General features: G+C 51.8%; 7 protein-coding genes across 24 annotated transcripts; 5 read left to right on the plus strand and 2 right to left on the minus strand.

Moving 5' to 3' along the window:
- Positions 1–443: 443 nt before the first annotated feature.
- Cdc25b (cell division cycle 25B) lies at positions 444–21934 on the minus strand. Of its 3 annotated transcripts, none has more exons than XM_004840741.4 (16): positions 21690–21934; positions 9414–9535; positions 8078–8129; positions 6206–6247; positions 6032–6068; positions 5671–5793; positions 5446–5568; positions 5172–5309; positions 4674–4754; positions 4376–4552; positions 4079–4174; positions 3504–3566; positions 3247–3345; positions 2973–3106; positions 1863–1974; positions 444–1744 (listed from the first exon to the last, which is right to left on the minus strand). In XM_004840741.4, the coding sequence occupies exons 3-16, from the start codon at positions 8119–8121 to the stop codon at positions 1604–1606; spliced, it is 1410 nt and encodes a 469-aa protein (XP_004840798.1). In that variant the 5' UTR covers positions 8122–8129; positions 9414–9535; positions 21690–21934; the 3' UTR covers positions 444–1603. The 3 variants fall into 3 exon arrangements, with proteins under 3 accessions (XP_004840798.1, XP_004840796.1, XP_004840794.1); XM_004840739.3 differs by lacking the exon at positions 21690–21934 and adding an exon at positions 10387–12065 and having other exon boundaries at positions 444–1765; XM_004840737.4 differs by lacking the exon at positions 21690–21934 and adding an exon at positions 10387–12061.
- Positions 21935–22041: 107 nt separating this feature from the next.
- On the plus strand, positions 22042–24931 carry Cenpb (centromere protein B). The gene has a single exon (XM_004840736.3). It carries the CDS (start codon positions 22316–22318, stop codon positions 24134–24136), a length of 1821 nt encoding a protein of 606 aa, XP_004840793.2. The 5' UTR covers positions 22042–22315; the 3' UTR covers positions 24137–24931.
- Positions 24932–25112: 181 nt separating this feature from the next.
- On the plus strand, positions 25113–30470 carry Spef1 (sperm flagellar and cilia associated 1). The gene is made up of 7 exons (XM_004840735.3): positions 25113–27498; positions 28441–28552; positions 28886–29042; positions 29234–29273; positions 29375–29435; positions 29618–29741; positions 29839–30470. The coding sequence occupies exons 1-7, from the start codon at positions 27390–27392 to the stop codon at positions 29944–29946; spliced, it is 711 nt and encodes a 236-aa protein (XP_004840792.2). The 5' UTR covers positions 25113–27389; the 3' UTR covers positions 29947–30470.
- A 10688-nt stretch (positions 30471–41158) lies between these two features.
- Adissp (adipose secreted signaling protein) lies at positions 41159–55132 on the plus strand. Of its 2 annotated transcripts, none has more exons than XM_004840734.3 (6): positions 41159–41419; positions 47715–47830; positions 49870–50012; positions 53230–53368; positions 54191–54313; positions 54473–55132. In XM_004840734.3, exons 2-6 carry the CDS (start codon positions 47812–47814, stop codon positions 54571–54573), a joined length of 525 nt encoding a protein of 174 aa, XP_004840791.1. In that variant the 5' UTR covers positions 41159–41419; positions 47715–47811; the 3' UTR covers positions 54574–55132. The 2 variants fall into 2 exon arrangements, with proteins under 2 accessions (XP_004840791.1, XP_012926162.1); XM_013070708.3 differs by lacking the exon at positions 41159–41419 and adding an exon at positions 42094–42579.
- Positions 55133–55530: 398 nt separating this feature from the next.
- Positions 55531–74770, minus strand: Hspa12b (heat shock protein family A (Hsp70) member 12B). 6 transcript variants are annotated; one of them, XM_087188708.1, is made up of 14 exons: positions 74655–74763; positions 71932–72173; positions 69713–69772; positions 68201–68256; positions 67025–67149; positions 63251–63437; positions 62767–62871; positions 61953–62069; positions 60005–60179; positions 59081–59167; positions 58550–58654; positions 58192–58450; positions 57567–57670; positions 55531–57041 (listed from the first exon to the last, which is right to left on the minus strand). In XM_087188708.1, the coding sequence occupies exons 2-14, from the start codon at positions 72005–72007 to the stop codon at positions 56386–56388; spliced, it is 2112 nt and encodes a 703-aa protein (XP_087044834.1). In that variant the 5' UTR covers positions 72008–72173; positions 74655–74763; the 3' UTR covers positions 55531–56385. The 6 variants fall into 6 exon arrangements, with proteins under 6 accessions (XP_087044834.1, XP_021110662.2, XP_021110664.1 ...); XM_021255003.2 differs by having other exon boundaries at positions 68159–68256; XM_021255005.2 differs by lacking the exon at positions 71932–72173 and having other exon boundaries at positions 74655–74770.
- Positions 74771–90465: 15695 nt separating this feature from the next.
- On the plus strand, positions 90466–112035 carry Siglec1 (sialic acid binding Ig like lectin 1). 4 transcript variants are annotated; one of them, XM_087188712.1, is made up of 22 exons: positions 90466–90635; positions 94996–95071; positions 95435–95794; positions 96028–96327; positions 97488–97754; positions 98102–98356; positions 99876–100175; positions 100785–101042; positions 101820–102149; positions 102287–102544; positions 102718–103020; positions 104285–104542; positions 104660–104971; positions 105850–106101; positions 106323–106595; positions 106677–106928; positions 107208–107510; positions 108030–108290; positions 109011–109313; positions 109521–109623; positions 109920–109990; positions 110512–112035. In XM_087188712.1, exons 2-22 carry the CDS (start codon positions 95023–95025, stop codon positions 110631–110633), a joined length of 5190 nt encoding a protein of 1729 aa, XP_087044838.1. In that variant the 5' UTR covers positions 90466–90635; positions 94996–95022; the 3' UTR covers positions 110634–112035. The 4 variants fall into 4 exon arrangements, with proteins under 4 accessions (XP_087044838.1, XP_012926161.2, XP_004840788.2 ...); XM_004840731.3 differs by having other exon boundaries at positions 90467–90635; positions 110532–112035; XM_013070707.3 differs by lacking the exons at positions 109920–109990; positions 110512–112035 and adding an exon at positions 109805–109909.
- A 3189-nt stretch (positions 112036–115224) lies between these two features.
- On the plus strand, positions 115225–128882 carry Adam33 (ADAM metallopeptidase domain 33). Of its 7 annotated transcripts, none has more exons than XM_013070702.3 (21): positions 115225–115828; positions 117940–118019; positions 120291–120367; positions 121868–121946; positions 122148–122224; positions 122307–122496; positions 122742–122807; positions 122896–122967; positions 123051–123217; positions 123304–123388; positions 123462–123604; positions 123923–124100; positions 124204–124293; positions 124437–124632; positions 124779–124887; positions 124976–125174; positions 125267–125344; positions 125419–125527; positions 125603–125750; positions 126957–127048; positions 127356–128882. In XM_013070702.3, exons 1-21 carry the CDS (start codon positions 115723–115725, stop codon positions 128129–128131), a joined length of 3117 nt encoding a protein of 1038 aa, XP_012926156.2. In that variant the 5' UTR covers positions 115225–115722; the 3' UTR covers positions 128132–128882. The 7 variants fall into 7 exon arrangements, with proteins under 7 accessions (XP_012926156.2, XP_021110654.2, XP_021110656.2 ...); XM_021254995.2 differs by having other exon boundaries at positions 121871–121946; XM_021254997.2 differs by lacking the exon at positions 124204–124293.
- Positions 128883–130619: the final 1737 nt, after the last annotated feature.

Genomic DNA, 130619 nt, shown 5'->3' on the forward strand with positions numbered 1-130619 from the left:
CCTGAGGAGTGATGGGGTCTTTGTTGCCTGTGGGGCAGGTTTTAGAGTGGGCTCAGAGGTGCTCATGTGGCCAGGTGAGGAGAAGGGGCTGAATCCAAAGTCCTGGTAGGAGTGTCATGACAGAGACAGAAGACCAAACTGGGTGTGGTGGTACACACCTGTAATCCCAGCACTAGGGAGGCTGAGGTAGGAGATTAGCTGCACGTTCAAGGCCAGCTGGGGCTCCAATAGTGACTTCAAAGCCAACCTGAACTACATAGCGGGACCCTGTCTCGAAAAAGCAAGAGAGAGTTAGAAGACTTCAGGGCAATAGGCGAAGAGAGAGAGCATCAAGTTCCCTCTCCTGGAAGTCTTCCAGCTCTGCTGACCCAAGCTTACCCTCATCCCACCACTGGGTCTTCAGTGTTCTCTTCAGGGGCTCCACAGGACACAAAGCTGGTTGATTAACTTGCTTATCAGTGCTTTATTGAACCAAGGCCCTAACAGATGACTCATTAGGCCTTCAAGCACAGCCCTTCCCACGTCTTGAGATTCTGAACCCAGAGGTTGCTGGGCCCTTGGTTTAACTGGTCGAATGACATTTCCTCTTGAATATTTCCAAATTCCAAGTTTAAAGACTTCTGTCCACACACAGACACATGTACACTCCTGCCACAGGCTGTCATGTTCACCAAAGTGCTTCCACCCAATTTGTGTGCACACATATGTGCAAAACACCATGTATCCATGACCATCCATCCATCTGTCCTTCCATCCATCCTCGACAAGACAGCAGTAAATTATGACCAGTCAGGCCCCAGGGTTCACAGCAGTAAGTGCTGGGCTTCCAGGGGGCTCTGATTCAGGCCTTAGCTTTTGCCCTGGATGCCCTCAAGGATTATGACGTCCCTTTCTGGGCCACCAAAAGCCAAAGCCAGGTGGGCAACTGATGTTCACATCTCAAACCCCAGCTGGATGGGGGAACCCCACAGCAAGTGTGTATATCCCGAAACAGGTAAAATCAGACAAATCAAGCTTGCAGGTAACATTGCAACAGGAAAGAGTAAGAGCTTATGTTTACACTGGAGGTGCTTGTAAGGAAAGACAGGAAAGAGAAGAGAAAGGGACAACACGACAGACACTGTGGTTCTTGCAGAAGGCAGGAGCAGCCCTGGCCTGGTCAGTGCCTAGGAGCAGGGGGCTAGCCGGCTCCCAGGCCATGACAGAGCTTGTCTGCAAATCCTCAGAGGCTGTGGCTCCCCTAGCCTCAACACACACACATGCACATGCACACACGCGTGCATATAGACATAGACACATAGACCTACACACAGCTTTGCTGGACATAAGACAAAGAAGCAACCCAGATAAGGAAGAGAAAAGCTGACAGGCTCTGCTGAACACCAAATACTTGCTCTGGGCTGGCACAAACCACCAGGCTAGGGTGGCACCAGGGTGTGAAAAATGACCGGAGGGGAACAAAGGGAATTAGGGCCAGGGGCAGACAGCGAAGACACCTGTGTGATCTTCCCCCAGCTAGCACCTGGGGCCTCTGGCAGGTCCCTGGGACACTGGCACCCAGGCCCTGTGAGGCAAGGAAGGTGGCAAGATTGGCACTCGAGCCTCACTGTTCCTGCAGCCGGCTACAGAGCTCACGCCTGCTCCGCTCCCCAGCCCAGCTGCGCATCTTGAGGCGGAAGGTCCTCAGCTCCTCCCTGAAGCCCTCGTGATTCATGGGCCGGTAGTCCCGGGGTTCACAGAAGTTCTAGGGCAGCATGGGAGGGGTCTATTAATATGAAGGAAATGGTACTTTCAGGGGGGACCCGGTCCTTCCCTGAAGGCCACTGCCACACAGACTGGCCACCCCCACACGTGGTACTGACCGGGTGCTGTGGGAAGAACTCCTTGTAGCCGCCCTTGAGGACGTACATCTCGGGGTAGTAGAGCCTGGGGTAGTCATTGGCTGCACGATCACGTTCCCTGATGAATCGGCACCTGGTAGGGAGTAGGGACAAGGGTGAGAGCTATGGTGCAGCTGGGCACTCCCTGCTAGGGAGGCCTTGGGGAGCTACAGAAGGCTGCTGAGCACAGGAATGTTAGCCACAAGAAGATCATCTGGCTGCTTCGTAGGAGAGGCTGGGGTGAAGGCAGGAAGGAGGTGGATCAAGGGGCCAGTCTCTGTTTCTAGGAGGCAGTTGTGCAATCTTTACTAGAGAAATGTGAGGCCTGGACCAGGAAAGGAAATGGGAGAAGTGACAAGTGGACATAATTTGAGAGATACATTCATCCAGAGGGCTCTTGGACCAGGCTTGGTAAGGACCAGAGTTGGGGAGAGGAAGGGAGGGAAAAAGGACCCAAGAGGCCCAGTGACTGGTCCCAGTGCCTGACTGCGGTGGGAAGCTATATGCTGGAATCCTAGAATGAGGCAGGGGAGGGGAGGGCAGGGCAGCAGGGATGAAGTCTCAGTACAGAGCACCTGAGTGAAGACTCGAGCCCACTGTGAGACCTGCCCAGAGAGAACTGGCATTCTGATGGGCCTGGTGGCAACCCAGGGACAGGAGGCAGAGAACAGCCAGCCAGGGCAGAGCATGAAGGGAGACAGAGAAGACTTAAGTGAAGAAAGCAGAGGGCCTGGGGACTGTAGACATCAAGGGAACAGGATCCCAGCAGAGAACTAACAGCATGAACTCTAGAGCTTGAGCATAAGAGGCCAGGCAAGGATGCTTGGGCTTTGAGAGGACCCTGTTGGAGACTTGGAACCAGATTTTGTAAGAGTGGTGCAGTGGGTAGAAGGTAGACAGGAGACCTGATGGGAAGGACAACGACAGGGATTTGAGGAGTGGGTGCCATGCATAGTGAGGGGCCAGGTCAGCTCTAAGCCATCAGAGGATACAAGAGGCCAGGGCTGCCAACACAATGGTTTCATCCCACAAGCCTGGGCAAGGAACCAAGGGCAGGCATCAGTTGGTTGGGCAGATGGAGCTGGGACTCACATGCGGGGCCCACGCTCTGAGGAGAATTCACAGTGGAAAATGAGGATGATCCTCTTATCCAGGCTACAGGGTGTGATTGGGCTCTGCAGCAGGAAGGTCTCAGCATCTCGTTCAAGGGGCAAGTTCACCGCAGTCTGTCAGAAGGGCAGGGGGTCAGGCTAGAGCCCTGCACCTGAGAGGCAGACTTCTCCCCCTTGCAGTGCCCCCCCTCTTGCTAGGCAGGTTCCCCTACATGAGAAGGTAGGTACACCTGCTTCCTTCCAGTTTAGCTCACCTTGATGTGCCCGCCTTCATACTCATAGGGGTATCTGCAATCCACAATCACAAACTTCTCCACAATATTGCTGAACTTGCCCATCAACAGGGCCACCACCTAGAGAGGGGAATGGGGGTTGTGCAGCAGGCTGGGCTGGCAGCCAGGGGCTGACTTTTATCCTTTGGCTAGTCTGTACATGCAGTCCACCCATAGGGGAGGTCAGCAGCCAAACAGTGGTGTCTCATGCCTCTGGAGCCTAGCTCAGCCCTACTTACGGTTTCTGGAGAGATGTATTTGAGGTCTTGGTGTCTGCCATCCACTGTCTGTAGGAGGAAGGCCTGAAGAAAAGGGATGGGAGATAGAGTCAGAGGACAAAGTGCGCTTGCTAAGACAAGGAACCTGGAAAGAACAAGGCTTCCTTCCCAAGCCCAGAGGCCACACTTTCTTTGGCCTTCAAAGTCAACTCTGGTTCCCAAAGCAACCAAGAGGCACCTCCTGGGGCTGATACCCAGGGAACAACTTCCCAGAGGTAAATGAAGAAAGGAGTAGAAGACACCTCCCCGCTCTGTGCCCCCCAGGCTCTGCCAAGCCTGGGATGAGGCAGGAAGAGATTGCATGCTGAACATTAGTCTGAAGATGTTTTCCCAGGCTGAGGCACTATGGATGTCTGAGCAGAGCTGAGGTAGTCAGGAGACCAAGGAGAGCCAGAGGAAGGAGTCTGCCTGGGAACAAAGGTTGAAAAGATATCCAGAACAAAGAAAGGGGGCCTCTGGGGAGAGAGGAGTGGAAGCCGCTCTTGGGAGAGGTCACACTTGGTAGCAGCTTAGGGCAGGTTGGTTCTGTGGGGTACCTTAGAGTAATCTCCAATGAGTCCTCGGTGGTCACTGTCCAGGATGCTCTCAATCTCATCATGACACAAGGACTTTGAGCGGAGAACTCGTGCTTTCTGGGAGGTAAGGTGGATGGAGGCCAGGGTCAGGGGTAAGGAAGTCCCTCAGTGTCCTAACTGGATGGGACCTCCCTTTCCTGCTTTGCCCAGGATACCACCAGGACTTGGCCATCTGCCACAAACCCAGCTGACAGGGTGGCAGCCAAGAGTCTCTCCAAGGTGGGCAGATGGATGAGGCCCCTGGATGAAGGCACTCACAGGTTCCTCAGGCTGCTGCTGCTCCTCCAGAAGGGTCACGCTCCTCCTCCGCTTGCTCTGTACAGGCATATCCCTGTCCTGGGGCCGCTCGAGTCTCTTGAGAATGGGCCGGATCACACTGCAGGGCATGGATGGAGAACGGAAGAGCCGCTGGCACTTGCTGAACATGACGAGGTCCTGGGAGGGGTGGCAGGTCAGGGGTCAGAGTACTCAGTCCCCCAACCTGAAATCCCACCTGGAGGGCAGAGCCCTACCTCCACCCCCAAGTTTTTTTGGGGGGGCCAGGTCAGAGCCCCACCTGCTCCTCTTCCTTATCCAAGGTCTTGACCAGTGGGGCACTAATGAGGCTCTCCATTCCTGCAGGGACTGCATCATCCTCCTGAGGGCAAATCAGCAAGGAGAGGGTCACAATCACAGGCTCAGGCCAAACCCCTCAGAGCCCTGCATCCTCCAGCACAGCCTTGACAGCCTTCATGGTTCTTCTAGTAAACACCAGGCCCGCAGCCCAGGGCAGCCCACTCCCTCAGACCCTCAGTGCTTCAGGGATCCACTCACAGCTGGGGCTTGCACTGAGCCATGAGAAAGCCTTCACCCCGCCCAACCTCCCTTCCACTGTGGCACCAGTCACTTCCTTTTTTCTGGTTGGCCAGAGATCAGGCCAGGACTCAGTTACCTCAAATTTTTCTCCTGACACTGGGGTGAGGTCACAGTCTTCCTGAAGGGGCTCAGAGCTCTCCAATTTTGGGTGTTTCCTAGGAGGTGGAGGTGGGGGTTCTGGGGGCCTAAGCCTGTTTACCTTTAAATCACTCTCCAGGATGTCCACAAATCCATCATCTTCCTCAGCAGCTCCCTCAGCAGGAGTCAGGGAGAGGCAGTGAGACTGAGCCATGGGGCTCAGCTCCTCCACTTCCATCTTCCGCTCAGGAGTGAGACACTGTTGAGAGTGAGATAGGCGTAATCCACACCCCATTCTCTTGGGACAGGTCCCCAACACCTGGGGGCTCCAGACCACCCTTGCTTCCCAAGGCTGCATCCCAAGGGCCCTGCACAGGGTCAGTGTCCCTCTTTACCATCAGGTTGGGGGCCGAGTTTGGCCTCTGGGTAAAGGCCTCTCTGCGGCTGGCCCACCCCACCAGGGTATGAGCAGGGCTGGGATGTGTAGGCTTCCATGGCATCTTGAAAACAAATCCCTCCTGTGGGCAAGATGCCAGAGGAAGTGTCACTGGATGCCAAAGAACCACCCCAGCCTGCACCCTTCTCTCCTGAGCTCTCCCTTGCAGGCCACTGAAGCGCACATTCTCCTTATCCTCTTCAGGACTGATGGCAGCTCTGCCACCCGACTCGCTCTTGCTCCAGCAGTCTAGTACTTGGGAGTTGGTGATGTTCCGGAGCACAGGGCTGTGGCCCAGCAGCTTCACCTGGGGGAGGACAGGGCAGTATTGCAGGCTGTGATCTTCTGCTGGCAGGCTAGGCACTGCTTTTCACCCACCCCTCCCTCCAGCTCCCCCAGCCACCTAGGAAATCCTATCTCCCCAACCCAGCCAAAGGATATCCAACTTCATCAAGCCCACACTCTGAGAGGGATCCGGGGATGCCTCTTGCCACCGCCCAGATAGCATGCCTAAGCCTTCAGAGTAGGCCAGAGGGAACACTCACTGGCAAGGACTGGAAGCGTCTGATGGCAAAATGATCACTGCAAAAGGAAGCAGGGCCAAGTCAGGGCTAAAGTAGGGGCTAGGGACCAAGAGCAGACAGGATGTCCCTGCACTAGAGCTCTTTGAGCCCCTGGGGGCCAGCCTCTGATGGGCAGAAGGGGCATGAAGCACTTACTTTCGAATGACCCGGCTGGCTGCCTGGATGGCCTGTTCAAACCTAGGAGAGAGCAGATGGGACCCATCTTCCCCTGCAGCCCTTAAGGCCCAGGGATGGGGATGAGGACAGGACTGGAGCCCAGGATGGGAAGGGGGGAGGCAGGAGGAAGTCCCACTGTCAGTGGGGCCCAGGTATGGGGTGGGGGGCACAATGAGAGGCTGCCTGGGAGTTTAAAGGCAGGGCTGAATAGAAGGGGGCCCACAGAAGTCAGTGAAGACAGCTGGGCCAGGTCACAGGGTCACTGAGGCGTCACCAAGGCAACAGTCTCACCAGCCTGCACACAGGCCTTCCACCTGTATGCAAATCATCCCAGCACAGCAAGGGCCATATGGCCACCAGGAAAGGCATCCATCTATCCAGGGATGATGGCCACAGGTACCCAGCAATTTAGGCATCTCCAGGAGTGGATACCAGAAGCCTGGGCTTCCCTCCCTTTGTGAGGAGCTGGCCTGGCTTCCTCCAGGACAGGGGCCCTCTCTAGTGGCCCCTGGATCAGCCCCAGTCTGACATAGCAGACCACCCCCAGTGACAAATGTGCAGGGTCACACCCTCTCCTCCCTCCTGTGGAATTTTCCAGGTCCCAGCCTCTGCCTACCTTCTCCCCCTTTCCCCGGCCCCTAGAAGAGGCCAGCAGCAAGGAATTCCAACAGATGTTTCTTTTGAGGCTGGGCATAAGCTTCTGGATATAGGCCCCACCCCCCACCCCCAGCTATGTCACCAGAGACCACCTGCCATGAGGGGCTTTTTGTATATCTACACACACACACCAGCTTCTTTCTGAGACTGGACAACCGTCAAAGCAGGTGCAGAGATGAGGGGCACTCAGGGCTAAAATGTCAAGGGGTGTCCCTCCCCACTCCCAGCCAAACTGGCATCAGGCATGACCAATTATTTTGGTTTCCAATCTGCACCTGGGCCTCGAGGGTAAAGCAAGAACAGCCACCAAAAAACAACCTGCCATCTCCTCCCACCTCCACCCAATTCTGTTTCCTGTTTGTGACAAACCCTGCACCCAGCCCAGTTTGATCAAAGACAATGAGAAGAAACACAGTCACTGCACTGAACAGTCCCTCAGCCCAGGCTGGGATGCCCAGCTGTCCCCACTAATGGCTGGCAGCTGCTGTGCCTGCTTGGGCCTTAACAGCTGGATGGGAACAGCTGTGCTCTGGAAGGCACTACCCCTGCCTTCCAGGCGAGGCGAGATGTCTGCTCACAGCAGAGCCCCCCAGCTCTCTCTCCATTCCCTCAGGTCCAGGAGTTGGCCAGAGTCAAGTGTCACTGAAGACTGAGGTTGCTGTTAGGCCAGGGGCCAAATCAGTCCACAGACAACTGATTTTATTTAGCTTAGAGTGAGTTGATATTATGAATTAGTTGGACTTTTTTTTTCTAGTACTGGGCATTGAACCCAGCCTTCAGTCCTTTTTATTTTTTATTTTGAGACATGGTCTTGCTAAGTCACTAGGTTGATCAGGCTGGGCTTGAACTTGCAATTCTCCTGCCTCAGTCTCCCTGAGTGCTGGGATTACATACATATGCCATCACACCCAGATTGGTTGGACCATGCTTTTAAATTGGATATTTAAGGGCTGGGGGTTTGGCTCAGTGGTTCCACCACCTGCCTTGCAGGCACAGGGTCCCGAGTTCGATCCCCAGTACCAAAAAAAAAAAAATTGGAAATTTTATATATACATTCAATAGGAGATCCTGAGGAACCTATTTTCCCAGACCTCTCCAGTGAGTCTGTGCTAAGACCTAAGATTCTGAAAGATATCTAGATCTAAAATGCTGACCCCCTGGTGGTAGGGACTCCCCCTTTTTTTTTTTACTCACATCTGCTCTGCCATCTGGGGGTCCATAGGACTGGGAGAATCCATGCAGAGACCTGCAGGGACAGAATGCCTTGGTTTGAAAGTAAAAGCATTTTCTGTATATGTCCCAAGAAAGGAGGGGAAACCCTGTCTATTTTAAATCTGGACACCCTAAAAATTTTTTTAAAAACCTACTCAGTAGCTCAGTGGTTTCACCGCCTGCTGCGTAAGCACAAGGACCTGAGTTCGATCCCCGGTACCAAAAAAAAAAAAATAAGTAAATAAAATAAAATAAAATAAAAACCTACTCAGAAAAAAAAAAAAAACCCTACTCAGAGGGGCCAGGGATTTAGCTCAGTGGTTCTGCCACCTGCCTGGAAAGCACAAGGTCCCGAGTTCGATCCCCAATACCAAAAAAAAAAAAAACCTACTCAGAGACCCTGAGAATACATTGTCCCTCAAAGGGCACAAGGTTCCACTCCCTGTTTACTATAAAAACTCCAGTTTGTGAAAACTACAATGCAGCGAGGTGTGATGATGCATGCCTGTAATCCCAGCATTGTGGAAGCCAGAGGCAGGAGGATTGCAAGTTTGAGCCCAGCCTGGGCAAATCAGCAAGACCCTATTAATTAATTAAATTTTTTTTTTTTTGGTACTGGGGATCGAACTCAGGTCCTTGCACTTGTGCAGCAGGCGGCAAAACCACTGAGCTAAATCCCCAGCCCAATTAACTAATTTAAAAAGCTGGATGTAGCTCAGTACCAAGGCCCTGGGTTCATTTCCCAGTGCCATAAAAATAACAAAAACAAAACAAAACAAATGCCACAATGTTTTCTAAGCTTTTTTTTTTTTTTTGAGACAGGGTCTTCCTATGTAGTTTAGGCAGGCCTTGAACTCACTATGTACCCCAGGTTGGCCTCCGACTCCCAGCAATCCTCCTGTCTCAGTCTCCTGAGTGCTGGGATTACAGGTTTGCAGCACCACCCTGGGCAGGCTAAGCATCTTTCTTAAACTGGTTTAAAATAATTTTAAAGACAATGGCTTTTTAAGGAAAAAAGTTACCGACCAAGACTGTTGTAAAAGGACCAACTTTCAGCCCCTCTGTGACAAGTTTAATAGGCACCAGGTTTAATAGGTAAGGTATCACTCGGGGCCCCACCCTCCAGGGCTCAGCTGGGTGTGGTTAGTACCCATAGAGGCTGTCTTCCTCCCACTGTGGGCAGGACAGGGAAGGCTCCCCAGGCCCACCAAGTTGTGGGAAAGATCTTAATCTGATGGGCAGGCAAGTCCAGAGGGCCAGGCAGTTCCCTCAGATGCCCCAGCACTGGGGGAATCTCCCCAGGGACTCGGGGACTTACCTGCATCAGAAGATTCTGAGGACTCAGACGACAAGGAGGATTCTGATGCCCGCCGAGACAGGGATAGGCGAGTTAGCTGACTTCGGAGGGGCAGGGTCCCTACCTGACACGTTGGGGAATCACTGGAAAGGGAGAAGGGACCCAAGAGAAAGAAAGGTAAATTCAGGGCTCTGGGGCTGGCCAACCCATGTTCCCATGCACCAGCCTCCTCAGTGCCCAAGGAGGCAGCTCCCCATGAGGAAGGACTCCTCTGACACCATGCCAGGGAAGTGATCAGTCACCAGCCTGCACTGTTAGGCCAAAGTGACTCATTCTAGTGAGGCCCTAAAATGTCTTGTGTTAATTAGATTAGGAAAGATCCTCCGAGGTGCAGGGAGAAAGGAGCCCAGGGCAAGAGCAGAGGGGCGCGGTGGTGGTGGTGGGGGGAACCCTAGGGATTGGGGTCAGGGGCAGCAAAGCAGTCCTGGAGAGCCATCCACCCCTTCCTGGAGGACAGTTCAAGATTTGGGTCTCTACTGCTGGGACAACACTCCCAGGCTCTCCTGGGGAGCCCGGCTGGCCTTTAATCACACTAACCCTCAGGGCAGAATTGGGTTTCGGAGCAGGGAGGAGCATGAACTTCTAAAGGCCACTTTCAAATTCCTGCTCCAGCCTCCGGATCTCAGGCCCGGGGCAAAATGGTGGCAGCTGGGGGCAGACAGAGATTAGAGAGGGAGCACGGTGGAGGGAGGAGGGAAGGGAAAGAGGGTCCCTGAGCAGACCACCTGGAGGGTGTGAGCCGAACAGTCCCGGTCTTAGAGCCCTTGTCCCGGCTCTTGAAACTGGGGCAAGGGCGCCCCTTTGCTCTGCCCCGACGCCTCCTCACCCCACCTGCTGGACTTGGTGGCTCCCAGGTCCAGCTCCCTGGGACCCCGGCCCGGGCGTCTCATCCCACACCCAGACTCCTTGGTGGTGGTGGTGGGGGGGCTCCTACCTGCCGAGCCCAGCGAGCTTGTGCATGGTCTGGGTGAGGGTGGTGACTGGAGAGGAAGAGGCCGCGCGCTCCGGGGACCCCAGGAGGCCCTGAGAACCCAGCTGGAGGCCGGGGTGGTGGCCCAGGCGCTGGGCGCCAGTACGCACGACGGCCGGGCTGAGAGCCGAGCCGGGCGCAGGCTCGGGCTGGGGCGGGGGCCCCTCCATCGCGGAGGGGGCTGCAGACCCCGGCCACAGCTGGCCAGGACCAGGGAAGGAGCGGGCCTGGGGTGGAAGGAAGGGGGAAGGAGGGAAAGCTACGGGGTCAGGAGCAAGGGAGATGAGGGAGGAGAGGAGGGATGCGGGGAGAGTGGGGAGAGGTAGAGGTAGAGGTAGAGGTGGAGGTGGAGGTGGAGGTGGAGGTGGAGGTGGAGGTGGATAAGCGCGGGGCGCAAGCTGCAGTCCGGGAAGACTCTGGTTGCAGCTGCCACCTCCACCTCCTTATATATTCGAAAAATAACAGCGGCCGCGCCGCCAGACGCCACCAATGGGGGCGCGGGGTAGCCGAGGGCGGGCCCGAGGGCGGGGCCCGCGGGGTAGAGCGTGGGGCTGGACAAACCCGGTTTGCCCAGCAGCCAGGCTCGGGTGCGGCCGAGAATTGGGGTTTGTCCCCCGCCCCCGCGCACTACTTCCCTTCCTCAGCTCCCGACCCGAGGATCCTGGTTTGGACAATGCCTCCACTTGGGACCCGGTTTGGGGCTGCACACGCTCCGAGGAAGCAGCCACCTGCAACATGGTCTCAGAAGGACCCAGGCGGTTAACATCGCGCGTGACCACCCGTAGAGACAGCGAGATGCTTCACCTGGCTCCGGGAAGTTGTCCTAGTACAGCTGTGCTGCGCGCTCTACGTTCCCGGCGCGTTTTACAGCCAGGCACGTAGAGGCTTGGAGTTCTTTAACTAGTTCAGGGTCACACGTTTGTGCAAGCGGTGGAGCCAAGATATGCGCCCTCGCCGCTCACGCCACCAGCAGTGCTCAGAGCCGCCAACGGGCAGAATGAATGGGCGCTTCCGGCGGGGGCAGGCTAGACTTGACCCCAATGGGCCCAAGCTTCTCTGGCCTTAGTTATGGATTCTGCTGCGGACAGTTAGGGAACCAGAGAATCCAATTAGGGAAGGATCTCATACCCACTGATGGTTTGGCTAATTTGGTGTCAATGGCAGCGTAATTGGGGGTTTCTTTGATGTTGAGGGTGGCTGAATTTGTCATTAGTTTACAGTGAGCTACGTTTTCTAATTATCCAATCACTTTCCAGCCAAGCCTATTTTCCTGGAGGGAGCTGAGAAATCTGCACCCAAAAGCTAGAGGAGCTTCTGCTAACCAGGGAAGATGTGGCCACTGGCGAGGTGGGGAAGGTCCCAACCATTCGGTGCACTGGGTAGGGGTGGCAAAGGAAGGGTCCGGTAGGGAGGAGCAGTGGGTGGGCCAGGTGTCCTGAGGAGGAAGAGTAAGAGAAGACCCCTGAGAGGTGACCAAGGTGGAACTGCAATCTTGCCTTTTCTGGGCATTTTCCCCAGTTCCTGTGCTGTGCCAGGCTATGTACTGCAAGGAGGGCATTTCTTGTTTATCTTCCGTGGGGCAGGGGTTAAGCTTGGGACCTCCAGCCCCTGCCCACAGGAGGGTGAGGGAAATGGGCCCCCTGTGAGGCCTCCTCCAGAAATAAATTGCCTGGAGGATGGCATTTCCAAAGCCAACACAGTTGCCCCCCCCCAGCCCCCGAGCGCCACCCCTACCCAACACACACATCTCCAGAGTGTGTGCTGTGTTGATTTGGAAAACCCCTTGAAATCCCACAGCCCAGGGTGTCCTGGGAGGGGGGCACAGAGGAGTTCTTCCAGATCTCGCCACACCTCAACTTTATGCCTTCCTAAATCTCCTTTTGCCAATTAGATCACAGAGTATGTGCTCAATTAAAACTAAAAAATAAGTTAGAAGAATTATTTGGAACCATCATAGTAAGAGGACCAATTCCTCCCACCCAGCCAGACCCTGTTCACCACACTTGTGGGGTGCAGAGGTCTCCATCTTCCTCCAGAAGCAAATACCCTGGGACTGAGCTCATGAAGCTTTAGGCTCATTCAAGGGTGTCTGGTGTGACCCTGGGGTCTGGGCAGAAAGAGGGAAAATACTGCCTCTTGTTTCCAAAATCTCTTCTGCTTTTCCAAGCCTGCTCCTACACAGTATCACCTTTATGGGACTTTTCAGCTTTGTGGAACTTTTTCCTGGCATCTTCTGGTCATGGCTTGTGTTCTTTTTTGGTTTATTTTTGTTTTTGTTTTTGGTTTGTTTTTGCAGTACTGGAGATTGAACCAAGGGCCTCACACTGAGCTACATCCCCATCCATCCATCCAAGACAGGGTCTCAAATAAATTGCTTAGTTGCCCAGGCTAGGTTCAAACTTTCAATCCTCCTGCCTCAGCCTCCCAGAGTGCTGGGATTCCACGCATTCTGGAATTACACCACCATGCCCAGTTTAAATGGTTTTTTAAAGTTGTTACACACCATCACTCAGATAAAGGAGAAAATTTAGATGGTACAAAAAGGTAGTGAAAAGTCAGTCCTTGATCCCATGCAAATCTTCATGACTTCTCCCCAGAGGCAGCCACTATTATAAATGTATTGGACATTCCCCTGAGATGCCAATAGAAACATAATGGCAGGCACAAATGTGAGCCACATGTGAAAATTTAAATTTCCTAGTAGCTCAATTTTAAAAAGTTGGGCCGGGGATTTAGCTCAGTGGTTCTGCCACTTGCCTTGCAAGTACAAGGTCCTGAGTTCGATCCCTAGTACCAAAAAAAAAAAAAAGTGCTGGAGATGTAGGTCAGTAGTAAGGCTCCTGCTTTTAGCATTCATGAGCCCCTCAGCTTAATCACCAGTATCCACCAACACAAAAAGGAAAAGATGAGATTATTTTTAATACTTAAGATAGTACATTAAAAGTATTATTGAACATGTTGTCAACATACTTCTATTTGATACCAAGTCTTCAAATTTAATGTGTGTTTTACACTCAAAGCACACCTCAGTTTCCACTTGGCACATTTTAACTGCTCCAGAGTCACACAGGGTTACTGGCTAAAATAATCGACAGTGCAGGTCTATATGTTTACAAGCAAAAATATGCCTATTTTTTAAAAGTATACACACAGAAAAAAATAAAAGTATACAAACAATATATAAACATTGTTCCCAAATGTTTTCTTTGAGATAAATCTATATTAGGATTATAATGGTCTCTGTTACAAGTCCCTAATGCTAAACATGTAGGTTATTAGATTGATGGATTGATTGATTGTACTGGGGACTGAACCAAGGACTTTTGCACTGGGCTACATCCCCTGTCCTGTTCTTGTTCTTTTTTTTTTTTTTTTTTTTTTTTGAGATAAGGTTTTGCTAAATTACCCAGGCTGGACTCAAACTTTTGATCCTCCTGCCTCAGACCCCCAGAGTACTGGAATTACAAGGTGTGTGTCACCCACCACACCTGGCTGGTTATAAGCTTTTATAGTGATACATAGCAAGGAAGTCTGTAGCTGCCAGTATTCTATTTATAGAATAGATTCCTAAGGAGGGACTGCTGGAAAGTATAGCTTGCACACTGAAATCTCCTTTCCCTGAATCTTACCCTCCTTAAACTGACTGAGCTACTGAAGGACAGGGACCAAGTCATTTATTCACCTCTTCTAGTTTCCCAGCACTTTGGACAGGCCAAGCCCATCACAGTTGGCCTCTGAACTCAGTATTTCACTTCTTCAACTCTTCGCCCCCCCCCCCATTACTGGGGATTGAACCCAGCCCCTCATGCATGCTAGGCAAGTACACTACTACTAAGATACACCCATACCTCTTTTTTATTTTGAGGTAGAGTCTAAGTTGCCCAGGCTGACCTTGAACTTGTGATCCTTCTGCCTCAGCTATAATTCTGGGATTATAGCCATGCACCACCATGCCCAGTGGGATTTCTTTTAAGGAGACAGCAAAAGTGCATACAGATGAGCTTTATCATCTCCTCACATACATAGATGAACACAAACAGATGTATGTTCCTTAAGTCACTGTGTTTCAGTAGGGGAGGTATTTCTTCTGTAGCTATGGTACCTGCAGCCTTTAAAGAAAATGGGCAGTTAGGTAGGGATGCCTGACACCTGGCAGAGCTCAATAAGCAATTGTTGATTATGGAATGATTACATATTGGTCTCCTGGAAGATAGGTGTGTGTGTGTGTATTTGAAAACAGGGTCTCACTAAGTTGCTGAGACTGGTCTTAAACTCATGATTTTCCTGCCGCAGCGCTCATGAGCAGCTGCAATTACAGGTGAACAACATCACACCCAGTAAAAATGGTCTTTTGAACAAAGGATTCCTACAGTAAAAGAAGTGTGAATCTCATTTATGTTGGTATTTGTTGACATGAAAAGATGTTCACAATGGAGGCTACAAGGTATTAGACCAAATGTAGTCGCATTAAAAACAATATGCACAGAGAAATGTTCAACAAGGATCTTAATTCAGCAGTGGAATTAAGGTGGTTATATATTCTTTTTTTTTTTTTTTTTTGGTACCAGGGATCGAACTTGGGTCCTTGTGCTTGCAAGGCAAGCGGTTATATATTCTTATCTTCAAAATTTTCTGTATTTTAAAACATTCTCCAAAGAACAGCTATAATTTTTCAACTAATTAAAAGGGGATGTTCTTAACCTGGCAGCTCTCCAAGAGATTAAACAGTTACTGTAAAACCCAGTAATTCTACTCCTAGGTCCACACCCAAGAGAAACTAAAACATATGGCCCTCAGAACCTTGCAAACAAATGTTTAAAGCAGCATTATTCATAGTAGCAAAAAGATGGTAACAACCCACATGTCCATCAACTGAAGAATGGATATACAAAATGTCGTATATCCATACTATAGAATATTACCTGGCCATAAAAAAGCATGAAGTACAAATACTACATCTTTTTATTCGTTGTTGTTAAATTCTTTTATTGGTACATTTTAGGTATACAACACAATTACATTTCTCATTGGGAATTGTACCTTTACATAATGCATCTTGGTTCTTATTTTTTCCCCATTCCTAGCCCTCCCTTCACCCCCTCCACCCTTCCCTATTCACAAAGACTTTATTTCCATTTTTTCCATTTCTCAGCATTTTTCCTTTCCCTTCTTTCCTTTCCCCTGCCCCTCCCACTACCCCTACCCCTTTGGACCTTTTCTTCCTATTTCGCATTATCGATTATTCATTCTAATCATTGGTACATTTTAGGTATACAATATAATGACATTCATCATTGGAAATTTGCACTTTTACATAATCTCTCTTGGTTCTTATTTTTCACCCTGGCCCAGCCCTCCCTTCAACCCCTCCATCCCTCCCTATTTACAAAGATTTTGTTCCTATTTTTCCATTTTCTCATATTAATCCCATTCCCTTCTATGCTTTCCCCTAGCCCTCCCACTTCCTTTCCCTTTGCCCCTTTTCTTCCTATTTCACATGACCTGTTATACATTTTAGTCCTTATTTACACTTTCAGTTTCTCACACCAGAGAAACTATTTGGTATTTATACATGTGTGTCCTATTTATTTCAGTTAAGAGTGTGGCCTCAATGTGCATCCATTTAGCTATAAATGTCTCTAATTTCTCATTTTTTATGGCTGAGTAGACAAATACTACATCTTGAACCTTGAAAATATGAGGCTAAGTGAAAGAAGCTAGTAATAAAATGCACAAATTATGTGATTTCCTTTATATTTAATGTTCAGAATAAGGAAACAAACCTATAGACAAAAAATAGATTAGTTACTTTGGGCTTAGAGTAGTATTTGAAGAGGGATGTGATAGCTAAAGGATATGGAGTTTCTAAGGTATAAAAGTGTTCTAAAATTGATTGTGGCTGTGCCTGGTGGCACAGGCCTATAATCCCAGCACTCTAGGAGGCTGAGACAAGAGGATGGCAAATTCAAGCCCAGCCTGGGCAACTTGGTGAATTAGTGAGACCCTGTCTCAAAATAAAAAATATGTGCTGGAGGGCCGGGGATTTAGCTCAGTGGCACTGCTGCCTGCCTCACAAGTGCAAGGTCCTGAGTTTGATCCCTGGTACAAAAAAAAAAAAAACAAAAACATGCTGAGAATGTAGCTCACTATGAAGTCTCTGGGTTTAGGCATAGTACTGCTAAATAAATAAACAACTGTGGTACTGTGGGAAAAAATGTGTGGTATGTGAAATATATTTCTTTTGTTGTTGTTGTTGTTACCAGGGATCAAACTCAGGACCTTATGCTTGAGAGGCAGGCACAGCACACTCCACTGAGCTAAATCCCCGACCCTGAAATATACTTAAATAAAGCTTGTTTTGTTTTGTTTTTAAAGACAGGGTCTTGAGGCTGGCCTTTGATTCATTGTGTAGCTGCTAAAATCAGGAACAAGACAAGGATGCCCACTATCACCACTTCTGTTCAATATTGTTCTGGAAACATTAGCCACAGCAATTAGAAAAGAGAAAGAAATAAAAGGAATAAAGATAGGAAAGGAAGAAGTTAAACTGTCATTATCTGCTGACGGTATGACACTTTACATAGAAGACCCAAAAGACTCGGTCAAAAGTCTTCTAGACCTAATTGACAGATTCAGTAGAGTAGCTGGATACAAGGTCAAGACTCAAAAACCAATAGCCTTCTTATATGCAAATAGCAGACTCATTGAGAGAGAAATTCAGGAAATAATTCCTTTTACAATAGCATCTAAAAAAATGAAATATCTAGGAATCAACCTAACATAGGAAGCAAAAGACCTCTACACTGAAAACTACAGCACTCTGAAAAAGGAGATCAAAGAGGATATAAGAAAATGGAAAGACATCCCTTGTTCCTAGGTAGCAAGAACCAATATAGTGAAAATGGCCATACTTCCAAAACTGCTATATAGATTTAATGCAATGCCAATTGAAATTCCAACAATATACTTCATAGAACTACAGAAAACAATCCAAAAATTCATTTGGAATCAGAAGAAACCTAGAATAGCAAAAGCAATTCTAGGCAACAGAGACATGGCTGGGAGTATCACAATCTCCAACTTGAAACTATACTACAAAGCTACTGTGATAAAAACAGCATGGAGGGGCTGTGGATTTAGCTCAGTGGCTTCGCCGCTTGCTGTGCAAGCGCAAGGACCTGAGCTGAATCCCCAGTACCCCCCCAAAAAAAACCAGCATGGTACTGGCAAAGAAACAGACCAGAGGATCAGTGGAATAGATTAGAAGATGCAGAAAGAACTCCAGACATACTCAGCCACCTCATCTTTGACAAAGGAGCCAACCACCCTCATTGGAGGAAAGATAGCCTATTTAATAAATGGTGTTGGAAAAGCTGGATTTCAATCTGCCAAAGATTAAAACTAGACCCATATCTATCACCGTGCACTAAACTAAGATCAAAGTGGATTAAAGATCTAAATATTAAGACAGAAACACTAAACTTCCTGGAAGATAAATTAGGTAGAACTCTTGATGACATTGGCATAGGAAAAGACTTTATGAACAAAACCTCAGTAGCATGGGAGCTAGCACAAAGAATCAACAACTGGGATCTCATCATATTAAAAAGCTTCTGCAATGCAAGAGAAACCCAACAGAGCTAAGAGACAACCTACAATGTGGGAAGAAATTTTTAGCAGCTGTACCTCAGACAAAGGTCTACTATCAAGAATATATAAAGAATTGAAAAAAATCAGACCCCCCAAATTCAAAGACCCAATTCAAAAATGGGCATCCAAAATGAACAGACATTTCTCAGACAAAGAAGTAAAAGCAGCAAATAAATATATGAAAAAAATGTTCAACATCAATGGTCATTTGAGAGATGCAGATGAAAACAACACTGAGATTCCACCTCACCCCAGAAAGAATGGCTGCTATTAAGAAATCAACCAATAACAAATGCTGGTGAGGGTGTGGAGAGAAAGGAACCCTTCTCCATTGTTGGTGTGAGTGCAGACTGGTGCAACCACTGTGGAAGTCAGTATGGAGACACCTCAGAGAACTAGGACTAGCGGTCCCATTTGACCCAGCTATTCCCCTGCTGGGTATCTTCCCCAAAGAATTAAAAGAATCATACCACAGAGATATATGTGCACCCATGTTTATAGCACCACAGTTTGTAATAGCTAAAGCTTGGAAATAGCACAAGTGCCCATCAACTGGAAACTGGATAAAGAAGATGTGTTTTTTTTATAACATGGAATACTACTCAGCCATAAAGAATGATCAACTAGAGACATTTATAGCTACATGGATGCACATTGAGACCATACTCTTAAGTGAAATAAATAGGACACACATGTGTAAATACCAAATAGTTTCTCTAGTGTGAGAAACTGAAAGTGTAAACAAGGATTAAAATGATTAAAATGAATAACTGATAATTTGAAATAGGAAAAGGTCCAAAGGTGTAGGGGTGGTGGGAGGGGAAGGGGAAAGGGAAGAAGGGAAAGGAAAAATTAAGAGAAAAGAAAAAAAAAAGGAAACAAAGTCTATGTAAATAGGGAAGGGTGGAGGGGGTGAAGGGCGCACAGGTAATGGGGGAAAAAATCAGAACTAAGATACATCATGTTCAGGTACAAACACCCAATGATAAATGTAAACATATTGTATACCTAAAATGTACCAATAAAAGAATTTTTTAAAAAATTCACTGTGTAGCCCAGGCTGGCCTTGAACTCACAGTGATACTTCTGCCTAAGTCTCTGGGGTGCTTATATCAAAGCTGTGTGCAACCATGCACAGCTTAATAAAGCTTTTTTGAAAGGGTATGTTCTATGAGGGCTTAGGGAAGAGCTGAGATATTTCTTTTGGGACTCTTGACTCTGAAATACTTTGTGAACTCTAAGGATGTCCCCAGTGGCTGGATACCCACTGTCTTGCTAACATCATCTGCCCCATCCCCCATCAACATACCCACAGTGTCTTCTACTTCCAGGCCCCTGCCTGGTGCCACAACATGGACAGCACTGGCACAGTCACTTCTAGCACAGAAAAGAAAACATGCACATGTGCTGCTTCATACAGCCATTTCCAGATCTTTGGTTTACCTGCTGCCTATAGCAGTGCACAGTGCCCATTGCAGTGAAACGACCTCTTTCCCACCATCACTGTGAGGTTCTGGGATGCCTCACACCCTTCTGATAGATCAGTTAAGGAAATTCACAGTCCGCCTTCTCAACAGACCTCATACCCATCCCACCTACCTAACACTGTCCTTCATGCCCATCAGGAAGCTTTCCATTCTCTTGTTCATTTTATTACCCTCCCCCTTTCCATTATAAAGGGCCCATGGCACTTATTAAAGAAAACTTTAAAAATTCACCAAAGAAGGGGAAAATAGTCCATCATAGTCTATTCAAATATGCAGACCTGGTTTCCTGAGGAGGCACAGAAGGTTCCTCTGCCAAGTGGTCTCATATTCACCTTGGCACAGCACCCACACACCCATCTTGGGACAAGCATGGATGTGGCCTTTACAGAAAAAAGATTCCTACATTTTCTTCTGGGTCTTAAGATTAGAATAATACATTTTATATTTCATGGGTAGGAAAGGCCTCTCCTAAGTAAGATACAAAACTCAGAAACATCGCTTCTCGGCCTTTTGGCTAAGATCAAGTGTAGTAAAACAGAAACAATAAGGGAAAAATGGACAGAGCCACCTACTTGAGGGCTACAGAGTTCTCATATCTAAAAGATACTCTAAACTCAGTTAAAGGACAAGTGGCAGACTGGGAACAACAAAAAATTATGTTCATATGATATGAAGAGCTCCTAAAAGCCAAGAAAAAGAGGCTGGGGGTGTAGCCCTGTGGTAGTGTGTGCTCAGCATACACAAGTCCCTCAGCTTGATCTCACAAAAATGAAAGAAAAAAAGAAAGAAAGAAAAAGAAAGAAAGAAAGAAAAAGGGGGGAGGGAGAGAAAGAAAAGAAAGAAAGAAAGAAAAGAAAAGAAAAGAAAAAAGAAACTCAAGAGCTGGATGTGGTGGTGCACACCTATAGTCCCAGCACTCAGGAGGCAAGAGGATTGCAGTGAGTCTGAAGCCAGCCTGGGCTACATAGTGAGTTCAAGGTCAGCCTGAACTACACAGCAAGACCCTGTTTCCAACAAAAGAAAAGAAACACAAGAGTAACATAGGCAAAATACAAGACTAGAAAATCCACAGGCTTCAAATGGCTGATAAACATGTGAAAAGAGAAACGCACACTAAAATGGCAGTGAGTTGCACTTTGCTCCCTTAGCTTCCAGAACACCACACTGGGCTGGTTTCCCCAAGGCTTCAGGTGCTCCTCAAAGGCTATTGCTAGGCCTTTCTTTTCTTTTCTTTTTTATTTTTTTTTGTGTTTTTTTTTTTTTTTTTTTTAGTACCGGGGATCGAACTCAGGTCTTTGCGCTTGTGCAGCAGATGGTGAAACCACTGAGTTAAATACCCAGCCCTGCTAGGCCTTTCTTGAGCCCTTAACCTTGGAGCACCCCGGGTACCATCCTTGGTCCTCTTGTTTGTGTACACTCATTCACTTGAAGCTTTCTCTAGCCTCACATTCTCAACCTGTCTCCCTGGGTTGCTACTCTTCGAGACTTTTGAAAATACTGCAGCGCATTCGTTGCTATAAGAACTGATGGTTTCTAGGGCCGGGAATTGAGCTCAGTGGTTCTGGCGCCTGCCTTGCAAGCGCAAGGTCCTAAATTCAATCCCCGGTATCAAAAAAACCCCCAAAAACAAAACCAAAAAAAACCCCTGATGGTTTCTGTTTGGTGTTAGGGGAGTTTTAAAGATTTATGTGTATACATGCTTATGTATATGCATGATGTTATTTCTATAGGTACAAACACATGCATTTATGGTTATACACACATAAAAACTCAGTAACACATTGAGATGTTATCAGTGTTCAGAATGTGAAATCACTAAAACTTTTAAAATGTCATTAGCACCATCAATACATTTAAAACCACGTGTACAGCGTCATCTATACAAATAAACTAGATGTGTACCAACAGCTTACATAGATTACAGTTCATCCACACTTGGAACAATATACAACCTTTAAAAAGCACACTGGCAATGACATTTACCAATATGGTACAATTCTAATCACTCGATGCCAGATAAAATAGGCGACACCAGACATAGAGCAGCCCGACGCCAGTTTCATACATTTTAAAAGAGAAAACTGCCTGCGCCTAGAGAACAGACTGGAAGGAAATGCATCAACATGTTACCTGTGCTCTCTCCAGGTGCTGGCGTGGAAGGCGATTCTTAGCTTCTATTTTTTGGTTGTTGTTTTTTTGTCAGTTGCTGCAAAAACGTGGGTTAATTTTACCTTAAATCTCTTTTTAAAAAGAAAAGAAAAAAGAAGGAAAAACGGAAAATGAAGATGGTGGTTCTTTTCCTGCGGTAGATCACGGCCCACCTGGCGAGGCGGTGGCAGCCCGCGTCCCTGGCCGGTCGGGCGGGCCGCAGCGCCCCCGGTGGCCGGTCCGCGGCTGCAGGAAGGGGGTGGGCGCGCAGGACCGGGAGGCGGTGCCGGGCGTCCCCGAGCTTCCCGCGAGATCCCGCTCCGCCCGCTCCGCCCCGCGCGCCGCGCTCCCAGCTCCCTGCGCCGCGGCACTTCCTGCCTTCCGCGCCTCGCCGCCGTCCTCTCCCGTTCCCGCCGACTGCCGCCCGCTTCCCGGCTCCGCCCCAGGAGGTGCCCTCGGGTCGCCGCCCCGCGCGTCAGCCCACGAGCCGCTTTGTCTCGGGCGGGGCGCGCAGGAGAGGCCGCCAGGTGCCCCCCGCCGCGGGCCCGGGCCCCCCGCCCCGGGGCGGCGGCGGTGGTGCCGGGCCCCGGGGCGGGGGGCGCGCCGGGATGGGCCCCAAGCGGCGGCAGCTGACGTTCCGGGAGAAGTCGAGAATCATCCAGGAGGTGGAGGAGAATCCGGACCTCCGCAAAGGCGAGATCGCACGGCGCTTCAACATCCCGCCGTCCACGCTGAGCACCATCCTGAAGAACAAGCGCGCCATCCTGGCGTCGGAGCGCAAGTACGGTGTGGCCTCCACCTGCCGCAAGACCAACAAGCTGTCCCCTTACGACAAGCTCGAGGGATTGCTCATCGCCTGGTTCCAGCAGATCCGTGCCGCGGGCCTTCCCGTCAAGGGCATCATCCTAAAGGAGAAGGCGCTCCGGATAGCCGAGGAGCTGGGCATGGACGACTTCACTGCCTCCAACGGCTGGCTGGACCGCTTCCGCCGGCGCCACGGTGTGGTGTCCTGCAGCGGCGTGACGCGTGCCCGGGGCCGCAACTCTGCCCCCAGGGCCCCAGCGGCACCTGCCAGCCCAGCCGCGGTGCCCCCCGAGGGCAGTAGTGGGAGCGCACCTACCTGGCACGCAAGCGAAGAGCAGCCACCCTCGGTGGCCGAGGGCTACGCCTCGCAGGACGTGTTCAGCGCCACCGAGACCAGTCTGTGGTACGACTTTCTGCCCGACCAAGCTGCGGGGCTCTGCGGAGGCGATGGAAGGGCGCGCCAAGCCACCCAGCGCCTGAGTGTCTTGCTATGTGCCAACGCCGACGGCAGCGAAAAGCTGCCCCCATTGGTGGCCGGCAAGTCCGCCAAGCCCCGTGCAGGCCAAGGCGGCCTTCCCTGCGACTACACTGCCAACTCGAAGGGAGGTGTCACCACCCAGGCTCTGGCCAAGTACTTGAAGGCTCTGGACACCCGAATGGCTGCAGAGTCCCGCCGGGTCTTGCTGCTGGCCGGCCGCTTGGCTGCCCAGTCCCTGGACACTTCAGGCCTACGGCATGTGCAGCTGGCCTTCTTCCCTCCGGGCACTGTGCATCCGTTGGAGCGGGGAGTAGTTCAACAGGTGAAGGGCCACTACCGCCAGGCCATGCTCCTCAAGGCCATGGCGGCCCTGGAGGGCCAGGATCGCTCAGGCCTACAGCTGGGCCTCATGGAGGCTCTGCATTTCGTGGCTGCAGCCTGGCAGGCAGTGGAGCCTTCGGACATTGCCACTTGCTTTCGGGAGGCTGGCTTCGGGGGTGGCCCTAATGCTACCATCACCACCTCCCTGAAGAGTGAGGGAGAAGAAGAGGAGGAGGAGGAAGAGGAGGAGGAAGAAGAGGAGGAAGAAGAAGAGGGTGAAGGGGAGGAGGAGGAGGAAGAAGAAGAAGAAGGGGAGGAGGAGGAAGGGGGGGAAGGAGAGGAGTTGGGGGAGGAAGAAGAAGTGGAGGAGGAGGGTGATGTTGATGACAGTGATGAAGAAGAGGAGGAGGAAGAGGAGGAGGAGAGCTCCTCTGAGGGCTTGGAGGCTGAGGACTGGGCCCAGGGAGTAGTGGAGGCTGGTGGCAGCTTTGGGGGTTACAGTACCCAGGAGGAGGCCCAGTGTCCTACCCTCCATTTCCTGGAAGGTGGGGAGGATTCTGAGTCAGACAGTGAGGAAGAGGAAGAAGATGAGGATGATGAGGAAGATGATGATGAAGAAGATGACGATGATGGTGATGAGGTGCCTGTACCCAGCTTTGGGGAGGCAATGGCTTACTTCGCCATGGTCAAGAGGTACCTGACCTCCTTCCCCATTGATGACCGTGTACAGAGCCACATCCTCCACCTGGAACATGATCTGGTCCACGTGACTAGGAAGAACCATGCCAGGCAGGCAGGAGTTCGGGGTCTTGGACATCAAAGCTGAGCCTCTGAGCGTAGCTGCACCCATGACCCAAATGGGCAGCATCAGCCCAGGGCAGAGAACTCTCTGGGATGGAGCCAGATGGGGGAGCCCCAGGGCCTTTACTAATGCTTCCCCTGGCCTTGAGACAGGCCCAGGGGCTGAGGTCTGCCTCGCTGCCTGCTTATTGCCTCTTTCTCAGAATCCTCTTTCCTCCCCATTTGCCCCTGGGCTCAGGGGAACAGGTGGGGTGGGTGGGGAGCTGTCCGGTGCTACCACACCATGCCCTCGGTGGACTAGACCACAGCAGCGGCCAGGGGTAGCCCTGAAAGCTCCCGGCCAGAGAGTGCCTCTCCCCCTGCCGTCCACACCAGGTCTTTGGTGGGGGGACCCCAAAGCCATTCTGGGAAGGGCTTCAGAGCAAGGTCCAGCCTAGGCCCCCACAAGGCTGGCAGCCCCCCACCCCACCCCAGGCCACCTTGAGAAGCACAGTCTAACTCACGGTGGGCTCCTGAGCCCACCTCTGCTTGCTTTCCATCTCCCCAGCTCCTTTCTCTGGCCCATCTGTGTGACTTTGGCCCTTGGTTTTCTTTCCAGATTGGAGGTTTCCAAGAGGCCCTCCATGGGAGTGACAATGGCGCCTCCCTCTTGGGCAGCTGCAGGCCCTGTGCCTCTCATTCCTCTCTGGCAGGGCCCCATCCTGGGCAGAGGGGCCTGGGGCTGGGCGCAGAGTCCAGCTGTCCAGCTGCTCCTTTCCCAGTTTGAATTCAATAAATCTGTCCACTCCCCTTTTGTGGGAGTGAACGTTTTAACAGCCAAGGGTGCATCCTTCATGGTCTGGGCTTGCGTCTGACTTGGGGAACATGTCCTTTCCCGGTTCCCTTTGGTCCTTGCACTGGTGGGACATGGAAGCAAGGGTTGAGAGGGTGGCCCTGACTGGGTTGAGGGGCAGAGGAAGTCCTCAACATCCACATCTAAATGTTTATGGAGGAGTGGGGAGGAATGGGTCAATTTGAGGAAGTCTAGCCATGCTGGGGTTAGAAAGGAGCTTGGGGGTCACTTGACTGGGGCAGTGACGGATACTGCAGTCTGTTGGGCTAAATCAGGCAATAGGCACCAGAGGAATAGCCCCACCCCAGCCAGGCTGGCTAAGAAAGCTGGGCCAGGACGAAAGGGTGTTGAGAAAGCTCTGGTACATGTTAGAATTTGGAAGGGAAGATAGGGCACCTTTGGGTTTACCTCTGGTGCCTTAATGGGAGCCCTTTAGGCCTTTCATTGATTAGCATCTCCAAGCCTGGTGGCCTCCCTTGAGGATAAATGGCAGGAGGAAGATGAAGTTGCTGAGAAGAGATTATACCCACCAAGAGCCTGAGGATGAGTTGGTAGCTCCCCAGGCAGTGCCTTCCAGGGGCTCCCCAGTCCAAAGTTGAGGACTGCCCTTTGCTCCTCCTGTCTTTTTCTTTCAGGGCCCAACCACTCCTTAAGTAACTTTCCTTTGCTGAGGCTTTCAGGCCCCAGCGCCCCAGCGGCAGCTCTGGGCCCCAAACCGGTTTTCCTACCCTGTCTGGGGCTGGCACATCACTTCTGTAGTTCCCAACTGCTGCCCCACCACCACCACACCATGAAGTTCCTCCTCTCCCCACCCTGGAATGTTAGGGGGTAGGGGATACCCAAATCATCTTTTGTCCCTTGCCTGCACTGTGTGTGGTCCCTTCCAGAAAGGGCCACCATGGGTGATTTTAAAACAAGAAGGTGGGGTAACTTCCACTCCTGGCCTTCTGCACTTCAGGCACTGGGGGATCCCCTCTAGGCCCTCAAGGCCTTGGAAACAGGGAGTACAAAAAGGAGTCAGGATTCCCCTTGCTATCACCCCCTCCCCCAATCTGAGCTTGAGGTGGAGATCAGAAAGCCAAAAGGAAGCCCAGCCTATCCCTTGGGCCTGTTCTGGAGTAAGGAGGAAGTGGCCTTCTTTTTAGGTCCCCCTGGCCAACCCAGGCCCTTCACCTCCAGTACCAACAAGCCAAACACTTCCATGTGTCCCTTGGCAACAAGAGCACCTCTTCCTGGAGCTGAGATGATCTCACGGATGTTACACCAGCTGAAGCTGATAGAGCCCTTGCTATGAACCGGGCTCTAATTACTTCAGAAATTACTTACAGTGCCCCTACAAGTCAGAGAAACCATGACAAACAGGCACAGGTTCAGTGATGTGCCCAAAGCCAATTATTAGTCTGTATTGGAAGCAAGCTTTCTCCCTAGGTTGACCCTGTAAGTATCCCATTACTGCTACTCTGTACTTCTTCACTGAGGAGGGACCCATATTCCTAACGCTCCTAAGGGTAGTTCTGTTTTGAAATGGAGGAAATCAATTTCTAGTCCATAGTAGAACAGCTCTTTGGAGGAGGATGACTGTGTGTCTGCAGGAGCTCTTCTGTGTCCATAACTAACTTCCATTCCCCCCTGTTCCCATACAAATACAGGTCTTATGTAAATATCATTTTTCTGTTTTGTAATTTATTTTCCATTACCTCATTGGGACAAGTAGGAGAGAACTGTTCCCACTTCACAAAGGAGGAAATAGAGCTGAGGAGTTAAATAACCTGCCGGAGTTGCTGGGCTTGAACTCGTACTCTGTCTGGGAGTTGGTTACATATTAAATGGCCCAGCAAGATATTGAAATGGGCTGTGACGTTGGCAGTATGAGTACAGAGCTTTGAGGAGGGAGTCAGCAAGGAAGCACTCCCATACACCATATCATACAGCCCGGATGGTAGCAGATTATTAGCAATGGACCTCCAGGTAAAGCTGACAAACATGGGGATGCTGCCTTTATTTAAGACTGACAGCTAAAGTGTACAGAAGGGTGACCCCAGCCCTGTTGATGCCAGTGCATGAGTTTAGGGGGGGCTGATTGGCTTTGGCCCATCCCACAGTGGGTCAATGGCTGGTCAGCAGGTGTCATGAGGTCAGAGGTGATGCCTTCTTGGAGAGGAGAGGATGGTAAGGACGCCTAACTGCTTTTTCAAAGCCGAGGCCCAGAAAAAAGTAGCACGGGGAAACTACATCTCCCAGAAGCCCCTGCTTCAGGGCGAGTAGCGGTGGTTGCCATGGTTTCAGAAAACAATATGGCTGCTCCCAGATGGGACGTGAGTCTCCAGGTTAGGAAGGCAGAGAACTCTGGATTCCCCCAGTGGCGAGAAAGGAGGTGTTTGAGGGGTCGTAAGGCTGAAGCTGGAAGCTGCACGGCTGGAACGGCCTACCTTTGCCAAGGACACTAATGGCTAGCAGCATGGACGAAGAGGCGCTGCACCAGCTGTACTTGTGGGTAGACAACATCCCTCTGTCCCGACCCAAACGAAATCTCTCCCGCGACTTCAGCGACGGAGGTGTGGGCTCCCATGTGTTTCTGCATATTCTGTCTTGTATGTGCGTGTGTAAGGGGTGTGTACACCATCTTTTTGTTGGGGGGGGCCTGTCTCCTAGGACTTCAATGGTGGAAGCGTGTGTTTGTGTGTGTTTTCTGTTTGTATCTGTATATGAACAGTGTCTGTGAGCAGTCTACATGTTCTATACTGTGTGCGTGTGGGGTGTGTGTGTGTTTACCTCCAGGGACTTTAATTATGAAGATGTTTGTGTGTGCATCTTTGTATGTGCTTGCTCACTGCTATGTGTTCTATATGTCTGTCTCGTAGGAGTCTGAGAATGAGTGTGTTCATATGTGTGTTGACACGTTCTGTTCTGAATGTATTTGGGGGATCTTGTGTGCATATGTGTTTCTTGTGATTCTGTAAGCTTCAAATTCACGAATGTGTCCTGGTAATTCAATGACAGAAGTATCCATTTCTTCATTTCTGTATATGTGTATTTGAGGAGACTGCATCCATATGTGACTCTGCTTGTGTATGTGTTCTAAACATGCACCTATGTGTATCTCGCATGGTTTGGCCTGCATGTCTACACATTGTGCCCTATGTGTACACCTGTACAGGAATATTATCATGTGTCTCTGTGTGTGTCTGTGACTCCTGGCACTTTAGTGTTAGTGTGTGTGTGTGTGTCCATATGAATTCCTAGGGTGAGGCTCCAGGCTCCAGAAGGGCTCTCCTGGAGACTCATTCTCAGTTTTCCTATGCTTGAATTAATGGGGAAGGGAAGTACCTCCTCTGGTTTATGCCGGATCTTAGTCTGATCACTGATCTCATGTTCTCTGTCTCTTTCAATCATCGTTCCCCCTGCTACATCTCTACCTCTCTGCTGGGTTCCACCACTGTGCTGCATCTCCCACCTGTCTCTTCTCCCATCCTCACCCTTACCCTCCACTCCCTCAGTCCTGGTTGCAGAGATCATCAAGTTTTACTTCCCCAAGATGGTGGAAATGCACAATTATGTCCCTGCCAACTCCCTCCAGCAGAAGCTCAGCAACTGGAGTCACCTGAACAGGTAGCAGAATACCCAGGAAGGGGAGTGGGTTTCCCAGGAAGGCCTGCCCCTGTCACTTCAACTCCTGTAGTCTTCACTGCCCAAGCTGGGACAGTGTTGGTGGCAGGATGGGAGGCCAATACAGACAGAATCCATCTGGTAACAAAATTAAAGACCTCTTCTATTGGGAAGGAGACAAGGAAGCTTGGGACATCCAAGCAGGAGGGCTTAGATACCTACCTTTCCTCTCCTCAAGGGCAATGCACTCAGGATCATGACCCTTTCCTTTTTGGCCCTGGCTCTCACTTTAGTCCCCATAGAACCCAGTCTGCCACCCCTTTGTCTACCCCATAGGAAGGTGCTGAACAAGCTGAACATCTTGGTACCAGATGATGTGATGCGCAAGATTGCGCAGTGTGCCCCAGGTGTGGTGGAGTTGGTGCTTATCCCGCTGCGGCAGCGCCTGGAGGAGCGGCAGAAGCGCAGGAAGCAGGGTGCTGGCTCCTTACAGGTGCCACTGGGCTCCAGCCTCTCCCTTACCCAGGAGGGCTTCCCAGGCATCAGGAAGCCTGGGCCTTGGCAGTGTGCATGGGGCAGGGGTGCCTGGCCAAGAGAGCCTGCCCTGGGGCATGCGGAAGGGACATGGGACTCCTTGAGGATGGGTGGGCCCAGGCTCACAGTGTACCACGGGGGTTCTTTCAGGAGCTGGCTCCTCAGGATGGCAGTGGCTACATGGATGTGGGTAAGCATTTCCCTATCTCCCTCCCAGGACAAGCTTTCCTCCTGTCCTATGCTGGAGAATGGAATTCCAGTAAGGTCATTCCTCTACTTGCCTTATCTCAGGTTTGTCCCAGAAGGCCCGAGGGGAAGGTGTCCTGGACCCCCAGGGAGGAGGACAGCTCAGGTAAAGAAGCTGGGTGTTCCTGACTTTGCCAGGTTTAGTAACCCCCATGGCAGCCTGGGGGTGGGTGGGAATGTAGGGAGGAGGGACAGGGGAGAAACAGAAGGAAGGCCTGGGAGAGGGCACTGGAAGCATGGGAGTGGGGCCCGAGGTCCAGGCCTCCACTAAACTGCTTTGCACCACAGAGGGGGTGGGCAGCTGGTGGCCCGGCCTCCTGGGTATAACCAGGCCCAGCAGAGCGACCCAAGCTTTGTGCTCCAGATCGCCGAAAAAGAGCAGGAGCTGCTGGCCTCACAGGAGACGGTGCAGGTGAGGGTGCACTGGGGAGGCTCTGGAGCCTAGGGGCTGCAGAGGCAGGGGTAGCGCAGTGGGCCTCAGGGCATGTTGTCTGTGCTACACTGCCCAGGTCCTGCAGATGAAGGTGAGGCGCCTGGAGCATCTGCTCCAGCTCAAGAATGTTCGCATTGAGGACCTGTCCCGGCGCCTCCAGCAGGCCGAGCGCAAGCCCCAGTGAGCGGTGGGCCACATAGGAGCCCAGAAGCCAGGACACACAGCCACCTACCTGTAGACACTTTGCGGGGAGCGCAGAGCCAATGCTCAAAAGGCTGGCCTCCCCTGCTCCACCACTCCCTCCGGCTGAACCACCTCAGTACACTCCATCCAGGCCAGGAGAACCAAAGCTTTCCCTGAGCCCTGCCTTGTAGCTCCCTAGGCCTTGGTCCCTTGGTTCTGTCCACATCCCTAGATCACAGTCCCTGCCCAGCTCTGGGGACATCGGTGTCTCTATCCAGGCTAGTTCTTTCTCCCCTCCGAAGTGCAGTGCAAGAAGCTGCCCCAGGAAGCCAAGGGGCTCGCCTGGGGCCATCTTCTCTTCTGGATGGAGACTGCAGCAGCCAGAAAGGAATGGGTGAAGAATGGAATAGGGGACACATCTGCTGTGCCTACAGCAGTCGTCCTCCCCACCCGGTGGGGTACTGTTGGGAGTGTCTGGGGGACGTGGGACAGGGTGACCCCCATTAAAGGTGGCAGTGTGCTTTCTTTCTTTTTTTTTTTTTTTGGCACCGGGGATCAAACTCCAGACCTTGCGCTTTCGAGGCAGGCACCAGAACCACTGAGCTAAATCCCCAGCCCTGGCAGTGTGCTTTCTTTCCTGTGCCTGCCTTCTCTTTTTGCCTGGATCCGGAAGGGAATGGGTTTCTGCCCCTCTTTGTTGTCTAGCCCTTACCCCCTTGGCTGAAAGATCCTTGTTGGCTTGGAATGGGTCTCATCTTGTGGGCAGTAGGTATGTGTATTCGATGCTTGGTAAACTAATGATATCTCCAGGGCTCTGGTTTTGTGAACTTGACTTTGAACCCTGGTTTAGATTGACCCCAAAGCCACTTTCTCAGTGTCCTTCAACCTTGTCTAAATCCAAGCTTCAGATTCTGTCCAACTGTGCCACACACTTGCCTCAACCGTGCCGGTGAACTGAGCCTTTAACTTGACCTATATGACTCCCAACCCTGCCCCCCACTGTTCTATGGGCTGAGGCCAAGTTTTCCTCCCAACGTAAACCAAGACACAAGCTATGGCTACAACTTATATGACCTTCATGCTGATGATTTGCTACCAGTAATGTTGAACATTTGTAAATCCCGAGATTCAATAATTCCATTCTTAGATATACACCAGCGAAAACTTCATCTCTGTGTTCTGTGTTCTGGGAAACAGTTTATAGCAGTGGTTATAGCGTCACCCTTTGTAATAGCAAAAGATCTGAAAAGGACCGGTTTTAGTTATCTAATACTATGTAACAAATTACCATCAATTTAGAAGATTAACATGTGCTTATTGTCTCACATTTTTTCTGTGGGTCAAGAATCTAGGCTGGGGCCGGAGATTTAGCTCAGTGGTTCCGCCACCTGCCTCGCAAGTGCAAGGACCCGAGTTCAATCCCCGGTACCAAAAAAAAAAAAAAAAAAGGAATCTAGGCTGGCTTCACTGGGGCCTCTGCTTCAGGGTTTTTCCAAAGGTGCACTGAAGTGTCAGCCAGAACCGTGGTCCCATCTGCAGGGCCAGCTGGGGCAGGAGTCATGCGCATGTGATTGGTGACAGAATCTAGTTTCTGGTGGGCTGTTGGGCTTCAGTGTTTTGCTGGTTGTTGGCTGGTGGCTGCCCTCATTTCCTTGCTCTATGGCCACCTCTAGAATAGTAGCTTAATTCTTCAAAGCCAGTGAGGGAAAGAGTAAAGAGTGTGTATGGTGGCACAGACCTGTAATCCCAGCACTCTGGGAGACTGAGGCAGAAGGATTGCAAGTTTGAGCCCAGCCTGGGCAACCTAGTGACTTGGGCCCTGTCTCAAAATAAAAAAGAAAATTTAAAAAGGGTGGGAATGCATTTCAGTGTGAAGACCCTGGGTTCAATCCCCAGTTTAAAAAAAAGAAAAAAAAAAGGGAGGGGCTAGCAAGATGGAAGATGCAGTCATGGAAGTAACACCCCATTATGTTTGCTGAATTCTGCTTACAAGAAGCAGGCCAGCCCACATTCAAGGGGGTGCACATAGGTATGAGCATCAGGATGCCATTTTTCCTACTTGTAATGAAAGGATAAAGTCAAAGATACCACTCCCTTCTGAGAAGCAGCAAGGGGGAGAGATGCAAGAAGCACCTGAATTGGTGTGAGTGATTTATAATTGGTGTGAGTGATTTATAATTGTTTAGCTCTTGAAGTAGGTTGGTTTATGGATTTTCATATGTGAGTTGTTTCTGGACAAATAGGGAGTGTCATGAATTGAGGATTATATTTAGCCCAATTTAATATTAAAAATATTCAGGACTGGGCATGTAGCTCAGTGGTAGAGCACTTGTCTAGCATGCAGTATCTAAGTTCAATACTCAGCACTGTAAAAACAAAATCAATAATAAATGAAAATAAAAAGTAGTGACTATTACTGCGGTCTGAGTCCCATCCCTGTGCTCGGCCTGGTCTTAGGTTAACATTGGCTTCAGCCTGCCCCAATCCAACCTTTCTTTTTAGATTTTAAAATTTATTAGTATGTGTGTGCAGTACAAGTAATGTTTACATTCTTTGTGTGCAGTTGGTACACATACATAACACATCTTAATTCCTTTTTTCATCCCCTTACCCTCCTCTCCCTCCCATTTCTTCTACTCTTGATCCCCTTCTCCTTTGAGAAAGATCTGTCTCCCTACTTCCTGTTATCTATCCTTTATTTTGCTCTTTATTTATATTTTTGGTTTCTCATACAAGAAATCATGTAATATTTAAGCTTCTGTGTCTAGTTTACTTCACTTAACATTATGGTTTCAAGATGCATCCATTTTTCTACAAATGACAGATCTAACCTTTAGTCCCTCACACACAGCTGTAATACCATTATTTCTCTCCTGTGTTTGCTGAGCATTGAGCCCAGGACATTGTGCATGCCAGGCAAGCACTCTACTACTAAGCTACATCCCTAGCCCGCCATTATCTCTTTATAGCCTACCACAGTAGGTCTCCAGAATTATGCTTTCTGAAAATTTCACCCACTTGACTGTACCTGTAGGCTCCTCTGAATGGCTTATGGAGGAGTGTGGGGACCAGCAGGTAGGGTAGAGTATGGTTCCTCCTGGCAGAAGCACAGTGGACCCAGAATACAGGCCCAGTGTCTGGGGTTGTCCCCCTAGAAACTATCAGCCTCTCCATGGCAGAGGCTGGGCTGGGTCTTGGAGGTTCTTGAGCCCCTCCACTACTGATATCTAGATATACTTGACTGCTCCAACCCACAATCATATCCCCCAAACCTACAAATCAAACCCCAAAAGCAACTGGAGAATTTTATTGACTGTTACTTGGGAATATGAAGGTATATTCTTTTTTTTTTTTTTTGGTACTGGGGATCGAACTCAGGTCCTTGTGCTTGTGCAGCAGGTGGCAAAACCACTGAGCTAAATCCCCGGCCCAAAATTCTATTCTTTTTTGTACCAGGGATCGAACTCAGGACCTTGCGCTTGAGAGGCAGGCGGTGGAACCACTGAGCTAAATCCCTGGCCCTTGAAGATATATTCTAACTGTATAACTCTTCTTTAGACATTTCTCTTGTTCCCCAAAATTTCCCTTGGATAGCTACTGCCATATATCTCCATCTCTATATTTCTCCATCCACTTCCCACTCCTCTTTCTTTTTAACCCTCACTGTGGTGGATTAACTAATGGTCAACTTGGAATGTCCAGCTGAACTGACTCAGCATGGTTCTGGGCTTGGAAGATCCACCTGAGGATTGTTGCCAATGGCACAAAAAGAATTGGAGAGGACAGTCCGATCATATGTTGTCGATTTTTCCTGGGGAGGCTTGCCGTGGTGGATTTTCCTGATGCAAACTGGCTGTTCTCATCAGAGGAGGAGCTCGGGTCCTCACTGTCACTGGGAATGGCTGCTGTTTTCATCAGAGGAGGTCTGGTCTTCACTTTGCGTGTTGCTTCCTGGCTCCAGTACAGAACCCTAAGCCTGGTGCCACGGATCCTTCACCCCATCGGCACAGGCCACCACTGGCCCTTGGGCCTTCCCAGTACAGATCCTTGATAAGGACTTGCATGAGACATTGCCATGGGCTATAGGCCTCTGGCTGAATTCATGGAGGACATTGCCTTGGGCTCTAGGCTTTTAGCTGGACTTGTGTGGAACATTGCACTCCTCTGCATTTGACTTTTTGGGTGAATATTATAAAATAATCCTATAAATTATGTGTCCTATATTACACCTATTCCTTTGTAAACCATGACTACAACACCTACAAATTGATTTCCTCTGGTTCATTCATTCATTACCTTCCCCCTTTTTCACTACCCAGGACTTTCTCACTGAGCCACATCTCTAGCCCTTTTATTATTTATTTATTTATTTATTTATTTATTTATTTATTGGTACCAAGGATTAAACTCAGGACCTTGTGCTTGTGAGGCAGGCAGCAGAACCACTGAGCTAAATCCCTGGCCCTCTTTTATTTATTTTGAGTCAGGATCTTGCTAAATATTTGAGTTGTCCAGGCTGTGCCTGAAGTGGCAGCCTTCCTTGCCTCAGACTTCCAGAGTGCTAGGATTATAGGCCACTATACCCAGCCAATTCCCAAATATTTATTGAGTGCCTATTACTAAATATCAGTAAGACAAAGATAAAATATAAGAATGCTTATAATCCTGCAAGAGAAAAAGGTGTGTAAAGGGTATTTAAAATTTGTTATTTAATGTTTTGAACACATTAAACATATACCTGTTTTTTTCAGTAAAGGGGGAACAACCCAGGGGTACTCTACCAGTGAGCTACAATCCTAGCCCTTTTCTTTTATTTATTATTTTAAGACAGGGTCTCAGTAAGTTGCCCAATTGTAATTTGAACCTGCAATCCTCAGTCCTTGGCCTCCCCAAGTGCTAAGATTACAGGTGTATATAAGCATGCCCAGCCATATAAGATTTTTTAAATCACACGTAAAATGTTTTTGGGAGCCATTCCATATAATTTTGGGAAAGAAATCATTTCACAATTAAATTATGATTAGGGCTGTCTGAGGCCTCAATAGTCCATGATGCTGTGATGCTCAAGGGCAAGATTACATCAGCTGAAGACATCCTGGGAGTTTGAGAACCAAGTAGAAAGGTTTCGCCTGGGGAGGGACAAATTCCTTATCAGCGTAACTCATCCCACCTACTGTCCTAAGAACATTTTTGCTCATCTCACTGTCCCAATCAACCTAAAATCCTCATCAGCATAAAATCCTCATGGTCATAGGATTACTGACACCTTCTGAGACATCTGATACTTTCTCCAATTATAAAATCCTTGTCAATTTAGGATTATCGGTGTCCTCTGAGTCATCTGATACTCCCTATGAACCCAATAAACAGTGGCAAGCTCTGGGTGCCTTTGTTTTTGCTGCCCAGAGCAGTACTGATCAGAGGCCAAAGCTCAGCTTCTTCTCTAAGTCTTGTTTCCTGTCTTTATTCTTTAATTTGCTTTGTGTTGTAGTGGCTCATAGGAGGTCAGGACTCACTGCAGGGGTTCTGGTAACATCCCCTTTCCCATTCCCTACAAAAAGTAAAAGTTTTCTTGTTTCCTGCACTTCTCTAATAGGTAACCTTTATCTTTAATTTTTGTATATCATTCCAGAGGGCCTTTATGTAAATAAAGCAGCAGAGGCTGGGAATATACATCAGCTTGCCTAGCATATGCAAGGCCTTATGTTCAATCTCTAACACCACCAACACCAACACCAAAAAAAAAAAGCAGCAGGTTTTTAAAAATAAAAAAAGTAAGAACAAATATAAGCAAACAGGCACACTTACTGTTATTTTACCATTTCCTGCCTTTTTACATAAAGGGCTGCGTACTACATACTCTGTTCTGCAGCTCCATTTTCTCCTCAATAAAATCTCTTGTAGATCGGGTGTGATTAATTTTATGTGTCAATTTGATTGGACAACAGGGTGCCCAGTTATTTGATCAAGCTTTATTCTAGGTGTTTCCATAAGAGTGTTGAAATGATATTAACATTTAAATCACCGACGAGTAAAGCTGATTGCCCTCCCTCATGTGGGTGGTTCTCATCCAATCAGATGCTGGCCCTCCCCCAAATAAGGGAAAACTACTTCTTGAACTGGGACATTAGCTTTTTTCCTGTCTTTGAACTCAAACTAAAACATTGGCTCTTGCAAGATCTCAAGCCTACCAGTCTTTGGACTAGAATTATACCATCAGGTGTCCTAGTTTTCAGCTTTTGGACTTGGACTGGAACTGAACCATTGGCCTTCGCAGGTCTAACTTCCAACTTACTCTGCAGATCTTGAGACTTGGCAGCCTCCATAACTGTGTGAGCCAATTCAATCTTTCCTCTGCTTCTCTTTCTCTGGAGAACCCTAAGACAAGACTTTCCTAAATCAGTACATTCAAAACGTTCTCTTTTCCTTTTCTCTGCTTTTGTTTTGTTTTGTCTTCTTTTTTTGTTTTGAGACAGGGTCTCACCATGTAGCCCAGGTGGCCACAAATTTATAATCCTCCTGTCTCATGCTCCTGTGTTTGGGGATTATAGGTGTGTACCACCACATTCAGCTTTTTTTAGCACCCCAAAATTCTATTGTTTGTACCAAATTTATTTAATCAGTTCTCAATTTTAGACATTTGAGAGATTTTCACTTTGGTATTAATAATGGAACAATGAATAACCTATATTCATATTAATATAGTAATAATTTAGTATTGTATACAAGTATATCTGCATGATAAATTCTAGAACTAGGGTCACTAGGTTAAATTATACATACATTTGTAATCTTGATATTGTGAAATTGTCCCACCTATGGGCATGGTCTATAGCAGAGACTGAAGACTAGTGGCCTGTTGCTTTGCTTTGTTGGTTTACACTGTGGGTTATTTATTTTTTGGTACCAGGGATCGAACTCAGGATCTTGTGCTTGCCAACCAGGCGCTGTGCCACTGAGCTACATCTCTGGCCCCCCTGTAGGTTATCTTTTTAAAGTTACTGATTTTTATATTGGTGAGGGTATGAAGCAATGGGAACTGTTACACCCAGCTAATGGGAATTTAAATAAGTACAATTATTTCAGAAAAGTTTGGCAGTTTCTTGTAAAATGAAATACATGCCTATGCTGTCAGTTTTAGTAAGGGTTCAATCAGAGAAGTTCAAGGGATTTCTGCCAGGGATTTGACTTCAGGTAACTATGGGAGCTACTTCAGCAGGCTCTGTAAGGTTACAGTTTTTGAATCTAATGGTACAGCTTAAAGTTCACAGGTCAGGCAGTTGGGAAGGGGAGATGGACATAAGATGGGGACAGAATAAACTGGAATCCATGAGCATGAGCTGGAAGCCTCAAAGATAAACTGGCACTCATGTCAGCACTCACTGCCTCTAATCTTGGTGATGGGCGAGAGAAGCTGGCAAGAGAAGCTGGCTGCCTGTCATTTGACCCTGGAGCCAGAGAAGTGAAGAAGGCTCCAGGGAGAGGTGAGGCATTTGCAGGACAAACTGCTACCCCATGTCAATGAGGTAAGCTGAAGATCAGCAACAGTGTGGGTGGGCTACAAAGCTCCTCCTTCAAGCTCGAAAATGTCAAATCCAGTATTGCTGCTGCTTTTCCTCAAATCTCATGCAAAATGTCTGCTGTGATCCACTCTAATTGGAAACACACATGAAAGGGAATTTCAGAAATGCAGTTCACATGATAAAGCCACCATGGCTATGTTTCAGCAATTCCATTTCTAGAAATATTCTTTTTTTTTGGTACCGGGGATCGAACTCAGGACCTTGTGCTTGCGAGTCTAGATATATTCTTTTTTGGGTTTTTTTGGTACCAGGGATTGAACTTGGGACCTTGTGCTTGCGAGGCAGGCACCAGAACCACTGAGCTAAATCCCTGGCCCAATCTAGATATATTCTTAAATAAATACATATGCTCACCAAAAAAATATTGTATTATTTTTGTGTCTAGCTTCTTTTGCTTGATATTGTCTGCGAGAATCATTTATGTTGTTCCATGTATTCAGGAGGATGTTGTCATTGACCCACAATATTGTACAAATATACTATATTTTAATGTCCTCAAAGGCCCATATGTTAAAGGCTTGGTCCCCTGAGTAGGATTATTAGGAGCTGGTGAAAACTTCAAGAGGTAGGTGCCAGTGGGAGGTCTTCTTGTCACTGGGGTTGTGTCCCTAAAGAGGGCAGTGGGATCCTAGCTTCTTTCTTTTTAGCATCCTGGCCATGAGGTAGTGATGTCTTTACCACACACTGTTGCCATAGCGTGGAGCTCACACCAGGCCCCAAAGCAATGGGGCCCACCAATCATGGACCGAAACTTTCAATTAAAAAAACACTTTATTTTTGTTTTTTTGAGACAGAGTCTTGCTATGTAGTTTAAACTGGCCTTGATCTCACTATGTAGCCCAGCCTGGTCTCAAACTCGAGAGGATCCTCCTGCCTCAGTATCTCAAGTGCTGGAATTACAGGCACGTGCCATCATGCCCTGTCTCAAAAAACAAAAAAAACCACTACATTTTATCTATTCATTTTATTGTTGACATCCATCTGGGTTATTTTTGGTTCAGGTTATTACAAATGAGTCCAAGCTGAGTATGGTGACATAGGCCTGTAATCCTAGCACTTGGGAAGCTGGGGCAGGAGGATCACCAGGAGTTCAAGGCCAGCCTGGGCTACATAGTGAGTTCAAGTTCAACCTAAAGTACACAAGACCCAGTCTTTTAAAAAAAACAACAACAAAAAAAACCCAGTCCAGAATACTATGTGGAACTGGAGTGGGTGTTTGTCATGTGCTCCATCTGTTCTAACCTAGAGTTGCTCTTAATTCTTTCCCAGACTTCCCCCATCTGCAGGAAAGCTGGCAGGGGCCTGTGGGTTTTCTTACTAGTCATTTAGCTTTGTAAGGCCCTTTGCACAGGAAGTTTAGGCATCTGTGGTATTGGCACACCCTCTTCTTGGTTCACAGGTCTTCTGAACAGCAGTGGGGTAGCCCTTTAACTTTTACCAATCTCCTGGTACCATTTTCGGCCTTCCCTGAGAACATGCAGTATCCCCAGCATGGGAAGCTCTGTATTGTAGGTCCTCCCAGTTAGCCAGACTGACCAGGGTCAAGAGTGTGAGGAATCAGGCCGGGGATTTAGCTCAGTGGTTTTGCTGCCTGCTGTGCAAGTGCAAGGACTCGAGTTTGATCCCCGGTACCAAAAAAACCCCAAAAACGTGAGGAATCTTTTACAGGGACAGGAAACCACAGTTCTTTTTTGTGTGGTGTCCCTCTCACAACAAGCTGTGGGTGCCTTCTACTCTACAAAGCCTACCACAATAACTTGCCCATCATATACATTCAGTAAATATTTTCTGAAAGGAGTGGACAATTAGGAAATGGCTGAGGCAGTGGACAATTAGTAGCTAGTTTGTGGTTTTGTGGGGGTTTTTTGGTACCAGGAATCAAACTCAGGAACTTGCACTTTCTTTCTTTCTTTTTTTTTCGTACCAGGGATCGAACTTGGGACCTTGGGCTTTCAAGGTAGGCGATGGAACCACTGAGTTAAATCCCCGACCCCAGCAGCTAGTTTGTGTTTAAGACAGCCACACCAGAGATAGTTTTCCAGGTGGGAAAGTAGCATAATGAGGGGGAAAGATGCATGAAATGAAATGTCTGTCTGCAGAGAGCCAGATGATAAAATAAACATAAGAAACAGGGCTTGTTTCTTGGGGACTATGGTAAATTGATGTGTTCCTAGAGGCAGCTACCATTTAGTGTAAGCATTTGGTGCCAGGGTAGAATGTGAGTCCATGTTGTTAGATCTGGTATTTCAAAAGAAACCTGGAAATCAGATTCTTTTGTGAAGTGTGTGTGGCGGGTGGAGTTTAAAAGCCTCATGTGGACTTTACAAAATATATCTGCAAGCTACTTTGGGCCCACTGTCTACCAACGCGGTAGATAATGGGGTGCATGGAACGGTGGAAACAGCGAGTGAGTAGGACTGGGTGGGCTGGGATCAAAATGTGGAAAGTTCTCAATATCCATGCTGCCGGACAGACTTCTCAAAACGCCAGAGAGCGCACAAATTACCCCAAACGCTGCTAAAGTTTGCGAAGCGCTGCTGGAGACTGTCTTGTAGCATAGAGAGCTTCGGAGGAAGGGAAGGAAGCAATGGAAAGTTCAGAAAGATTAATTAAAAAAAATTTTTTTTTGCGGTACCGGGGATCGAACTCAGGACCTTGTGCTTGCAAAGCAGGCGCAGAAAGATTAATTTCCCAACAGGGTGCATACTGGAGACCAGGAGACAGGGTTAGGGGCCACAGGGATAGAGCAGAGAGTAACTGCAAAGGCAGCGATCCCAGCCCACTGGAAAAGAAGCGGGCCCTCGGCCGCCCAAGTCCTCTTTCCCCTAGTTAGGTTAGAAGGAGCTGCGTGCTCTGGACTCCTCCCTCTCCCGCACTTCGGGGTAATTGTCTCCACCAGCGGAAATGGGGGTTGCTAGCGGAGCTGAGGCAAGAACCTCTGAAGACACGGGGCCATGCATGCCTCTTGCTCCCTGCTTCTGTGGAGGTGCCATCTCACCCCGCGGGGCTGAGTTAGGCGCATCCCCCTGCCATGACGACCGCCTCCAAGGAGACCGGGAGCAGAGCCTGTGGTCCCCGGGGGCAACCGCACAAGGTCTCCCAACCCCCATCCTCCATGCCTTCTTTGTTCTGATGCTTATCTGGGCCAGGCGGGGCTCCCGGGACGCGTCTTGGGTCGGCGTAGGCGCACTTTCTCTGAGGCAGGGGGATGCGGTGGAAAGGGAAGAAGCCAAAACCCTGGGGTCACAGAGAGAAGGGATGTTTGGTCAGTTAGTAGACAGGACTAGGGTGGCTCGAAGCTATCGTGAAACACTAGGCTGAAAGGGCAACTTCCAGCGCTCCACCTATTTCCTGAGCCGCGTTTTAGGGCCAAGCGAGGGGGCAAGGCCCAAGGGAGGCCCCTCCCAAATTGAGGCGGTGGCCGGAGGTGCAAATCCCCCAGCAAAGGCGGCACTGGGGCGGGGCCTTTCCGCGGCACTGGGGCGGGGCCTTTCCGAGGCACTCCCCTCGCTCTGGCCTGTCGGATTCTGGCCCCTAACTACCACTGGAGACCTGGCAGCCTTCATCGCGAGAACTCGCTGGGTCCTAGGCAGCTACGGAGTCGCAGCGCGCAGCCGCAGCGCCCCCTTCACGTGACACAGGTGCCTCCTAGATCGCTGGCGGTTCTCTGGAGCCAGCTTATTGGTCTGAAGCGGCCCTTCTCCTGGACCCCCCCCCGTCGACCAATGGGCGGCGGTGGGGGCGTGCCGCGAGGCGGGCGGCCGCGGTGCAGGGCTCCCTTCCTCGTGTTCTGCGTTGAACCCCGGCTGCCGCTGTCTCCCCTGCCACTGCCGCCGTCGCTGTTGTCCCTGCCCTGCCGAGTCCGGCCCACTCCTAGGGTTCCCCCGCAAGGTGAGATTGCCCTTCCTCTCACCGCCTCCCAGTCCCGCCTCGCTTGCTGAGATTCCGCTCCTCTCCGCGTCCCTGTGCTAAGCAGTCGGTGCCTGGGACCCCACCCGCTGATAGGCGGACTTGGGCCGGGGCCTCCGCTTTTGGGCCCGGGTCTGAAGGACTGCCTGGCACCACATCGGGGGAATGTCAAGTCCTGGGGACCTGGGTCACCGTTAGCTGGTGCAGCAGGAGTGTTTCCCGCGGGGCGCCGTCGCGAGGCACGAGTGATACAATGAAGGGGGGTGGGGCGTGATGGGGTCAGTGTCGCTTCCCCCTGCATCCTCGCTGTTTGCACCGCCTCGCTGGATGACCTTGGACGAGTAGCTTCTCTGAGCCTTCGGTGCCTTGGCACCCTCGCGGCGGAGGAGGGTGGATGTATGGGAGTGCAGGCTCCGGAAGCTCCTGCGTCAGCCGAGGTGAAGGCAGGGAGCGCAGGGGATTATCTCAGAGGAACAGCCGCCGCCGCCTTGTTGCTCCGGATGGGTAGAGCGGGGCACGTCTAGCTTCATTTGTCTCCCGAGAACACAAGGAGGGGGTGGAATGAAAATGCCACACCCACGGGGATGTGGGCAGAAAAGGGCACAGAGTTCCTCACCTGGGCCTCTGAGAACTTGGCTGCCGCCTCCTCACTGTCGTGCTGCAGAAATGATTTGATTTAGGTCAGGAAACAGTGCGCCTGTTTAGTGAGCCAGGGCCCTGTTGAACTGAAAAGGGCGCCTCAGCTTGCCTTTTCTCCTGATTGGGAAATGGTAATAGTACATTACCCTGCTCTAGGAGGCTGAAGAAGGTTGGGGCAGCTATCATCACCTGAATCCAGATTGAGCTCTGGTTCTTGGGGCCACCTGTCATAGGTCAGGGTGGGGCCTGGTAGGGCAGGCCATCTAGAGAATAGAGGACTCACCACTCTTGAGCTGAGGGCAGGTGGAGTGTGTGGCAGAGGGGGGCAGCACTAGCTGGGGAGACAGGAGGGGTGGGGGGGGCCCTTCCACCTTCATCCACCCACATACACTGTTTCTGAGAGAGAAAACACCCATACCTATCCTTGGACCTTTGCTGGAAGGAGGAGAAAATGAAGCCAGGTCAAGGCTGCTCCTACACCTGACCTCAAGCCTTATCCTGCTGTAAGTATGTGGCCCTGCTGTGTGCCCAATCCTATATCAGGTTCTGGGAGGCAGCTGGCAAGTGTGGCCCTATCCTGAGGCCTCAGTGGGTGTTCTTTTTACAGGCTTGGGCTTTAATGAGAGGCCGGAGTGGGCTTCTGCTGAACTGAATGTTTTGAGCCCTGGGATGGGTGTAGGGGGAGGAAGTGGTAGGAAGAGTGGAAGGTTGTTTTTCTGGCCTCGAAAAGAGAAAGGTTTTGGGCCAGGCTAAGAATAGGAATTGAAAAATAATTGAGAAACAAACCCCTAAGAGGTTAGGAAATAACCCCACCCACACAGCAGAGGAAGCTGGATGGAGCTGGCCCGGAGATGCCTTGGGGTTTGAAGGCTGCCTCTGGGGCAGAGAGGTGATGTGGACTGGGTGACAAGAGGGTGGCAGATTTGGAAGCAGCGCTTTGCCATGGATCAAATGTCCTTGGCCTTTGTGCAGTTTGGAGGTTGGGGTCTTTTTAGAGCAGCCTGGAGTAGCATCTGACACTCTGGGGAGTATGATTCTAGGGTACTGAGAATGCTGGGTTCCTAGGTCACCAGGAACCTGCTGCCTGTCCACATGCCAGAACCTGGGTAGAGTAGCCTCAAAGCAGCCTCTCCAAAACCAAGAGGAGCCTGAGCTGGCAGCTCTCTGTTTTCCAGAGAGAAGGGTCCCCCCAAATTCCCTGAGAGCAACCAGATACCAAAGAAGCCCTCAAGGCCCTTGTCCTAGCTTTTCAGCCCTCCCCATCCTGTGACTGTCAAGGGTCTCCCCCTGTCTTGTTGACAGCCATCTAAGGTAGGGAGGGAGACAAGATACATGTTTTCAATACCTTTTTGAGCCCCTCTGGCTGGGGAGGGTGTGGGCAAGGAGCTCCCAGCAGTCTGCTCTGTGGTCTTCCCTGAAGGCCTCACTGCCCTGGGAGTAAAAGGAAGAGCAGTGGGAGAGAGGTCCTTCTAACCCTTGAGCTATTTTCCGAGAAGCTGACGTCCCTAGAGCTTACTCTGAGGGCCACTTCTGGCTCTCACAGGGTTGACCTGAAGTGCCTCTCTTCCAGTGAAATTGCTGTTGCTTTAGAAACCAGGTCCTTGGGGCTTTGCTTCTGCAGAGGCCCATGGTGGGAGGGTGGGGGGTGCACACATTTTCACAGATCTTTAGGTACAGCTGCACCAAATCATGGGAAGGTGAGGCTACTGCTTACTCCTTTGTGTCAGAGAAGTGACAGCAAGGGTAGAGCCTGAATTTGAACCAGGACTGCTGCCCCTGGGGGGCCCTGTGTCTTAGACCATAGTGAGGACTTGGTTGGTGCAGGAGCAGGTTAGAGGCAGGGCCAAGCTAGGGTTGCAAGGTGGCCAAGCAGGTCTCTGTGAGCACACTGCAGCATGGAGACCTGATGCCCTCTTTTCCTGTTTGTAATGAAGATTTTGTGTGGATGAGAATCTGGTTCCCTGGGGATAGTCAAGTCACAGGCAGATTCACTGATGGGAAAGAAGGTTTGGTTTTCCCAGCCTCCTGTGGGCCCCTACAGTCACTTTCGTCCGAACTCTGTGTTCTCACAGAGTGTTGCAACAGTTCCTGAGTGATTGCTCTGTCCTGAGTTCCAGGCACTGCAGGAGACACAGGTCCTGCCCTCAGCAGCCTTTTCCATCTCAAGTTCGGTACAGGCAGATAACCAGCTGATGTGGCAAAGCCAGAGGAAGGCCTGTGGTGGGAACAGGGTTTGGTTAAGAGTGAGGCAGAGAGATCTTGAGGAATTTGGGGTACTGACCAAACCTGCCTGGAAGGCTCTTCTTAGGGTGGTCACTCATTCATTCAACAAGTATAAACTGAATGCATTCGCTGTGTTAGGAACATACGGTTTGGCAAAACCACAACCACTGTGCTCTTAAAGTAGGGAAGATAGTCAACAAATGGTCTCAGAAAGTGAGAAAGGGATCCTTTAAAGAGTTTCAGGCCTTTCCTGAGATTTGGAGTGGAATGGGAGTGCTTCTCTAAAAAGGAGATGTCGGGGTTAAGACCACAACTAAGGTGTGGCTGGGGGGAACAGAGGATAGCCTGGGCAAAGGCAGGCAGGGACCAGGTAGTGTGTTTGGGAAGACAGGGAGAGACCTTGCAGTTACTGGGTGGGAGTTTTTTGTGAAAAGGGCTCCCCAGCCACTAGTTAAGAGTTTCACCTTGGCCTCTAGGAAGTGTCCTGGGGGATGGGGGACCTTGTGGACATTGGGCTGGCACTGATCCCTGGCTGCATAAATGTCGTGTAGCTGCCTCTGCAGGGGAGGAAGAAGGCCTGGTACCTTTGCATTTGGCCATTTGTCACATGCCCCAAGTGTACAGATTCAGAGATGGTTGGGGTGGGAGGGTTGAAGCAGGCTGCTTTCCAAGGCCAAGCTTTCTGGAAACAAGCTGACCCCAGAGCAGCTCTGGCCAGAGGTGGAGGGAGTACAGTTTACCTCCCTACATCCCGGGGACTGGGAGCTGGCCTCCTGCATTCAGAGGGCCAAGGCTTGCTCTTCTGGAAGGTCTCTAGGCCTTCTACCAGGGGCCCTGGGACTCACGCCTTGCCCAGGAAGCAGATTGGGCCTGGGTGGACTTATCTGGCATAGGGAAATTGGGAGGGAGGCGAGGTCACCCCTGTTTCCAAGGTTACTCAGCATCCAAAGGACTTGAGGTCATGCCCTGGACAGGCCCACCCCCTGACTGAGGCCACTCTGTGGTTTCTCTTCATTCTCTGAACTAGCCAGGGTCACTCACGGGTCACTTATCTCTAAACACTTCACTGTGTTTCTCTGAAAAACTAAGAATATAACTTCTTTACATAGTGTGATCCCATTACCTCAGCTAACAAAACTCATTTTTTCGTGTCACTTACTATTCAGGCCACTCACATTTCCCAGTATCTCCAGAAGGTCTTTTTATAGGTAGTTAGAAACCTCCTCCTGCACTTCTTTTTCTTCTTGCTACTGATATGATTTAAAAAACAAAAACAAAACAAGTCAGTTGTCCTCTAGATTTTCCTGCCATCTTGTTCCTTAAGTGTGTGTTAATCTAGAATAGGGGTTGGCAAACTTTCTGAGAGGGCTAGATGGTAAATATTTTAGACTTTGCAGGCCATATGGACTCTGTCACAACTACTCTGAGTAGTTTTGTTTTAGTGCAAAAGCTGTCAGAGACAACATGTAAATGAATGAGCACTTGTGCTCCAGTAAAACTTTATTTACAAAAAACAGGCAGTGGTCCACAGGCTAAGTAGATTGCCGATTTTCTGTCTAGAATACTCTTCCTCTCCTCTCCTCTCCCCTCCCCTCCCCTCCCCTCCCCTCTCCTCCCCTCTCCTCTTCTCTCTCCTCTTTCTTTTCTTACAGTTTGAAAAAAGCAGGTCAACTGTCCTATGGCATCCCCTGCCTTCATGGTTTTTCTCATTGCTTGTTTGTAGCTGTTTAGTTTGTTCCGCTACCCTCTGTACCTTTCAGTAATTGAGAAGTTAGGGTTGGAGGCTTGGTGAAATCCAGGTTAAGCATCTTCGACAGGGATCCCTGGTCAGTGATGCAGAGATTTTGGGCCGCCTCACATCAGAAGGCATCAGTGTTATCAGTTCCATCTTACAATAAGAGGGGATGGGCCAGTGTGGGTCAGGTGATATCACATCCATGTATTGCAAGATTGTGCTGTTCCTTTAAGAACACCAGGTCATTAGGTGGAATACACCTGAAATCCCAGCACCGTGGGAGGCTGAAGCAGGAGGATCGAAAGTTCAAGCCCAGCCTCAGCAGTTTAGTGACATAGCGAGACTCTGTCTCAAAATAAAGAATAAAGCTAGGGTTGTGGTATATGCCTATAATCCCAGCATTCTGGGAAGCAGAGGTAGGAGGAGCATGCCTTTGAGTCCAGGCAAGGCAACTTATTGAGATCTTATTTCAAAATTTAAAAAGGGCTGGGAGCCAGGTGTGGTGGTGCATGCCTGAGTCAGTAAGGTGTAATCCCAGAACTGAGGCTGAGGCTGAGGCAGGTGGACTGCCACAAGTTCAGGGCCAGCCTGGGCTACGTAGTGAGATCCTGTCTCAAACAAAACAAAACAAACAAAAGGGCTGAGGGTATAGCTCAGTGTGAAGGTCCTGGGTTCAATCCACAGTACCGCAAAAGCAAAACCAAACCCCGTCATCTGTCAGTGGCACTGGGCACCTCTGTCTGTCTACTTCCTATCAACCTTCTGTCACAGTTCAGCCTCCAAAGACTGTTTTTGCTTCTGGCGTTTGTTGCTTTGGGGGGTGCAGAATGACTTGGCATTTGGTCATTCCTTTGTTGTTTATTACCAAGAAATCTCCTGTAAAGAAGAGCTTTCTGTCAACCACCAGGGCAGTTGACTTAGAAGAAAGGAAGAGATGGACTGAATTATTTTCCTTTAATTTGCTACTTTTTAGAGCAGAGAGTTAGGGCACTGCTACCGTCAGTGGTGACACATGAGGCCCAGGTTTATTTGTTTTGCTTTCCTTCTTTTTCTGTATGCGCTGCGATGCTCTGGTTTTATGTATTCCATCTGTTTCCATCAGTTCTGCTTATTATTCTTTTTGATGCTGAGATAGGTCCAGCTCAGCCCTTTGCAAGCTTCCTAGGGCACCTCACATGGACTCCTGCATTGAGGCAGCCCTGTGCCTCAGGCTCAGGCCAGGGCCTGAATGGGTGGCTTTGGTGGGGGCTCTGGTCTGCCTTCAGCCCTGACTGAGGACCAGGAGGGAAAGCTCCAAGGATAAGCTTATCACATATGGTCCCCTCCTATTGCCACCCCCACGAACACTGTTGACCTGCACCCAGCTGCATGGGGTATATAAAACATACCAGTAAGGTCCCCTTTCTTTCCATGCTGCCCTTCCTGCTAGCCTAAGGTGGGCTGGGGATGTGAGTCCTGTGCCGCCACTTTGGTACCCAGAAGCTCAGTATGTGCCAGCAGGGCTCCAGTCGGTAGAAAGTCAGGCAGGGTCGTCGGCTCTTGCTGACATGGGCAGATGCCCCTGTGCTTCGAGTGGTGGACCCCAGTTGGGCTGCTGAGGGCTCATTCTAAAGGGAGTCTTCTGCTGGCCATGGAGTCTTGGTGATCTGGAACCTGCCCTCCTCACCCCCTGTCCTTCAGGCTCCTGCTGTTATCCTGGAGCATGGGAGGCTGCTGAGCTTGAGCGGCGGTGTCCGGCAGGAGCTGTGTGTCTCACCTCGTGGCAGGGAGGGCGTCCATGGCTGCAGCCAACAAGGGTGAGTGCCTTTCTATGCATGGTTCACACAGCTCTTCCAGTGGGTGGGGGTGGGACATTGTTGCATGTGGTGCTGGCTTTAGCTCTGTGTGTGTGTGTATGTGTGTGTGTGAGAGAGAGATTTGGAATATGACAGTATTTGTGCCAGGTACTGGGGCGGGGGGTTGCCCACACCCTAGCAGGGCCTCTGACTGGCTCCTTGGCTTGCTGTTCTCTAGAGATACTAGTATGCTCCTGTGTCACTGTGTGTCAGCCCCTTTTCCACTGGTGGGGCTTGGGGGCACATGGGGCATATGAGTACTGAGACTGGGGAGGTGGGCAGGGAACAGCAGACTGTGGAGGGAATCTGGACTTCATTCAGGCTCCAAAGGATTGGTTGAATGAATGAATTTGGACTTCATTCAGAGTTCTAGGCAAGGGAGACATGGTGAGACTTGAGTGTTAGTCTGTGGAGCTCAACAAGGAGTCCCTGGGCCTCTGCTGAATATTCAAGGACTCAATTCTAGGGAAAAGATGGTCAGAGAGGTCTGGAATCATGCCCTTGGCCTCCCCAGGCTGAGTAGTCCATTCATCCCAGGCCTTTAACTTGCTACCGCCTGCTGTGTTAGTCACCTTTCTATTCCGTAACAAAATACCTGAGAGAAATAAATATAAAAGAAGGAAAGGTTTATTTTGGCTCATAGTGTTAGAGTTTTCTGCTATTGGTCACTTGGTCCCTGTCTTAGTTACTTTCCTTGTCACTAGGACAAAATACCCGCACCCACAAGTTAAAGGAGGAAAGCTTTATTCTCACAGTCTGTAGAGGCTTCGGTCTATAGTCAGCTGGGTCCAAGGCAGGGCTACATAGCAGAGGGACATGGCAGAGGAGAAAGAGCTCATGGCATGGCAGCAGGAAGCAGAGAGAGATGGGTAATGGGTAGGTGTGTGTGGGGGCGGGGTAGACCCTTTCAGGCCACGTGCACTGACCCATCTCTTCCAACCTGTCTGTACCTCCCAAATCACATTTAACTGTACACTAATCCACTGATGAGTATCACACCCCCGTGATCCAATCAAAAGCTCTACCTATGAGCACATAAAGCTTTGGGGGCATCTAGATGTAAACCATAACAGGCCCTGTTGTTTGGCTTGTGGTGAGGCAGAACATCATGGCAGAGATGCATGGTGGAGAAGCTGTTCACCTCATGGTAGCAAGGAAACAGAGACAAGAGGTGGGGGTCCCAATATACCTGTCAAGGGCTCAGTGACTTAGAGGACCACCTGTAAAGTTTCATCACCTCCCAGTGGCGCTGTCACATGATCAGTCCTGCAACACATGACCCTTTGGGGGACATTTAGGGTCCAAACTGTAACACTACTGCTCTGCTTGTCTCAACCCCCTACTCTTTCTGGCCTCAGAGAACCTAACCAAGCTCAGAGACAGCCCAGCTCCAGGACAGCTGAGGGCCAGGATGGGGGCCAAATAGGAGGAGAGCACATAGAGAGGGGCTGGGAGGCTCCTAGCTTCTTCCTTCTTCACTGCCAGTGATTGGTGAGCTCCAGCCTCTCATAGGTGGGCTGAGTGACACCTAGACCCCTTTAATTTCTTCAGTCCTCCCCTAGAGCTGTTGTAGACCCCTGCCCAGGTTGGCTGGGGTCCTCAGCACATCCCAGGGGCCTCATGCACTGACAGGCCTGTCACAGACAGCAGCTTGGCACTGTGAAGGAGAGCTGGGGGCAGGGGATGGGCTTGGGAAGGGTCTGGAGGGCAGTGTCTCCCTGTCTGGTGCCAGCCTCCTCCCCTCCGAATGAGGCCTCATGTCACTCAATCCCCCCCCATGCCCACACTTGAGGGGGCTCTTTTTGTGTAGGACTGGGCAGGTAGGGGCACGGGGAACTTCAAGCCTTGTGATTGCCATTGTCCACCTAGCCCTCAAAGGAGCCCATCCAGTGGGTGCTGGTGTTGTCAGGGGTAATTTGGGGACAGGGAGGGGATGAGGGAGTGTGGTTTCTTGGGTGAGGGAGAAGCCAGTAGCCCCTAGATTCTTCTACTTTTCCCAGGCAACAAACCCAGAGTCCGGAATATCCGCTTTGCAGCAGGCCATGACGCAGAAGGCTCCCACAGCCATGTCCACTTTGATGAGAAGCTGCACGACTCAGTGGTCATGGTCACCCAGGAGAGTGACAGCAGCTTTCTGGTCAAGGTATGTACATAGCTGCTCCATCATCAAACTCACTGTCTCCACCTCTTCCCTCTCTCTTCCTGGCCCCCAAGGCCTGTCTGTCCCTTTTCCTTGGCTGGGTTCATGGGCACATCTTTGCCCTTTCCTGAGCCTTGCTTTCCCCATCTGTAAAATGGGGGAATCAGTTAAGAACCCTTGTCGTTGGCCTCACCTAGACAGTAGCAGTGAAAGGCTGGTGTTGAGGTTGTGGTGCCATGGGCCAGGGTTCAGGTCTAGGCCTACCAATTGTTGCTTTGTGACTTTGGGTGGTCGCCTCAGTTTGTCTTCTTTCCAGTTGACGATTCACATCCATAAAGCTGGCGTGAGAATGGAAGGGGGTATGTATGATACAGATATGAAAGTTAATTATGGTGGTAACAAGGTGTGACTTTTTACTCTTTGCCAAATCTCTAGCTTATTTACTTTCTTTGTAGTGGTTTTATCTCCCCACATTTTCTTTTTTGATTCAGGGGTTGAATCTGGGGCTTTGCACATGGATTTTTTTTGTGCATGTTTTGTCACAGAACCCCGAGCCCTTACCCCACGTTCTATTTGGTAGAGCACTTTCTTCTTCTCCTAGTGATACCTCAGACAACTCCCAGTGTGTTTTCTCCAACTGTTAGGACACTACTGTCCCATCTCCACATGGAAGAGGCAGGAGGGAGTTTTTGGAAGGGATAGAATGGAGAGAACAGGGATTAAGGCCTTCAGGTTGGTCTGTAAGCCAGGGGTCCAGAGTTGAGGTAGAGTGACCTGTGATCAGGGGACAGGAGACTACCCTGAAGAGGGGCTTGTTGCCTGCTCAAAAAGGGACCCAAGGGGCCAGGGATTTAGCTCAGTGGCACCATACCTGCCTTACAAGCGTAAGGTCCTGAGTTTGATCCCCGGTACCGGAAAAAACAAAAAGGGACCTAAGATGGGTGTAGTGGCAAATACCTATAATCCTAGCACTCTGGGAGACTGAGGCAGGAGGATTGCAAGTGTAAGCCCAGGTTGGGTAACGTAGTGAGTCAGTGAGACACTGTCTCAAAATAAAAAATAGAAAAGGGCTGGGGATGTAGCTCAATGAGAAGACCCTGGGTTCAAACCCCAGTACTGGAAAATGTGGAGGGTGGCATATGGGAGAGGAAGAAGAAGAGGAGGGGAAGGAAGGAGAGGTGTAGAAAGAAAGAGGCCCAAGTTTGTATCCATTTCTATCTAACTCTAAAATCTTCATTCTTTCTTTTTAGCTGAACAGATTTCCCAAAGGGAAAATGGAATGAACCAAAACTTTAAAAAATAGTTTCCTTCCCCTATTGCAAAATTCACTCATGTCGGTTGGGGAAAATTTGGAAGACAGAGAAAAACAAAGGTGCTGAGGATGTAGCTCAGTGGTAGAGCAACTGCCTAGCATGTATGAGGCCCTAGATTTTTTTTTTGGGTACCAGGGATCAAACTCAGGTCCTTGCGTTTGCGCAGCAGGCAGTGAAACCACTGAGCTAAATCCCCGGCCTTAATGAGGCCCTAAATTTGATCCCTAGCAAAAAATATGTAAAAGAAAAATTAAAATGAAGAAAAAATTAAAAGTAGCCACAGTTATACTATCCAGGCATATTGATGGTTAATATTTTGATGTGTATCATTTCAGCTTTATTTTTTTAATTTGGCTTCTAAAAAATTGGGCACACTTTTTGTTTTGTTTTTTGAGATGGGGTTTCGCTATGTAGTTTAGACTAGCCTTGAACTCACTATGGCTGGTCTTGAACTTGTGGTGATCCTCCTGCCTCAGCCTCCTGAGTGCTAGAATTACAGGCGTGCATCACCACACCTGGCGGGTTACACTGGTTTTTTGCTTGCTTTTGTTGTGAACTGTCTCCTGCTCATGTCAGGAAATAATTTTCCATGAGCTTTTACACTTGCCTGGTATTCCACCATGTGCATCATCATTGACTTGGCTGCTTCCTGGTCCTGGATGTTACAGTTGTTTATCTCTCTCACTGTTATATGTAGAGGTGCTAATGAGTATTGGTTTGCACATCTCTGAGTATTTCCTCTGGAAAATTCTGCAAGCAGTCCAGCTGGGCCACAGTGGGCAGGTGGTGTGCCCTCCACCAGCAGAGCATGGATTGAGTTTATCATGTGGTAATGTTGGCCTGGTCCCATTGGAAGGCTAAAAGCTCCATTCTGCCATTCCCAACCTGACCCCCACAGGGAGGGGTGCGCTTTAGCCCCTGTGACTGAGCAGGAATCTATGTGCCCACAAAAACTAGGCATACAGCATGTGCCTTTGCACCTGCTGGACCAGCAGTCACCGCTCAGCAACCACCCCAACTTATGATCATTCACACCACAGAAGTTTTCAAGGATGACATTGGTGCCAGAGGCACAGTGTTTGTTGCCAGGTACTATGTATGAACAACAGGAATTCCTTGGGCAGGGGCTGCTGGGCACTGAGCCTTTGAGTGGAAAGGCAGGCATCCATCATGAGGTGCCAGCATGCAGAGGTTCAGTGGCTGTTGATAAGGCTGGGGCAGCTGTAGACTGACACAGCTGGTCTAGTGTCTTGTTTTTGTTTTTGCTTTCTTTAGTGTTGGGGATTGAACCCAGGGGTTCACATATGCTAAGCACAACCTCTACTACAGCCTCACTGCTGAGCTGCATCCCAGCCCCTGATGTCCATTTATCTAATTCTATCCAACCTCATCCTGTGCTGTCTGTGTTGTCTGCTGTCTCTGTATGAGTAATGGAGGGCCAATGTCCCTGACTCTGTCCCTGGGCTACTGGCTCTGACAGGTGCTACTAGCGGTGGGAGCAGGTGGATGACCTATACCATGGGACTCTGAGCCTCCCTGTGGGCTGAGGGTGGTGACTGTTGGGTGCCACACATGGCAGGAGTGGCTAAGAGGTCTAAGGAACATTTTCCCCTGGTTATACGACGTGGCCTACAGCTAGTCATTTCTTGGCTTCCATGTTCTTATCTGTAAAGTGGGCCCCTGAGGACCATGGGGCCCCTGAAACAGATGCTGAGGATTAGGTGGCCCTTGGGGAAAGGGCTTCTGTCAGAGAGGCTAGAGCCATCAGCTAGGGGTACGGGCCGGCTGGCATGACTCCCAGGGAAACAGGTGCTGGGCCAACAAGGATCAGGTGGCAAGGCCCACATGGCCCTGGGTCAAGCAGTAAGTGAAGGTGCCTCTCCCTTTATCCTTCCTTCCTGCTGCAGGTTGGGTTCCTGAAGATCTTGCACAAGTATGAGATTACCTTCACTCTGCCCCCGGTGCGCAGACTGAGCAAGGACATCCGGGAGGCACCAGTCCCCAGTTTGCACCTCAAGCTCCTCAGTGTTGTGCCCATCCCTGAAGGTGCGTGCCCGTCTGGGGTGCTGGAGACTGGCCCTCCTCCAGCAGGTCCTGGATGTGAGTGGAAGGGAGAAAGTAGGACAGTCCCATTCAGGGATGTGGCACCTCTTTATGGGTTTGCATTGTGGCAGCCTGGCTGTTGCATGCCCCTGCCTCCTTTCCTGGACAGAAGTCTGTGAATTCTCTGCAGGCCTACACCTGCACATTGCTTGATGGTTCTCTCAGCAGAGAACACTAAGACAGGAGTCACAGAGGAACTCCCTCCCCCTCCCCAGGAAAACATACTGCCCTCACTGGCTGGAGCTTTGGGGGCCCCTGGCCTTCAGGCTGCTTCTGCCTACCCAGCTGGCTGCAGGCCCTGCCCCGCCCTGACCAGGCAGAGCCTATGGTGTCACTTTTGAGGCAGCCCCAGCTTCAGTTTCATGTTCCCACCTCACCTCTCATTTTTATTGGACTGAGCAAGACCTCTGAGGTCTTTGCCTTGCTTCTTGCCACTGGATCTGCTCAAAGCCTCCCCTGCTTGCCCCTCTTATTTTCTATCACCCTTCTACCTGCCTTCCTTTGTGTGGAGGGAGCTGGTCCTTTTTGTGAAAGCCTGAGTTTGTGCTTGCCTCACCTCTGGAGCCATGCTGGGCTTGCCCAGGGCCTGAGGCATGGTCAGCTCAGTGAAGACTGGGAGGTTTGCTCAGCCTTGTAGGATAAGTCTCTAGATTTCCTTTCTTTAGGAGGCTCAGCACTTGCCGTGGGTAGGGACACATGAGTGCTGGGGGCAGGATTGGGAAGCCATGTGGGTGGCTGATCATCTATGGTCCCTGTCTCTGGCAGGTTACAGTGTCAAGTGTGAGTACTCTGCGCACAAGGAAGGAGTCCTCAAAGAAGAGATGCTGCTGGCCTGTGAGGATGGTGCAGGTGCTTGTGTGCGTGTGACGGTGCAAGCACGAGTCATGGGTGAGTGAAAGGGTGTGTGGGTCTGGCTAGAGGAGGGATGTTGCCCAGCTGTGGTCCTCACCTTCTTGTCAAGTTGTTCCAAGCCAGTCCCTGGGGGAGTCCTCAGGGTGGGTGGGACCTGGGCGCACGAGCACACTGATTTGCATACCCCCCTTGCAGACCGGCACCACGGCACCCCCATGCTGCTGGATGGTGTCAAGTGCGTGGGCGCTGAGCTGGAGTACGACTCGGAGCACAGCGACTGGCATGGCTTCGACTGAGCCCCTTGGCCGCCTTGGCACCTCAGCCTTAACCCCGCCTCGTCTCCAACTTGCTGTGTGATGGTCTGGCTTCCTCGCCCCTCCCAGGTGTGCGTTGGGGTGGAGTGTCCATGGCCTCCGAGACCTGGCTGCACCTGTGCCCTCACCTCTCACCTCAGCCTTCATTTGTGCCACCACCCTGGCTGTCCTGTGACGTCCTCTCTCCCACCCCTTCCTCTCTGTGTGCCTCAGTCTCCTGCCGGAAGAAATGGGTTAAGGCCCCAAGGGGGCTATTTGGGGAGGGGAGGGTGAGGACCTGGGGTGGGTCCTACCTCCTGTCCACCCCAAGCTGCAGGGGCTTCAGCCAGGGTCTGGGAAAGGATGGAGTGGCTTGTGACGCTGATGCCCCATTACTGCTGCTGCTCTGCCTCCACCGCCTCTCGCTCTTTCCCCTGCTGACCCTGTGAGGAGGAGGGAGATGCAGCTCCCAGCCCCTACCCTTCAGGTCTGTGACACTGGGATTTTAAATGACTGGTTGGGATAGAAGCCTAAAGAAATAAAACTTCCAGTGGATACCAGAGCCCAGTAGGTGTTTTCTCTGGGGTCCCGAAACCACTAATCCTTAGCAGATGGGCCGAGAAAGGACTTAGGTACCTTGTTCTTTCAGGAGGCAAGGGTACTGCATGCATGGTGTTGTAGCACCTAGCCCAGAAAAGGTATGCACAGGAGTGACACTGTTGGTTTGGGACTAGGTGCTGTAACAATTAGTTTGGATGGAGAGAGGCCTCCTGCCTTGCCAGGGAGTGTCAAGGAGTGGGGGAGTTGTTTGGGATTCTTGACAGGGAGGCAGCAGCACCCCCTCCTGGCCATTTCCCAGCTCTGTGTGCAGCTAAACATTTTCTCCTTTCTCTAACTCCATTCCTAGGACACTACTCCCATTATTAAGGGGTCCACTTGTGCATGCCAGCAGGCCATGGCTTCCCCTTGAGCCATAAACATTTTATTGTCACCTTAGGATGGGTTCTCAGGCATGTGGGGCTGACACTTTGGAGGAAAGTGTCTGACATTTCACATTTGGGGAAACAGGCCTACAGGTGGTTAAGGAATGTCCTAAGGGCTGTGAACATTCCCCAGTGCTCCCTCTGCCCTACCTGTTCTCCTCCAGTTGCCCTTGAATGGCCGGGGTGAGATGCAAGTGGTGCCCTCATAGGCTGCCCTTGGGGGCCCCCCACCATGCTACCCCCAAATCCCTTCAAAACTGCCTTCACCAAGATAGCATACCCTTCCCATTAGTCAAGCACTGCACTTTCTGCAGTTAACAGTCATCCTTGGGTTGCCAGCACCACATCCAGGAAGGTACTACTACCCTTGTCCCTCTAGTGTCCACTTGCCATTTCCCTGCAACATGCAAATGCGCTGCCTGGCATCCCTAAGACAGGAGCCCATTAATCTGAGCTCTGCCCTTCAGATTCAGGGCCCACACAACCTCTATCCTGAAGCTTGCCTCACTTGGTCTCGCCTTATAACCCTCAGTTCAAAGGCTGCACTCTGCCTTTGATGTCACACGCCCTCCACCAGGCTGAGGATGCCCTCTTGCAAACTTCTTGGAAGTCTCCCTTACCCATTGGTTCTTGGTGGAGGCCCTTCCAGTCAGTGGACCAAAGCCCAGTCCCAAACCAATTCTCCATGAGTCCCCACCCACCCTCCCGTGGCTGGAGGGCTCAAAAAGGGCGCTGACGTGGAAATAGCACGTCCTCTGTCCTCATCCTGCTTCCCAAGCCTCCGAAAGAGGGCGGGGCCGGGCCTAAGGGGGCTGCCACTGCTCTGGCCCTCTCAGTTGGAAAGAAAGTCAATAGCGGCGCGCACAGAGCGATTGGTGCTGACGTCTACGGCGGTGACCTTAATCTCAGTGTCGCCAAACTGCATGGCCGCACGGATCTCGCGGCGCCCGGGGGCCGTGCCGGCGCTGTCCGGGCCGCCCTCAGCAGCTTCGAGCTCCAGGCTGAGCGCGCCGCACTTGCGCACGCCGGGGTCGGTGATGAAGAGCGCGTCTTCAGCGGCGCAGCAGTACAAGTTGATGAGCACGCGCCGCTGGCCGGGGCGCGCCGGGCAGTAGCTTCGCCGCACCTCTTCGCCTAGGGCCACTGACTGCTCGGCGGCCACGAAGCGCTCGAAGACGTCGGTGCACCAGCGGCGGCCGTCGCGCACGAGCAGCTTGTCGGGTGGGTGACGTCCCTCCACGAAGCGGTTGAGGACACCCACGCCATAGGTGAGCGGCGAGCGGCGCACGCGCACCACGCCGGGCGCCTGGCCAAAGAGCACGGCGCCCTTGAGGATGGTGAGGCTGACGTCGTGCGGGACCACAACGCGCAGACCGCGGGCGCCCAGCGCCACCTGCACTGCATGCTGTAGCACTGGCGACTCTGCGAAGCCGCCCACCAGGAACAGCAGCTTCACACCCTGCACTTCGGGCCGCGCCAGCAGCGCCTCTGCGGGCAGGGGGGTGGGGGCATGGAGAAAGAGAGGAGAAAGGAGTGACTGATGCCTGCCCTCTCCTCACCTGTATTCTGGCAGCTAACACCTCGCCATGTGAACTACCTCCTGATTGGAAAACTACTTTCACTGAGGGTCACCCACCAAGTCCTCACAACCAACGCTAGACCCCAAGCCCCTTGTTTACCACCACCCCACGGAGTGCATTTATGGGATCAACCGCCTAAGCAAGACAGCATGCCCACTAGACAAGTCTGCTCATTTACCCAAGTGATAGCATTTGGGGGAACCCAGTACAATAACCCTCATTTAATGGGGAAACTGAGGCACTAGAGGTTTTGTAACCTGGCAAGACTGCCAGTTATCCTTGTAGCTCTTAATCACAGCCACCCTGCATGCTCCAGGTGTTTCAGGTGATGGTGGGTCTCTTCCCAGTGGACGGATGTGTGGCTGTTTCTGGTCCTGACAAGGGGAATTATTCCCTAGTGGGGTGAATGGAGAACCTGAGCCCAGGCACTCACCTATGTGCTGGATGATCCCACTGACCGTGGGCTGAAAGAGCTCGTTCATGGCCTCACAAGACATCCGAAGCATCCCTTGCGAGGACCACTTCACGAAGTTCACACTGTAGGTGGCAAAGGGGACACAGGTCAATAGGTCAAAGCCCAGCTATTTGCTGCAGCTTGGGATCTGTGATCCTCATTTCCTACCCTTGCCTCCAGGCAGGTGTGCTCTTAGCTGACTGCACACCGCATGAGCAGGGTGGACTAGGTAGACGTTGATCCTTATCCCCACCCCTCTGCACAGCTTGCTCCGGTCCTAGGCATGAGGTTGCAGAAGAGGAGCTTCCCCTTTCCTCAGTGCAGAGTACCCAAGAAGCATTGGCAGGGTGGTCTGGTATGGCCGGGAGAAGATCCACATCCCATGATTCTCCTTGCTTAGGTTCAAGTGCGGATTCCAGGGTGGATCTGCCCCTTGGGCACATTCACCCATCCCACCCCCTCCCATGTGGTGTGTGTGCGTGTGTGTGTGTGTGTGTGTGTGTGTGTAACCGATTGGACAGACCTCCACCGCCCCCTAGGTGACCCTCCCTTCCCCTGACATTCCCCATCCCCAAACCTGGCCTGAACCCGGCCCTGGGCCCACCTGCTCCTGCGCAAGGCCGTCTCCACGTTGTGGCCTCGCTGCTTTCGGTAGAAGTCAATGAAGGAGAAAGGCAGCGAGATATTGAGCGGCCCCGCTCGGTGCGGGCCCGCTGTGCGTTTGCGGGCCTCGAAGGCGATGGTCAGATCCACCCAAGCTGCTGGCCTTTGCTTTTTGAAAGTGGCGATGAAGTCCTCTCCGAAGATGCGGCAGAGTAACTGCTCAAAGGCCAAGTCCACGCCCACCGCGCCATAGGGGCCTCCTGCAGTGGGGCGGGAAGCCCAGAGGGCGTCAGCGGGCACTGAGCCGCCAGAGGGCGCTGCAGGGCTGGAGCAGGCCGGATAGTAAGGTAGCTACTCACCGGATGCCTTGTAGAGCTCCTTCAGGGTGCCATGGGGCTGTTCCAGCTGGTGCACTGTCAGGTCCACAGTGCCTCCCCCACAGTCTGCCACCATGTAGCGATCCCCTGTAGCGGCCAGCTCAGGCACTCAGGGCCTGCCTCAAACTCAGCCCTGAGCCCTCTCTGGCCTTGTGCAGCCTCCAACCCTCTTAAACTCTGTGTGTGTGTGTGTGTGTGTGTGTGTGTGTGTGTGTGTGTGTGCGCGCGCGCCTTTGGGTGCTTGATCCTCAGGCCACCAAACAGAGTTGTGGCATTTGGGAAGAGAAATGGCTCCAGAGGTTCTGCAAGCCACCCCGGTGCCCAGAGAATCCCTCAAGAGAATAGGAGTTAGGGGCGCGGCTCTGAGTGAGGTGGGAATGCGGGTGACAGTGAGGGGACTTCCAGGTTAGATACTGCGATGGAAGAGGAAGGAGTGGGCTTAGGCAGTGTGCCCCATCGGTATACGGTTCCCAGCAGGGTTGGAAAAAAATCCCTCCACCCCCTGTCTCCCACCTGCTTGCATCTCTGCCCACAGCTCTCCCACGCCCGACTCCACCAGGAATGTGCGGCTGTGGCGGGACCTTCGCAGCTGCTCACGGGCTGGAGTTGGGGTGAGCAGGACAGTGAGGTCAGGAACTACCACATTCAAACCCCATCCTCAAGCCACCTCAGAGCACCTGGAGCAGCTAGTGCCCCTGAAACACCTATGCCAGTTAAGAAGACAACAGTCATCCCAAAACCTGGGCATTGTATCTAACAGTTGAGAGGAGGTATTTCTGGACACAGGATCTTCCCTTAACCCAGGAGAGATCAGGCCTCAGCAAGATCAGGCTTAGGAGGGTTTGGAGGAGCTGGGTGGGGTAGGGGAAGCCCCAGGTATCCTAGAGGAGCTCAGGTTTTGGGGCTCTTGCCTGCTATGGGAAATGGCATTTGGGAAGACAGTCAAGGTTGTTCACCACTGTCTTTGCCCTCTATGCCTGGTCCTGGCAGCAAGAGCATGGGGCTGGTGGGGACAGGAGGGATGGGGCTAGTGGGGGACAACAGCTGATACGGCCACTGTTTAAGGAAAGATGGGAGTGCAGCCTGACTTCCTCCTTTGTCAGTGCCCACCTGAGCACCTCACCCTAGGGTAGACTGAGTCTCCCCTACCCTCAGGTGGGGGTCCCCTAGACAAGATGAGATCTCTGCCCTAAGATGGGGCATCTCAGATCAAGACTGTGTTGTGTCCCCCCTCCCAAGGTCCCCCCTGAGCAGGGCTATGCCTTCCTCCACCAGGGATGTTGCTGGCCCCCTCAGATGGGGCTCTGTCCCCTGCATCATTGACTTGGCTGAGCCTCTGGCCCTGGTGCCTCTCGACCCTGCAAGGTCAACTGCCTCCAAGCCCCACTCTGGGCAGTGTCCCTGGGGCCCTGGGCAGCATCCCTGGGGGCAACTCACCCTGCCGGAAGCTGGAGTCGATGGAGCGGCGCTCGCCCAGTCGCCCACCACTTGGGGCTCTGCTACTCAGGTCCATGAGCTGGTGCAGCCGCAGCTTCCGGCAGTAGACAGAGGCGGCCTCAGGCTCCAGAGCGATGAGTAGCTGTTCTGCATTCTCTCGAGACACCAGGCCAGCCTGGGGTAGGTAGTGGACAGCACCAGAGGTTGTCAAATCTAAGACGGCACCCCAGGGCCTGGGGGCTCCCACCTCCTCCCCTGTCACTTGTCACACGCCACCCATGCTAGGTCTCTCAGGCCCCTTCATGCTGTGCAAATTTGGAGCAGCCTCACAGCTGCCCTGTGTCCCAGGCAGGGGAGGGCCATGGCATGGCCAAAGGGGCCAAAGGGTTGACAGCAGGAAGAGATGATAGGGCTGCAGCAAGTTCCCCTCACAGGAGCAGGGCTGGCCAGCTATGCACTGACTGCTGTGTTAGCAGAGACTGGAACAGTGTGGGGGTGTAGTTCATCAGAGGAGATGTCAGGGGGGCTCCATTGGGCTCACCAGGCTGGTGGCAGACACTGGCCACAGGCCGCCCCACTCCCACAAGAACTGTGTTCCTGAGAATCTGCTATAGCAGAAAGGAAACAGTGACATTCTAGGCACCAAGACAGTACAGTTGCAGGGTGGGGTGAAGGGGGGGACACTCTTGAGAACTAGTATTTCCTGAACCAGAGCAGGGGATCCCTTTGGGAAGTACTTCAGGGTTTGTAGGGTTTCCTGGAGTCTGACCAGGTGGGGCAGAGGGAGATAGGTGGTGATAGGGACTTCCTGCCCACGGCCAGCCCTTCTGGAGCTGAGAGCAGAGAACAGTGCGGGGAGAAGCAGTGCAAGTAAACAGGCTGGGGACACTAGGTGGGTGTCATATGTTCTGGCTGGGACAGCTCTGCTTCTACCCTGGGCTCTACAGGGGGATGCCACTCTACACAGGGCCAGCTCCTTTTACAAACAAGCAATATACTATACAGACCTGGCCCCTGGGTCATGCCTGAGTCATGGCCCATAGGTATAGAAGTGTTGGGGGCCCTGGAAACCCCAGCGGGGCCACAGGCAGGCTGGAGATGTCCTAGGACAGTGATGGCGAACCTTTTAGAATTTCTAATGATACAAACAGCCCACTGCAGCATGCATGCCATAGGCTCACCACTACTGTCTTAGGCGCTGTCTGCAAAGGCCCCAGGGGCAGGGCCAAGCAATGACTCTTGCTCTCTGAGGCTGTGCCTTCTTTCTAGCTCCAATGGAGTGGGTAGTGCCTGAGCCCCGCCCCTCTTCCTCCAGACCTTCATGCATCTTGAGTAGGAAGACCAGCACACATTGGCCAGAATCCTTTCCCTCTGTTTAAGAACCCACAATGGTGCGGGCAGAGGTGAAGGTCTCCTTAAAGCACTGATGCCAGTCAAAATGGGTATCCTCAGTGCTCAGCCCATTGCTCACAGCTGCCCCCTCAGCTGTGGGGGACCACCTCACTTGGACAGGTATTCCTCCCACTCCCCCTACAACCAGTAGCAGGGTGAGACAGACCCTTGCCTTACTGTGCCAACTCAGTGCTACTCAGTTCTCCTTCAGAGGCTCCCTGAGGGACTAGGCTGATGCTACACTCTGAGGGACCACATCTTGCTCAGCTGTCTCTCCTGTCTTGCTTCCTCCTTCCCCTTTCTCCTGAAAGCCCATCTTCAATAGACCATGCTCATAAGGCTGCATGTTGAGCTGTGCCTCTAGGAAAGCCTGCTTACGATGTTGTCTCACTAGTCTGAACTGTGCCTCTTGTTCATCTGACAAGACCCACTTCCACTCTTGGTGGCAGCAATCCTCCAAAATTCCAGCAGGGGAAGGCTGGAGGTCTTTATGGTCTGTAGGTGGTGGGAGATGAGGGTATGGCCACCCCCAGGGCCCTCACCCGTGTGTACTCACCAGGTAGGTGGCCTCCCGCATGAACTGCTTGGCTGGCTGTTTCCAGATGGCAGGCACTGTCAACACCCAGCGCACAGTATCCTTTTCTGGCAGTGACGGGCACTGCTCCCTCAGCTCCTGCAGCAGGAGAGGGCAGGGAGGTGTTATGGCTTGTGTCTAGATGTTCCTCCAAAGCCTCATGCAGTCACAGGTGGGACTTTTTCTGAGGTGGCTGGATCTAGAGTGTGTGATGCTGGAATTGATTTGCTGTTCAATACTAGGATCAAGGGCACTAGCAGTAAGGGTGTGAGTGCTACCTGCATCGAGTAGCCTGGATAAGATAAGGGATAGGAAGAACTGTGATATCTTGCTTGGTTGCTTTGGTACCTTCTGCCTGCCGTGAACTGTTTCCTTCTGCAATTCCTGCCTGCCATGCCACCTTGCCTTGGAGCCAACTGATTATGGACTGAAACCTCTGCAAATTGTGAGCTAAATAAATCTTTCCTCCCTTAACTTTTGGGTGTTGGGTATTTTGTCTTAGCAACAAGAAAAGTAACTAAAACAGAGGGAACAGATGGGTTGGGGCATCTTCAGCCCAGAGGGGAGCTGGAAGAACTAATCGATCTCAGGAAGGGCTTCCCAGCTGCGTTGGAAGAACCTCTTCCCTCCCCCTGTATGGCTGGGGGAAGTTCCACCAGAGGGGTGGGGGGGGTGTGAAGATTACCCTTGGCCATGACTACCCATCTCATGGACAGGGAGTGGGGTGAGGGAGAGGAAAGGAGTAAGAAGGCCTGTGAATCACTGCCCCAGTAGGCAGGGACGGGCAGTGGCACACCTGTAGGGCATGCTCCTTGAAGAAGCGTAGGGCATGGGCGAACACTTCCAGAGCTGGCATCTTCTTTCCATTTACCGCCTCTAGCTGGGTCTTCAAGGTGAGATCCTGGCAGGGACACAGAGTGTCTTTAGAGAAGGCCACAGCTCTGCCCCCATTTCCTGATGACCTCCTTAAAATCACCTCATCTCCTGGAGCTTCTCCTCTTTTGCCCAATCTCACATTTTCAGTCCCCCACCCCCTAGTGCCTCTCCTTAGCCCCGCCTCTCCTCTAACCCATCCTTATTCTGGGTCCCTCCCATTTTAGCTGCTTCCCATTACTTTTGAGCTCCGCCTGACTCTTGGTCTTCTGTCTGTAGCCACGCCTCCAAGCCATGCCTCCATTGGGCCCTTTCAACTCTTGGTTGTGCCCCGCCCTCCACTAACCCTGGTCTTGCCCAACCTGGCCCCGGCTCCCTAGAGGGAGCCCTGCCCGAACATTGCTCACAGTGGCACTATGGATCTTCATCTTGAACTTCTCAAAGTAGAGCCAGTCCCGGGCCTCCTCGGGGTCCAGGTCATGGTAGTAATCACGAGCAGTGTAGCCAAAACTGTGAAAGGTACCCTCCGGGGTCAGCAGCAGGCAGGTAGGGGTCTTCTGGTGGGCCACGCCAGGATCCCCACCCTCCCATTTCCTACGGAGATACAGGGAAGTGGGGTCAGCAACAACCATCCCTTCATGAAGATAGATGCTGGGTCTGGGACCAGCTGTGTGACCTTGGGTAGGATACAACCTCCCTGAGGCTCAGTCTTTTCATCTATACAGTGGTAACAATAGTAGTACCTACCTTTTAGGGTTCTTGTGACAAGCAAATGGCACTCCTTGAATTTTCATAAATGCTAGCCTTTCTGTCCATGGGACCACTGGTCCCATCTCAGCCCTGTTCCTTCCACGGAGGGGCACTATTTGACCTCTCCTTGAAGAAGCAAGCCATCATCCACTGGCCTGGTCCGGCCTCCTGATGTGTCTCTCCAGGAACCTAGCAGAAGCCCTCCCCACTTTGCCCTCCTTGAAGCTGTCTCCTAAGGCCAAGCTCTTTCAGCGTCTTTCATGACCACTTCTGTCTGACCCACCTCAGCAACTACACCCAAGAAGACTGCCCCTCTGGCAGGTCCCCAACACCTAAATGAGATTCAGAACCTCCTTGTCTGCAGGGTTCTGACATCTGCCCAGAACTCTCGCTTATTTCATAGCCTGGCAAATTCTTCCCTCCTCCTTCCTTTGCCTTCTCAGATGCCTGGACCTCTTCAGACCAGGTTCACCACTGCAGCCCTTTGGGAGAAGGGACTGGGAATTCAGCCAGAGGAACAGCAAGTGCAAAAGGTCAGAGGTGTGAAAGAGCAGGGGAAGCCAGCTCTAGACTGGCTCAATACATAGAGGAGAAAATACTGGAATGTCAAGGTCAGAGGATGAAGAACATCAAATGCTATAACAGTATTCTAATTTGGTAGATTTTATTTTATTTTATTTTTTCTGGTCCTGGGGATTGAACTCAGGACCTTGTGCTTGTGAGGCAGAAGCAGCACCATGGAGCTAAATCCCTGGCCCTTTGGTGGATTTTAAGCAGAAGAGTGAAGACACAGGACCACACCTGCCTTTGGAAAGGAAGGCTGCTTGGTCTTCATATGGAATAGACTGGAGGGAAGAGATGACAGAGAAGGTAAACTAGGAAGGAGGCTACTGCCAAGGTCCAGATGAGAGGGAAAGGCTGAACAAAGGCAAGTTGGTGGCCATGGAGAGAAAAGGAATGGTATTCCAGAGACTTTGGAGAGACATTGAAATAATCGGCTTGATGGCTGGTGGAAAGAAAGGATTGGGAGGAGGCCAAGATGTTCTCCACTGATTTCCTGTGATTGTCACTTCCATATGACAGAGAAAGTGTCCCTTCATGTGTCCCTGGTCCCACCACGGGGCTGGCATGGGCTCAGCTGTGTGTGCTGAGGATCATGCCGTTTGGAACGCCCTGCAGTTCCAAGAGGGTTGAGTGTCCAAACCTTTGTGGCCTCTTGTCATGTGGAGGTTGCAAGGAAAGGAAAAATCAACCCAAGCTCCTGAAGTTCAAGTGCCATGTATCTTTGGGGCAGTGACCTCTGTCTCTGTCTATTCCCCTTCCACTCAGCCTCTGAGGCCTTGTAAGGCCTCTTGTATCTCCTATCCCAGTATGGGCTGAGAGTTTGGGGACTTTTGGTAGCTTCACCTCCTGGCTGCATCCACAGTAAGACACATTCAAAGAATCAGGGTCTTGAGATCCAGAGGGGAGTTATTGCAGTTTGGATACATATGGTTTGAGTGCCCCCAAGTCTTCATATGTGGAAATTTAATCCCCATTGCAAAGTATTAAAAAGGTAGAAACAATCCATTTATAGTGTTTAGAAGTGAGGCATTTGGAAAGTGATTAGGACTAAAATAAGGTCATTAAGTTGAAGCCTATATTATTGAATTCTGGTAGCTTTATAAGAAGAGGGAGGTCCCAAGTTAAAGACATCATATTACAGTTATCTGTAAATAGCTATGTTTACAGCAGCATGACTCATACTAGCTGAAGCTTGGAAGTGGCCTATGTGTCCATAAACAGATGAATAGTATTTAAACACAATGCAATGCTACTCAGCTATCAAGGATAAATTTGAGTCATTTGTAGGAAAATAGATGCACCTTGAGACCATAATTTTAAGCGAAATAAATCAGACACACAGGCTTAAATATCAAATTGTTTTTCTTATATGAGAAACCCAAAATATAAATAAAAAGCAAGATAAAATATGGGTAGTAGGAAACAGGGAGAGAGATCTTTCACAAATGGAAAGGGGACCAAGAGATAGAGGGAGGAGGGAGGGGTGGAGAAGGGAAATAATAAGAACTGAGATGTGTAATGCACATGTACCAACTCCTCACAATGAATGTAATCATTATATACTGCGAACATGTACTGATATATATGTATTTTTTCCGGTACCAGGGATCGACCTCAGGACCTTACACTTGCCAGGTAGGCACGGTGCCACTGAGCTACATCACCAGCAACCATGTACTGATAAAAATTGAAATTTTAAAAGAATTTTTTTTAAAAAAGAGGGAGAGATTAGACAGACACAGACACATACACATACACATGTTTCCTGTCTCTTGTCATGTGACGCCCTGGATCACCATGGGATTCTACCCACAAGAAGGTCATCATCAGGTGTAGCCCCTTGACCTGCAGAACTGTGAGTCAGAGTAAACTTCTTATCTTTATAAAGTAGCCTGTATCAGGTGTTTCATTATAGTAACAAGAAATGGACTGAAACAGGAGAGTTCAAGCAAAACCCAACATCAGAATGGAAGTTTTCAAACATCTCTTCATAGCAATTCTGTCAGTCTAAAGTCTAAGACTTGTCAGTCTTTAGACCTTTATTTCTTTGTTCTTCATTTGACATGTCACAACTACAAATCTGCCTCTAGAAATCTACCCTACAGAGATCCCAGCATAAATTTTCAGAGGACATTAGCTGTAGCACTTTTTCTGAAAAATGAGAGGAAAACAAACCCTAAATAAGAGGGGAGGGGATACACTATGACACATCTGTACTGAGGAATACGAGGCAACTGTCAAAAGAAAGTGGCAGCTGTGTAAGTCTGGACACAAAACATCTACCAAATAGCATTGCAAATTTGAAATAAACCAAGTTATGTGCTCCCTTTGGCAGTACACATACTAAAATTGGAACAATATAGGCATTAGCAAGGCTCCTGTCCCTTGGCTGAGGACCCTTATGAAGCATTCTGTACTTAAAAAATAAAAAAGCAAGTTGTATGATAGCCCATTTTAATTTTTAAACACATATATGCACACATATGTGTGTGTGTCTGTGTGTAACTCCCCAGAAAGATCTGTGTATTTTATTGCATGTTTGTTATATTTCAACAAATATTTAAAATAAATAAAACCATGGGGTGGGGGTGTAACTCAGTAGTAGAGCACTTGCCTAGCAAGCTTGAGGCCCTGGGTTCAAGCCACAGCATCACAAAGAAAAATAAAGCCTGAGCTTTTCTACAGAGGGAGGGAGCACTCCAATTGAGGCTGGGGACCCAGACCTAGGGCCCATCCTCCAACCTTTTGTCCCAGTGGGGAGCCCCAGACTGGGGATGGAAGGGGCTCTGAGGAGACCCCAGGCCTCTGTGACTATTTCCAGTAGCAGACCTGTCCCACCCCAAATCTTCCAGCCCAGCCACCGTCACCTCATCATGTGGATGGACTCTGGGTCACTGGCAAAGCTGAAGGCATAGCCGCTGGATGTGGTGCCAAAGTCAATGGCAACCACCACAGAGAAGGAGGCCTGCTGGGGAACTCGGGCTTCTGGCTTCTGCAAATCCAAGACCTGGAGTCAGTGTGCAGCCAGCAGGAAATGGCCCACTGCCAGGAGGGCACCATTCCCCACCCCTCTCAGGCTCCAGCCTGAGTCCAGGAGAGTCCAACTGCTCAGAAACCCTTGCCCTCCAGGTCACCCAGGCAGTTTTGGGCTCTAACAGTTGCTTTTGTGCTTTTAATTCTCTGCCCACCACTGCCTCGCCCACCCCTCCCACCCCCAACTTCATGGTGTCCTCCAGCCTGGGCCCAGCTGGGAGCAATTGTGCTCCTTTGGGCAGCTTTATAGCACATGGACCTGTGTGTATTTTACCCCCTGCTCTCTGTGGCCAGAGTGACACAAACCAGACTGTCTGATTTTGTGGCAGATGGAGAGGCCCTTGTACAGGCTGAGTGATCTCTGCCTTCTCCCAGGCCAGGCCTGGGCTTCCTAAGAACAACAGTGTCCAGGGTGGATCAGGGGGGCAAGACCATCCCAGTGGAGTGGCCCGGGGAGCATGCGTGTGTGTGTGTGTGTGTGTGTGTGTGTGTGTGTGTGTGTGTCCTGGAAACATCAAGCCAGTAGTTTCCAAGTACTCTTCACAGCACTCCTCCCTTCCCCCAGATATGGCTTGAATTAAGGCAGGCTGTCATTGGCAGGAGGGGAAGCAACTCTGGGAGGCCTCAGGACTCTAAGGACCTAGAAAAACCACGTGCTCACCCTGCCACCTGCCCCAGCCAGGCCAGTCACCATGGCCCCAGGGTATCATTCTGCAGCAGGGAGGGTGGGGAGTTAGTTATATGGGGCTTACCTTCTTAGTAGAATTGTCACCCTACCATCAAAGCCACCTAAGGCTAATCCTTCAGGTGGGCATGGGACTTGAGTGTGCAAGGGCAAGAAGCATGGTGGCATGTCCCTACTCCTGCCCTTTTCTCCTTCCCAGCCCAGGTCCAGCCACCCCCTGCCAGGCACAGCCCTCCTCCGTATCCACCCAGGCCACCCGCCCCAATCCCTCATCCAGGTTTACTGGTGACTGTGAGGGTGTGAGGGGGGCAATGCTGCAGCTTTCCTGGATCCTTGGGGAGCCGGGCGGGCTGGGCACTGGGGAGCACTCTGGGCTGGAGCCTGTGGAGAAGAGGGCGCAAGTCACCATGGCATGATCAGGGCAGCAGGGCTCCAGGGCTGGCTCCAGGACATTCCCCATCAGTCCTGCTGGAGTAGGGGGACTGGCAGGGTAGGAAAGACATGCTGAGGTGGGGGCAGGGCATGGACTGAGGGCCCCTGACCAGTTTGAGGCAACCTTGCCCTGGCTCACTGCCACCCCAGCACCCCTCAGACACACAGTGGGGGAGGGGAGGAGACAGAGAAGCATTGTGTGCTGGCGAGACTGAGTCCAGGGACAGGAGGGTGGGACAGATGGGGCAAGTGAGCTCCTAGGGTGGGAATGGAGGGTGGAGAAGACATGGGGAGAGTAAGTTACACATACAAGTGGCTGGGAGGTGGGCCAGCTGGCCCAGGAGTGGGGCTGCTCCCCTCTACTGTAAAGATGAGCCACATGGTTCTAATCAGACCTTCATGGAGCCTCCCCTCCCCCACCCCCACAAGGGCCACAGACAGGCCCATCTGGCTGCCTGGGGAGGATCAGGAGGAGGTGGGCAGTGCCTCCCTCACCCCAGCTCTGAGTCCAGGATGTCCAAGCATTGGGAAGTCTGGTTACTTACACCCCAATACACATACACCTCAGCTAATATGTGACCCTAGGCAGGTCCCCAGCCCTTGTTGGGCTTGGGGTAACCCAGGAACATGTTCAAGGGGCTGAGAATAAAGGGGGTTTTGGTAAGCACTCGGACAATGCTGTAGTCTGTCCGGGAGCTGGCAGGGCAGGCACCCAATGGTCACATTCTGAGGGCTCCCCTCACCACTCAGCCAGCACAGGCTCAGCCCTGCCATCAGCTGCAGCTTGAGCGGCTGTGTTGCTGTGGCTTGAGCCTGGGAAGGGAGGCAGGAAGGAAGGGCCAACCCACCAGGTCTTTGTGAACGGACTTCCTGAGGAGTGTCCCTCCAGCCTGGTGGCCTCCCATCCCTGCCAGGCCCAGAGCTGCTCTCAGGCCAGGCCAAGCCAGGCCGGACGTGCATGTGCACATAGGTTGTAGACACATGGTCTTCCTGTACACCATATCCCCCATGGGTCCTGGGAAGAGACTTTCTCACAGACACACACTCAACCAGGATCCTGTGCACACACCCCTGCACAAAACACATGTATATGGATATAGTCCTGTGCACATAGACCCTGCCTACACACATGCATGTACACACACCCACTCTTGTGAACAGATCCACCCTGTGCATGCAGACCCTCTCTACATATACACACTTCTGTACACACACTTAATACACAGATCTGTGCACAAGCCCCTCCCTGCAAGTGTCCACACACCTACATTCAAGATCCTGAGCACACAGACCACACTGCACATGCAAGCATGCATGTCCAGAACAGCTCTCAGGAGCCACAGCATGCTGGTGGGCCCCAGTGGAGGGGAGTAGGGTGGTGGTCAGGGCAGTGGCAGGGTCTTACCGATGTACAGCCCCTGCAGGCCCATCTCTGGGACAGCCAGCATCCTTGCAGGCTCTGCAGCTGTCAACAGGAACAGACAAGCAGAAGAGGGTTTACTTATTTCTTTGTTCCTTCTCTGAATGCTTATTTAGTTTATTTATTTACTTTTGGCTGGAGTCCTTTGAAGCAAATTCCAGACATCATATTGTTTCACCTATAAACTCTTCAATATGTCTCTCCAGCAGATAAAGACATTTTCAAAGATACCATTACAACCCCATTATCATGTCTAACTAAATCTACAGCAATTCCTTAGTGTCATCTAAAGCTCAGCCCCACAGACCCAGCTTAGCTAAAAAATGACGTTGCTTTGTAGAAATCAGTAGGCTCTGTGATGCTTTCTGGGGCCAGGCGCTGGCCAGGTGCTAGGTGAGGAACATCAGTAATCTAGAGACACTGTCCCTGCCCTGGGGACCCACAGATCGGTGGATGAGCTGAACATCATCAGATAATCATAGAAGTGACTTTTGGGTTACAAACAATACTGAGGGCTGAGAAGGGGACAGCTGGAAACAGCTGAGCCCCCAGGACCCTCCATTAGACTTAGTTTTGTGTGAAGGGCAGTAGCAAATATTGAATGGTTTAAAGTGGCAGGTTAGGGGTACAGCATGACTCAATTTGCTTTTGAGGGGGTGGTACTAGAGATTGAACCCAGGGTTTCAGACATGTTAAGCAAATGTTCTACCACTGAACTAAAACCCCAGCCCTTAAGAATTTTTTTAAACTTTTTTTTTTAAATTGAGATAAGATCTTGCTAAATTGCTAGGTTCCCCAGGCTGGGCATGAAGTTGCAATCCTCCTCCCTCAGCTTTCCAGGACACTGGGATTATAGGTGTGTGCCACCACATTCAGCTTTGATTTGCATTTTGAGATGCTCCTCCAGCTACCTGGGAAGAGCGGACTACAAGAAGCCCAACTGGTAATGGTGGTGGCTGTGGGGCTTGAGACAGAAGTGGAGACATTTGAGGCCCAGTAGTTAAAATCAGCAGAGCTGACTGGATTAGATGGGATATGGGGGCTTAGGAAGGTGGTATTCTCTGGTTCAAAGGAAGACATGGATGGTGAAATGAAAAATACTGGAGAAGGGACAGGCTGGCAAGGGGACAGTGCACAGTTTGGAGCTGGATCTAAGACTATTCCAAGCAGCCAGATGATAGGTGATCTGGAGGTCAGGGAGAAAATCTGAGTTGGAGATGTGCATTTGGGAGACATTGTCATGCAGGGCTGGAAAAGAGCAAAAAGGAGAAAGGAAGGGAAGAGAAGCAACAGTTAAAGGCAAATAGGGAAAGATTTCCTGAAGACCTTGATAAGAGTATTCAGTGAAGCTAGATGCTTTTTTTCATAGTGTTTCTTTTTTTTTTTTTTTTTGCTTGTATTTATTTATTTAAGAGTAGGAAAATTTATTGGGGAATATGAATAGGGAATAAGAATAGCTCCTGAGAGACAGGAGGAGTCCCAAATGGGTTGCCCGAAGCTAGATACTTTTAAGAGTTCCTTAGATGAGGTGGGCATGGTGGCCCAATCCTGTAACCCCAGCTACTCACGAGTTGAAGTAGGAGGATCATAAGTCTGAAGTCACCTTGGGCAGCTAGCAAGACCCTATGTCAAAATAAAACTTAAAAAGCACTGGGGATGTAGCTCAGTGGTAGAGCACTTGCCTAGCACACGTGAGGCCCTGGGTTCAATTCCCAGTAGAAAACAACTGTCTTAAAAGCCCAAGGTAGGTAAGTCCAGGTGAGGTGTGAGCAGGGAGTGAGAGAACTGAGCTAAACTTCTGGAGAAACTTGATGAGATAAGGAACACATCTGAGGACAGTGGCTGGAGGGAGAGCCCATGTCTCTGAAGCTCTGGGGCCCAGGCTACAGGCAGGATCTTGCAAGCCCTGACAACTTTGTTACTTGGATCGAATTATGGTCTCAGGCCACAACACTGGCATCCCTCACGAGTGTGTCAGGAATGCAGAACCTCAGCTCCCTGACCCATTGAATCAGAACTTGTAAGTGAGAGAGGTTCCTGGGTTCAAAGGTCTGCATATCATGGATGTTATCGTCCTTATCTATGGGCCGGTCACATCCCTAAACAAAGGCAGGGCCTACTCCCTCTTTGTACCTGGTAGCTCAATCAGGAAACTTTGCTAACAACACAGGCAGACACAGAACTGGGTACTGGAATGCACATACACACATACACGCCCTTGTTCCTGCATGGTTCACACAAACCCAGCCTGGTCACGGTCAGACACCCAGACTCCCACATGCTCCTGTAGGCCTAGGGCACTCCTGCATGGCCAGCACCATGGAAATTTCCAGATGCATTCAGTCCTGCTGTCCCCCATGTCCGGTACACAGTTGGATGCCTAGGAATCACAATCAGGAGAAGGGCAGAGGCTGGCTGTGGGCACTTGCATAGCAGCCAGACGATGCTGAGAAAAAGGGAAATCAAATACAAGGTGTCAGTAGGGAACTTGGGAGCCAGGGACAGGAGCTCAGCTCAGGGACAGAGTGGTGTGCTGGGTCTCTCCAGCACTCCAGAGATGATACTGTCTCTTTTCCTAATTCTGCATTCACGGATATCACTGTTGGTAACTTGAAACCAGCCACAGTGAGAGTACTTACAACATGAAAGTTGACAAGACTACAATCCATGTTTTTTCCCCTCTCAGACAGTTGCTTATAAAACATTCACCAGCATACCACTGGGTCCAGGTCACAAAGGAGGGGCTGGCAGCCCCATTTGTACATCTTAATTCTTTACCACATGTGGACTAGGCATTTCTTTTATGCTAGCCTCTGTGCTAAGTGTGGCAACCAGCTTGTTGAGTGAATGAATGAATGAATAGATCTTTTTGGACCAAGGCTACTGGATCTGCAAGAGAAACAACCTAGCATTGCCAAGAAAAGAAGACTGAGCCGTCGCTGGATTCCATGTTCCAGCTATGTGCCTATAATCTCCCTAGCTGTTCACAGCTTGTCACCTTATCTCCTGAGTGTGTGATCCAAGGAGGGCCCCTACAGGGGGTCTCTGGAATGTCAAGGGCTTATTATGGCACCCAGCGTGAGTGCATCATGTCACCTCTCCACACCTCAGTGCCTTTTCCCATAAAACGGGTGACACAAGGGACGTGAGGACCAAATCCAGATATGGAAGGTCTTGATAAAGCCAAGGTGAACATTATTCTTCTGTCATGATATAGACTGAGTTTTTCCCTGTTAGAAGTTTTCAGTCTTATTGAGGACTTTATTCTACATATCTTGAGTTCTTTTAGAAGGAAGAATCAATTTGTGTTAAAAGAAGGAATTTCTTACTGATTCCTGGAGAGGTGGTGGTAGAAGGGGGTGACAGTCAAGCAAGCATGCACACACCCCCATGGGACCCTGCTCACCCCAGCATGCACCTGCACTCAAAAACACTGCAGGAGAGTGCTGCCCATGGGGCTCTGGACAACCTCACTCCCAAATTTAGGTCTGGGCAGGGCCCACAGCTGGAAATGGGGGAGGTGGACATCTCCCTAGAAGTCCACTAGTTTTAGGCTGCTGATGCCTATGCGTTTGAAAATAATTGGGTGGGACAGTTTGATTTACATGGAAAGTAACTCCATTTCCTGACTGCAAGCGCTTGCCAAACTCTGGCTCCATCCTGACCTCTACCTACTCAGAGACAGACCTTTAACCTCACCCATGGACTGACCCCTAGCCCTTGGCTTCATATTGGCTGCTAATCTTCAGATTCACCTGACCCCTGGGCTTGACTTCTAGCCACAAGGCACTAGGGACCAGGAAAAGGTGTGGCCAAGTAGGCCACTCACAACCAGAGACTTCCCAGTGAGCTCCCCAGGCTCACAATACCCTAGGACTTTTTGCCTGACAGAATTCTCTGAGGATCTCTCTTGGGGTAGCGTGTTGAGGCTGAGCACTACTGGCTCTGCAGATGTGTAGTGTTGCTGGATTTCAGGCCTTCACCTCATCCCAGTGAGGACAAAGAGCCCACCTGGATCTTTATAGTTCCCCACCTGCCTGAGGCCCTGCCTCTCTGGTCCACCACTGCCTGACAGCACCCTGCCAGGCCTCTAATGGAACAGGGCCATCAGCGGACTAAGTACGGCCACAAACATTTCTTCTTAGCCACAGATTGGGCCAACAACCAGGGCCCAAGAGCCAGATCAGAAATGGCACCCAAAGGGCTGCCCCACCCTATACAGAAGAGACCAGTGAGTGGCTGTGGAGTGAGGGGGCTGCCCCTCCTGTGCTAGGGCAGGGATGACAGAAAAGGCTGCCCATGGTCCCTCTCTGTCCTCAACTTTGCTTCCCATATATTCTGCCCCATGCCCTTGGGTCTTCACCACCAGCAGTCAGTTCACAAACAACCTCTGTCCGGAAGGGTGACGAAGCCCTCCCACCTCTGCCACAGACCTCCTTGACCTCCCCCACTGACCCGTTCCTGGGCCATCTGCAGTCCTTGGATGCTGGGTCAGTGCGCCCTGTCTCCCCACGCAAGCTTGCTCCCTGTGGGAGCCAGACTCCACCCAACATGGACCCCCAAGCTGGCCTCATGAAGAGAAACCTGTGTCCCGGGCACCCTGGCCACTCTCTCGCCTCCCCAGACCACAGGATCTGGGACCTCGGGACCACCTCCCAACACACTCCTGCATTCAACCTCGGCCTCCACCTCGGGCGTAGACACTGGGTCTGCATAACTGGCTCCCCCAGGGCTTGGTCCAACCCACACAGCTCTCCCGAGCTCCGCACAGCGCGTGTGGGGTCCCAAAGCCCCGGTAGGAGCCCGCGTGCTCCCACAGCTGCCTTCCCGCTGCAAACCCTCGGGGGAGAGGGGTTTGCAGATCTGGGGGTCTCAGCCGACAGATGGGATGGCCCACCTTGGCGCCTCTCTCACTACCAGAGCTCACCTCCGCCTTCAGACAGCTCGAACCGGTCCGGCTGCCTGGATCCCGGCCCGCGGCCCTCGACGTGCGCCCGCCGCCTCTGCTAGCCAGCGCCGCCCGCCGCCCCCTCCCCTGGCCGGATGGCCGCTCGCCCGGCCCAGATGTGAGGGGGGCGGGGCCTGCGCCGCCTCCTCCCGGGCCCCAGCCCAGCCCGGGCCTCCGCGTCCTTCCCGCGCCAGCCGCAGCGGTTGGGAAAGCAGAGGGGTGGGGAGGAGGGGCGGAGGAATTCCAGACCCTCGCCCGCCTCCTGCTGCCCCTCCGCTGCGCCTTCCGTTCTACAGCCCACCTTGAGGCTCAGCCTGAGCGGTCCACCTGAGACCCTGCCCCTGCCCCTCCAGCCTGTTTTCCCTCCACTTCCCCAGCTGGGTCCCGAAGGTCAGAAGGTGAGGCAGGCCTGGGGCCGGCACGTGCTGGGATCTGGCCGTGTTCTTGCTCAGGTTCCCGCAGCAGAGGCAAGAGTTCTCACAGACTAGGCCCCATCCTGGCCACTCAGGGCACCTCCTGCCTCAGTAGCAGGCAGCACTCAGCCTCTTTCATGTGAGGCTCCCAGCCTTCTTCCGGTCCTAACTCAGGCTCTCTTAGGGATGCCAGGACATGGCCTCCAAATAAGGCATTTGTGGGGTAGAGGTTGATTCTGCTAGGCCCTCCTGGAGCTTACTAACCGGCTGACTTACCTTGCCCACCCTCCTTGGCCCTTTCTGCTTCTGGCCCGTGCACACCCATAGAGGCCCCATCTGCTTCTCAGTTCTTATCTCCTGTGTCTGCTCCCCCAGGCAAGGCCCCCTACATGTGCAGGGAACTACATTTGTCTTATTTATTTTGGTTTTTTGAGTTAGTGTCTCACTGAGTAGTACAGACTGGCATCGAACTTAAGGCAATCCTCCTGCCCCAGCTTCACTAGAGCTGGGATCATAGGCGTCCGACACCGTGCCCAGCTGCATATTTGTAGGGCCCATTTCCCCTCCTCTGCTGAGCTCCCCAGCTACAGTATCACCTCCCCTGGGCTTGTTGCCCTTAGACTCAGGACCCCATCTTAAGCAGGTCGTGGCTGGGAGATGTGCTGTACCAACAGTTCTGGCCATGGGTATCTGGTTGGGAGCCAACAAAGCATCCAATCAGCAATCTCCATTGGCTGCCCTGGTTGTGTGTTTGTCTCCGTGGTGTGTGTGTGTGTGTGTGTGTGTGTGTGTGTGTGTGTGTGTGTGTGTGACTGTGTCTTGTATCTTTGTGTCTGTGTGTGGGAATGTGTTTGCATTTGTCTGTGCATATACGATGGGGGTCCCTAGCCTCCATCTCCTTAGAGGCTAAGCCAAGCCAGGGAGGGTGCAGTGTAAGTATGAGACCTAGGGCAGGCTTTGGCCACTCACACAGGCCTGCCTCTTGTTTATCTTTTCCTCTTCCACTCCCTCCATCCATTTTCCTCCATCCCCACTCCCACCCCCAAGGATTGGTTCATCACTGAGGGCCACAACAGCAGGAATGAAGACTTTAGGATGTCCCCATCCCCTGTTTGGCACCCTCTCTTCAGGCCCCTTCTGTCTGAGTTGGGAGTCACAGGCCCCACCCTTGAGCAGCTTCCAGTCTGACACAGAGAAGGACAGCAGATGACCCCAGTGAATCCTTGATAGAGTCAATCAATGCCACAGAAACTCTGGGCACAAGGAGAATGGAAAAGGGTCCTGCAGAGCTCCTGGCCCTCACCCTACAGTGCCCTTTTGTCTTCCTCCTGCTCCTGTCCAGCCTCATGGTGCACCCACCCACGGCCCTCACCAGCTTCCTGCCTCTCTCTGGAGTTAAGCAACTGCTCCCCTGGCCAGATCTCCCCTCCTAGGCCTCAGCCCAGACTCTTCAACTCCCAGACAATGCTCTCACTCCCAGCCCTGCTCCTCATCCATCTCTAGCTTGTAATTGGAAGAGCCTTTCAAAGGTGCAAATCTGACCCTTGACTTCAGCACCACAACACTCTCCAGGTCTCCCCGGGACCTCAGTAGAAGCCCCAAATGATCCAAGGCATGACCCCCCCTTGCTGACCCCTCAGGTTCTCTTCCCAGCCCTGAGCTCCAGGCCCCGTGGATAGCCTGCATAGCCTGCCTTCTGAGCTCCCACGCCTGGCCCACTCCTCAGCATCCTTCCCTCCCGAGGGCCTTGCTGTGGATGCTATGTCTGCTCAGAGTGCCCCTGGCCCTAGGCACTGCCAGGAGGGCCTTCCAGGGATGCTGGTTGGGAGGCAGGTGCTCACAAGAGAGTGGAGCAGCAGGCAGACTTAGGGCAGGAAGTCAAGTTTGTTTTAGAGCATGCCACCCCCACCTAAGCCTATTAGTGCTCAGGGGCTGTGGAGGGAACCTCTAGTCTCCCCATCACCCACCCCCCACCCCCCACCCCCCTCAACCCTTGCCCAAGCCTGGCTCTGTCCCAGAGCTCAGGGCAGACACACATGCCACAGGCAGGTGACACTGAACCTCATGGGGTGCTGCAGAAGAAGACTTGAGGTGCACTGGAGCCTGACTGGGACCTGACTCTGACACCTCAGGTCTACACCCATGGAAAGAAGGCTTTTTTGTGTAACTGTATGGTGAGAACTCGGGCTGAGAGAGAATGGAGTCTTGCCAATCCTGCTTCAAGGGCTGCCTCTGAGCTTCACCTTTACTCAAGCTGCAGGGGCTCAGCACCCCAGGCTCAGGCAGCTCCGTGCTCCCAGCTGCCTGCCTGGCACTGTGGATGTGAAGTGGGCAGCTCCTGGGACCAAGCCCTCTGGAGTGTTTCTCTACCAGATTCCTGAGGTGTGAGTTTCCTTCCAGGAATTACTCTGCCTGCCCCCACCCAGATGGACTTCCTCTTGGGGCCATGGCCTCAGGCAGCATCATTTTCCTCACTCAGGACCCAGTCCCTCCCCACTACCAGAGGAGCCTGGTGGCCAGGAGCTCCATGCTAGCTTTGACAGCTGCTGATGTCACAGCTCTGTTCATGAAAAGGAAGACTTGGGGTCCCACCTTGGAACTGCATCTCTCTACTACCCTGCCCTACATGCACCCAAAGAACCAGAATTGGAGCCACCTCCAAAGCTCCATACTGATGCCGCCCATGGGCAGCCCCTTCTCTCACTGTGCTATGTGGCTGTCCCGGTTGGACACTGAAGGCTTCTTAAAGGAGGTGACCCCTCATCAGAGCTGTGCGAGACGACAGAGTGAACCAATCTGAGGAACAAGGAGGGCCCAACAGATGGAGGCTGAGTGTGGAGTGGCATCACAGTACTTGGCAGCCAGCAGGATGAAGAGCTGGGCTCTTGGTCCCTGCTGCTTTCAGTCTCAGACCCAGCCTTCTGTTCCGCCCCATAGGCCACCTGCTCCTTTGCTCAGGAGACTCCAACCCCACTTGCTCCACTTGAGTGGCTTCTGTTTGGGCCTTTGCTGTTTGTCCCTCATCTCTGGGTGTTCCTGGCCAGCCCCTGCCCACAGAGGGAGGAGGGAGAAAAAGGAGTAAAACTAAGGGAGAATGAAGTGCTGAGAAAGGTTCAATTTCCATCTCACCTGTGCCAAGCATGAGGAGATGGTGGAGCTCCTGGCTAGACAGTGCTGGTGACCCCCACCTAATATCCTTCCTTCCTTCCTTCCTTCCTTCTCTTTCCTCTTCCTCTTCTTCTCCTCTCCTATCCCTTCTCCTCTTTTTCCTTCTTATTTCAGTGTTAGGGATTAAATCCAGTGCCTCATACATCTAGGCAGGCATGCTACATTGAGCTACATCCCTAGCTCTACGCTCATTTTCTTTTTTGGGTTTTCTTTTGTTTGTTTTTGTTGTTATTTTCCTTGTGTAGTGTTTGTTTGTTTCTTTGTTGTGACAGAGTCTTGCAGTATTGCTGTGTTGTCCAAGCCAGACTTGAAGTTGCTGTGCAGCCCAGGTTGGCCTTGAACTCATAATCCTCCTGCCTCAATCTCCTAAATGCTGAGATTACATGTGTGCATCACCACCCTTGGCTTGAACCTCTTTTTTTTTTTATTTGTACTGGGAATCGAACTCAGGACCTTGCACTTTCCAGGCAGGCAGCAGAACCACAGAGCTAAATCCCTGGCCCAAACCTCATTTTCTTGGTGACAGAATCCTCCCGTTGTGTCTTGCATGTGGTCGCTTCACATAAAGAACGTATCTCCCAGCCCACCTTGCTGCTAACTGTGGCCATGTGGCCAGTCTGGCTAATGAGACAGAACAGAAGTGTTCTGTGTGGTCTTCCAGCATCCTTCTTTTCTTTGATACCGGGAATCGAACTTGGGACCTTTTGATTGCCAGGCAGGCGAACCACTGAGCTAAATCCCCAGCCCCTTCCAGCATCCTTCTTGAAACAGCTGGTGGCAGCCCATTGCTCCTCATCCCACTCTGCTCCGTCCTACAGCTTGGAATGTCGATAGGATGACTGGGGTTTCAACCTCTATTTTGGACTATGAGGTCAAAGGACACACCTGAGTAAAAACACAGCAGTGGCTGGCAAGGACACCATGTCCTAGAGCAGGATCCCCATGCCAACCCTAGGCTAGGTATTTTATTTCCAGACTTTTAAATGTAAAAGAAAGAAGCTCTTTTGTTTGGGGCACTTTATTTTATAGTCTCTGTTACTCATAGAAGAATGTAATTCTATCCTACCCAACCCCATAGGGAAATGTTGACGAGGCATTTGGTACATGGATCTGGAGCTGAGAGCGGAGTTTTGGGCTGCTGGTAGGAATCTGGCAGTCATTCTGGAGAGGTGGAAATTGAAGACATGAGGATGGATGAGCTCATGCAGGCGGAGTGTGGTAGGAGAGGGTCCAGGAAGGCTGCCAGGAGGCTGGCCTGCTCCCCTCCACTCATCCCACAAAAAAGGACACCAGTTTTTTCTACCCCATTTCACCCAGCCTCTTTCAATGAGGCCCGTGGAGGCTACCTGCTCCCCAGAACAGTCTTGTTTTTTAAGCTTTAGAATCAGACCCAGGGAAGGTTGTGGAGAGGATGAGAAGTATATGATGAGGGCGGGGGAAGATTTCTGGAGTTTTTAAAGGGAAAATTGCAACAACTATTGGTGTGTGGCCAAATGGCTAGAAGGGAAGAAGGGGCTTTGATAACGTTTTGCTATAATGTGAAGAGCCCTTCATGGTATTCAAGAAAACACCCAGAACTTGAAGTTTGTGAAAATTACCTTTTGGAAACAAGACTCTATCTCTTTTGTCATAGCAGGGCTCTGAGCCTGGTTCACTTGGATGAGGGCTTTCATAAGTGACAAAATAATAAGTCACAAGTGGCAAATTTATGAGGATATCTAAGCCCAAGAGAAGTTTCTGTTGAGGACACAGTGTTTGCATGTCCTGAAATTAGGGGTGCAGTGCATCTAGGTTCATTTTCTCCTGCTGCAGATGGCTCCCTACTCCCACCCAGGCTCCAACCCAGGGCCTTGTGAATGCTAGGCACACACTCTGTCACTGAGCTACATCCTCAGGCCCTGCAGATCCCACCACCCCCCCTTAATAGACTTTATTTATTTATTTATTTATTTATTTATTTATTTATTTATTCCATTACCAGGGATAGAACTCAAGACCTTGCTTCTGCCGCGCAGAAACAGTGCCACTGAGCTACATCCCTGGCCCTAATAGACTTTATTTTTAAAAGCAGTTTTAAATTTACATAATCTCTGAACAGAGAGTTCCTATATATTCCCTCTCTCACATGCTGTTTCTCCTGGTATTAGCATCTTGGATTAATGTGATATAATTGTCATAATTTATGACTCAACATTGATACATTGTTATGGCTTTTATCTAGATATTCCCCAAAGCCTCATTTGGTCATACGGGGGGCTTTTTGGAGGTGACTGGATCTAGGGTGTGTGATGCTGGGGACTAAGGACATGATGCTGGGATTGACTCACTGTGCAATGCTAGGATTAAGGGTATGAATGCTATGGCCCCTAAGGGGAGGTAGCCTGGATAAAATCCAAGAGACAGAAAGAGGGCTTGTTGCTTCTTGTAGCTTGCTGCTTGCTGCCTTCTGCTTGTCATGAACTTTCTCCTCTGCGATGCCCCTCTGCCCTGCCACCCTGCCTTGGAGCCAGCCGACTATGAACTGAAACCTCTACACACTTTGAGCAACAATAAACCTTTCCCCCTTTAACTTTGGGTGTCAGGTATTTTGTCTCAGCAATGAGAAAAATAACTAAGACATACATTATTAACTAAAGTCTATAGTTTACATCAAGATGTGTGTGTGTGTGTGCATACATGTGCGTGTATGTGTTTTGTTGTTTGCTTATTTGTTTTTGTTTGTTTGTTTGTTTTTGGTACCAGGGATTGAACTCGGGTCCATGTGCTTGCGCAGCAGGCAGCGAAACCACTGAGCTAAATCCCTGGTCCACTTATTTGTTTTTTAGGCCCTTACTCACTATGTTGCCCAGGCTGGTCTCAAACTCCTGGGCTCAAGTCATTCTCCTGCCTCAGCCTCCTGAGTAGTTGGGACTACAGCATGTGCCACCATGCCTAAATAGGGTTCACTATTTGTGTGGTACTTTCTACAGGTTTTGATAAATGCATATGTCATATGCCCACCATTTCAGTGTCATGTAGAATTATCTCACTGTCCTAAAAATCACCTGTGCTCCAATTTCTAATAGCTAAAACTTGGAAGCAGCCCAATTGCCCATCAACTGGAGACTGGATAAAGAAAATGTGGTTTTTTAATAAAATGGAGTACTACTCAGCCATAAAAAATGAGAAATTAGAGATATTTATAGGTAAATGGATGCACATTGAGATGATACTCAGAAGTGAAATAAACAAGACACACGTGTAAATACCAAATAGTTTCTCTAGTATGAGAAACTGAAAGTGTAAATAAGGACTAAAAGGTGTAATAGATAATGTGAAATAGGAAGAAAAGGGGCAAAGGGGAAGGGGAAGTGGGAGGGGTAGGGGAAAGGAAAGAGGGGAATGGAATTAATATGAGAAAATGAAAAAATGGAAGCAAAGTCTCTGTAAATAGGGAGGAATGGAGGGGTTGAAGGGAGGGCAGGGGAATGGGGAAAAATAAGAACCAAGAGAGACTATGTAAAGGTGCAAATTTCCAATGATGAATGTCATTATATTGTAGACCTAAAATGTACCGATAAAATAAGATTAAAATTTGAAAAAAAAATCACCTGTGCTCTACCTCATCGTCTTGTCTCCTGACTCCTAAAAATCACTGACATTTCCTTCCTTCCTTCCTTCCTTCATTCCCCCTCCTTTCCTTCCTCCTTCCTCCTTCCCTCTTTCCTTCTTTCCCTTCTCACTTTTTCCTTTTCTTGTCCTGTACTGGGGATTGAACTTGGGGCCTTCAAACTGAGCTACATCTCCAGCCTTTTTTGGTTTTCTTTTGTGTTTCAAGACAGTCTCACTAAGTTGCTACAATTGCCCAAGCTGAGCTTGAACTTGTGATCTTCCTGCCTCAGCCTCCCAGAGTGCTGGGATTATACGCATGTGCTAGTGTGCCTGTCTGCTTTTTACTGTCCCCATAGATTTGCCATTTCCAAAATGTCAAAGTTGGAACTACATAGCATGTAGCCATTTCAGATTGTCTTTTCCACTTAGCAATATGCATTTTAGGTTCCTCTGTGGCTTTTCATGTCTTGATAGCTCTCTTTTTTATTGCTGAATAATATTCCATTGTGTAAATGCACCAGTTTATCTACCTGTCCTCTCACCGGAGATCGTCTTTGTTATTTCCACTTTTGAGTAATGATGGATAAGGCCTCTATAAACATTCATGTGTAGGGTTTTGAAGAAACTGTCAAACTGTCACTCCACATGCCTGTCAGCACTTGCTGTTGTCAGTCCTCTGGGTTTTGGTCATTCTACCAGATGTCAGTGGCATCTCACTGTTTTAATTTCAGTTCTCTAAGGACATGTGACCACAAGCATCTTTTCATATCCTTATCTGCCATGTGCACGTCTTCTTTGAGGAGGCATCTGTCCACATCCTCTCCCATTTTTTAATGGCATTGATTGATTTATTGTTGCTGAGTTTGTTTTCTTTTTTGGTGTTTTTGAGACAGGGTCTCCCTATGTAACCCAAGCTGACCTTGAACTTGTGGCAATCCTCCTGCCTCAGCCTCCTGAGTACTTGGATTACGGCATCTGCCACCATGCCCAGCTTCAAATTTTTTGACTACGTAGGTGAAGTGGGAAGTTACTTCTGGCTGGGCAGTGTGGTGGTATTTGGCAGCCAGAAAGAAGGAAATCAGGGAGGCAGAAATCTGGTTTTCCAGCTCTGCAGCTCAGGAAGATAAACCAGAACAGTTGGAACACATGTAGAGAGCCACCTCTCCCTATAAACACAGGGGTACAGCCAAATGTGTGTATGTGCGGTGGGGGGACAATAAGATGATACAGAACATGTGGGAAAAAAATCCAACTAGAACCAAATGGGATGAAATGAAAAGCAAAAGTTCCTACCCCTGGTTTCACTCCTTGGAATTTTTTATATATATTTAGATATTCTAGAGTTGTAACCTCAGTTCTAAATAATGTGCTATACCTTTGTTTCTCAATTTAGTAATTCAAGGGAACATCTACTAAAACCTCATCATTTATGAAAGGAATTTATTTATTCATTTTATTAGGAGATTTTGGCCAGGCTGGCCTTGAATTCCTTGACTCAAGCGATCCTCCTGTCTCAGCCTCTCAAAGTAGCTGGGATTATAGGCACGAGCACTTACAGACACCACGCCTGGCTAAGCAGGAATTTAAATCATAGTCTCTCTCAACTACTCCCAGGACTACTTTCTCAGTTTTGTTTTCTCTGCTCTTATTTCAGTCCCATATTGGTGATGTGTATGGACAGAATGTGCACTTGAAATTTAGTTCCTCACCCATCAACTTCAGACAGAATTTCTTGAGACCCTGGCTGTATAGGAAAATCAGCCTCCCGCGGGCCACTTGCCCCTCTTTCTCTACCTTCTGATTTCTGTTGTTTTCTCTTTACAGTTCCATGGTCAAAGTTTGTAATGTTTATATTCTGTTCTGGAATTATAATTAAGTTGTCCTCACTTTATCTTCAAATTGATTCGGAAAATTGAAAACCAGCCACTCCTGTGATTATATAAAAATGATTTGCTGCAGGGCCAGGTAATAAGATGCTCCTCAGAGAAGGAAACACAATGCCATCTCCCCACCCTGAGCTGCTGGAAGAGGAACATTTGCCAGTTCAAAGCCAAGGTCAAACAGATTCTTCTGCTCCACTAATTGCTCAAATTCCAGCCTCACTTGTGTTGCTTGATATTTGGTTCTTAGAATTGACTTTGTTGTCTCTAGCTTTCTAGTTGTCTTTCTGACTTCTTTCAGAGAGAAGAAACAGATGTCATCTCCTTATGTCACCAGAAGGCCACTTGCCGTGTATGGCTTCCCTTTGCAAGCAAAGTAAGATGCGGTAGTTGTGTTTTCCATTCTTTCTTCCTTGTCTTTTCCTCCCTTTCCTTCCTTCCTTCCATTTGTGCTGGGATTTGAACCCAGGACCTAACACAAACTCAGTGCTCTACCACTGAGCCACACCCTGGCCCTCTCCTCCCCTTTCTCTTTTTAGGTTTTTTGAGACAGGGTCTTGCTCTGTAATTCAGGCTGGCCTTGAACTCGCTATGCAGCTCAATCTGGCCTCAAACTCACGGCAATCCTCCGGCTTCAGCCTCCACAGTGCTGGGATCACGGGTGTGCGCCACCACGCCTGACTCCCCTCCGTTTTCTTTCATGAACCGCTGCTCTCCTATGGCATATTTCTCCTGATGGATGAGTGAGAACCAAGGCTGGAAGTTTACCCTGATGGTGGCTGAGGGTGAGGGCAGGACACCCAACTGAGGCAAGGACAAGTGGAATCCTGTGAGATTTGTTCAGTGGTTGTGGGGAGAGGGAAGCAAGAACTCATCATGTTTAGCTTAGGTAAGGGTTGATCCAGACATTCGCAGACAGCATCTTGGCCCCAGTGTTGTCTCCTCTTTGTCCCCTGGCTGCTCTTAGTTGACTGCCAGAGCAGCATGCTTGTCTTGGAGGGAAAATAAGACAGGGATCCCTCCTATCCATCCATGGAAATATAGGAAGGAAATCAAATTTTGTTTGCTGTTTCCTAGTACTGGGGATTGAACCTATGGAGGCCACATCCCTAGTCCTTTCTTTCTCTTTCTTTTCTTTTGGTACTGGGGATTGAACTCGGGACCTTGCACTTGTGAGGCAGGTGGCGGAACCACTGAGCTAAATCCTTGGCCTTCTTTTCTTTCTTTCTTTCTTTCTTTCTTTCTTTCTTTCTTTCTTTCTTTCTTTCTTTCTTTCTCTCTCTTTCTCTCTCTCTTTCTTTCTTTCCTTCTTCCTTTCTTTCCTTCTCTCTTTTCTCTTTCTCTCTTTCTTTCTCTCTCTTTCTTTCCTTCCTTCCTTCTTTCCTTCTCTCCTGTCTCTCTTTCTTTTTCTTTCTTTCCTTCTTTCTTTCATTTTTTCTTCCTTTCTCAGACAAGGTCTTGCTAGGGTTTCCCAAGGCTAGCCTCAAACTTGCAACCCTCCTGCTCTGCCTCCTGATTAGTTGGGATCACAGATGTGCACCCCATATCCCTTTGTTTAAAAAAAAAAACAACAACAGCAAAAGGGTGAATTAATTTTGGAAACCTAAACCACAGTTGTTCACACTCCTTTCTAGTAAATTTCTTTGTATCTCAGCGATTCCATTTTAAACTTACAAGAATTATTCCTTACTTTCTTTTCATAGCTGCCTTTTTTTGTTTTATGTATGAAATAGCATTAGAGTATTTTTTAAAATTAAGTTCTCCCTGTTCCTTGAATTATTTCCTCTAGGATCAATTTTTCACCTTTTGTTTGGTTTAAAAGAGTTGTTAGAATAGAGGAGTTCAGAGCCAACTCAGGAAAGGGGCTGCCTGCATTTAAAGTCCATCTCTGCCCCTCACTCAAGTCATTTTACCTCCCCGGGACTCAGTTTCCTGTAAATGGAGATAAGTATGACACCTAGATTGAGGGCTGTTGAGGGAGTTAATGAACATCAAATGCTCATATTTTGTGATAGGGTCTCACTAAGTTGCCTGGACTGAGCTGAAATTTTTGATCTTCCAGCTTCATCCTCCCAAAGTGCTGAAAGAATAGGTGTACACCATTACTCCTTGTTTATTCATTTCTCAATCCTCTTACTGGTTTCCCTCAACTCTCAGGTAATTCCCTGGTGACCAAGTCATCTTAGTGAACCGAGGGCAGGGTGGGTTGACACAGGCATTTGTGTGGGCTTCTCCTTCCACCCCAAGCAGCAAGGGCAGTGGGTGGAGAGGGCCCTGTGCTGACTGCAGCTCTTTGGGGTTTGCTAACTCCTGGAGAGCCTACTCCTGCTTTGGCTCTGTTCTCTCCGGTCCCCTTCATCCCTCACCGCAAGACCTCATCTTCCTCTCTTCTAAAAGTGAATCAAAATTCGTGCACAAAACTCCGACCCCCACTGAGCCATCCTGTTCCTGGCCGTCTATTATCGATTGATTTCCTTTGCTCTTTTCTCACCGTGCTTCTAGTAGTACTGGAGGCGCCGGGAGTGGTGGAGACTTGGTCCCCATCACCATCTTGAACCAGAAGTTGGTAGGTTTTGTTTTGCTGGTGCTGGGGGTGGAACTCAGGGCCTCAAGGATGGCTCGGCACCCTAGCCCCGTGTGGGGGTCCAGATGTGCCTGAATCCACGCAGCTCTGCTGAGAGGGTGCCCAGACCCTCCATGGCAGGAGGAGGGGGAGGAGCTATAAATTGGGCCTTTTCATTTTCCTTTGAGGCCTACCTTTCTCTGAGAACCTCAGCCCCTAAGCCTGTTTTTGATGGGCTTCATACCCGAAGCAGTCAGGGAGGAGGTGGGCCTCAGTCTCCCTATCACACAGGGGCTGTGGGGGTGAGGACCTTTCCCCTAAGCAGGTAGGAGAGCCAGGGAGACGGGGTCAAGCTGTGTGAGGTGACTGAATGAATGGGGGTCACCTTGGGTGGAGGGAAGGGGGGATGGCAGAGGGGACATCCACAGCAGAGGGGACATTCATAGAACTCTTTCCACATTCCAGGCCCCGGGAAGCTCTTCTCACGAGATGTCTGGAGGACTTCGGGTTCAGAGTGGTTAGGTGACTCTTCATGGTCACACAGCGGGTAAGTGATGTGCCTGGATTTGAACCCAGCTCTGTATGGGTCCCAGGCTCTTAACCACAGAGCTACATACTTCAGGCTGATCTGAGTACAGTCCTGAAGATCTGCCAGAGCTGTCCATACTGAAGATGCACCAGAGGGGCTGAGAGCCGGAAAAGTAGAGGGCTCTGGCACCCTCTGGGGGAGACAGGGGGCTTTGCAGAAGTGCTGACAAGGAGGCCGGCCAGTCCCGAGGCTGGAATCAGGAGAGGTCCACGGAATGAATGATTTAATTAGGGCCCCTTTCCCCCCAACTCCTCAACACTGACACCTCAAGATTTATCTGGTCACATCCTCTACCAGAATAAAGACATAAGACCTTGTGACTAACTTCTGGCTAATTAGATATGAGCAAAAATGTAGTGTGCAATTTAAGGAAGTATCGTAAAGCAGAGTGCATTATCTGCTCTGTCCCTTCTTCATTCTGCTTTCTGGAAAGTGGATATAATGGTGGCACTGAAGCAGCCATCTTGGAGCATGACTAAAGCAGTCTGCTGAACACAGCTGAGTAAACTAAGAAGGGGTTTAGTCTGATAAAGATTGTGGAGTTGCTGTTATAGTTAAGATCTAAAATGTCTCATGTTTTTGGAGGGTGATTAGATCATGGAGGTGTTATACTCATCAATGGGTATATCTGTAGATGAGTTCCGTAGCTGAAAGGTTTTTTGTTTGTTTGTTTGTTTGTTTTGTTATTTTTTTGAGACAAGGTCTCACTATATAGTTCAGATTGGCCTTGAATTCACTATGTAGCCCAGGCTGGCCTCGAACTTGCTGTGATCCTCCTGCCTCAGCCTCCTGAGTTCTGGGATTACAGGTGTGTGCCACCACGCCCAGCAGGTAGCTGAAAGTTCTGTTAGTAGATGGGGCCTGGTTGGAGGTGGCTCACTGGGGTGTGATCTGGAAAAGAGTCTTCTTGTCCCTGGCTCCTTCTTTTCCTCTCTCTTCTTCCCGGCTGCCAGGGGCTGAACAGCTTTGCTCTGCCACGCCCTTCTGGCACTCCCTTCTGCCACGCCCTTTTGTCTTGGAGCCAGCTATGGATTGAAACTGTGGGCTGAAATGAACTGCTCCTGCCCAAGTCCTGGGTGTCAGGCATTTTGTCCAAGCAACATCGATATTGGATGATAAAGCTGAGCATGGTGGCACATGCCTGTAATCTCAGGACTCAGGAGGGTGAGGCAGAAGGATTAAAATGAGTTTGAGGCCAGCCTAGGCTACACAGTAAGTTCAAGTCTAGCCTGAAATATATAGCATAAGACTCTCAAGAAAACCAAAGCAAACTCTCTCTCTCTCCTTCCTTTTCTCCCCCACCTCTCTCTACATATATTATGATTACATATACATGATACCAACACCAACTTGAGGGAAAGGGAGAGATGCTTCTTGTTTTATTTTATTTTTATTGGTCATGTTTGCAATACATAATGATGACATTCCTATTGGGGAACTGGTACGTTTACATCATGCATCTTAATTCTTTTGTTTGTCCCCTTCTTCCCTCTCCCTCTCCCCTTATACACTTCTAGTTTGTTTACACTGTTTGGGTCTCAGTTTTGGGTCTCAGGACTTATAACTTACTTATTTATCTGTTTTGTAGCCAGAAATTTTGCCTTGGGCAGATTCCCTAGCATCTCCATACCTTGGTTCTTGTATCTGGGGTGAGACTCACAGTGCCCACCTCACAGATGTGTGTGGAGGTTTGATGTCTTTACCTATTGATAAATTACCTTGTAATTTTTGTTTATTTAGGCTACTATAGACCCAGAAGTGATGGAAAGTAGCGCTCCCTGACTAGGTAAGGGAGACGAGTGTTGTTCTCCTACCTTAAGGAGAGTAAGCAAGTTGGGTATTATTTGGGCTTGTTTCTGGATGCCCCCCAAAGCCTCATGTGGTCACAGGTGGGACTTTTCAGAGGTGGCTGGATCTAGGGTGTGTGATGCTGGGATGAAGGATGCAACGCTAGGATTAAGGGTGTGAGTGCTACCTGCCCTAAGGGTGGGTAGCCTGGATAAGATACAAGGGACAGAAAGAAGCTTGTCTCTTGCTGTCACCCTGTGAAGCCCCTCTGTCATGCCACCGTGCCTTGGAGCCAGCCAACTATGGGCTAAAACCTCTGCAAACTGTGAGTCAAAATAAACCTTTCCTCCTTTAACTTTTAGTGTCAGGTGTTTTGTCTCAACAAGGAGAAAAATTAACTAAGTATGAGTGTTGTTTGCTATACTAGGTCTCAGATGGCTAATGTAGCTAAACAAGCAGCCACACAATTCCCCACAGCACCCAGCCAGGAACCCACAGGGGTTCAGGTGGGGCTGAGAAGGCTAGTCCCTGCTGGGCTTCACCCCAGGCCAGAGGCCTGCTTCCTATCTGCCCCACTCATCTTTCTTCCTCTTTGGACCAGAGGACTGGCTGGAGTCTGCCCTTTGTACAGCGCTGGCACAGACGCACGTGGGAGGCCGCAGCATGAGGACATCTCGAGACCTTGCCTATGTCACATCCACTCACATCCACTTTCCAGAGTCACATGGCTATGCCAGAATCAAAGGCAAGGTGGGGCGGGTTGCTTCCTCCAGCAGGAATAGGTATGTTAGACAAAGGTGTCTGCAGAGGAAGGCTTGGTACCTCCATGTCACTGTCCCACAGTCCTAGAGCTACTGAGGAAGGAACCAATGGAGTGAACCCTTTGGGTTTTGGTCCAAAGAGAAAATGACCCATGCTTAGAGTGCCCAGAAGGGTGACAATGAAGGAGACAGTGATAGAGAGCTAATCTCTGGGGGCCTGAGGATGTCAGGATAGAATGTTGCCAGATGTGTGCTTTGGGCCACTGTGGCCAGAATCCTGGATCCAACCTGATTTAGGGTTTCACTCGCTTCAGATCTGCACATGTGGGTCAGCCCACAGGGCCTGAGAACCTGATCTGCCATCCTGGGCTCCCACCAAGACAGTCAGCGGCTGAGCTGAGTTGAATTTGAGTTGCAAAAATTTTTTTAAATGTGTTATCACTTATATCTGGGGTTGCTTGGAGCAATTAACATCTGTCCAATGTATAAGTACATGTAGTAGACCCTCAAAAGAACAGGCTCCAGAATTGTAAGTAGCTTGGCTGTGGCGGGGTCTTTCCTTTTCTGCCTCAAGGGGAAGGGACATTCTACCTAGCCTGAGGGCTGTCCTGGATGTTGGAGCCCCTAGGTTCCCACAACTAAGACCTCCTTCTTGAAAGTTTGTAGAGGTAGCATTGAGGCACAGAAAGGCCCACAGAGGACCTGGAGAATAAGGCAGCCTTGGTCTGGGTACCCCCAACATCCCCCACCAACATTGGGCTCCATTCCTTCCCTGTCATCAGGGAGGAAGAGTACAGAAGGCTCTCCTTGTACTCCCAGTCTCCCCCACCAAAGTGGCCCAGAAAGAGGGGGCTGGGTATGACTGGTAAATGGGATACCTCACTCCCTTTTTCATTTTGCCTGGGAGGATGCTTTGGCGACCCCACCCCCACCCCATCCCACTTCTGCTTGCTCAAGTCCTAAAGAGTCCCAGGCTGGCCAGGGCCTTCCCTGCCTCCATCCTTCCTGTCTTGGTGTTGTGCAAGGTTGCAGCTGCCTCGCTGACCCAGGAGCTCTGGACTGGGCAGAGAACTAAGGCACTGGGAAAGAGGAAGCAGTGCTGAGTCTCGATCCTCATCGCTCAGGGTGCAGAGCTGGGGAGCCAGTTGCATGCACCAGGAGCTCCGGCTGCTCCCAGGGGCTACTTCCTCCTCAAGCCCTCAAGCAGGTACTGCTGACCCTGGGCATGGGGCCAGGGGAATGGAGGGGCAGGGCTGGGACTGGGGAGGAGGGCATGTGGATGTGAATGGTGGACCCCAAAGCAGCCCAAGCCCGAAACTCTAATCAAAGCTGTACTTGGAACCCAAATCCCCCTACCATTCTAAATCCTCTCAAACTGCAGCCCAGTTCCAGACCTGACCATCACCCTACCTCCCATCCCACTGCAGCCCCATCCCTGATGCCAGCCTCCCCTCACCTACATGGCATTGGCAACCACTTACTAATCACCTTCCTCATGCAACGCCAGCCAGCTGATCCATCCTGCCCACTTCCCGGCCCCATCCCACTCATCCTAGCCAGGCCTCCACTTATCCTGATCATCACTTGCAGCCAACTCCAGGTGTCACTGCCCCCAGGCGTCACTCCCCCTGCCCCATGGCAACTCCAATCCCAGCCTGAATTCCATCCCAAACCCCATGCTACTGTGCCAGGACCTGAGCCCTTGCCTTGCCCCACCCACCCTGAGGCTCCCCTCGCTCTAACCCACTCCCATTCCACTTCATCCATCACCACTGCACCTGTCAGCAAAGGACCCCAGTCCTGCCCTGCACGGCTCAGGGAGTGGGTGCTCTCGCCACGAGCATACAGAGCCCGGCGAAGGAGCCAAGTTTGAGCTTTCTCCCGCTCTTATCAAAGCCAGTGCACCGTCTTCATGGATTTTATGGCTTGCAGAATGAATTTTGGGCCTGTGTTTTGGGGCTTTCCTCTGTTTTGAAGATAACTTACTCCTGGAATGTCCTGACTCTACCCTGACTTCCTGTCTTTGGGCCAGAGCCCTCCAGCTGACCTTATCACCCCATGTCCCCATGTCCTCCTCCAGCCGGATAGGGAAGTTGGGGAGAAGCTCTGGTGTTGGGAAACAGAAACTGAATTCTATACCCAGGCACAGCTGCCTACAGTGAAATGACCTCTGCTTATCTTGCCTGGCTGGACATAGCCTCTGGGTTGGAGGTCAGGGATTTGGGGCCTCAGCCTGCAGTCCCGAGCTGTTTTGGGACAGTCGGTCTCACACACAGCAAATATGGGCCCTCACAGAATACCAGACCATCCCAACCCATCCTGATTCCAGTTCCCAGAGTAGGGATTTAAAACCCTGTCTTTGGAGCACCTAAGACTCGGGAACATAAGGATAAATGTCAGGAACTTCTGTTGAGGGGCAGTGCTGTTCAGTTTAAGGGAGGGCCACAGGGATCCCTTTCCTCTAGTACATACATGCTTTGTCCCTTCCCCAGGACTGGAATCGATTCCACCAGGGACCACTAGGCACCCACTAGGCCCAGCTACCCCAACCCAAGCCCCATGGCACCTTCTCTTCCACACCAGGCTTTCACACAGGGACGAGAGCCTCCCTTTCTGGGTTTGTGCCTGCTCTTTCTTTTTCCAGGACAATCCTCTGGGTCGAGGCTGGCCTTTGCTATGGAACAGGCTAAGCCAGTGATGGCAAACCTTTTAGAGCTTTCAATGATAACAAATAGCCTGTTGAAACACAAGTGCCATGGGTTTGCCACCACTAAGCCAGTAAGAGGGCTCCAATGGAGCGAGCCTATGTGGTCGGTACTGGTCTAGGCATAGGTGACATCCGCCAGGTATCCTGGGTGCTTCTAGAAAGTTCTCCTACATGCTTCTTTCTGGGATCTGTGTGTCCACATCCACCATTTTCCATGGGCTTCAGAATTGCCCCTTCTAGGACCCCAAGCAGGAGGAGCCAGGGAGCTGGGGACATAGCTTGCAGTCTGTGTGAGTCTGGGCCATCTCCTGAGGCCAAGGACTGGTACTGAGGTTGGGATACAGATCCCTGGAAATGGAGCAGGCCTAGGACTGCCCCCAGCTGAGGACAGGTTCTGGTTGCCCTCGGAGCAGAGTTCTTCCTGCCCTGCCTGTGCCCTTGTTGTGCTCCCTGCTAGGACATCCATTCTGCCTTCTGCAACTGGCTAAGCACTGCTCAGGCATCGAAGTACCCTGAGCCCATCCAAGCCTGGTCTCGGCTCTGCCCCTTCCCAGGTGTGCCCTGGGGTAGCCGGCGGTCAGCTGAGGAGGATGGGCTGGGTCCTGGGAGATGTCATGCATTTCCTGTCCTTACTTCCAGCCTTCTCAGGCCCTCCTATCACTCTGCTGAGCCAGCAGGCACCAGGGAAGATTGCAAAGTTTGCAGTGTGTGTGTGTGTGTAGATGGTGCCATGAGCATACTATACAATTTCCCACATTAACCATCTTTAAGTGTACTAGGTAGCAGTAAGTACATCCACAACATTGTGTAACCATCTCATCTGGAAAGTTCCTTCCAGAACTTTCTGCGCACCCACCCAGAGGCTATACTCATTAAATACTTACTCTCCACTCTCCTCCTCCAGCTCCTGATAACCTCTATTTCACGTTTTGTCTCTAGAAATTTATGTATTCTAGAAGTTTCCTGTAAGTGGAACTATACAATATTAACCCTTTTGTGTCTGGGTGTTTTCAGCTGGGTGTGGTGGGCCAGGCCTGGAATCTCAGCTATTTTGGATGCTGAAGCAGAAGTACTGCAAGTTCAAAGCTAGTTGAGGCAACTTAGCAAGATGCTGTCTGAAAATTTAAAATAAATAATAAAAAGGATGTAGCTGAGCACTCCCTGGGTTCAGTCCCCAGTACTGCAAAACAAAATCATAATGTTTTTAAGGTTCGCCTATTATAACCAGTGTCAGGATATCATTCCCCCTTGTGACTAATTGCTGTTCTATTCTACGCATATAGCACATTTTGCTTCTCCATTCTGATGGGGACACTGCTGCTGTTTCCACCTTTTGGCTATTGTGAAAATGCTGCTATGAACCTTGGTGTACAAGTACCTGTCTGAGTCCCTGCTTTCCATACTTTTCCATTTATGCCTAGGAGTGGGATTACTGAATCGTTTTGTGATGCCATGTTGACTTTTTTTTCCCCTTTCACAGTATTGGGGATTTAACCAGGGCCTTCACGCTGAGCTACCCCATCCCCTAATTCATACCTATGGGGCCCCAGAGAGCCCCCTCCCCACCAGAGGCACTCCATGGCACAGGCCCTGCCTTCTGTGCATGGTATACAGTAGGCATTTATCTCACATTTGTAGGCTATGTGCTGGACAGGGTCCTTGTGCCACCTGACACACTTGCTCTGCCACCTCCCTGTTCTACTCTGAAGCCTCAAAGGGGTTTAGGGCTCCACACCCCTTTCTCACCTACTGAGCAGGACCCTGAGTGTGCCTGGGGGCTCTGTACTCCTGGGCCTGTGTGTCCTCCTCAGTACCAGGTCTTCCAAAATGGGTGCTCAAAACTGCCAAGGACTGGTCAAACACATAACTCTTGGGTGACTAGCACGCCTCTGAAGGGGAAGCTCCAGCTGAAAGTCCCGTCTGTGCTTACCTTGGAGTCTGGATAAGGTTTTGTAGACAGAGATCACTTGTGGTGGGCAGGTTTCACAGCTGGATAGCCAAGTGCCGGTGGACAGACAGGATGGGGGTAAGAAAGGGGAGTCTTTTACCTCTTAAAGGCAATGGGGAGCCACAGAAGGTTTTTAAACAGAGGAATGACTCTTAAAGGCAGCACTTTGGTAAACTGAGTCAAGCCCTATTACGGCCAGGCCTAGTGGCACGGTCCTGTAATCCCAGCACTCTGAGAGGTTGAGGCAGGAAAATCCTAATTGCCTAGCCTGGACAATTTAGTGCTTTAGGGAGACCCTATCTTAAAAAAAAAAAAAAAAGGTCTGGGTATCTGGGAATGTAGTGCAAAGACCCTAGGTTCTATCCCTGGTACCACCAAAAACCCCCAAAAAAACAAGGAAGAAAAAAATGCACACACAAAACATAATGTCCTATAGCTGGTAAGGCTGGTGATAAGGAAAAAAATCTCTGGTGAGAAACCCTCCTCATCACTGGGTGCCCTGGAGTTCACTGGATGTCTCTGGGCTCCAGTTCCTGCCAGCTTGGGTAGGAAGGAGGGGGGCAAGAAGTGAAGGAGGAGGTTAAAACAGCTGTTCATGGGCCCTGGGACTGTGTTGCTGAAGGGCAGCAAAAGAAGAACTTGGGATAGGGCCAAAGGGCACAGAAGGCTTTCTGGGGCACGCCACCAAGTGAGGGCATTTCTAGGCACAGCCTGAGCCTGGCAGGTAGGCTCCTGGCTCCCTGCTGGTAGCCACTCTGGAAGTCCTAGGAAGACCTGTCCCCTCCCTGGGTTGGCCAGCACAGCAGTTGGGGATACAGGGCCAGATTCTCAGTGGGCTCTGGAGCTGAATGCCCTGAGGTATCCCAAGGAGACCCCTATGTGCCTAGCCACCCCAGTGTATCGCCCTCTTAGGCACCAGAACCAGCCCAGGACGTTGCTATGGGCTTCCTGCTCCAGCTGCTCATCTTCGCCTCCATCCTTCCCCCAGGTAAGCTGTGGTCGCCACCCAGCTCCCAGGGCCCTACCAGCAGAGGTCCAGTCTCAGCAGACTGGACCATACCTGGCTGAGGTCTGGCTGCTGAGGTCAAGGGAAGACATGGGGAGGTAGGGGCAGGGATGAGCAGGAGGCCAAAGTCCCTCTTGGAGCCACCCTGCCAAGCTTCTGATTAGCCACGGATAAAGGGACACCCCCACCTGGAGGCACCGAAGGGGCTGTGCTAGGGGGTTGTGTGGGGGCAGGGTAGGTTTGGGGGCCCATCTGGGGCACCTTTCTGGAGCAGATGGCAGCAGGGTTCTATGGGGTCCCCGGGCCGTATTGTCTTCATCTCTGCCCCCATCACCCCTCCCGCAGGCCAGCCCTCGTGGGGTGTCTCCAGTCCAGAAGGTGTGCAGGGTGTGAAGGGGTCTTGCCTGCTCATCCCCTGCACATTCAGCTTTCCTGCCAATGTGGAGGTGCCCAGTGGCATCACTGCCATCTGGTACTATGACTACTCAGGCAGTCGGCAAGTGGTGAGCCACTCAGCCAGCCCTGAGTTGGTGGAGTCTCGCTTCCGTGGCCGTGCTCAGCTGCTCGGAGACATGAACCACAGAACATGCAGCCTGCTGCTGAGTGACCTGCAGGCTGAGGACACCGGCGCTTACAACTTCCGCTTCGAGATCAGCGAGGGCAACCGCTGGTCAGACGTCAAAGGCACCTTGGTCACCGTGACAGGTGAGGATGGGGCAGCCTGGCTGCTACCTGGCTCCTTGGTTCATGGCCTCATCCTTGCCCTGATCTCATCCTGGCCAATGTCAGCTTGGCCCCAGATCCACCCTGCTTCCTTCTCAAAACCTTTCTTGTATCAGATCCCTGGACTAGACCTCATTCCTCGCCTGGGGTTGCCAGGGCAAGAGATCTCAGGTGTGGCCAAGCAGAGTCCTGAACTCTCCTGTCTTTGTCCTCAGAGGAGCCCCATGCGCCCACCATTACCTCCCCCAAAGAGCTTCGAGAGGGCACAGAGGTGACCTTCAACTGTTCCACAGCCTACGTGTGTCTGCAGAAGCCGGTCAGCCTGCAGTGGCAGGGCCAGGACCCGACTCGTTCTGTCACCTCCATTATCCAGAAACTCGACCCTACGGGTGGTGTCAGCCACATGAAGACCCTCCACATGACCCTGTCCTGGCAGGACCATGGACAGACCCTGCTCTGTCAGCTCTCAGTGGCTGACCACAGGAGTCAGGGCCAGGTCCACCTCCGTGTGCAGCGTGAGTGTTCAGGGAGGAGGCACCCTTGCTACCGAGCCACATCTATGGCTCCCCGACAAAAAGCAGCCCTTAAAAACAGAGCTTTGTCCCTGATGCCAAGCTGGGCACACTCAGACCTCCAGGGTAGGGCAGGTGGAGAGAGATGGCTAAGCCCAAAGAGTCAGGTGCAATGGCTCTCTTCTGCCTTTGCTAGCTTCAAGGGGACCTGTCCTTGAGGCCCGGCTGGCTGGAGAAAGAGACACAGGGCCATGGAACAGGAGGTTCCAAGTAGCTTTGGGGGTTGGTGGCAAGCATCCCAGAGTTCAGCCCCTTTCTAGAGGATGCTGGGAAGTGGAGTGTACCCCTCTTCCGTTTTAAACTGCTCATGGTAATGGTGATTGGGAGGCCCAGCTGAATAAGTAGGGAGAAAGCTCAGATCTTCTCCATTAGTTACACCTCTTCCAGCTCAGTCAAATGGGCTACTGTTCTAGAACAGAACGCCACTGGCTGTTCATAGGCGTCAGGCCACTGGTCCCCACCCACTAGAGGGGCAAATGCTGGGCAAGTCCTCTGCTGTTTTCCTGTCTGTAGAGTGGAGTTAATGATATGTTATTCCTATCTCATGGAATTGGAGGAAAATGAAAGGAGGTAGTTAGAACAGTGCTTGGCACTTGGAAATGTAAGCTTTTATAAGCATGTTTACATAGAGGCCTTGGAACAAGATTTGAAGAATCAATTTCTTACTATTGCTGGTCTCTTCCTTACAAAGCAGTTAACACTTCTGAGAGCTAATCTGATGCTGCCTTTAGCCCCCTGCCATTAGGTGGCTGGTCTCTTCTCAACAGTCACCACAGGCCACTAAAGCGCTGTGGTGCCTGTGACCTTCTCTGTGCAATTCACCCCAACCAGAGCAGGGCAGCAGGCAGTGTTACGAAGCAGAAAGCTCCAGAAGACAGCATAAGCAAGTACAAATCACGTTAGCAGAGCCTGGGTGGAGAGGGAAGGAAGCAGGAGTGTGATGGGATGGGAGAGGACATGGCCTGCCCTGGACAGGGGGACGCTGGGGTCTGACGTTTTCCCTGGGTGGCCTTCCTTAGAGCAGAGCTTTGAAAGGCAGGGAGAAGTGTCCCCCACCCTGTCCTCCCTGGCACCTCACCTGACACCTCCATGGGGCCTTGCAGATGCCCCCAAGAGTGTGGAGATCCTCCTCAGCCCCTCGGGGCAGAACATCCTTCCAGGGAATCTGGTCACACTCACTTGCCAAGTGAACAGCAGCTACCCTGTTGTAGACTCCGTGCAGTGGCTCAAGGACGGGGTGCCCCTCAAAGCCAATAGCCGCATGCTGCAGTTGTCCCAGGCGGCCTGGAATGATTCCGGTGTCTACACCTGCCAAGCTGGGAATACAGTGGGCTTTTTGGTCTCGCCACCTATCAGCCTCCATGTCTTCAGTGAGTCCTGGGTGAGCTGGATCGAGCCAAGGGGCAGGGAGGAGTCTGGGCCAGGACAGAGCTGAAGGCTGGCTCCTCAGTGCCTGTGGTATTCAAGTGTAGAGAACAAGTTCTGCCTCAGTGTGAAACAGATGTCAGCCCCTCCCTGAGAGGTGGGATGTCAGGAGGACCCTGGTAGATAGGATGGAGAGGTGCAGGGTGACTCTAAGAGCCTGCACCACATGGGAGGTGGGGATGGTGAAGTAGAATCTGCAGATTGAAGCTGAACAGCTGTGCCTAGGATTCTAAGAGGTTGGGGATGGGAGTCATTGGGGAAGCTCCCAGCATGCGTTGTGCTGCTTTCACAGTGGCCAAGGTTGAAGTGAGTCCATCAGGCCCCATCCTGGAGAACCAGACCGTGATGCTGTCCTGCGACACACCCAAGGAGGCACCCAGTGAGCTCAGCTACAGCTGGTACAAGAACCAGGTCCTGCTGGAGGATGCCCACACCCCCACCCTCTGGCTGCATGTGGCCACCAGGGCCGATACTGGCTTCTACTCCTGCGAGGTGCAGAACACCCAGGGCAGTGTGCGCTCTGGCCCCGTCAGTGTGGTGGTCAGCCGTAAGTGGCCGAGGGGCAGGGGATAGCAGACACTACCAGGGCAGGACAGAAGAATGGAGGCCTGTTGGAGGGTTGGGGTCCCTGGCATAGGAGCTCTGAGGCCACTTCACCCAGATGATAAACTGGGTGGACTCTGCAGCCAGGTGGCCTGGAATTCATGGCCCAGCTGTGGACACCTGGGCAAGGCTTTGACTTCCCTGGGGCTCAGTTTCCTCCTGCTTTTCAAAACATTTTATTTGAGCTGAGGAAGTAGCTCAGTGGTAGAATACTTGCCTAGCATGTGTGAGGTCCTGGGTTGAATGCCCAGTACTGAAAAAAATTTGTATTTGGAAATAAGTTCAAACTTATGAAAGTTGCCAAGAATAGTACAAAGAATTATCACACACCTTTAACCTAGATTCTCCAAATGTTAACATTTGGGTAAATTTACTTCATTTTCTCTCTGCACATCACCTACTAGACATCATAGCTTTGCTTAGCTTGCCTTAAACACACATGCTCAGCACACTTTCACTAGCCTATGGTTTGGCAGAATCACCTTACACACAGCCTACTTCATAATGAAGTGCTGCATGGCTTGTGTAATTTATGGAATGCCTGTGCCAGTGGTTTGTCCTTGTGATTGTGTGGGTGTCTGGGGGCTGCAGCTCCCTGCTGCCACCCTGCACCTCAAGATAAGATCATACCACAAATCACTAGCCAGGGAAAAGATCAAAACTCAAATTTCAAAGTAGAGTTTCCATAGAATATGTGTTGCTTTCACATCATTGTAAAGATGAAAAACTGTAGGTGGAACCATTGTAAGTTGAAGATGGTCTACATTTCTATTCCTAGAGCTGCAAACATGATGTCTCTTTGCCCCTGACTTCCCTGCATGTAATTCCCAAGATCATTCATTTCCATACACCGTTCCAGTACAAGGGCCACAATCAGGAAATGTGACATTGATCCAAGACTAAGCTATAGTCCTTGTCCAAATTTTAGCAATTGACCTAATAATGTCTTTCAAAGAATTTTCTTTCTCTGGTCCAGGATCCAATCCAGGCTCACACATTTAGGGCTGGATTGTTGTGTCTCGTTGTGCCCGTGTCCTGTCTCTCTGAGACAGTTCTTCAGTCTTTCATTGTCTTTCATGATGAAGAGCACAAGGCTGCCCTTTGATTTGCATTTGTTTCAGACTCTGCACTGTGTCCTTTACAGTGAGTCCTGTTGTCCTTCTGGGAGGCCCACAGTGTCAGTTTGTCTTAGACTGGTAATGTCCCTTTGGATAGCCTGGTTCAGGCGCTGCTGCCTGATCTCTACTGGTTTTCTCATCTTTAAAGTGGGGCCCTGACCTCCCCACCCTGCAGAGCAACTGTAAGGACTGATGGGATGATAGAGGGACTTGCCTGGCCCAGGAGCTCCTGGACAGTCCCCATCCCAGGGCATTCTGGGCAAAGGGGTCTAGGATCATAGGTCCTGATGGGGACCCAGGAAGTGCTGTCAGATGGTGACAGGCCCATTTCTGGTCTCCACACAGACCCTCCCCTTGTCCCGGACCTGAGTGCCTTCCTAGAGACGCAGGCCAGGCTCGTGGGCATCCTCCAGTGCTCCGTGGTCAGTGAGCCTCTGGCCACACTGGTGCTGTCCCACGCGGACCTCATCATGGCCTCTAGCTCTGGAGAGAGGAACTACAGCCCCCGCTTCACCGTCTTCTCTGCTCCCAACTTCCTGCGCCTAGAGATTCGTGATCTGCAGGCAGCTGACAGTGGGGAATACAAGTGCACAGCTGCCAACTCCCTTGGAAATGCAACCTCCACCCTGGACTTCCATGCCAGCGGTAAGATGGGCACAGATGGTGTGGGAGTGTGCATGTGTGTGTGTGTGTGTGTAGCCCCCAAAAGGAAGCCTGCTCTGGCTTCTTCCTTCTTGGAGTCCAGAGGACTCAACTCAACCTGGGGGCTGAACTAGCTGTCTAGTCATCTCAGAGACCTAGTTATACAATCATCCCAACTTCAGAGGTTCCTAGAAGACAAGGCAAAAAGGAAAATATGTTGCAGATCACATTGTTCATTTTGTACACACTCTGACTCTGAATTTGGAGGATCCTTCATAGGCATTCGTTTATTTTTTTAATTTATTGAACTTTTGGGACAGGGTCTGTGCTAGGAGTTAGAGGAAAGATGCAGAACAGAGAAGTGAGGTGTTGGAACTGTGGATGCGCATGCTGCCCTTCCATCGTTCTGTGGGCCATGATAGGTGTAGCAAATCAGTCAAGCCAGGATTTTGGCCCAAGCTGGGCTGCAGCTCAGAGTCCTCAGGTCTGAATTGGTGTTCAAGGCCGAACCCTCCTGATCTACCACCCACCCAGGCAGTCATGAGGGGTGAGGAGAAAACTCTGCAGGGAGTGGGGTTCGCAGCCTCCCCAGCCTCCTCTCCCCTCCTGCAGCTGCCCGGCTCCTCATCAGCCCATCGGCCGAGGTGGTGGAAGGGCAAGCGGTGACTCTGAGCTGCAGGAGCGGCCTGAGCCCAGGGCCCGACACCCGCTTCTCCTGGTACCGGAACGGAGCACTGCTTCTCGAGGGACCCGGCAGCAACCTCCTGCTCCCCGCGGCCTCCAGCACTGATGCTGGCTCTTACCACTGCCGTGCCCAAGACGGACACAGCGCCAGCGGCCCCTCAGTGCCCACTGTCCTCACTGTGTTCTGTGAGCAGCCTCGCCTGGCCACTCCCTGCTGTGGGGAGGGTCACCCATGGGACCGGCAGCTGCCCCACCTCCTCCAGCCCTCCTGACCCCATCCCACCCTGGGGTCCACAACAGGAAGGCGGTCACAGTCCTGGCCACTGTGACCTCTCTACCCAGGGCTGAAGTTGGAAGGATGAGGCTGGGACCTCCTTTACCTCCCTGTGTCCTGGCCTCCAAACCCAGCCCTTTTGTCCCTCCCCACAAAGCTGCCCTGGCCCCATATCCAAGCTTTGTTCTCTGGGGCACTCTGGGATGCAAAACTCCTGTAGATGTCCACATGCACTGTGAGGCTTCTATAGCTACTAAGGCAGAAGCCTTTAGCATTGAACAGACCAGGCCCTCTCCATCCTGGCACAGGCAGATCTCTGCAGTAGCCAGGGGCTGAGTCGTATTCAGGGCACATTTAAATACCAGAAGACCTCCTTAACACATGTGTACAGGTCCTGGCTCAGCAGTAGCTGAGGCTTATGGCCACACAGCACGGTTCATCCCAGCTAGAAAACCACTCCCCTTTTTCCAGGAAGAGTCATCCAGCATGAGGGCAGGTTAGCCAGTCACATGGGCTGACTCCCACCCACCATGGTCTGGTTTCCCTTTGGCAGTGCACAGCCTACACAGCTGTCTCTGGCTGCTCTGGGGCCATGCCTTTGTCCAGGGTGCTCTGGGAGCCTAGCCTGGAGTGGACCTGGAGCCCTGGCAGCGGCCGTAGGGTGAGTGACCTGCTCTTCTTCCCCACAGACCCCCCCCACCAGCTCACACTCACTGCCCAGCTGGAACTGCATGCCCCTGGTGCTGAGGCTGGGCGCCGTGGCCTCTTGCTGTGCCGTGTGGACAGCGACCCACCTGCCCATCTACGGCTGCTCCACAGAGAGCATGTAGTGGCCACATCATCAGAGGGTGGCTGCTGTACATGTCAAGGTTGCTCCCCACGCACAAAGGTCACCAACATGCCCAACCTGCTGCGGGTGGAGATTCACAACCCAGTGCTGGAGGATGAGGGCGTGTACCTGTGTGAGGCCAGTAACACCCTGGGCAACGCCTCTGCCTCGGCCACCTTCAACGCCCAGGGTGAGGGCCAGGAGTGAGTGGAGGGGGCAGGGATTGGAGCTCCAGGAGCCCCCAGGCCTTCCTTCTGGTCCCTGGGTGGGGTGGGGGTGGTCAGAGCAAGGGCTGTCTCCAGCAAGCCTGTGTCACCTGCTCTCCAGCCACCGTCCTGGTCATCACCCCATCCAACTCGCTGCAGGAGGGCACAGAGGCCAACCTGACTTGCAGTGTGAGCCAGGAAGCCGCCAGCAGCCCTGCCAACTTCTCCTGGTTCCGGAATGGGGTGCTGTGGGCTCAGGGCCCCCGGGAGACTGTGAGGCTACCATCTGTGGCCAGGACCGACTCTGCCCTGTACACCTGTCACTTCATCACCAAAGCCAGCACCCAGCCCTCAGCGCCTGTGGTCCTGAGTGTGCTCTGTGGGTGCCAAGCAGGGCAGAGGGCACTGGGAGTAGTGCTGGAGTGTGGGGGATGTGGGGGGGGAGTGGAGAGGGGGCAGGCTGGGCCTGGGCTGTGGGGGGGGGGGACTTAGTGCAGCAACTGGAATGGGGTGGGCTGGGCTGCAGGAGTCTGAGCTCCCCCATTCCTACAGATCCCCCAGACCCTCCAAAGCTGTCAGCCCTCCTGGACATGGGCCAGGGCCACACAGCCATGTTCATCTGCACTGTGGACAGCCATCCCCTGGCTCAGCTGTCCCTGTTCCATGGGGAGCAACTCCTGGCCACCAGCCATGGACCCCAGCTCTCATCCCATGGTAGGCTCCAGACCAAGGCCACCACCAACTCCCTGCAGCTGGAGGTCCGAGAACTAGCCCTTGGGGACTCTGGTCAGTACCACTGCGAGGCTATAAATGTTCTGGGATCAGCCAACACTTCACTCTTTTTCCACGTCCGAGGTAAGTGTGTGTCCTTTGATAATGGTAGACCCTGATACCAGGGGTCTACTTGGTCAGATGTTGGGCTGCATTTGTGCTGTAGATTTTGCACAGAAATGAGAATCTTTCTTATTTCCAACCAGCCAGCCTTCCTTTGCCTCTTGGTAGATATTTTTGCCTGTAACATCTGCAGCAGCCACTACGGGAGCAGTAGCTGTTGTGCAAAGTGGCTAGTTTGATTAGCACACTTCAACATAACTTGTTAATAACATAGTTTTGTTATAAGTATAGTAAAAATTCTTATACAAAGCCTAGTATACACGTATATTGTGCATATATATGCATGAATGCATATGCATATACATACTGTATTCATATTTTTCTCTACAAAAATTCTCCCTGAGCAAATAAGCAAGGAAAAAGGAAAAGTAATGGTCATAAAGTGAAGGTCAAAGAAAAATGGATGCTTCCTTTTCCATAATGACTAGCAGCAGTGAGTTTTGGAACTTTTACTTTGAACCTTCATTCTATATATCATTTCTTATTTATTATACCCATTCAAAGGGAGAGAAATTGAGGGGCAGAGTCTTTCTCAGGAGCTCACTTGCTGGCACCTGACCTGCAGGCCCTGCTAACTCTGGATTAATGTGGCTTGGGTCCCCGCATGGCCTGTGCTCTTGGTTTCTATACAGCCACTTGTTTGTCACTCTTGACCCTCATCTCCTGCTCCAGAGCTGGGGACTGACAAGGACTTGCCCTTGCCCACTTCCCAGTGCCTGGGCTTTTGTATCCTGGCGGTAGGTGCAGAGTGGGCTGGAGAGGAAAGAAAGTCTCACAGCTGCCAACCTGTTCCTCAAACCCTCTGCCACCTGTACTATTCATAGTCAGGACGATGGCCCTCAGCTTTACCTAAACCATTCTTATTTCAGCTCTTTAAAGGTCAAACCAATATTTGTCAAAACCTCATACATGCAAGCACTGTGCCTGAGACTAGAGCTCCAGGCCACACGAGCCGGGTTCCCATAGACTCAGCCTCCCACCGGTGGGATGTGATTGGTAGAGCAAAACCATAACTTCCGGAAGTGGGTGGTAAGTGCCAGGTAGGACAGAGCTGGTATAAATGGATTGGGAGCAGAGACATGAAGCTGAAGCTGGGGATTGGTCTGGAGAGGAGCCTTCAGGGACACGGGTTTGGGATCACAGAGTCCTATGCAGCCACGCGTGCAGCTCCAGACTGCTGGAGCTGTGATGCCAAGTCTACACCTGCCTCGGTTTCTCCCTACAGGAGCCTGGGTCCAGGTCTCACCATCCCCTGAGCTCCAGGCAGGCCAGGCCGTGGTCCTGCACTGTCAGGTGCCCACGGGAGTCCCCGAGGAGGCCTCGTACCTCTGGTTTCGGGATGGCCAGGCCCTCCACGAGTCAACCTCAGCCACGCTGTGCATTGCAGCCATAACTCCGAAGCAAGCTGGTGCCTACCATTGCCAAGTTCAGGCCTCAGGCTCAGCCACCAGCCTGGCTGCCCCCATCAGCCTGCATGTGTCCTGTAAGGGCGTGTCCCACCCATAGGTGGGGAGGGGGTGCATTCCCTGGTCCTGGGCTCTGTGACCATAATAGGGGTGAGGGACCCCGGCCAGGCCCTGACCACTCCTCACCCATGCAGATGCCCCACAGCAGGCCACACTCACCACCCTGATGGACATGGGCCCAGGACGACTGGGCCTCATCCTGTGCCATGTGGACAGTGACCCTCCAGCCCAGCTGCGGCTGCTCCACGGAGACCACCTGGTGGCCTCTACCCTGCAAGCTGTGGGGGAAGATGCAGGCAGCGATGCCCGGCTACGGGTGTCCATGACCCCCAACACACTTCGGCTGGAGATCCACAACACAGTGCTGGAAGACGAGGGCGTCTACACCTGTGAGGCCACCAACACCCTGGGGCAGGCCTCAGCTTCAGCTGACTTTGATGCCCAGGGTCAGTGTGTGTGTGTGTGTGTGTGTGTGTGCACCCTGGAAGAGAGGAGAGCAGATGAAAAGGCAAAGCCACTGAGCTACATCCCCAGCTCTTTTTATTTTTTGAGACAAAATCTTTCTTGTTTTTCTCTTTTTTTTTAATGCTACTAGAGATTGAACTCAGGGATATTCTACCACTGAGCTACATCCTCAGCCAGATTTTATTTTATTTTTGTTTTTGTTTATTTTTTGAGACAGTCTCACTATGTAAGCTGGCCTCATATTCACAACGATCCTCCTGCCTCAGCCTCCCAAGTGCTGGCATTACAGATATGCACTACCACACCTGGATTTATATTTATATTTACTTTATTTATTTATTTATTTATTTATTTGGTATTGGGGATCGAACTCAGGATCTTGCACTTGTGAGGCAGGCAAGGAGCCACTGAGCTAAATCCCTGGCTACATTATTTTGAGATAGTCTCACTAAGTTACCCAGTCTGGCCTTGAACTTTTGATCTGCTTGCCTTAACCTCCTCAGTAGCTGAGATTACAGACATACACAATCATGCCCAGCTAGAAGAGCCCTTTATAAACACAGAATTTTCCATGGATGCCCTGCTGATAAACTAATCAGAAAGTGTATATCAAGGAGAAATCAAAGGGACATAGGGAGGCCTTGTTCTCCCTATTTGCTGCCACCAAGGCAGGGAGGGGCTCAGGACTCTCCAGGGCTCTGCTTGGGAGCACCCAAGAGACAATGAGGGCCTTTTGTGGGGCGTCCTGAGCCTCACAGAGCCCCAGGGGCTCCCCCGCAGAAGGGTGACTCGCCCGCATGGAGACAGCTGGCCTGCTTTACACAGCATCAGGCCCTCACGGGTGTCCTTCTCTCCCCAGCTGTGAGTGTGCAGGTGTGGCCCAAAGCCACCGTGAAGGAGGGGCAGCAAGTGAACCTTACCTGCCTCGTGTGGGCCACCCACCTGGCTCAGCTCACCTACATATGGTATCAGGACGGGCAGAAACGCCCAGGTGCCCGCTCCATCTCCCTGCCCAACGTCACACTTATTGATGCTGCCTCCTATCGCTGTAGTGTGGGGTCCCCTGGACAGGCACCCCGCCTCTCCACACCTGTCACCCTGGATGTCCTCTGTGAGTCTGATTGGATGCATGGTGGGGTTCAAAACATGGTCAGAGCCCCATAGCTGTCCAGGACTCCATACAAAGCCAATGGAGCACTGGACCAGGGGCATTGGTTTAGGGGAAATGATAGCTCCTCTCTGGGCAGAGGTGCAGTTGGGGTGGGGAGCCAGGGTCCTCCTGGGTTCCAGTGTCACCCTCAAGGTCCTTAGATGCCTTCTGGGCCCCTGCAGATGCTCCCCGCAGCCTACGCCTGACCTACCTCTTGGACAGCCATGGTGGCGGGCAGCTGGCCTTGGTGCTGTGCACAGTGGACAGCCGTCCACCTGCCCAGATGGCCCTCAGCCGCGCTGGCCGCCTCCTGGCCTCCTCATCCACAGCCTCTGTCCCCAACACCCTGCGCCTGGAGCTGCAGGAGCCGCGGCCCAGTGACGAAGGGCTGTACTGCTGCTCAGCCCACAGCCCTCTGGGCCAGACCAACACTTCCCTGGAGCTGCGGCTGGAGGGTGAGGCGAGCCAGGCCTGGGCTGTGGGAATCAGCTGCAGTGTCTGGCTGGGCTGGGCTGACGCTGGCCTCCTCAAATCAGGTGTACGGGTGACACTGGCTCCATCAGCTGCTATCCCTGAGGGAACCTCCGTCACAGTGACCTGTGAGGACCCTGCTGCACGCCCACCCATACTTTATTCCTGGTACCACAATGGCCGTTGGCTGCAGGAAGGGACAGCTGCCTCACTTAAGTTCCTGAGGGCCACACGGGCTCACACGGGTGCCTACTCCTGTCAGGTCCATGATGCCCAGGGCACACGCACCTCCCGGCTGGCCTCCTTGCAAGTCCTCTGTGAGCAGGAATTCTTGGCTGGGATGAGGGTGGAGGAGGGCGCTTCTGGGCTCCAGTGAGGGTGGGGAGGGAATGCAGTGGGCCTGGGAATGGGCACTTGGGGAGCAAAGGACATAGGGCTCCTGCCTGGAAGACTCTGCCCATAGAATCCTTGGAAGGTGTCACTTCTAGGAGATGACCATTTGTCTAGAGGCTCCAGCCTTGCTACCATCAGGTCGGGGGAGGCATGGGAGATACAGGGTGCCTAGACAAGGCCCCTGCATGTGCCCTGTCCCCCAGATCCTCCCCGAGATGCTGTCCTTTCTTCCTTCCGCGACTCCAGAACCAGCCCCATGGCCATGGTACAGTGCACTGTGGACAGTGAGCCACCTGCTGAGCTAGCTCTGTCCTACAATGGCACAGTGCTAGCCACCAGCCATGGACTCCATGACTCAGTATCTGAGACTGGTGACATCCAGGTGGCCCGCAATGCCCTGCGGCTGCAGGTGCCAGATATGCCTGCAGATGATGACAACACCTATGTTTGCATGGCCCAAAATTTGCTGGGCTCAGTCAGTACCACCTGGAAGCTACAGGTGGAGGGTGAGTGGGAGAAGGGAGATAAGGGGGCTCGGGTGCTGTGAGGCCAGGGCCTTTGTGAGGGGCTAGGGATCCCACTAGAGGGTCCAAAGGGTCACAAGATAGCCCTGCCCTGACAGGCCAAATCTGATGGCCCACATCACTGGAGGGGTTGCCCAGCCTGGGGAAAGATGTGGCTTCACCCCGAGAGATCTTCTTGTGAGGGACAGCAGGTGTCACAGTGCTAAAGGGAGCTGGGCTGAGGCAAGACAGAACCCTGCCATCATGGAACCCAGTCTGGGGTGGGGAGAGAAGCAGAGCCACACTTTCAGCCTCATCCATCAGATCCGCTAGTCTTACGAGGGAAGCATGGCCTGTCCTGGGAGCTCTGTTCCCGGATGCAAAGCAGCCCTCTTCTTACTCCCAGTCTGAGGGAAAAGACTCAGTCCTACCTTGGGGGGCCAGGCCCCAAGACAGGCCAAGACATCTGGACACTGCACAGGACAATTGAGCCCTGACCACCTGCCCGTCCTTGGTCTGCAGGTGTGCGCGTGGTGGCTGAGCCAGGCCTGGAGGTGCCTGAGGGCACCGCGCTGAACCTGAGCTGCCACCTCCCTCATTCTCCTGGGCTCATGGGCAACTCCACCTTCACATGGTTCCAGAACGGCCGGCCACTGCACACACATCCCATGCCCACTCTGACCTTCAGCCATGTGGGCCGTGCCCAGTCTGGGCTGTACCACTGCCAAGCAGAGCTGCCCTCTGGAGCCTCGGCCTCTGCTCCAGTCATGCTCCGAGTGCTCTGTGAGTGTGACACCCCCTGCCTCAGTCTCCCTGCCTCTCTAGTGCCCATCTCAGGTTTTCCCCCTCTGTCTGCAAAGAGCAAGGGCTTCACAGGCTTGGAGCACTGGATCAGAATCCCAGGGCTCCCACCTGCTGGTTGTTTGCCCTGTGCATCTGTGTCTTGGTTCCCTCACTTGTGAAATGGGGACCATGTCAGCCCCTCTACTCTTGGGAGGAGCACAGGAGATAATCACAGAATGCCTGATACACAACAGGCTCTCGTTGGCCATTTCTCACATTCTAGTCCCCCAGAACCCATGCCTCATCAGCCAGCTACTGCTGTGTAACAAGCCACCCCCAACTCACAATTCTATGGGTCTGAAATTTGGGCTAAGTTCAGCTGGGAAGTTCTTCTTCTGGTCTTACCTCATGTGGCTGCAGTTGTCCAGTGGCTCCACTGAGATTGGATGGTCAAGATGGCCTCACCTTTGTGGTGGGTCTGATCTTCCAACACAGTCACATTCAGGAAGCAGAGTGGAAGCAGCAAGCCCTTTTAGGTCTAGCTCTGAAGTCTTATAATATCACTTCTGCAATCAGTGGTCAAAGTGAGCCATAGTCCCCAGGGTAAGGAAATAGACTCCACCTCTTCACTGGAGGTGCAGCAGCCATGGTGAACAGGGTCAGGGAGGGAGGGATTTGTGGGCATTTCCCTAAATCATCACACTCTTTTTCTCCCCACAGACCCGCCCACGACGCCCACCATGACAGTCTTTGTGGAGCCTAAGGGTGGCCTCCGGGGGATCCTGGACTGCCGAGTGGACAGCCAGCCCCTGGCCAGCCTGACCCTCCACCTCGGGAGCAGACTGGTGGCCTCCAGCCAGCTGCAGGGTGCTCCCACAGGGTCGCACATCCATGTCTCAGCCTCCCCTAATGCCCTGAGGGTGGACATGGAGGCTCTAAGGCCCAGAGACCAGGGGGAATATGTGTGTTCTGCCTCCAATGGCCTGGGCTCTGCTTCTGCCTCTGCCTACTTTGGGGTTTCAGGTGAGGGGAGGGGCACCTTCTCCTAGGCCTCTGTGCTGCCTCTCCCAATCCCTTCTGCCATGACATGGCCTGTTTACCTGGTCTAAACTGGCCTCTTGGAGCTTCCTGCATAGGGGGCTTTGAGATGAAGTGGAAGGGTCACCTTGGGAGGGAGCCCTGGAGGCCCAGAGACATGGCTCCCCTCTGAGTGCCTCCTCTGTGTTCCAGCCCTGCACCAGCTGCATTTGTTCCAGTGGCTCCTTTGGGTGCTGGGACTACTGGCTGCCTTCCTGTGCTTGCTGTTAGGCCTGGGGGCCTACTATGTCTGGAGGTGGGTCTGGGTCATCCCATCCCTTTCCCTCCAGCACCCCCACATCCTTTGGGGGAACCTCCCACCTACCAAGTTCATAGACTGCTACTCCTCCCAATGTGGGAATTCCCCTAGAATTGCATCTACATCCATCTTTCTGTAGCTTTCTTCTTTCCTCCTCCCTACCCTGTCTGTGTTGTAGAAACGAATAGGGAGGAAGAAAATGAGGTGCTCCGGACAGTGGGTATCCTGGGGCCAGGATGGGTGAGGGGAGGAAAGGAGGAGAGGAGCCTCTGAGTCTGCTCTTGACTGTGCAGGAAGCGTTCTCAAAATTTGAACACAGGCAGGAATTTGTTGGAGATGGACTTCCCCAATGGACACCATGCAGGTAAGCACTCTACACACATGGGCACATGTAGGCATAACACTAGCCTGCTCACAGTGCCCAGCTAGCATCTGGGATGATGCTTGGGACCAGGGAGAGGTTGGAGAGGAAGTCCAGGAAGCCAAGACCCCACTAGAGTGAGAGAGAGAGCTGTGTTCTGCTCAGGGCTGGCTGCATGACTTTCTGGTCTTAGCAGCATCACTCCCAGGTCCAAGACACACTTTCTGATTCCTTTTCCTCTGTTTTGAGTTCTTCAACACTCCTGAGCCTGCCTGTCACCTGGGCAGGGGCGAAAGTGTGCCCTCTCTGCAGATGACTGAACTGGGGGCCCAGAGGCAGAGCTCCAGCTGTGCATACTCCCATCAATACCCTTGGGACCTTACCTAGGGTGGGGTGGGGCACATGGGAGATCATGGTTGTCCCCACAGTCTTCCTGTGACCAAGGCTTTCTTTGTGGGAAGCTTATTAAGCCTGCCACAACCATGTGTGGGACTTCATCCTGTGCTCAGCCACTGAGCTGACAGGTGGCACTGCCTGCCCTCAGGAGGAGAAGGAGGAGGAGACTGACAAACGAGGCACCATGAAGCAGGCAGCTCTGAGTCCTGCCTACCTCTTCACAAGCAGCATGGTGACTTCTGACTTTTGAAGATTTGACTCCAAGCCTTTTGCCCCCAAGAAAAATGGGTGGTGAGAGGTGGGGGAAGCCTTTATTTACCCAGGAGGGTGCTGACTCAAAGGGACCCTCAACAGAACTGAGTTGATCTTGTCATCCACTTTTCTCTCTGCTTCTATCTTTTCTCTGGATCTCCTCTTCTCTCTCCGTCTCTCTTCCAAAGGAGGCACTGACCCTGAACATCTTTCTCCTCAAACCACATGCCAGACCTTTGGATGATTAGAATAGAAGGGTGTCTGTGTCCTCATAGCTTTGCCAGGGAGACCAAATACAGTGGCTTCAACATGATAGAATTTTATTTTTCTTTCTACTACTAGTCTGGATATGCTATGGCGGTGTAAGCTGTTGGGGCTAAGGCTCCTTCTATCTTACTTTTCTCCATCCCTAAAATATTGCCTTTGATAGTGAGATTCACAATGGCCCCACTTCCCTCCATTCAGAAGAGGGCAGAATGAAAGTGGAAGGAAGGTACATCCATTCCCATTGTGCACACAACCCAGAAGGTGCATAAGTCAGTTCCACTCCCTTCCCCTTAGCTGGAGTTTGCTCACGTGGCCACACCAACCTATAAAGGAGACTGGAAATGACGTTTTTATTCTGAGCCCAGAATCTATTTGGAAGTTCTGTTTCCAAAGGGCTATGGAGTCGAACCTGGGACCTTGACATTGACAGGAATGCCATTGCCAGGCCATGACCTGTCTCAGTATCCCTGGCCTTTCTGGTCTGGGCTTTCTGGAAGAGATAGTAAGTCCCTCCCACACAGTAACACTAAGGAAACCAAGAAGCTTGGTGGTCCCCAGGGTGAGGGCCTGATCATTGGGCCAGATCTGTCCCTTGGAAGAAAAGGTGCCCTATATCCATGCTCTCCACCTCCACCCCAGGAGCTGGGCCCAGCTTTAACAGCCTTTCAAATGTGAAGAACAAACACAAATGTGCTTAGCATCCCTGGTCTTGCTCTGAGTGCATCCTTCTCCAGGATGGAATGAGATCCTGTCATTTTCCTGGATTTCCACAAAACAAGGGCTGTTAAAGCAAATGAGGGTAACCAAGAAGGAATAAAGTACTCCTGGGAAATCAGGGACTGGGGGAGCTGGTTCTTGAGTGGCTGGTGACTCACCTTGTAGCCTGGTAGCAGATGATGGGAGAAGCAAAGGGCCTGCAGCTCTCAGATCTGGTCTGAGAAACAGGGAAAGTAATGGGGCATTGGTATAGGAGCTAACAGGCTGAGAAGAAATTGGAGGCCAGGTGAGCATTGTGTAGCTGAGGCTTCACCCTCCCTCATTCCGATTCCCATTTCTCGTTATGCCTGATTGCCACACTCCTCCTGGAGCCTGTCCAGCATGTCCTTCCAATAAACTTCCATCCTATGATGCAACTAGAGTGAGTATTTCTTGCAAACCAAATTTCTGGGATAGAACACAAAGGATTCAAAAATTAATGGGTTTGTTCTGGGGAACATCTGCAAGAGGTGGCCAGGGAGTGTAAATCACATGACATTATCATAAAGTGCCTTCTGCTGAAGCAAGTGTGTCCTTTCCTGCTCCCTAAGACTCTAATTGTGTGTTGCTCAGACCAGTACAGCACTTGCACACACTAGGTGACCACTTGTTTCTTCTACCTTGTTGTTGAGTGGGAAGGTGGAAACCTTGGGTTAAACCCAAGGGTGGGACAGAGACAGAGCAAATTAAATGTAGTCAGATATGGAGGCTGTCTGGAGAAGAGAGTAAGAAGGGAGAATTGCAGATGGCCATGGAAGAGGATTTGGGGACATGTGGAGTCTTCATCTGTATCTGTATCCCTTCCAGGCGATGTATGTCCACCTTGGGTTGGAGGGAGCTCAGTTGGGTCCTTTGTCTGAAGGCCTCCTAGACTTTTGAAATAAACTTGTAATTGAAGTGTAACATATAGAAAAGTGCACACATTATAAGTGTGTATAGTTCAATGACTTTTCCAAAAGTAAACAACCATGCTCCCAGCACAGATCAAGAAACAAACTGTAGTGTCAAAAAAAAAAGAAAAAAACAAACTGTAGTGTCACCAGAGACCCCCCTCAAGTTCTCTCCCAGTCGCAGTCCCCCAAGGGCTGCTACTATCTTGACTTCTAACACCATAGATTGCTTTTTCCTGCTTTTGAACTTTATATAAATGGCACTGTACAGTATGTATGACAACTTTGGGAAACAACCTGAGAATATCTACTAAAGCTGAAACATTTCTATGACCCTGACATTCCACCCCTGGGTATTTACTCAAGAAATGAGAGTTTATGTCACTGTAAGACTAGTATGAGAATGTTCACAGCAATGGTACCTATCAGAGCCAGAAATAGAGACCATGATACACAATAGCAGTAGAAAGGCAATATAAACTGTGCTTTGTTCCCACAATGGAATGTTACAGGACAATGAACAAGAGCTATGACTTTAGACAATGGTACAGGTAATGTTTCAAACACAGTGTTCAGGGAAAGGAGTCAGAGGCTAAGAGCCTTTGGTTTGGGAGGATGACTGCTCAGCACCCTCTCCCAGGTTGTGAAGAAGACACAAGTTTCCAGGCACCGTGGAGCTCTGGGTCCAGGGAGAGAGGAGGTGAACAACTATGATCCTCCATGAGGATCACGCATGGTGGGAAGTATTGTGCAGAGATGGCAGCCTGGCTTTGGGTCGGGAAGGGCCCCTGAACGAGGAGACATCTCTCTGCTTCGTGGATGCCATGGTTGAACAGCTTTGCTCTGCCAGGCCCTTCCACCAGGCCCTCTCTGCCTTGGAGCCAGATGACCATACACTGAAACCATGAGCCATGAGCCATGAGCCTCCTTTAAGTCGTGAGTGTCAGGTATTTTGTTCCAATAAGGGGAAAGTAGCTAATACACTGAGGCTACCATTGTATACCACACAACGTTTCAGTCAGTGATGGATTGTATGAACAGTCCCATAAGATTCTAATGCAGCTGAAAAATTCCTGTCACCTATTCTACGTTTAGGTATGTTTAGAAACAGAAATACTTTCCATTATGTTTCAATTACCTGCAGCATTCCCTACAGGAACATGCTGGACAGGGCTGTAGCTTGGGAACAATAGGCTCTACCATCTATAGAACCAACTAGGTTCAGTAAGCGCACACTCTGTTTTGTTCTCTCTCTCTCTCTCTCTCTCTCTCTCTCTCTCTCTCACACACACACACACACACACACACACACACACACACACAGAACTGGGCACTGAACCAAAGGCCTCATGCACACTAGACAAGCACTTCACTACTGAGCTATTTCCAGTCTTCTAAAAAAATGTTTTTGAGGGCCAGGGATTTAGCTCAGTGGTTCTGCCTTCTGCCTTGTGTTTGTTTTGTTTTTTAAATTTTAAAGCAGGTTCTAAGTTGCCCAGGCTGATCTCAAACTTGGGCTCCTTCTGCCTTGTCCTCTTGAGTGGCTGGGATTACAGGTGTGCACTATCATGCCTGGCCAATGAAATCTCTAGATGAAATATTTCTCAGAATAAACCCCGTCTTTAAGCAAGACATGACTGTTTTTTGACACACAGAACAGTGTAAATGAATCTCAAAAAAGTCATAAAGGGGGAAGAAAGCCAGACAGAAGAGTGTATGCTGTATAATTCCATTTATATGCACAGGCAAAACGCACCTATGGACAAAAACAATCAGTAATTGTCTGGGGTTGGGAATAGGAGAGTCTTGGGAAGGGGCAAAGGCAGCTTTTGGGGAATGATGGAAATGAATCACACTGTGGTGATGGTTATATTGGTATATACAATTATTAAGCTCATTTAACTATACTTACATGCAATTTATTGTATGTACATGATATCTTAATAAAACTGTTTTTGGAAGTTGATTTAAACCCTAAACTAATAATTAAGAATAATAAAAACAACAGTAATGAGGACCTTTTAAATGCACTGATACCCAAAGTGAGTTAAGTAAACAGAAAAGTCAAGGTGTAGAAAAATGTTAATGAGAGGAAAAAGAAAAAGTATTGTCTTGGGTCTCTATAGAAGTCTAAAAGCCTATGCAGGAAATGAAACGTTACTCCTGTGGGGAGTGGCAATTGAAAGGATAGAGACTGAAGAGATAGGAAGACTTTTCCCTACGCATTTTATTATACTTTTTAAAAAAAATTCAGAATGGGTTTTGCTTTACTGCCCAGGCTGACCCAGAATTCCTGGGCTGGAGTGATCTTCCTGCCTTGGCCTCTAGAGTAGCTGGGACTGCCGATGGGATTCCACAGTGCCACACTGTCAGGCTTTCTGATGTTTGAATCACATTAGTGTAGGCTTCTCTCACTGTTGAACCTTTTTTTGTTTTTTTCTGAACTTTTTACTAACCGAATTACTAATTCCAAATTCTCAGGAACAAACAGATTTGCTTAAAAATTAACATCCCTCCCTATCAGAATATTTTGTACCTAGTACTCAAACAAACAAGGCTTTATAACACGAAACAGATGTTACTAAGACCGAAAGTCTCCCCTTGCCGGGGAGTGTGTGGCTCTGTACAATCCTGACCTCCTGCCAGGCCCTACCTCCTGGGCCTGTCCCGCCTCATCTCCCTTTTCTGGAACCGAAGCCCCAAGGACGGCGGGCCTTTGCTCTCCCCATCCACACGGGCTGGTGGCCACAGCCGCTGGAGACAGCGGCACCTGACAGCCTCCTTCCCGGGGGGCACTCAGCGCGGGTGGATGACCCCTTGCTGGGTCTCCCTCTGAGCAGGACGGGGGACAGAAGTGGTCCCAGGAGATCGCGCAGGGGCTGCTCCCAGCCCTGGCCTCGGCCTCAACCCCCACCCCTGTGGTCCTCTAAGAACCTTCCCCGCGGTCCCCGCCCCGTCCCGTCCCACCCTCTGCTCTGCAAGTGCTGGGTGCTGCCCCGCCCGCTCCAACCTCCTTCTCCCCGGCGCTGGTCGGGTCGGTCTGGAGGGCCAGGTCTGACCGTGAGGCGTTGGCGTTGGCCGGACTGGCTGCGCCGGACGTGGGGCCGCCTCCATCCAGTCAAGGCGGAGCCGGCAGCCGGCGGCCAGGGGCTGGAGGCCCAGGCGCTTCCAGCCATGGGCAGGGGCTCGCTGAGAGCTCCGGGATTGGCGGTGCCGCGGTGGCTGCTGTCACTACTGCTGCTGTCTCGGGGGCCAGTGTCTGGCGCTTGGTTGCTTCCAGGTGAGGCTGCGGGCAGGTGGGTGGCAGAGGTGGGGATGGGTAACCCCCGGGTCAGGGCCAGCACATGAAAGGTCTCAAGCCCAGGCACCGCCTGAGCAGGAGGACCGGGCACCGAAAGGATTTGTGTGGGCACCCATGAGACCTGGTCGGGAGGCTCATGGCTTGGGCTGGCATCAGGCCATCTCGCCCACATTTCCCCCCAGCACCACCAGGGTAAAGCAGGAGGCAAGGTGGCCTCCCAGCAGCTGCCCAGCCCCAGAGCCTGCTGCCTGGAGTCTCCAGTGTCACGACCCACAGGGTGGACACTTCTCAATCTCCAGGGCCCAGGGCCAGCAGGTCTCCTCCTCCAGACCCACTGAGCCTCTTGCGTCCTGTGCTGCCCGCAGCTCCCTCTGTCCCAGGGCTCCTTACCTTCCCCGGCCGGGCCGCATGCATACTGTTTATAGAGTTGCCTTGTTTGGTTAGACAGACAAGGACTTCTCCAGACAGGGTCTGCTTGGCAGTGCCTGCTAAGCCTGCAGCTCTCTTCCAGGGGAGCCTCCCTGAACTCCCAGCAAGGTGGGGCCGCTTGGTGGGAGGATTTGCCAGATCTTCTGTCGCAAGTCCCTGGCAGGAGGGCAGAAAGGGCACCCAGGGAGGAGGCATGGAGGCCTGTGCTGGGCAGGCAGCTGGGCGGGTTGCAGTTGCACAGCTGTGTTGGGGACCATAGGTAGGGGCACCTGATCTGCTCTGGCCTGGAAGGGGAAGGTGACAGATACCATGCCTTTGGGGACCATTCCTAGACATCCCACTGCTCTATACCCTCAAAGGTCTAGCCTGGGGCCAGGGGGTGGGATGGGACTCCTGGGAGAGAGGGGCTCTATGCTCCCCAACCCAGACTGAGCCCTTTGACTCCTCTCCTTGGGCCCGGAACTCAGCTCCATCTCTGTCCCTATGCCACGGTGCCAGTGGGCAGCAAGCGTGTGCAGGGCCACACCGTACCCACACCCTGTGTCCTCGGAGGCTTGGGCTAGCAAGTCCTGGCTCTCCACACCCAGTTAAGCCCTCTCTGGGGTCAGCTATCACCTCTTTCCAGACCCGGTCGTAGTCTCTCACACTAGTTCCTTCAGCCTCTGTAGCAAGGCAGTGGGCTGTAGCCCCCTTCCCCCACCTGCCTGATGTCAACTCAGTCATCAATTAAGCAGGGCTCCTTGCGGGGCAGGGAACTCCTGCAACTATATCACTCCAGATCTTCCATGCCTGAGGTCTGGAAGAGGAGGTGCAGGAAGAAGGAGTTGAGGGGGGGACCAGGAGGGGCTGGACCCCCTCCACAGGTGGCCATCCACATGGGTAGGTCTGGGCTCAGCGTTGGGCAGTGGGTGGGCAGCTGTCTTTCCTGGGAGCCAGGCTTGCTCCAGGAACCAAGTGGCAGAGGGGTGGGAGGGCTGGTTGCAGGCTCCTACTGGGTTGGTTGTGAGAATGGGTGGGGGAGAGCAGGAGCACTGCAGATCCCTCTGAGCAATGTTTGGCTCTGGCATTCCTCCTAGAGACCCCCAGGCACAACCTGGCTGGAAGGACTGAGGCTCTGTGCCCTGGGTCCCCCTCTCTTTGAACACAAAAGCAGGGGCTTCTGGGCCTGGGTCCTCAGAAAGGGGAGGTCCTCCCAAGGGGAGCCCTGTACAAAGTGGACTCCCAAGACAACATCTGGCTGTTTCTCTCCGATGGTTGAAGAGACAGAGGCAGCCTTCTGGCAGATCGCTCACCCTAAAGGCATCTACTGCCTAGTCTAAAAATACCCATAGCTGCCTCCTCCCACCCCTCCCCTCTGTACTGGGCGCCTGGTCCTCTTTCTTGTGACCTCCGACCACAAGCCTGCCCCCCAAGGTCAGGCAGCTCCCAGATCCCTGGCTTAGCTCTTCCTTCCCAGGCTCTTGTCTCTCTCTGCCCCTCACTGGTGGCTTCTCAGGTCCAAGGATGTCCCACGAGTGCCTGCCTGTCCCTAGGCTGAGCCCAAAGCATTGGGGATGGAGCCTGCCCCTCAGGGCCTCCCATGTCTCTGTCCCTGACCCTCTGCTCTCCCTACTCCTCCCTGCTCCTCAAGCCACTCTTACTCTATGCTGTCCTCACTGCAGGAAATACTTCTGGAGAGCCAGTCACCACCCCCTGGGTCCTGGATGGACAACCCTGGCTCACCATCGTCCTGAAAGAGCCGGTCAGTGCCGTTACCCCATCCTCTGAAGGGGTCTGGGGTCTCCCAGCCCCATTGCCCTTCCCTCAATGGTAGCTCAGCAATTTTCTGCCCCTCTCCCTGGGTGGGCAGGCAGGGCAGAGTGGAGAAGCAACTAGAAGGCAAGAGCCTGCACACATGGAAATCATTTCCAGCACCCTCCCTCTCCCCCTCCCCTCCCTCTTCCCTGAATTATTCAGACTACCCCACCCCCACCAGGCAGAGATGACCCAGAGTTGGGGGGGCCTGAGGCTCTTCAGGAGCCTCTTTAAAAAGACACCGAAATATCTTCCTTTGGCTGAGTTTACCAGAGCAGATGACCCCATGACCACACTATTGTCCCTCCCAGGGCCCTGCCATTGAGGGTCCTGAAACATCAGCCTCATTGCCTCCTGTGGAATCCACCTGTAGCCAGAGGCAATGGTCACTCTCTTGTGCCCCTAGATACCAGCCCACTCCATTTTGCTTCCTCAGAACATCTGCCCTGCCTCCTCTCAACTCCTACCCATCATATGCTTCCACAGTAACCGCGCCCCCTCTGTTCAGGCCATAGCATCTGCACTGCAAACAAAGAAGCCAGTAGCCTTGGTGTGCCCATTTCACAGAGGGGCAAACTGAAGCCTAGAAAGGTTGGAAAATTGCCCACAGACACACAGCTCTTTGGGCCCAGAAGCCTGAGACCTGCTGAAGCCTGAAAGCACTCAGTTCTGCATTTCCAGGGAAGATAGCACAGCCCCACTGTCCCAGCAAAGACTGGAGAGTCCTGCTATGAAGACTGGGGGCCCCAAACTAGGGCCTTCACTGGGGATCTTCAGACCTCCAGGGCCCCCACTCAACTGGTCTGTGCTTTGATATCCTTCTGGACATCTGTGGCAGAGGGGTAGGCTGGCACATGCTGGGATCACCTAAAATGTGGGCCTCTCTGTCTGACCTGGGCTGTGACCCAGAGGAGAATCCTAGAGAGCCTGCTTCGCCAACTCTGGCCTTTGTCCTCAGGAAGCTTGCCAGGAGAGGAAAGCCAGGCAGAAGACAGGTTCGGCAGGGCATCCTCTAAAGACAGGACACTCACATTTCAGGAGGGGGATGCTCACATGGGGGGGGGGCGCTTACCAGGAAGGCAAGAAGAGAAGGCTGCAGGGGCTGCAGAGGGACAGGGACCTCAAGTGTGGCCTACCATCTGAGCCAGTGCCCTTCTCCTAGTGCAAAGTTTTTCCAATAAACCAGTGACATTCCAGCCGCATGAGCTCATGCATGGGCCTTGCAGGGACTGGCTGGGGAAATGAGGGCTGTCTGCTCCCCACCTGCAAGGGAAGCCCTCCCCTGACTCTGAGCCCCCTGGCCTGGGTCACAGCCCAGTGCATTTTAGGATAAAAAGGGGAGGGCCAGCCAGGGTGGGGGCAAACATTCCAAAGATACAGCAGCCCCCCTTCAGGAATCTCCTGAGGTGGTTCCAACTCTGGGCCCTCCCCACAGGCTGAGTGAACAAGGTGGGGAAGATGAGGTGCTCCCATGAGGAAGAAGTGGCAAAGAGTGTGGGGAGAAGGCCTTGGTGATTTCTAGGGGTGAAAGACTGCGATGGGGTCCATATTTACTCTGTGAGCTCAGGTGTGAGGCAGGCTTGCTGGAGCCATGAAAAACTGGAGGAGAGGGCAGTTTGCTAGAATCAGAGGTGGACGAATAAAGTCTGCATTCTAGAGGGAATGAGTGCCAGCAAGAGACAGACACAGGGGGTGGGGCTGTAGCTCAGTGGTAGAGCACTTGCCCAGCATATGTGTGGCCCTAGGTGCCGTCCCCAGCACCTCAAAAAAAAAAAAAAAAGATACAGAAACAAGTTCTCTCATAGCACAGAGGCTATAAGGAGGCCTGAGCTACACGACGTCCCTCATAATGATGCCCTTTGGACTCCACTGTCTTCCTCACCTGCTCATGCCTTTTCTGCGCACAAAAGAAGAGGGCAGGCCAAGGGGAAGGCCCAGTAACTCTGGGAAAAGCTGGGTGCCTTTCTGGGTCTCCTTGTCTCTAGGGAGGACATGGCACACCCCTGACACTCTATGTTTATGCACTTTATGTGACTGTTGTCACAGCAACAAACAGTCCAAGTTTGGGAACATCTTTAGATGTTCTCATCCCATGCCTGTCTGTGCCCTCCATGACTCCACATGACTCACAGGCCTGCCATGCCTGTGAACTTTCTCAAGAGCCAGCTCCACATCCTCCTGCTCCCATCACAGCCTGCACTCACTTCTTTTTACCTAGATCTCGACACTAGACTCAGGCCTGGTGGCCTTGGAAGCTGAAGGCCAGGAGTTCCTGCTTGAGCTGGAGAAGAACCAGTAAGTACCAGGCTGTGGTGTGGCTGAAGTCAAGAAGAACTGATGTGGATCCCTGAGGTAGGCTGAAGAAAAAGGGGACTCAGAAGGGACTCAGGTGACAGTAGTCACCTCAGCCCATGGCTGGCCCCCTGGAGGCTGAAGTGGACTGTTAAAGCTGGGTGAGCCCCAGGGTGGGCACATTCTATGACCCAACTGTGCAGCAGCTCGGCAGCTTCCTGCTGGAGACCAGTGAGCACCACCTAATGTTGAATCTCAGCTGTTTCCACAGATGGGACAGCACTCCAGGCTAAAGGGACAGAGGGGACAAAGATACAGCAGCAACAAGAATCAAAGCACATTCAGGGCGCCAATGTGCCTAACTGGAGAGTAAACATCTGCAAGGAAGAAAGTGGGAGGAAATGAGTTTAGGGGCCCCAGCAGGGACAGCTCACAAGGAAGGCATTTTAGAGCTGCAGATCCTGGACACACACAGCCAGATTTTGAGCTGGTGAATGAGCAGGTCCATAAGGCTCAGGCTGAGTGAGTGGGTGCCCAGCATGGAGCATGGGGTCTTACGACCATCCAGACTCATTATCCATTGGTATCACTTACTGAGTCTCACGGCAGGCCCTGTTCTGAGCACTGTGTGTTTTATTCTCCCTTGTGGAGTCAGATGCAACTGGAACAAACAAGTTCCACCATGCTTAACCATGGTTTCCAGGGACTCAGTGTCCCTACATACGGAATGGTGCGTGTGTGTGTGTGTGTGTGTGTGTGTGTGTGTGTGTCTGCACGGCATGTGTGCACATTCCCACACACAGTGGGGAGCAAGGCTGGAGGAGGTGGAGGAATGATTGGGAGGTGGAAAAGCAGATATCACAGGTCTTTGGGAGTCTGGAGGTAGAGGCCACGGTGAAGTTGGAGCCAAGAATTTTCTTTAAGGAGTGATCAGCTTACAGTTGATCCATCCAGGGGGAAGGGTCCTGAGGACAGAATCATCACTGGAATGAACCTTGAGAAGGTGGGAATGGGAGTCTGTGCTCAAGGGAGCAGGGTAGGAGCAGGTGTGGGCTGTTTCCTCTGGAAGCAGGCAGTGAGCATCATTGAGGGGCATCAGGAGCCGTGTTGGGTCTAGAGGCCTGAGGAGAAGATGTGAAGGAGATGAAAGGGAGGCCTGGGTAGCCAAGAGGTAGACAGCAGGCTTCCGGGCTTCCCCCACAATTCTTTGGCTCCAAGTCCCACCTTCTCAGCAGCATCTCCTGAGCCTTCCCCTCCTGACCTGTTGGCCTAGCTGCCTGCTGCAGGTCCCATGGGAGCACAGGCCCTCCATCTCTTCCTGCTCCTCCCTGGCGCTTCCCCTGCTCCCATCTCCCACATCTAAGCCATCCAGAGGGCTCTTTCTGACCTTCACCTTTCTCTCTCTGAGGGTGCCTCACTCCTAGAGCTGCTCAATTAGCATTCAGGGAGGGAGACTGGGAGGAGGCTGGGCTATGTGAGTGATTCCTAAACATCCTCTCCCAGCAGGCTGCTGGCTGCTGGTTACACAGAAACCCACTATAGCCAAGATGGCCAGCCAGTGGTGCTGGTCCCCAACCACATGGTGAGACACTTCTGTGGGCTCTGAGGACAGGGTGAGGGTGCTGGGGATGGCACCTGGGATAGCTCCTCACGATCCCTACCCCAACCCTCCAACTCCGTTCCTAGGGGAAGTTGGAGCCACCCCTCCCCTCCCCTTCCTGCTCCCGTTCCCTCTTGGCTTCTGCCCTGGCTGAGGTTTGGGCTCAGGTTCCTTCCTCTCCAGGACCACTGTCACTACCACGGGAGAGTGAGGGGCTTCCCCAACTCTTCGGTTATGCTCAGCACCTGCTCTGGGATGAGGTGAGTAGTTCTGGGGCTGGGGCTTGGGCCCAGGATGAGTCCAGAGCTCCCTGACAGCCCACTCTCACCCCTTTCCACCTAGGGGCTTGATCAGGCTCAACAGCAATGCCAGCTATTACCTGCAGCCCTGGCCACCTGGAGACCCAGAGGACCTCTCAACCCACAGGACTTTCCGGATGGAGAGGCTGCTCACCTGTAAAGGGACCTGCAGCTACAGTGACCCCGAGGACAAAGGGGGCATGGCCAGGCTTCGTCCTGCCCCTCAGAGCAGGGTCAGGGGCACAGATCTCGGTGGGAGAGTGAACACAGTGTGCCTATGTAGTTCCCCCAAATCAGAGGAGACAGGAAGGCACACTCCAGGCCGGGGCCACCCATCCTGGTATTTTAACTCAGAGGCTGAAGAAACAAGTTCGGGCCAACTTTTTAAGAGTGCTCTTTCTGGGAGTTGGGGTTGGTGGTCAGGCAGGACTCAAGGCCAGCAGCCTGCCACTGAAGGTCACCATTTGCCCCTCCACAGGAGAGGCGAGAAGCCCCCAGGGGCCAGAGGTACCTGGAGCTATACGTAGTAGCCGACCACTCCCTGGTGAGGGCAGCCCCAGGAGTTGAGCGGGTCTGGGGCGGGGCCAGCATAGCCCCTCACTGCGCCCGCCGGGGTTTTTCTGCCTTCCCAGTACTTGACCCAGCACCGGAACTTGAACCATACCAAAGAGCGTCTCCTGGAGGTTGCCAGTTATGTAGACCAGGTTGGGGAGGTGGGGAGAGGTGGTGTGGCAGGGCAGGGAGAGAGGTGCCGCCTCCAAGGGACCTCAAGCCTCCCCCTCCTCAGATCCTCAGGACGCTGGACATCCAGGTGGTGCTGACAGGCCTGGAAGTGTGGACAGAGCAAGACCACAGCCGCGTCACACCCGACGCCAACGCCACGCTCTGGGACTTCCTGAAGTGGCGCCGGGGGCTGTGGGCACGGCGGCCGCACGACTCGGCGCAGCTACTCACGTGGGTGCCTCTGACCCCTAAGTGAGTGGCAGGCAGGGTGGCCCAGACTCCCGGCCCCGCCCGGTCACGCCGCGCTCCGCCCTCAGGGGCTGCACCTTCCGGGGCGCCACCGTGGGCCTGGCGCCCGTCGAGGGCATGTGTCGCGCAGAGAGCTCGGGCGGTGTGAGCACGGTGAGCCAGGGACCTTGGGGACAGGGACTGGGGCGGCGCTCGCGCCTGCGGTGATATTTACACACCCTCCCAGGACCACTCGGAGCTCCCCATCGGCGCTGCGGCCACCATGGCCCATGAGATCGGCCACAGCCTGGGCCTCAGCCACGACCTCGATGGCTGCTGCGTGGAGGCCGCGGCAGAGCAAGGCGGCTGCATCATGGCCGCGGCCACGGGGTACTCGCGGGCTAGGGCGCGGGGCCTAGGCTTATTCCTCTGCGTGCTGCTTCGGTTATCCCTCAGTTTCTCTTTTGTAAAATGGTGGTGGTGACAACCACTTGTCCTCATGGTTGTTTATGAGGCCTCAGTGGAAGAAACGCAGGTAAAGTGGATTCTCACGAGTATGAAGATTTTGAGAAAAACCTAGCAAGGTTGCTCCAACGCCGGAGCAAACGGCACGCGTAGGGCTGCGGTGTGGCCAACGCCAGGCCTGAGAATCCAGGCTGAGTGCGGGCTGGGGTGTCCTGCGCTCCCGACGCCCTCCCCCGCCCCTAGGCACCCGTTCCCGCGCCTCTTCAGCGCCTGCAGCCGCCGCCAACTGCGGGCCTTCTTCCGCAAGGGGGGCGGCGCGTGCCTCTACAACGCCCCAGACCCCGGGCTTCAGATCCCGCCTACGCGCTGCGGGAACGGCTTCGTGGAAGCGGGCGAGGAGTGCGACTGCGGCTCTGAGCAGGTCAGGTCCGCCTGCCCGACCTCTGGGGACCGAGCCTGGCCCTCCTCCAGCGGTCAGGGGCGCGGTGCCCGCATCTGTTCCAGTTTCACTTTTCTGGCCCCAGAAGTGCCCAGACCCCTGTTGCTTCGCCCACAACTGCTCGTTACATGCGGGGGCCCAGTGTGCCCACGGGGACTGCTGCGCGCGCTGCCTGGTGAGGGCGGGTTGGTCCTGGTTGGTTGGCGCCCCCTGGTCCTCTATGAGCGGGTCGCCTGGCCCTCGCGCCGGCTCCCCATCTCTGAACAAGCTTGGCTCAGATCTGTCACTGTCCATTGACTCAACCGGGCCCCTGCGCAGCTGAAGCCAGCTGGCTCGCCGTGCCGCCAGGCTGCAGGAGACTGTGACCTCCCTGAGTTCTGCACTGGCTCTTCCCCCCACTGTCCCCCGGATGTTTACCTGCTGGACGGCTTGCCCTGCGCGGGAGGCCAAGGCTACTGCCTGGATGGCGCGTGTCCCACGCTGGAGCAGCAGTGCGCACAGCTCTGGGGGCCTGGTGAGAGCGTGCCCTAGCATCTGGCCCCTCCTCGGGTCTGCCCTTTCCTCCCGTAGGCAGGATCTGCTGAGGAACTGAGGCTCTCAGAGCGTGGACCGGGCTGGGGCTTCGGCTGCGCTGCCCCAGTGCCCCTCTTTGATCTTCAGGCTCCCGCCCAGCCCCCGAGGCCTGTTTCCAGCTGGTGAACCCCGCGGGAGACGCCACTGGGAATTGCGGCCAGGATGGCTCTGGCCGCTTCCTGCCTTGTGCTCAGAGGTGAGCAGCACAGTGCGGGAGTAACAGCTACGCATGGCTCCCGGAGGGCCACACTCGCGGTGTTGACCACTCTCCACTTGCTCCTCAGGGACACTCAGTGCGGGAAGCTGCAGTGCCAGGGCGGGGAGCCCAGCCCCCTAGTGCCACACATCTTGCCTGTGGAGTCCACACTTCACTTAGACGGCCACCAGGTGGCTTGTCGTGCAGCTCTGGTGATCCCCGATGCCCAGCTGGACTTGCTGGACTTGGGCCTGGTAGAGCCCGGCACCCAGTGTGGTCCTAGAATGGTGAGCCCTGCCCACCTGACCCCTTCTGGCCACTTGAGTTCCATAGGCAAAAGTGTCCCCCCCTCACTGCCCAATGGGCTCATTGCCCATAGGTGTGCCAGGACAGGCGCTGCCAGAACACTTCCTCCCAGGAGCTGGAGCGCTGCCTAACTACCTGCCACAACCATGGGGTGAGTCACCTGAGCAGTGGGAGTGACACTGGGCTCCCTGACTCGACATGACCCTTCTTCCTTCTTCTCTGCAGGTTTGCAATAGCAACCATAACTGCCACTGCTCTCCAGGCTGGGCTCCACCCTTCTGTGACAAGCCGGGGTTCGGTGGCAGTGTGGACAGTGGCCCAGTGCACCCTGAAAGTGCGCCAATGGGGGACAAGTGGGAGGGCCCCAGGTGGTGCACCTGCTCAGTACTCAGTGCCTTGTCCTCTGCAGATGGCGACACGTTCCTTCTGGCAGTGCTCTTCAGCTTCCTGCTCCCTCTGCTCCCTGGGGTGGGCCTGGCCTGGTGCTACTTCCGGCTCCCTGGGCTCCACCTCCAGCGATGCCCCGGGGGCTATAGGAGAGACCAGGAATGCAGTGGGTAGGCTCTGAGCACTCAGACTGGGGAGGGGGGTGAGCCCTCCAAGCTCTTTGGGACTTGGGAAGCTGGCTGGGTCCTCAGCCTCACTCCCAGGTTCAGAAGGACCCTGGAGGCAGCAGAGCCCAGGATGTGGGTCCCTGCCTCTATTTGCATCTGGCCTTGCCCTCCACTCCCTTCCTGCCATCCCACCCCCTCCAGACTCCCAATTCTCCCACCAGGTGGCTGCCTCACCCTTGTCTTGGCCAGGGTTTTTCTCTAGCTTCCAGTGCAGTCCGCACTCCCTGTGTCTCCTGAGGCCTCTCCAGCTGTCTCATGAGTTTTGACCTCTCTGCCACTTCTGCCCAAATCACTCTGTCACCCCTTCAAATTCCCCAGTGTTCAGCCCAACACATCTTTGCCTTCTGTACCATTGGTCAGCTATGGTGGTGGCTGCTTTTGTGCCACAGCCCTGAACCCTATTCTTTGTGACCTGGGAGGAGGGCCACAAAATACTAAGTCTGGTCAACTTAGGGCTGTCCCTTTGCTGGGACCTTATGGCCATGTCTGACAGCCTGGCCCTGGGAGTGCGCTGGGCTAGCTGAAGGACAAGCAGGTTTGGGCTGGAGATGGGGACAGAGGTCATCATAGACAGGGGCATGACATCAGGCAGGCCGCAGGTGCCCACTGACAGGGATTTGGCCCAGTTTAGTAGTGAATGGACAAGGTGTATAGCAGGGGAGGGGGCATTTCAGGGGCAGTGGCTGTAATTTGTCATCAAGGAAGTGACAAGACCCTGGGAGAAGGAGCAAGGGGCACCAAAGATAGGGTGGAGTTACTGTGGGCAGCAGGGTAACCAAGGCAAGGAGCACAGGTGGTATGGCTCCTACTGGGCAGAAAGACATCCAGCTCTCTATGGGACCTAAGCAATGCCAACATCTAGAGGGTTCCAGGAAGCTGGGGTGGTGCCAGCGCAGGGAAGAAATAGCAGGGCTGGAGGAAGGAGGTGCTGGCAGCCCTGGAGGCCATGGATCCCAAGGAAAGAAGCCTGGATCCCAAGGGCTTTTCTCAAGAAGGGACAAGAAGAAGCCCGAGAGAGTAACTCAGAGCAGAAGGGCGGGGACAGTCAATGTAGACCTTGGGCTGGGTGCCATGCCATGGCAAAATGGTCCCCAGTGCCCCACTCAGGGTCACTCTTCCAACCTCCTGGCCTTTTATCCCACTGCTCAGGCCCAAAGATGGCCCTCTCAGGAACCATAGCCTGGGTGGCATTTACCTTGTGCAGTTGGGGTCCGTGGCCATTGGAGACCCCCAGCCCCTGGGTAAGTGAGGCACCAGGGGATGTGCAGAGGGAAAGGAAAGGGCAGGATGGGGTCTTGCCCTCTGCCTCTGTCCCAGTAGGCCTGCCCTCACCACTCAGTACCCAGCCACCTGGAGTCTCCTGTCCTCCACCCAGATGCAGAGGCTCCTGCCGACTGTGTCAGCATTCATTCTCCACTGTTGCTCCCAGACCCTGAGAACTCTGCCCAAGTTCAGCAGTCACCCTGAGAAGCCTGTGCCCTGCTGCCCTTTTTGATCTACAAGGTAGGGTCAACTCCAATGCTGAGTCCTCTTCCTCCCATTGCTCAGCCACTGATGTCCGCATCTCAGGCATCTGGGTTTGGGTTAAAATGGAAATGAGACATCACTTCTTGGAGACCAGGATGCTAGAAGTCCCTTGGGCAAGTATGGGGGAAGTTGTGGTTTTTCCTGGGTCTTGGGTCATTACTGAAGGGAACAAGGGGTCCCTGCCACATGATTTGCAACCTGGGGCCCCAGCCCTTTCTTCTGCATTAGAATCTCAGCAGGTCAAGTCTAGACACCAAGATCCTATCTGTGGGGGAAAGGTGGCTCCTGAGATGAGTAGACAGGTGACCACTGACAGCCATTCCAGGAACTTGGATCCCAAGGACAGACACAGCGAGTCAACTGATCTCCTGCACCTTCTGAAGCTTGGAGGTTTCTTCCTGCCTTGTCAAGGAGCTCCAGGACCCAAGCTTCATCAGAAGTTGCTTGATGTTGTCCCTGCTCTTGAGGGCTGGGGCATGCTGGGTACAGCTTCCAGCCCAAGAATCCATCCACAAAGGATTGAAGGTCCCATAGTCCCCAACCCCCAGCAGGGGAGGCCTCTGTCCTGGGAGCCTGGCTATGTCTGCTTTGTGCACTTTCCCTCCATGCAGCTCTCTGGAGGGCAGGGACTCCTGAGACTCAACATTTCTGATGGAGCCCACATTTCCTGGAGCCTGGCCCTTGCAAACAAGCAAGCAAACAAAATCTTTGATATCTCCTTTCTGGTCTCCTCCTACCCCGTCCTGTATCCGGGAAGCTTCTGTAGCCCCTACCCTGACTCCCAGTTCTCCATCTGAGGTTGTAGAGGGTGTGGCCTTTTGCAGCCCTCTTCACTTGGACTTTACTCAGTCCTCCATTCTGTAGGAGAGGCCTGAGGAGTCAGGTCAGGAAAGACAGTGTAGAGTCAGAAGAAAGGCAGGCTTCCTGGTGCCTCTGTGAATCTTTTCTGTTGTAAATTCAACCCTTGGGGTGTCCTGAGGGCCACTTGGAGTGATGTGGTGGGTGGAACCTCCAGTGGTAGCCAGGACACACCTGGATTCAGGAGGGTGTTGCCCAGGTTGAATTATCCCTTTGCTTGTCCCTCCTGTCCCTTTGGACATTCTTGTCTCCTGTTGCTCATGCCAGAGTTGCTGAGTGATCTGTATTAGGCAGCTGTTGCTTTGTAACAAAACCACCTCCAAAACTGAGTTGCTTAAAACAACAGGCAGTACAATCATACTTCTGAGGGTGTGAAGAATTGGAGAATCTTTGCTGTCTACCATTGGGATCCAGAGAAGCGGCAGCCCCAGCTCATCTATAGATTCGTCATGGTTCCAATAAACATCCCAAGACAGTTTTGGTTTTTTGGTGGGGCGGGGGGGCTTGACAAACTGCTCCAAAAATGGACATGGAACAGCAAAAATCCAGGAAAAACCAAAAGAAATTAAATTAAGAAAAAAGGCCGGGGATTTAGTTCAGTGGTTCCTCCACCTGCCTCTCAAGTGCAAGGACCCAAGTTTGATCCCCGGTACCAAAAAAAATAAAATAAATTAAGAATAAAATAAGGAACATTTGGATGATGGTATCAAGATTTATTGTAAACTTCTAGTACAGCCAACAGTGAGGGCCACTGTTACTTCATTACTTACCCTCAATGCCCAAGCACGAGGGACTAAATGCAACTACTTTATGATGCCACTTCTGTCTCACGGGTACCTGTGGGATTTTAGTTTAGTGAGAACCCAGAGAAGTTAAGGCCTCTGTGAAAGAAGGTGCTGCTCAGTTCCCTGGAGAGGGAGGCATGCAGGGTCATGCAGGCCACCTGGGAGCAGCAGGTTTGGTTGGGAGGCAAGGGTGGAGGCAAGGCCCAGGCCAAGCCCTGATGGGTTTTCCCTGAGACCAGGCAGGATGAGGTGAGCAGTGGGGACTAGCTGGTCTAAATTATCCTGCCAGAATTTAGGGTACAGAGCTGGTCTCTTGTTGTCTGGTACTAGTGCTGGGTTGATTTGGGCCAGAGGACATAGTGGCTGGGTGTGTGAGTTCCATGAGGACTCAAGATTGGCTGGTTGGTGGGTGAAAGGCATGAGTGGTGTATTAGCTCTTGAATTGTCCAGTTTCTCCCCAGCCAGCAAGCCCCTCTTCTCCCAGATGTTAAATCATACAATAGAGAAAATAAGAAAACACTATCAATACACTGCCCCCACTCTTGGCCTTCAGAAGGAGGTGTCTGGACTCCACAGGAGTCCAGATAACAGTGGATCCTACAGAGGTCAAACTCTGCCCTCTTAACTATCACCTAAGGTCACCCAGAACCTCTACTCTTCCTGCAGAGAGTGGAGCCCTGGGCAGCCAGATGGGAGGGAAAGAAAGAAGCAGTGGAAGAGAGATCCCACTCTGAGGGGTGGGGCACATCTGGAGCCTAGGATCACTCCCCCAACCCAAAGAAGGGAGGTGTTCATGCCTCTGAGTGGTTGTAGCCCTCAGGCAGGTGGGAGGGCACACATGCCCTGTGTCATCAGACCTCAGTCTTGAGTTTCCTTACTCATCCACTTTGCCATCTCATAGTGGTACACACCTGAATCCCAGCACTTGGGAGGCTGAGGCAAAATTGCCATGAGTTCAAGGCCAAATTGCCATGAGTTCAAGGCCAGCCTGAACTACACAGTGAGACTTTGGAAGAAAGGGAGGATGGGAGGGAAGAAGGTGGGGAGGGAGAGACAGGCAGATAGACGCAGAGACACACACACACCCTAGAAGTCAAATTGAGTCCCTTCTAGAATCCTCTAGCTCCACCCCCAACTCCAGGATGTGCACAAGCTCCCTACCCAGCCAAGCAGGAACCTGTGTGCAAAACAGAAACACAGGGGTCCCCATAGGTGTCAGTTTGCTTTGCAAAGATGTATTTATAGCAAACACAGGTCTGTATGATAATGAAGGTAATGATAAGACTGTGGGGTAAGGAAAAGAACTGGGCAAAATATTAAAGAATAACAGGTGGGTTTAGTGATACACACCTGTAACTTCAGCACTCTGGGAGGCTCAGGCAAGAGGATCCCAAGTAGAAGCCCAGCCTGAGTAACTGAGTGAGACTCTGTCTCAAAATTTTAAAAAAGGGCATGTAGCTCAGTGTGAAGGCCCTGGGTTCCATCTCAAATACCCCCCCCACACACACACACAGCATCTGAGCCTGAAAGGGAGTAACTGGCTGAAATGTTCTGTCCATGTAGAGTTCAAGAAGGTTAAGACAAAAGGTAATGCTTAGGTAATTAGGTATGCATTGCAAAGGGAGCCACTAACAACTGAAAC

Source organism: Heterocephalus glaber, unplaced genomic scaffold (assembly GCF_053883595.1).
Source record: "Heterocephalus glaber isolate CG9 unplaced genomic scaffold, H.glaber_assembly_v1.0 deba00001532, whole genome shotgun sequence".
In the NCBI taxonomy this organism is placed as follows: domain Eukaryota; kingdom Metazoa; phylum Chordata; class Mammalia; order Rodentia; family Bathyergidae; genus Heterocephalus; species Heterocephalus glaber.

Excerpts from the sequence above, each read along its gene's own strand:
- Adam33 (XM_013070702.3), top strand. The coding sequence starts at position 115,723 with ATGGGCAGGGGCTCGCTGAGAGCTCCGGGATTGGCGGTGCCGCGGTGG. Across the intron at positions 122,225-122,306 it reads AGCACCTGCTCTGGGATGAG|GGGCTTGATCAGGCTCAACA; the intron begins GTGAGTAGTTCT and ends CTTTCCACCTAG. Across the intron at positions 125,345-125,418 it reads CTACCTGCCACAACCATGGG|GTTTGCAATAGCAACCATAA; the intron begins GTGAGTCACCTG and ends TCTTCTCTGCAG.
- Cenpb (XM_004840736.3), top strand. The coding sequence starts at position 22,316 with ATGGGCCCCAAGCGGCGGCAGCTGACGTTCCGGGAGAAGTCGAGAATC.
- Spef1 (XM_004840735.3), top strand. The coding sequence starts at position 27,390 with ATGGCTAGCAGCATGGACGAAGAGGCGCTGCACCAGCTGTACTTGTGG. Across the intron at positions 27,499-28,440 it reads CCGCGACTTCAGCGACGGAG|TCCTGGTTGCAGAGATCATC; the intron begins GTGTGGGCTCCC and ends CCACTCCCTCAG. Across the intron at positions 28,553-28,885 it reads AACTGGAGTCACCTGAACAG|GAAGGTGCTGAACAAGCTGA; the intron begins GTAGCAGAATAC and ends TCTACCCCATAG.
- Adissp (XM_004840734.3), top strand. Across the intron at positions 50,013-53,229 it reads ACAGCAGCTTTCTGGTCAAG|GTTGGGTTCCTGAAGATCTT; the intron begins GTATGTACATAG and ends TTCCTGCTGCAG. Across the intron at positions 53,369-54,190 it reads TGTTGTGCCCATCCCTGAAG|GTTACAGTGTCAAGTGTGAG; the intron begins GTGCGTGCCCGT and ends TGTCTCTGGCAG.
- Hspa12b (XM_021255003.2), bottom strand. The coding sequence starts at position 72,007 with ATGTGGGAGTCTGGGTGTCTGACCGTGACCAGGCTGGGTTTGTGTGAA. Across the intron at positions 68,257-69,712 it reads CCTGCAGGGGCTGTACATCG|GCTCCAGCCCAGAGTGCTCC; the intron begins GTAAGACCCTGC and ends TCTTCTCCACAG. Across the intron at positions 60,180-61,952 it reads TGCGGGAGGCCACCTACCTG|GCTGGCCTGGTGTCTCGAGA; the intron begins GTGAGTACACAC and ends TACCTACCCCAG.
- Cdc25b (XM_004840737.4), bottom strand. The coding sequence starts at position 10,592 with ATGGAGGGGCCCCCGCCCCAGCCCGAGCCTGCGCCCGGCTCGGCTCTC. Across the intron at positions 6,069-6,205 it reads GCCAGCCGGGTCATTCGAAA|TGATCATTTTGCCATCAGAC; the intron begins GTAAGTGCTTCA and ends TTCCTTTTGCAG. Across the intron at positions 5,310-5,445 it reads ACTCGGCCCCCAACCTGATG|TGTCTCACTCCTGAGCGGAA; the intron begins GTAAAGAGGGAC and ends CACTCTCAACAG.
- Siglec1 (XM_087188712.1), top strand. The coding sequence starts at position 95,023 with ATGGGCTTCCTGCTCCAGCTGCTCATCTTCGCCTCCATCCTTCCCCCA. Across the intron at positions 102,150-102,286 it reads GGCCACCTTCAACGCCCAGG|CCACCGTCCTGGTCATCACC; the intron begins GTGAGGGCCAGG and ends CCTGCTCTCCAG. Across the intron at positions 102,545-102,717 it reads TGTGGTCCTGAGTGTGCTCT|ATCCCCCAGACCCTCCAAAG; the intron begins GTGGGTGCCAAG and ends CCATTCCTACAG.